A 144,179-nucleotide genomic window follows, 5' to 3' on the forward strand; every position below is an offset into this window, starting at 1 on the left:
GCTTTGAAAACCTTTGATCTTGATGTATGACAGTTATTTTGTGGGTCCCTTTTTTCTGACCTGACCTGTCTAGTCACGTCACCACCCTTCTCTTAAGCTCCTCTACGGTTGTGTTGGTGTGGGGATTAGTGGATGTCATCATTATGACCTGACCTCATGTTTTTAGGTCACCCTGTATATTTAAGCCTCTCTCTGTCCATGTAATCTAGTTGCCTCTGAAGATGTCTTGAATAAAGACGAAAGCTAAGGTACTCCGTTGTTTCCATTTTCCCGTGTGATTTATATCAAGATATATATATATATATATATATATATATATATATATATATATATATATATATATATATATATATATATATATATATATATATATATATATATATATATATATATATATATATATATATGAAAATAAGGGCAATAAGATCATAGATAAACTTGTGAGGCGAGATAGTGAGTTTTAAATAGAAAAAATTCAATATAGATATTACGAATCCCTTACCGAAATAGATTCCCTTTCATTAGATGCAATGTAAAAGACTAACATAGGTCAGTAATTCCTAGAGAATTACGTACATGATTTTGTGACAAAATAAATAAATTAAATAAATAAAAATAAATCAATAGATATACCTGATTTTTAATTTGGAGCTTAGCAGCAAGAGGATGTAACTTAGTTGTCACTACTGCACAAACATGCAGAGGTATGACAAACAAAGGATCTTGCAGAGTGATGTACAATGCCTTAGCCATGCCGGACTTTGAATCGTGTTTCCATTGCGATATCTGTAAACGTTATCAAGGGCAAAAAAGGTTATGCTTAATCTTTATACTGTAATAATGAAAAGTATGTGCATTCAAAGTGATTCGATGTTGCAGATTGCTTATTAACATATCATATTTCCATATTAATACAGTATACAGTATAATAGTACATTTTGCTTTATATCCACATCTAATGACATTATCACCTGCTCAGGGGTCAATTTGATGGCAGGCAAGAGTTCTATGAAGACATCGATGGCTTCATGTCTTTCAACCCATCTTGTTTCACAGAATGTTTTGAGATGACCATTTGGTCACTCAGGAAAGCTGTGCCACACCGCAGCTTTGAAAAGTGTTTTCCTTTTGGCACCAACATTGATGAAGTTAATGATCTGACTCACTGAACTAAACAAGTTGCAAATTTCTTGAATATTACAAGCATCCATTAAAGCCAGGTTGAGAGTGTGTTCCACAATGGGTGTACAAGGCTCTAGGATTTTTATCAAGGATGACACATGAAGCCCCAGCTATACTTGAGCTCATTACAGATGCACCATTGTATCCTTGTCCTACACAATTCTTTAGTCAAGTCCAAACTTCTCAATACCTTCAACGATGGCTTTTCCGATCAACTTCCTGGTTGGCTCCAGGATTTCGCCTTTTTTAAGGCTAACAAAATCTAGATCAAATGAACTCTGATGCAAGTCTTGGAAACCAAGGAATTCTTCATGAATTTTTCCATTGTACAAATACCTTGCATACAGACTCAGTTGTTCAATAGTGGACACATCCTGTGTTTCATCAGCAAGAACAGCATAAAGTCCTCCCCCAATTTCAATATCTTTTATTATGTGTTCCTGGATAACTTCTGTGATTACATCTATAATCTCATTTTGTATCCTTGGAGCAGTGTATATGGCATTCTTGGGTGCACTGTCAATGCGATTCTTTAAGGTCTCGTCTCCACAGATAATCATGGGACGAAGAAGTGCCCAGCAAATTCCGTCATTAATGTGTGAAATTTACCGAGATGCTTCAGATTGATCTACATCAAGAGGCCCAGAGTCAGAATGACCTCTCATGACCAGGTTTTGTTGACCACAATCTATAATGGCTTTAATGATGGACATAACTGCTTTTCTATTATTTTCTACCTGAAATAAGGAAACCAAAAGTGATACATATATATATACAGTCAACCCTCGCTTTACGCGGTCCCACTTTACGCGTTTTCACGTTTACGCAGTACCCTGCCGAACATGGAATGCTCACTTTCCACGGTGTGTGTACCCTTTTACGCGGAGAGCGGCGCGAGCAGGGTGCGCACAAGGTCCCCCAGTCATCAAAACATTACCGAGTTCTTCACCCGCCACCCACCACAGCCAGCCCAAGTCAGTGATAGTGATAATGATAGTGAGGATATGGACTTATATGGACTTGGAGGGGTTTGACAAAGAGACCCTGCAAGCCTCTGTGGTGGATAGTGATACAATTGATACAAGTGATACAGGTGAGGGCCAATAATCTGCCCTCTGCCTCGGAACCAACCCCCCATCCCCGTGTGCCCAGCCATCTTTTCTACTAATGTAAGTGTTAAAAAAACTAATATTATTGATATTTCTCTTAATTATTAATTGTGTGTGCATACCATCTAAAATTAAGAAGCTATTTTTACTACAACGTAGGTATTGTGTCTGAAAAAGTGGAGTTTGGGGGTCGGCCCAGTCTCTATTTCAATTAATCCCAAATGTTATGTTGTTCACTTTACGCGGGCCGCCGTGGGTTCAATTGACCGCGTAAAGTGAGGGTTCACTGTATATATATATATATATATATATATATATATATATATATATATATATATATATATATATATATATATATATATATATATATATATATATATATATATATATATATATATATGAGGGCAAATTTTTTCGGAGTGAGAATTTTAAACTCTTGGAACAACCTACCCAAGAGTGTTGTGATGGCACCGAGTGTGAGCTGTTTCTAGACCACACTTGACCAATACTGGAGCAGGTTCAGATATATTCAGGAGCCAGTGCATGCCCAGTACTTGCCAACAGTGCGTAACACAGATGTGACCAATCGCCCAAGCAGCTAATGAGCCGATCAGTGGTGTAGAGGATAAAAGTTAAAGCAAAAAGTAATTGCCTTAAATATCCCTGGAGTATGAAATTTTGAGAATTGTCCAAGTTATTTAGACGACATTTCATCATCAGAATTACATCTTTTTGGCCACGGATCCTATATCTGGCCATCTAAAACTCCCTATACAGGTACTGTACTGATATTTTATGCAAAACTACAACACAGGAAATGCTAAGATTAATCAGGGAAATTAATTATCAAATTCCAGTGACTTAGACCAATTAATTATCATAATTTAAATTTTTTGGAAATAGATCCACAATCTGCGCATCAAGGAATATCTGTACTGATATTTTGAGCAAAATTAATTCCCCCCACCCCCCCAAAAAAATTGCTTACTCTCAGTATACTGTACTGTAAGTCGTCCTTGACATGCTAAATCAAGATTTGTTGTCGATATGTTGAAATTTCAATAATTAATTGTCTTATTTGTCCCTGGAGTATGAATTTTTGATAATTAATTGTGCTAATTTCTTGGATAACACTTCACTATCTTTTAAAAAATAAAGTTTGGTGCAGTTATAAATTTTTCTTAAAAGCCCTGGAACATAAATATTTGCATTCCTGTACTGCTAGCACAAAAGTGAATACTAAATTAAAAGCCACCAAAGAATAATCGTAAACAAAGAAGATTGAAATTCAAAAGCTTCTGAAGTTTTTATTATTTTGAATATTCATACATTTTATTTTATTTGGATCCCAGAAGGCTGAAAAGAAATCAATACAATATATATATATATATATATATATATATATATATATATATATATATATATATATATATATATATATATATATATATATATATATATATATATATATATATATATATATATATACCTGTATATATATCTTGATAAAATCACACGGGAAAAGGGAAACAACGGAGCACCTTAGCTTTCGTCTTTATTCAAGACATCTTTAGAGGCAACTGGATTACTTGGACAGAGAGAGGCTTAAATATACAGGGTGGCCTTAAAAACATGAGATCAGGTCATAATGATGTCATCCACTAATCCCCACACCAACACACAGGTAGAGGAGCTTAAGAGAAGGGGGGTGACGTGACTAGTCAGGTCGGGTCAAAAATAAGGGACCCACTAAATAACTATCATACATCTAGATCAAAGGTTTTCAAAGCATTTTTAACTTTGGGCCACTGACATATAAATTTATGTAACATATTATGAGTTTTGAACTGACCATCACTAAGGTTTATTGATTTTAATTCCTTAATCAAACTAGCTTCAACCAGAAGTCTTTCTGTAACACAAGATGATTTAAATACTTCTAAGCTTTTTTCCCAAGCAATGGGGTGATTATTATTCCTAACATGAATGAACAGGGCACTGCTTTCAGATGCTGTTCTGATATTATACTTATGTTATTTGATTCTGAGCTGCAGTGTTTTTCCTGTCTGTCCTACATAATTACAATTACATTTGCTACATGGAATACAATAAACACTTCCATTTACATTCAAACTTGGGCTATTTCTTATTAACATATTGGTAATGGTCGAGTCATACTTGAAAACAACATTAATATTTAGTAGCTTGAGGGACCGAACTAAAGGGACAAATTCACGTCATCCCCCTTCTCTTAAGCTCCTCTACGTGTGTGTTGGTGTGGGGATTAGTGGATGACATCATTATGACCTGACCTCATGTTTTTAAGGTCTCCCTGTATATTTAAGCCTCTCTCTGTCCATGTAATCCAGTTGCCTCTGAAGATGTCTTGAATAAAGACGAAAGCTAAGGTGCTCCGTTGTTTCCCTTTTGCCGTGTGATTTTATCAAGATTTATCTTATCCACGTTTTCATTGTGGATCTACATGAAATATATATATATATATATATATATATATATATATATATATATATATATATATATATATATATATATATATATATATATATATATATATATATATATATATATATATATATATATATATATATATATATATATATATATATATATATATATATATATATATATATATATATATATATATATATATATATATATACCCACCACACAATATAAATTATCAATACAGTTCTAGCATACATTGTTCTTTTGATATATATATATATATATATATATATATATATATATATATATATATATATATATATATATATATATATATATATATATATATATATATATATATATATATACATACATACATATATAGTATAGGGTGTCAATATTTTTTTTTTTCCCCAACCTTCACATTTTGTTCATTTGTGATATATAATATCCCATGCCATGAATAATTATTTGAAATGATTATTGATTATTGGTCATGAAATAGTACTACTGGTATCCTCTATTCTTTTCATATTCTGTCAGTAGTGGTAATGTTCAATCAATAACTATTTGGCTAAGCTGAATTACTTGCCCCCCAAAAAGCTTTCAAATCCAGAAGTGCTCGGTAGATTATGGAGAGATTGCCAACAGCAAAGGCAGATATTTAGTGAAACAGCTCTAGCAGAATTCATACTTTCTGAGAGAAGGTCCATTAATAGTTCACTGGGACACCAAACTGATTCCAGAGGTGACTGGATCTGAAGTAGATATGGTAAATTGAGCTGTCAATTACCATTTCAAGACTGGGAATTGAGATCTTGGCCATTCTCAAGTTACAACAAGAGACAGGAAATATCATGGCAGATGCAACATTCAAGAACCTCCAACACTGGAGTGTTGTGGACCAAGTTGTCAGAATGTACTTCAACACAACCACTTCCAACACTGGGGTACATATAAGCTTGTAGGCTTTTGGAAATACAACTTAAGAGGAAGCTGTTCAATCTGGTTTCTTGTCATTTTGTTCATGAGCTTATCATTGGAAATGCCTTCACTGAGCTCTATGGCTCCACCAATGGTCCTATTGTGTTGCTATTCATAAGAAGCCAAATAGACTGGAGTATTATTATCAATCAGTCAGATATTCAAACCAGCCTCATCCCCATTGATGCAAATGAAAGTATCCAGGAACGGAAGAGAGAATCTACTTGGTGGTCGCTCTTTTCAAAGGGCAGTTTAAGCTGATGACACATGAGGTAACTGTTAATCAATGAAGCCTATTCATCTATCTAGTCTACTTGGTTCTCACCACCAAACACACTCTATGCCCTATGGTCTGAAGGCCATTAAGAAAATTTTTTCCTGGCCAGACTATAAGCACTGAAATGGATTCTCTGGTACATCAGCAAGAAATTGACACCATTTTTTTGAAGGCATAATCACTGAAAATGATAAATTGGCAATGGTGGAAGCAATCAACAAACCTGATTACTACAAACAAGGTGTCTGCATCCAGATGAGACACACAAGGATCAGGCAATTTTAACTTAAAAAGTGTTTCACATTTTATTCAAAACCCTGGACAGGGTATTGAAACAAAATGGCTAAAAACTCACTTTGGAATATGGGTCATTGATGAGGACTATAAGAAGGGACAAGAGTTGGAGAATGTCACCAGATCACTCAAAAATGGTGCAGGTGAAGGAATTAAACTGATTGAGGACTTTAACCACGGAAGGAAAAAGGACAAAAAGTAATTCCAGCACCTGCTGCAAGTGGTGGAGCACGACAGTACAAAATTCTGAATACTACAAACATATGTTTAAATGTTTCATTTCATGACCAAATAGTAAATAAAGAAATAAATTTGGTCAGCATTATTCTTTTTGACACTGGAACATTATGGAAGGGTAAAAAAAAAAAAAAAAAAATTGTGAACCCCTAAATCGTAATTTAATATATATACATACACACATATATATATATATATATATATATATATATATATATATATATATATATATATATATATATATATATATATATATATATATATATATATATATATATATATATATATATATATATATATATATATAATAGATTGAGACTAAGGTAATATAATCATATAATTCTCAACTTTCCGTAACATTTGGAATGCAGAGAAACCATTTTATAGCAAAATGAATTAAACCTGAGAAGTGAAACTGAAAATATATATCACGGTACAATTTTTGGTGGTAGAGGGGTCCCCCAAATTTGCGGCTGGGGTGGTCTCTGCTACATTTTTACTTGTGTAAAAAAAAAAAAAAAAAAAAAAAAAAATCCGTGTGTGTTTGCCCTTAGGACAATTATTTATTTCACCTCTATTGTATATACAGTATGTGTGTGTATGTGTAGACACACACAAAACACATACAAATAAATAATAATGGGAAAATACTCACAAATAATCAGATTTTTTTTTATTAAAAATGTGAGTCTATCCTCAAGTCTGTGCTTTATTAATGAAGTAATAAAGCATGGACTTGAGGGTAGACTGTCACATTTTTAATAAATTTGTTTCCGATTATTTGTGAGAGGATTTTCCAATTATTTAATTGTAGTACGTGTTTGGTGTGTGTGTCTACACACATATTTATAATACAGGTAAAGAAAATTACTGTCTCTAGAACAAATGGCTCCCTGTCCCAGCCGTGAAAATTCCGGCAACTTTAAAGCTACCCACAGGACATTCTTAGGTATATCCAGGGTGTCATCCGTGAATAATAGAGGACCGCGAATTTGGGGGCCCCCTTTATTAACAAAACAAGCAAATAAAATATTTTACTATACGTAATGGTTTTCATGGAACTAGAGCATAGTGATACATTTTCAGGTTCACACTATAGCAACTATAGCAAAGTAATCCATGGTCAATGATTATATTTTCTGACAACAAAAATACTGCTTTATACCATTGCTATGTCTTGGATTGAAGTTATTTGGTCTATAATGACTAGACCAGACTAGTTACACCTGTTTCTCTAAATGGATAAATAAACACAACATTTAACCAGAAACAGAAAAAATACATCATGCTTATTCACTTTATTTTTTTTCACATTTTTAAATACTGAAGTTTGCTATTTTTATGTAGGATATTTTTATATATACTGCAGATATTACTTTTTTTTTTAAGCATTGTATTAGCCTTATACCAAACCAAAGCAATTCACAAATTATGGGTCAGCACAAATCTTCCTTACAATGTCATCCTTAACTTCCCAATGACTGCTTTTAGAAGCTCCTAGATACAAAGGAGCTAGTCGTGGGTGTACACAATACCAATGATTAACTCGACACAGATTTGGGAGTAGAACTCTCAAGTGGGAGTTGAATCAAGGCCTTTTGGTTAAAAATTTTGAGTTACTAGAATACTCATATCCAACAACTCCTCAATAATGTAATCATAAAGAAGATATTCTGAGTCATCCTACATGCACTGCTATTGATATTGAATTAGATCTACTGAGATACTGTACTGTAAAACACAAATTATTACTGCGAGAAATATGTATGGTTATTATTGCATACATAAAAAACATGGGTAAAGAAAAACTCCTGAGCTAAATATACATTTCTCCAGTTACAGCATAATCAAAAGATATTCACAAAATAGGCACCACTTTGCAAATTCTACTAAGACTTAACCCAGCTATAAGTGAGCTGCAAGTTTAGTGATCACAAGTTTTTGGTTTATATGTTAAGAGAAATAAATCTATTCTTTATGAAAATTTTTAGTTATCAACAAGGCAGCTTGAGCATCGATAACAGATGCCATAACTTGCCTAATGTATACTTAGTAAATAGGTTATAAAAATACTTTATAAAAAAAAAAAGAAAACCACTATCCTTTCCTGTTATATAAAGTGGTCAAAATAACCACTGCACTTTCCTAGACATATCACTGTTATAGTAACTAACATAAGAGCACCATTCCTTTCACTTAAATGTCAATGTATATTCAACTCCGAGCATGAATTTGCATATAATTACTGTCAGAAGAGCAGACAGCAATTCGCAATTAATTTAGGACTTTTTTTTATTCTTTTTCACAGCTCGTCCTTCCTTTATAAGAAGGTCATGAATATAGACATCCAACTTTTTATCAGTGGTATCAATGAGTATTAAAGAAAGTATGACAGATTCCTTACTTTCCCCCTCAATTTCCTTCACCACTGACACAAATTCACGGTTTTCTGTCAATGCTTGGAATCGACAGGAATCCTCAGTACTCCAGTCAACGTTGGCAGCTTCAATACCTGCAATAGAAAAGTGGTCAACTGACCTAATACTCTTGGGGCTTTCATATGCAAAATTACGTATGATCTAAGTTATCGCTACAGAGTTTTCATGTGCAAATTTTGTATGAAGTAAAAAATAAAACAAATTTATGTTTGCGTATGAATGCTAAGACATGCAAGACACATTTGGCATCAACATGATCTGGCAACTATGTAGACTGCACTCCAAGGTCACTACATCAGTCTCCCTTTTGTATTTGCAGGACCAAGAAAATAGTATTACTTTACATTTTCCACACATTTTCTTGCCACTTGTGCTAAATTCACGTGCATCACAGTGACTTCATTTATTTGTAACAGTGTTGTGAGAGTTGCTGGCTAAGGTGGAGGGGTTGAAAAACCTAAAAAGTTTGAGGAGATTACTCCATGTGGTGCCTCTCCCTAGGGAAATACAGTACAGTAGAACCTTGGGGCAAACCCCAGTCCGAAAAAAGTGAATACATAGGGGGTGGGGGTTGGAGATAACACTGCTTATCTGAACTGTTTAACCCTTAAGCCCCGGGTTAGGGTGCTGCTGGCAGTACCCCCGCACGGAAAAAAAAAGGAGAAAATAGGCGGACGTTCTGGAACGTCACCTGTGGCGCGAGCTAATCGAACGTTCTAGAACGTCACCAGGGGCCTAAGGGTTAAAGAAAATAAGCTATGTTATTACTGCACTTCAACAACTAAGGTCTTTAAGTGTATAACAAGGTTATTAAAAGAATATTACATCAACAATAAAAAAATATGAAACAGAACTCTCTGGGTTGAAAATCAGACATGTAAGTCTGGTTGTCACCGAGATGATTACTATTTACCTACTGTAAAGTGTTATATGTAAGTAACCACAGAATTTGTCTTGTGAATAAAGAGAAAACTGTATACTGTACTAAAGATAAAAATTAGAACAAATAAGTGTAGGAGTACAGTATATAGTATGTGGAAGACGAATGTTTTTCTGTGAGCAGCGGGGGGTGGGGGGAATGGGGGGTGGGGGGATTGGGGGTTTGGGGGGGATAGCATGGGTGGCTCCCTCCCCCTCTCCCCCACAAGATTCCTTTAACACTTATTTATGCAATTCCACCACAATTCTCATATAATTTAGGATCATTTTTTGCCAGGTTGATAAAATATTATCCTAAAAGAATCAACTTTCCTGAAAAAAAGAATCCCACACTGAACTCCACGAGTCATTGTTTACAAAGAGCAAACAGCTGATCGGCTTACCACAATGTCCGTCTTCAACAGACTTAATAAATAAGTACAGTACAGAACAGTTGTGTATCTATCATCACTTAATATATACTATTGCAGTGTATTTATCACCACTTAATAAATACTATTGTAGTGTATTTACAGTATTATCAATAAGTAATATTGTAGTGTAAAGTATTATGCCTCTGCATATACCCTGTAGTCTATTTATTAATCATTTGTCTAAGTGTACAAGTAGCCAAACTGAGTCACCATATAACACTCAAAGGAAGTAATTAACGTTTTTAAGAAGGTATCTTCATGTCAAATACTACACAGATGTGTTATAGTTACCCCTGTTGTAAGATGGTCTACTGAAAGCTCACACGAAAGCATCTGAGTCAACAACCTTGTGATACAGCTTATCCTTTTATTTTCAAGTCATATTACAAATTACATACAGTATTGTATTTTCTCTATTACTGAATATGTTACATTAATCTTGATGAAAAACCATAGGTGGCCAATCACATGAGAATATAATACTGAATCAATAAATAAATACAGGTAAACCTGACGAATGTGGCAACACCTGATCAGCCCCAGCCTGCTTACATACTCGAAGTGTCTTAGTTCTCAGTAGGCCTATAGCAAATCTGATTAGACTACTGTACACGATCAACTTGCTACCATTCTTGATCTTTGTTTAACTCTAACCCCTCACACTATTCATACACAATTTCTGCCCCTTTAGGGTCTTCTGATCACAACCTTATTTCTATTAATTCAAACTGGGCACGACCACCTCCCCCCACCCCCCTCTAAGCGTCAACTATGGCACTATCGGAGGGCACACTGGCAATCCTTGCGAGAATTCTTCACTGATTTTCCTTGGGATGAATGTTGCTTTTCCACTCGGGACGCCTCGGTATGTGCTGACAGCATTGCTGGGGTTATACAGGGCGGTATGAGTACATTTATCCCATCTTCTACCAAACCTTTCACATTACAATCATGGTTTGATCGCTTTTGCTCTCTTGCTTGCAGGGTGAGAGATGAGGCAAACCGTGCTATGAAACCATCTCCTCCTTTTACCCACTCCTCTTTCATTACTTCCAGGAATCATTGTAAGGCTATTCTTCGTATGGCCAAGAGGAAATTTATAAAAAGAAAGACCGCTGCCCTGACTAATTCTTCCTCAAGTAAATCCTTTTGGTTCTTAACCAAAATTTTTTTTAACAACTTCTGCACTGCTATTTTCCTCCTCTCTTCCTACCTGATAACTCTATAGCCAACTCTCCCCCTGACAAAGCCTTTTCATTGGCACCTTATTCTCCTCTAATTCCACCTTAGACGATTCCCACTCTATCCCTCCTACCCCTGCTCCTCCTACTGAACCTATGCACTTTCCTATAATCCCCACTCGCAGGGTTGCTGGTGTGTTATCCAGGTTGGATGTGAGTAAGGCGCAGGGACCGAACGGAATACCCCCTCGTGTTCTGAGGGAGTGTGCTGAAGCTCTGGCCCCTGTGCTTGCTCGCCTCTTTCTCCTCTACCTCAAAACCCCAAATTTTCCTTTTTCTTGGAAGCATGCCTTGGTTCAGCCCATCCCGAAGAAAGGTGACCATTCTAATCCCTCTAACTATCGCCCCATTGCTCTAACTTCATCCCTCTCTAAGATTTCCGAAACTATCTTGAACTCCCATTTTCTCCGTCACCTTGAACGCCTTTCTCTTTTGTCGGATCACCGGTATGGCTTTCGCCAGGCGAGATCTACTGGTGATCTGCTCTCCTATTGCACCCATCTTTGGTCATTCTCTCTTAGGGATTATGGGGAAACTTTCGTCGTGGCCCTCGACATCTCCAAAGCATTTGACAGGGTACGGCACAAGTCTTTGCTATCTAAACTTCCCTCTTTTGGTTTCTCTCCCCCATTTTGTTTTCTAATCTCTAGCTTCCTTGAGAACTGATCCATGGCAGTTGTTGTCGAGGGATCGATCTCTCACTCTTTTTCTACCAATAATGGTGTCCCACAGGGTTCTGTTCTTTCACCTACTCTCTTCCTTCTTTTTATCAATGATTTACTTCACACTACAACTAATTCTATCCATTCTTACGCTGATGATTCTACTCTTCACTCTTCTTCACATTTTCCCCTTCCTCCTAACTCTCAAACTAGATCTGTTTTTAGAGTTGATATCATTACTTTTCCTAACTCTCAAACTAGATCTGTTTCTAGAGTTGATATCATTACTTCTATCAATGCAGATTTGTGCAGCATCTCTGAGTGGGGAGGTACAAACTTGGTTAAATTTTATAGTCATAAAACTCAATATTTACCAATTACACTTTTTAAATTAGACCATCTCCCACCAATTACATTTCAGAACGCTATCATCCTGCCAAATGCTGAAATAAATATGTTAGGCCTCGCCATTTCCTCCAATATGTCCTGGAAGTCACACATCCTTAATATAGCTAAAGCTGCCTCCCGAAATTTGAGAATGCTGTACAGATGCCGTAGCTACTTCACTCCTGAGCAGTTGCTCCAAGTATATAAGGGTTTCATTCGTCCTAAATTGGAGTACTGCTCTCCTTTCTGGGGTGGCTCTTCTGTCCAACTGCTAGATAGGGTGGAATGAAAGGCATTTCGTCTTATTAACTCTCCTCCTTTAGTCGTCAATCTCTCTTCCCTTTCTCTTTGCTGCAATGTTGCTTCACTCTCTCTCTTTTACAGGTACTTTAACAGGCAATGTTCGGTGGATTTGGCAACCTGTGTACCGCCGGCAAGGCCGAGGGCTCGTAACACACGTCTCGCCTGCGGTGCCCACCGTTTCTCTGTGGATGCCGGTCACACGAGAATAACCCGTTATAGTGCCTCCTTCTTTCCTCACACAGCCAAACTGTGGAATGTTCTGCCTTCTTCTGTGTTTCCATACTTATACTATCTGTCTCACTTTAAAAAGCTGGTTTTCTGGCATCTTCATGGTGTAGATCAGGGGTGGGCAAAGTGCGGCCCGCGGGCCACATTTGGCCCGCCAAATTATTTCTGTGGCCCGCCACTGCATTTGCCAATCAGAAAAAAAAAATTCTTATTAATTACAGAAAGGACAATTTTGGAAGTTGGGTGGACATAGCAGCAATACTGGCTCGTCGCTGTTAACCTGTGGCCCGCGAAGTGTGCCACCATTCATGAAGTGGCCCTCCATCAAAAATAATTGCCCACCCCTGGTGTAGATTAACACAGTATAACCCTTTTCTTCTCTAGGTTCATTTTCTTTCTGTTCTTATTTTTTCGTCCCCCAGGCCCCGTTGTGGGTCGTTTGACCTGTGCCCGGGTGGGCTAATTCCCGTAAAAAAAGAAAAAAGAAAAGAAAAAAGTGTGGTCCATTTCATCAGATTTTTTATTTAACCCCCCCCCCCTTTTTTTAGTATTTTTGGTGACCAGAGCATCTCAGAGCCCAAAAAAAGCAAATTCCGATATACAGATATTGAAGTACGATTTATTTTTGTTTTACTGTACAGAATTAATTTTCTCACAACTTTTCTTATACGTATAACTTTTTCTTTCCTAACTATGTACACTTTATAGTGGAATAAGGTTCATATTGCAATCCCATGAAATAGTGAAGCAATGAAGTGATGTATAAACATTTTCATTAAGCAAAAAATAAAATGTGTGTGTTTTACTCGTGCTTACGTATAGAAAAAATTATTTTATCATAATGACTCATAAAACTGATTTTAGATAATTTATTTACAGTGCTAATGCAACAAATCCTACCTTTTTATCTCAAATAGCAAGCTTGTTATGACTAAGTACAATTATCTCTCTTGTGGTGCAGTCAAGTGCAGTAAGGCGAGTAACAGGCCAGACCCCAAGTGTCTCCCAGGAGAGCGAATACTCAAGCCCAAGTGTTAAAATCCTTTTACCTAGCAGAATCCAAAAGCAGGTAAGCTGTCCTAATGCTGAGGGCCCTTAACCTTTTTGCTCCAAAGGTCTCATATGGTCCTAAACCCCCATACTCGGCTTAAAATGCTTAATTACAGGTGCTCCTCTACTTAAGAATGTTCAACTTACAAACTTTCAGAGATACAAACATCATCACTGAGGGGGGCTACCTGCCAGAACAGGTGTTTAATGTGGAAAAGACTGGATTATTTTGAAGAAAATTCCAGACAGAACAAACATTACCCTAAATCTAAGAGAAGAGTGAGCCAGGTTTAAAGGCTGTATTAAAGGGTATAGCTGTACTAAATATCCATACCGTATATCTCGCTCTATAAGGCGTCGGGGTGCATAAGACGGCCCCCCCAAATTTCCATTTAAAAAGTAGCTTTTGAGCTCTATTCGCTGTATAAGACCATGCAATTCAAAGACACTTACCCACTGACTCAGTAGTCCTTACCAACCATCCTTGGTTTTTAAAATAAGGCCAATTCACTTCAAGTAATGTCATCAAATGTTACCGCTGGTGTAGTGTAAACACTAGTGACGCCACTGAAGCCTGCTATTTACCGTAACTGAACTAAAGTCTGTGTTGAGTAAAATTTTTCCATTTACTAGCACTATATATAATACAACAGATTTGTACACTTCTAGTCTGCACCACCCTGAAGATGTGAATTACACGAAAGCGCTTTGGAACTTCGTGTTTTCTTCTTCCTTGTGGTTATCAGCATATACCTAGATCACGCGCACCTACAGTGATTTACTTGCATATATATATATATATATATATATATATATATATATATATATATATATATATATATATATATATATATACAAAAATAAATGTTAAATGAATTATTTATGGTGCATTAGGGTACTGGTCACTTCAGACACAAAGACGGGCTATAAATAGCCTTCTTTATTCCCTCCAACTCACCCCTGAGCCAGGGAAAGGGTGGTGGTAAATAACATTTGTTTGCTTATTTTCCATTTACTTGAAATAGATTTACTGAATTATTTGTATATTTATTTAAAAGTCATTTAATGAATATTCTATGTAAAAAAATAAATTTTAAATTAATTATTTATAGGAGATAAGTATTATGATCAGTAACATATGGTATTACTGGCCACTTGACACAAAGAGATGATAAAAATAGCCCATCTCCTCTTTCTACAGCTGCCAATGGGAAGCTCTTGTAATTAAATTTGATGTTTATTTTCATTGTCTAATTTATCATGTATCAAAGTAATATTACTAAAAATTGTGTAGGTAGTAGGCAGCTACCAAACAGGTAGATACTACTGCCTGGGAAGATATTGGCAGCTAATGTTGTTTAACGTAGACCCTGCTGCCATATGGCATCACGAAAATTGTGACCAAGTCCCAGGTTCAGCGCTGACCTGACTTTCTGCCTCATTTACACACACAATTGCAGTTTGAATTGTTCTCTAACTTGACAACACAACATACATACAGTATATTACTTCACTTTTGATCTTTTTTAACTTTTGTATTTATTTATGGTTAGTTACTTAAAATAAGGCCAATTCACCAAGTAATGGCATCAAATGTTACCAGCTGGTGAAGTGTAAACACTAGTGACGTCACTTAAGGTCTGTATTTAACTGTCAGTAGTTTCAAGAATTAATGCAGTCATTTACTGAATATTCCTTGTAAAAAATAAATTTTAAATTAGTTATTTATAGAGATAAATATTATTATCGTAAATATACCGATATGCATTACTGACCACCTCCACGCCTAAAAATAGCCCAACTTCGCAGTCACTTTCCCTTTCTTGTCTCCCTACTGGCAAATGGGGCGTGAGGTGATGATAGCTGTGTTTATTACAGGAATAATTCTCTTTTACGGTATGTTAGACAGGTTTAAAAATACATTTTTATTATTTTAATATACCGGTAATCTTAATTTGAATCCAGCTTGCCAAACGAAGTTTCAGTATAAAATAATTAGTGGTAAGACCTTGTGAGTGGCTTACGATGTTTCCATCACCACTCTTGACACACTAAACCACAATATTTAAGAGGTAAGAATTTTATACTTGGTGATTTAGACGACCCCCTAACTTTGGGCAGATTTTTTTAATGTTCAAATTCCGTCTTATAAGCCGAGATAATGTAATCTTTTCATTTTTTACAATATGTTTGGTAACTACAAGAGTAAAGTTGGACTTACAAACAAGCCTCAGGAACATAACTCGTTCGTAAGTAGAGGAGCACCTGCACTATGTTATAGTTTTTTTTATTATGCTTACTGTTGCTTTGTTCCCTCATTTATTTATTATTTCTCAGTGAATATTTACAATACTGTATATACATTATACACAATCCTCATGACTATATTAGGATAAAAAGCTGATAACTGTATATAGATTACTATCTCTAAGTTATGGAAACTCAGGTTGGAGAAATTCACCCATATATAGTCTATAAATTGTGACCACTATATGTGGGATACTTCTTGAATATGTAGTGTTTACACAAAATTCTACCTTTTATAAAATTATCATTATTATCCGTTGCTTTATATGTTTAGTGTCATTTGTCTTAATATGTATAATATTTAGTGAAAAGAGAAGAAGTAGCGGCAAATGTGTTCTCTGAAAGCATGAATTTCTTCGTAACTCTGACTAAATATTCTTTATTTCAATTTTTTTCAACTCATATCTTAAAAGTTAATGTTTTCAAGCAGTTATATCTTTACAGATATTAAATTCAGCAATAAAGTGCCAGAACTGGAAACACTATCCTTAACAGTATACAGTAAAAGTCCAAAAATCCGGATGCCAGGAACCGACCACCCGAGAATCCGGACTTTTCGAAAACTCAAACTTTTAAATTTAACGGGCTTTTGTGGGTTATGTGAATGAATGGAGTTGCTTTAAAAAATTAATTTACATAATTCAAATAATAAAAGTAATGTAAATTATAGGTAGCTAATTTTGTTAGTTGTAATTAGCTTGACTGAAATGTAAAATTTGGCACTATAAATCTTTTTGTGTATATGTAGGCATGCGCAAAGCGCCACAGCTGTACAACTATTAAACAAAATCACCACACTGATCGCCACTTTAAAACAAGCAATCAAACTGTGACAACGTATGTAATTTTGAGTCCTACTCTTTCCATGTACAGAGTACAAGCCCATAATAATGGCTCCCTAAAGTAGATAAACTTGTTGTGTGAAGAGAAAGAAGAACACATTGAAATTTAGTGACAAACTTGAAATAATTAAGAAACTAGAATGTAATGTGAGCAATGCTGTTCTAATGGAAACATACAACATTGAAAGTCTACAATTTATGATATAAAAGGCAAAGAATAAAATTTAGAATCCACAGCTTCTTCTGAGCCTTTACATTAAAATTGCTGAAAGAAAAAGTTTACATTGGCCCAAATTAGAAAATCTTGATAAAGTGTTGCACTAATGGTTTTGTTAAACGATCAGAAGGTATGGCAATTTCTGGGCCGATGCTTATTGCCAAAGCAAAGTCTTTTAAGGAGCAAATGAACATTGAATCAGAGTGCACATTTAGTGATGGATGGCTTAGGAATTTCAATACTCATCATGGTATTAGACAGTTTGTTTACATTTTTGTCTAGTGTTGACTTTATTTTTCTTTAAAACTGCTCGCTGCTTTGATAAATGAAGCATGCTTTATTTGCTAATGAATAAACTATCAAAATGTACCTGTTCATCTCTTCTTTATTCCTCCTTAAATTTTAATTTTAAAAGTACTGCCTGAGAATCCGGACCCCACCCAATCCCCAAGCAGTCCGGATTTTTGGACTTCTACTGTATATGGATTTACTTGCGATATAATGTATGAATATTAGTCGCCTAATTATTATGTCTGAGCCAATAATGGGATATCAGCATTAGGGTAATTAACTAGTAGATATCAGAGCAGTCCACCAATGGCACAGAGCAGTAATTTACAAGAGTGTACCAGGTACATTCTCTGATGCTTGCTTGGTGTTCTAGGACATCCTGACTGAGATATGACCTCCAAACATTTGACTTGGTTAATCTGTTATTCTTGCTTTCAACTTCACACAGATGAGCTAAAAATGGTACATTGGGTATTATTTTTCTGACTTCTTTACACTGACATTTAGCTTTGAAAATTATCAAGTACTCTTGATTACAAATAACACTGTTTATTGCCGAATGAAGAAGACAAAGGCAACTTTTGTATAACATTTTTCATTTAACTTACCATGTAATTTGGCTTTGATAGCCTGACACGGCAAATGGCAGAAGGAAGAAGAAAAGGACTCTATCACGTGATGAAACAAAACAATCTCCATAGTCAACAAATACACCAGCTACTATATCCTCTTGAATCATAGATATAGTTGCTCTGTAAGGAAAGTATTGTTAAAAAAATAAAATCTGGTCATCCAGGGCTGGAAATTCTTACAGTTAGTAAACAAACATACCATTCATAAATTATAATGTTCAGTAAAACTCAGGATAACTAACCAATTGAGAAACCCAAAATCAGTTAAACCGATTGCCCAATAATTTATTTCTAACAAAAGAGGGGAAAGGAGGTTTGAAATAATTGTACAAGATACTGTACTTTCAAAGAGGAGATTTTGTAATAACACTTACCATGTATAAATTTGAAATACATTCTAGTAAATATTTTACATAAATCCTGCAGTAATGCTATATGTGCTTAAAATCCTGATTATTGAAAAATAATAAAGAATATATTTTGTCCATAAATATACACATTTCAGATCACTAAATTACTCCTAAAAGTAGCTTTACCTGTACACTGCAACATTAAAACTTATAATTTTAGGCATACATACAGTAATAATGAAAGCATTAAATAACAACATGAAAAGTATAAAAACAAAGACAATTATTTGGTTATATCTGTATACACACCTACATCCCAGTATCATACACACTGGCTGCCATGAAATTTGCCTTAGCAACCAACCCAGCTGGGGATACTGCCTGGTTGGCTTCCAGAGCAAGAACACTTTGCGCCTGCAGACCCTCTGACCTCTACAAACTTGGCACACAGTCATGGGGAAAACCCATATATTTAAAATTTTATACCCACTGTACTGTATTCATGTTAAAGGATCTACCATACACTGTACCCTCATTAATTTGGATAATTATAATTCGAAATAATCAAGTGGTTCCAAAATTAAATTATTATTATATGAATATATTATGAAACAGAACAAGATGAATGAATTACAGTAAACCTTGATAACTCGCATTCGATATCTCGAATTTCTATATAATTTGGTACATATATGATCTTAGAATTTATTATAAAATAACTTGGGAAATGTTGATGTACTGTACTATACACTGCACCACAGAGTATCTAGGCAACCAGAATTAATATTCAGCACTCCTGGAAATATTTGGTTCCTGCCATACAAACCCATTAACACCCAACAGCCTCCTCCCTAATCATGTCAGGCTCAGCCACTGTATGCAGAACGCTCTCACTATTAATGTGTAAATCCAGTGTTGTAAACTTTATTTCATTTACAGTGCAATCATTTTATCCAGATTCCAACTATTTGGATCTTGTAGTATCCCAACTTGTCCCCATTGGTAATTATTTTATTTAGTCCAACAATCAAAGCAACTGAAGTCATTTATTCGTGTGAGCACCAGTAGCTATATAATTGATATGATAAACAAAAAAATTGATACAAAAACACATATCATGAAATACAATACCGCTTATGCTCACATGGTTTTTATAATACAGTTTACAAAATCACAGATTTCTTAACCGGAGAATATTCTGTACATTAAAATGAATTGAAGTACATTCAAATGGCCTTGGCACGAACCACAGGACACACGCCCGCTCCGCAACCTCTCACACCTGCATAGCTTTCTCCCACTCAGTCAGTCTCCACCTATAACCCGCGGCAATGTTGACATCAGCATTGTAGTTGCAAAAGCCTAGAATTTCCGTGAATGCTTATTTATATCAAGCACGAAACATAGATAGAATATCACTAATATAAAGTATTTTTAACGAAAACTACTAAAAAAGCAGGTAGCATATCTTGAACACTTCGGAGGCTAGAGTAAAGTCTTTTGTTTTCATGTAGTTTATCTAATTTACATTGGAAATGCATTACGTTCCAGCAAAACTACTAGCGCTACTGAGAATATGCGTGTAATATTTTGCTGAAAATAAGCGTCACGATATTACAGTGGAAAGTGGCAACAATGATTAACTTTCTTTCGTTCAAGAATGTTACGTATCACTTTTGAATGTTTTCCAGTTAAAAACTGTTTGGCATTACAATAAGTATTCTATCTAATTCACTTGTGATGCAACAGTTTTTTAACTGAAAATAGCTAGCGATTACGGTAACATCTTTTGAGCGAAAAGCGAAAGTGTTGTTTCATCACTTTCCACTGTATCGTCGTCATTTCCTTAAAATATTACATTCCGTGAATGTAGTATATCAAGCAGAGTATGAATATAATATCATTGTAATATAACAGTTTTTTAACCGAAAACTATTAAAAAAACGAGTAACATCTCTTGAACATTGGATGGTTAGGTAAAGTCTTTTGTTTTCGTCATGTATTTTATCCTATTTTACATTGAAATACATCACGTTTCAGCAAAACTACTATTCATTTCTGAGAATATATTCATTCAGGCACAGTTTAGGTAAAATTTACATGTGCTGTAAAATTTTTTTTAATTGAAAACGATTCGAAAAACACGTACCCTCTAGCCCTGTTCAAGGAGAAGACTGGGAGGAGCTGTTTGGCGCTTAAGACGATGACAAGGAAAATGATTTTGATGGATTTTAATGAAAATATTCAGATAGACCCTGGCACTGTCAAGGAAAGTGGCTGCTGAAGGCTTCCGGGACATGGCAGAGGACGAGATTAGGGAGCTAATTGAAGAGCACGACACTGAGCTGACCGAGGAGGATCTACAGGAGTTAGTAGACTCAGGCAAGGAAGAGGAAGCGAAAGGGAAAAGGATGAGGAAGAGCACCAAGAAATAACGTTGGAGAAGTTGGGGGAGATGATCAGGAATATTTAGGCACTGAAAAACCTGGCCTATAGTATGGACCCCTCCATGGTGCGTGCCCTGAAATTCATGCGAGGGATGGATGACGTTTTTGCTCCATACAAAAACATCATGGAAGAAATGAAAGAAAGAGACGACAACTCCCCATCACCGTGTTCTTTGATCACCGAAGGAGAGATTTAACACCATCGATCACTGGCGGCAGTGAGGAAGCAGCTGAATCCACAGTCGCCCCCACTTCACCACGTGTTATGGAATTGAGTGACGATGAGCCCGATGACCCCCGCCCTGTCGCCGAGGAGAGGTACTGTACAGTAAAGTGAAATTCTTATCTCTTTTTTTTAATAGCTTTTCTTGCCATGTTTATTGTTTGTAAAAATGCACAGCACAGTACAGTTCAGTACAAGTACTGTACATAGGAAGTGGAGGTGCAGTTATTCACAAAACATTTGTGTTTGTTGTCGGCAGTGCAGAGGGAGCGGATGGAGCGAGTTGGGAGGAGTGGTGAGGTGACCTTGGACGCAGGAGCAGGGACGTGTGGAGATGCCAGCCAGTATATTTCGGGTGTATTAATTGTTTTTATAGCTATTTTTGCCTTTTAATATTAAATACTGTACATTACGTTTCAACAAAACTACCATTTATTTCTGAGAACATAGAAATGTAATATTTTTGCTGAAATGATGTACGTATTACAGTGGAAAGTGGGATAAAATTGTGACGCAAGCAATGACTCTCTCTCTTTCGTTCAAAAGATGTTGCCGTAATCGCTTTTCGAATGGTTTTCAGTTATTGGATTATAAGGCTAATGATAGGATAGAATATTATTGTAATTCAGTACGAGTACAGTACAACAGTTTTTTAACTGAAAACCATTCGAAAAGCGATTACGGTAAAATCTTTTGAACAGGGAAAGAAAGCGAAAGTCATTGTTTTCATAATTTTATCCCACTTTCCACTGTACAGTAATATGTATGTCATTTCAGCCAAAATATTACATTTCCATATTTATTTCTGAGAATATATTCATTCAATCACAGTTAAGGTAAAATATACTTGTGATGTAATATTTTAATGAAAATACGGTATCGTAGTTTTCTTTTTTATCAAATTTAATTAACAAAGATTGATGTTTCAAATGTAATGAACAAAAATTTATGTACAGTATCTATAAATAAACTTTAACAAATGAATACTTTGTTTTACATCGTCCTGTGTATACCATATCATGCATTTGGCTACTTTGGGCTTGCTATGATGACGCAAGAGATCTGCCCTGGCGACTGTACCGACACTCACAGCTGGTGGTGCGTTGGTGCGTCGTTTCCATTGTTTACTGGTAGTTACTGGTAAATATTTTTCAACCTAACGAAACTATTACCCTTTTAGAGGTCGACCCCCAATTTTTTGCAAAATAATTTGGTCTTAAAAACTCGAACTACACACATGTATATACGGTAAATAAGGACATGGGGGGCCAGGGTTTTTTTTTGGGGGGGGGGGGGCACATGTACGCGGATTTTTAACATCCACGGCTATCTCTGTTATGTAACCCCCGCGTATGTTAAGGACTGACTGTACAGTGATCCCTCGGTTAACGAGCGCCTTGCTTAATGAAATTTTGATTAACGAATTACCTTCCATAAGATTCTTCACTTCGGTTAACAAGCAAACCCTCGGTTAACAAATTCCTTACGAATTTTTCCCAACATGTTTTCGCCTGCATTTGGCTGCCCACCAGCTGTAGTATTAGTCCGCCAATACAATAATTTGGTTTTAGGGCTTAAATTCCTTACCATTTTAGTAAATATCAAGAAGGTTGTACTATTCAATAATTTTAAAAGTTTTATATTAAATTTTTTTAGTAATTTTAACAATTATTGAACATAATTGAAGGTAAAGAAACTAGTTTTTTGCATGCCAAACCACTGAACACACCACGCTTGGTGTCAGTTTGTTTACCAGTTCAGAGGAAGGAACATCTTGTTTGAGACTCTTCAACATAAACGCTTTTTTTCTGTGTTTCCAGTCAAATTATTGGTCATTTTGAAATATATTTTACATATTGATAATATATAGTGCAGCTGCAGTGTTGATTTAAAGAAAATAATCTTGAATTACACCAAGTGAACTAAAATTTTATGGGTGAAATGGCAGCATGGGGTGACTTCTCTTCCACCCCCACTGCCTTCTCTTCTCCCTTCTCCTCCACCCCCATTCTAATTCCCATCATCATCATCAGCAGCAGCAACCAGGAGCCTTCTACATGCACACCTCAAAGTAAGTGTACTTTACTGCATTTATTTTTAGTTTGTATGTAATTTTCGGTGAGCTGGAACCAATTACCCAAAAACCCATTGAAACAATGGTTTTGGTTAACGAGCAACCTTCTGGAACGAATTGTGCTCGGTAACCGAGGGATCACTGTAGTACATATTTTATGTACAAAAAAAGCTCCTTCCACACTCAAACCATCATCTAAGCTATGCCACAGATCAGCCATGTAGTCAACCAGCTGACTGAGATGTATGTGCGCGCGTCTGCTGTGACGTCACATGGGACGGAGGAAGGTGGGCGAGTCAGCCATGCAGTACAGCTCATTGAGTGGCCTTCACATACGATCACCTCCCCACCCCCCTCCTCCCCACACACACACACATGCTCTTCTTTTTTCTTATTTTATAGTTTTATATTACATTTTCTTTATTTCTAGTCAACATTAGAGTATTTTAATGTATACTCTTTTGCTCTGTAATACAGAAAACGGTTTTACTATATGCAGAGAAAATTATCTTTGTTAAAATTTGTTCTTTATTTTCCGTAAGTGACCAAATTACGGTAGTATACATAACTGACGCACTGTTTACTGTTTATGTAGCATTTTCCCTCCACCTGTGTCACCTACCATTCCTTTGTGTCTTCTACCATTCCCATTTATCACCTACCATGCGTCTGTGTCACAATGCTTCATTCTTTGCCTACAGTGATGGTAAGTGTTATTTTTTGAAAATTAGTTATTACATGTAACGGTAAAAAAGTATCGGGCAGGGGAGTCTGCTGACTTCCATAATGATCCATATATCACCTAATGTGGCGGGGGGATTGGTATGCGTGCCTGTATGGCAGAGGTTTCCACCTACCTATGGTAGGGCAACAGATATGTGGACATCCTCAGGCAAGGAAAGCAGGACTACCACCATAATACAGGACCAACACACATATTCCACTATTCCTCGTCCGTGGTGTCATATTGTTTCGCACACAAACCATGCAGTACTTTTCTTATTGTGTGTACACATACTGTATATAGGCCGATATTTTATTGTTGTATTTTTTGTTGAGGGAGTGCCTCAATAAGTCGGAATTTGGGATAATTCGAGAAGGCCAGAGCCCCATACATGACGAGTTATCAAGGTTTTACTGTATAGGAATAGAATATGAATTATATTAAGATACTGTACAACTGTGTTTGTTGTGTAGCTAGGGAGAGGAAGGAGGGAGGAAGGACAACTCACCACCTCCCGTTCAGCAGCCCGCAATCCCTTTACAATAACAGTAAGCAAATCACCATAATTTGCAAATTATTTACGTTCATTTGGTGCCAGGTTAACAAGACATTAACAAAAAAATAATTAATTCGCCCCCCCCCAAAAAAACCCACCCAAGATGAGCTATTGCACTGTAGTAATCTCAGTCTCTTGTTTACGGAGCTGTAACAACTAATCAGTCCCACTGACCAGCTCTCCTTAATAATATTGCCAGCACTCACCATCTCTCAAGCACCGCTGTTGTCACTGCTCAAGAGGGTTGGTGCTTACCACAGGATCTGTCTTGAGAACTTTGCTAATAATATTGTAGAGTATTTATCAAAACTTAATAAACATTATTGTAGTGTATAATGCATCTCCATATGCCCTAGTTTACTTACTGATCAGTGCAAACGTAGCCAAATCAAGCCATCATTTATCAGTTAATTTTAAAATAGAAGTTAGAAATTTAAATTTATGACATTGGTTTAGTAGTGCTGTTAATGTGTTTGTTGTGTAAGTGCCTTGTCACATCACCTCACCCCTAGTATCATCAGCTCACCTTGCAGTGTTACTTTTATTTATTACTGTATTATTTACTTTATTATTACTGTATGTATATTTAGAATATATTTTTATTTGCACAGTAATTATACTGTAAATAGATAATTTTATGTGACAGCCAAGGCAAGGAGCAAAAACTGAACAAAAAACAAAAAAATTATCGAACCAAAAAATTCAGAAATTGTCGAATAATGACAAATTATTACAAACTCTGCTAATTCTAATTTTTTATTAATTCGAATGACCCAGTCCCTTTTTTGTCAAATTAACAAGGGCATAGTGCATTTCCCAGCCTACAAAACGCATTTTTTCCTTAATTTTACTTATTCTTTTAAACACCTTGCATCATATCGGCCGAGGAACAACTTTAAGGTTGGAAGTTCCATTTCAAACACATGTAATGAAACTATAATACCTGAGGAGAAATCATTACAATAGTCTGATGCAGCTTAGAAATAAATTAATTACAATACAGTATAAAACTACTGTATATAATGAGAGAAATGAAGAGCATGATTGTGTATGTGTAAAGTGCATTTATTTGTGGAGGCAGTAGGCTGTAATTGCATCACAAGCCCAGCCATGTTCCCTGACTTCCTCCCCCAATGTGACATCATGGCATACACAAAGGGCAGTGCGGCAGCAGCCACATGTCACTGAGTCAGCTGGGTGACTGCCCGGCTGAACTATGTCGCGTTGCCCAGAGGATGGTTTGAGGGGGGAAGGATTCATTTTTTGTACATAAAATATGTGCTAACATATTTTATGATAGGCCATGACTCCATTTTATTGTTTATCCTATCAATTTTAGTTCGTTTTTGACATATGCAAATTGAAATTTCTTTGCTTACTAAATCGTTCAGCACTGTGAAAAATGCAAACCCATAAGAATTTTCTTATGGTATGTGATATGTACAGTTGACCCTCGTTAATTCGGACTAATAGGGGGGAAAGGGTGTCCGTTTTAGCCGATTGTCCGAATTAACCGATTTAGGGGTTAATATTGCATTATATTTCAGTCATTGTTTTCGTCACAATTTTATCCCACTTTCCAATGTAATACATCCGTAATTTCAGCAAAAATATTACATTTCCGTGAATGTATTATATCAAGCACAGTATGAATAGAATATCATTGTAATATAACAGTATTTTAACCGAAAACTATTAAAAAAAATGAGTAACTTCTCTTGAACATCGGAAGGTTAGGTAAAATCTTGTGTTTTCGTCATGTATTTTATCCTATTTTACATTAAAATACATCACGTTTCAGCAAAACTATTTATTTCTGAGAATATATTCATTCAGGCGCAGTTTAGGTAAAATATACGTGTGATGTAACAGTTTTTTAACTGAAAACGATTCGAAAAACACGTACCCTCTAGCCCTGTTCAAGGAGAGGACTGGGAGAAGCTGTTTGGTGCTGCAGACGATGACAAGGAAAATGATTTGGATGGATTTTAATGAAAATATTCAGAAATATGGTATCGTAGTATTTATTCAAGTCAAATAGGATAGAATATTATTGCAATACAGTGGGCCCTCGGTTAACGAGATTTCGGTTAACGATTTACCTTCCATAAGATTCTTAACTTCGGTTAACGAGCAATCCCTCGATTAACGAGTTTTTTACGAGCCGACTTCAACATGTTTTCGCTTGCATTTGGCGGTCCACCAGCTGTAGTATTAGTCCGCCAATACAGTAATTGGTTTTAGGGCTTAAATTCCTTACTATTTTAGTAAATATCAAGAAGTTTATACTATTCAATAATTTTAAAAGTTTAATATTAACTTTTTTAGTCATTTTAACAATTATTGAACATAATTGAAGGTAAAGAAACTAGTTTCTGGCGTGCCATCCAGCCTGTTAACACACCAGACAGGCGTTAGTCTCTCTCTGTTTTCAGTGGAGGTAACATCTTGCTTGAGACTCTTCAACTAAACGCTTTTTTTCTGTTTCCAAGCAAATTATTGGTCATTTTGAAATATATTTTACATATTGACAATATATAATGCAGTGCAGTGTTGATTTAAAGAAAATAATCTTGAAATACACCAAGAGAACTAAAATTTTATGGGTGAAATGGTGTCATGGGGTGACTTCTCTTCCACCCCAATGCCTTCTCTTCTTCCTTCTCCTCCACCCCCATTCTAATTCCCATCATCATCATCATCATCCAGGAGCCTTCTACATACACAACTCAAAGTAAGTGTACTTTTCTACCTTTTTTGTTGAATTTAGGCAATTTTCGGTGAGCTGGAACCAATTACCCAAAAACCCATTGAAACAATGGTTTCGGTTAACGAGCAACCTGCTGGAACGGATTGTGCTCGCTAACCAAGGGACCACTGTACAACAGTTTTTTTAACTGAAAACCAATCGAAAAACGATTACGGTAACATCTTTTGAACGAAAGAAAGCGAAAGTCATTCTTTTCGTCACGATTTTATCCCACTTTCCACTGTAATACGTACGTCATTTAAGCAAAAATATTACATTTCCGTGAATGCATTATATCAAGCACAGTATAAATAGAATACCACTGTAATATAACAGTATTTTAACAAAAAACTAGTAAAAAAAAACGAACATCGGAAGGTTAGGTAAAATCTTTTGTTTTCGTCATGTATTTTATCCTATTTTACATTAAAAACATCACATTTCAGCAAAACTACTATTTATTTCCGAGAATATATTCATTCAGGCACAGTTAAGGTAAAATATACATGTGATGTAACAGTTTTTTAACTGAAAACGATTCGAAAAACACGTGTACTTTCTAGCTGATACAGCTGGTGGTGCGTCATGCGTCGTTGTAAACAATAGGAGGTTGAAGAAGATTACCGGGTATTATATTAAGTGTGAAATATCGAAAATGTTTTTATTACCGGTATTTTTTGTAGATCAATGAGAACTGTGATACTGTATATGATATGATAGTTAGCCTGAGCTAAGAACTTCAACATAGATTACTGAAAACACATTGTAAGGTAATTTAGCCTATTGTAAGTTGGTGAGCTTTATTTGCTGAAGGAACTGCACAGCTTTTCATTACTAATTGGTACATATTTTACGTTTCCATTGTTTACCGGCAGTAAATGGTAAATATTTTTAATGTCTGAAGCTAAAAGTTGCATCCCCTCCCCCCCACACTAGTGGTGATGTTACATGTTTTATCCCAGCAGTGGGTGGACCAGCATTTTAGCTTGAGGTCCGCGTAGGTAATATTCCTACAAATCTTTAAAAAAAAAAAAAAAAAAAATGTCCGAATTATCCAAAATCCGGATTAAAGGGGGTCCGAATTAACGAGGGTCGACTGTATAGTTAAATGCATTTATTTCCTAAATAAGAAATTTTATGATTTCTAAGGGGGTCATAAGCTCTAAAAAAATTACAGTAGGGTCCGTTTTAAGGACTGGAGCATCTTACTGGCCAGGAAATACGGTAATACAGCCACCGCAACGGAAGTTGAAACCCTTCCCTGTATTGTACGAGTTCTGTTTGTTCTCAACAATATTGCGCCAAAAATCATCCTCAGATCTAGTTGAAATTCTGGAAACATCATCACGAGCTTCTGGACTGCTGAGCGGTCAGTGCACCACCAGTTGTAGAAGAGAGAGCACACAATGTCAATGCCTCGACTTTCTGCGGCCCTTATTTTTCTTCCCTGCTGCGTCACACTAACCTACGTGCATCTGAGTGATCCAGGATGGGCCCCAAACAACTGACAGTTGAGGAAAAGGCTTTAGGAGAGAAAAACGTGCCTATTGTCGAGATTGGTCGGCGTACTTGCCGCTCAAACGCAACTGTCATGCTTCTCCTCGTAGCCACATGGGACCTGCCACCCAGCACCGTTCCGATGCAGAAAGTTCGTCGTGAATCCCCCTCCCCCCAAAGAAGGACTTCTCCTGCCACAGATCGTCTCCTGAAGAACACCTTACTCAAGAACCCGTGACTCACAGTAGTCCAGCTGAAAGAAATGTATCCAAATCTTTTGAAAAGCCTTTCCATTCGTGGGATTCAACACCGCCCACAAAAAGACCTTCACATTCCCAGCCGTGCGGCTGCAATCCAGCCGCTTCTCACCATGCGCCGCAAGAACCTTGCCTTTTCTCAAAAATACCGTCACTGGACTGTGGGGCAGTGGAAGAAGGTTATGTGGTCCGACGAAAGCATTTTTCAAGTCATAACTTCTCATCGTGTGTGTGTCAGGAGGCCCTCAGACCACAGCCACTACAACCAAGCTTACACTGTCAAGACAGTGCAGCACAGTGATTCTGTGATGGTGTGGGGGAGCTTTAGTGGTAACAAGGCGCATGGAGGACTGTAATTCCCCCTAAAAATACAACCATGAATGGCTACCTTGAGGTTCTTAAGATCATTTATGGGACATTTACGAAATTCATGAAACTGACATTTTTATGCATGATGGCGCCCCCTGCCACCATGCCAAGAAAGTTATTGATTTCCTCCGGGAGAAGGGTATTTCAGTGCTAGAGTGGCCAGGAAACAGTCCTGATCTAAACCCCATTGAGAATGTCTGGAAAGGTATGAAAAGTAAGATCAAGGACCGTGGCATTTGCTCTCTGTCTCACTTGCACGAGGAGATTAATAAAGTGTGGACACAGAAGATAGACACAAGTTAATTCGTTCACCTGTGTGAAAGCATGCCGAATAGGTTGTCTAATGTGGTGAAGGCCAGAGGAGAGATGACTGGGAACTATAGATGCATTTCTAGTCTGTATTTTTGTATAAATAAAGAGTAATTGCCTATTTTGTTTCTATCACACCTAGGTCTCAAATTCTGTTGCAGTGACTGTATGTGTATAGAACAGCTATGAAACTAAAGGATCAAAAGATTCTAATTATTTAAGCCATACTTGCAAAACTTTACTTCTATTTAAATATATTAAACAATACATTAAATATTTTAAATAATAATTCTACTTTCTAGGATTTGGTTAATGATTCAAAAACGTTAGTTAACTGTTTCAACTGCTGTGAAAGGTCAAAAAAAAAAAATCACAGCATAAGAAAAACAATATCCAACTCTCTTCTACAAATGGTAGTCCAGCTCACAGCACGGAATTGAAGGGTGGAGCAAATTATCCCTGACAGCCAGAATGAATATTACCCAGTAGTGAATCGGCTATAGAGTCCTTGACACCAACATGATTAACTCTACTAGTCCCAAAGATAACTGTTGGATTCATACAGTTTTGACCGAGTGAGAAGGTTCACCACTCACATTAATATACACAGTACTACCTAATACGAGTGTCCCTATTGTCAAGCAAATCACATCTAATGAGCAATAGTAGATTCTACATAAGATATGCCTAGCACTGGTAAATCAATCTATAAGCTTTAAAAAATGTGACACATTTTTATCAGAAGTAATTAAAAATAATTTTTTCACTTAAACTACATACAGTATGATTTGTGATGATGGCTAGGTTACTCTCAAGTCATACTTGATATTAGTTCACACACCTGAGCTAAAATTCTTACCTGTACCATGTGTCATCGTTGTGCTTGACAGCATAATATTCTCTGACATTAATTACCACTGATTGTTTATTGTTCTTGTCCTCATAGTAATTCTGTAGGTCAGACATTAATGATGATAGCTTCTGGGTCATTTTCCATGACTGGACCTGTATCAACAAAAAAAAAAAAAAAATACAAAATCATGAATAAAAGAATGATGACAAAAACTAATAATAAATAAATAAAGTGAAGGATTGATTCCAAAATTATATACACGTATACAGGAAAGTCTGGTTTTACACGGTTAATTAAACCCATGGAGGTTCGCGTATAAAGCAAATCGCGTAAATAAAATAACAGAACCTATGGGATTAATTGAAATAGAGACTGGGCCGACTGCCAAACTCACCTTTTTTTGGCTTGGGCCAGATAGTTCAGGGCCTCGGGGGGTGGTGGGGGGTCCAGCGGAAGCCATTGTGTAGAAAGAAAGAAAAAGCACTGGCTCCTGGGCACGAGTGAATATACGCGGAGAAAGTGAGACTGAAGCGGCAGCGGAGAGCGTGGGTGGCAGGGGTGGCAAGGATGCCAAGACCAATCACCGCGCACAGTGGAGGGGGTGCGTGGGTGGTAAGGATACGTGGCCCAATCACAGTCTGCGACGTCACCGGCGCGAGTCTGACGTCAGCGCCCAGCACCCCGCCATGCTACTTGCCACTTACATGATGGAATTTACCGTGTAAATAATAATTATCTCTTCTGACAGGTGCTGCGTAAATGACCTTCCGAGTAAAAAATATCCGCGTAAAACTAGACTACAGTCAACCCTCACTTTACGCGGTCCCACATTCCGCATTGCCCTGCCAGAACCCAGGATGCTCACATTCCATGGTGGGTGTACCCCTTTACGCGGGTGAAGTATAATATTTTTATTTAGCTCATAAAATTCATACAAATTATCCGGCCAGAATATAATTTACATTGCTGGAATTCTTACAATTTGATGATCATTTTGAATAAAAACATCATAGATTTTGCATTAGACATAAAATTTTTAGATATAATGTTTACTCTGAGTAAATATGTTATCTTTTGTGCAAAATATATGACATTTATATTCAAAATATTCCTGGTCTTACAAAGAATCCAGCAATGTCAATTATATTATCCTAACTTTAGTCTGATTTATTATTTATTACTAAAAAGGTAAACAGTCTGGTATTCCCACACATTTATCTGGTAGGGAGGGTTGGTGGGGGGAGGGAGGGACCGGCGACCGACCACCTGGCATGTGTGAAGAATATTTTTTTTTTATTAACTGAAGATATTTGTTTTAGCTTATAAAATTCATAAAAATTACCCGGCCAGAATATAATTTACATTGCTGGAATTCTTACAACTTGATGATCATTTTGAATATAGTAAACATCATATATTTTGCATTAGACATAAAATTTTTAGATATAATGTTTACTCTGAGTAAATATGTTATCTTTTGTGCAAAATATATGACATTTATATTCAAAATATTCCTGGTCTTACAAGGAATCCAGCAATGTCAATTATATTATCCTAACTTTAGTTTGAGGTATTATTTATTACTATACCTGGTTTTCCCCCAAAAATTTCTCAGAGGGAAGAGCCAGTGAGTGTAGTGTGAGAAGAGGGGGAGGGAGTTGAGTTCATTATTTGAATGGACATTAACTTGGTGACTGTATTTCTCTATTTCTCTTAAGTATTAATTGTGTGCATGTACCATCATAAAATTAAGATGTTATTTTTACTAGAACATAGGTATTGTGTTGGAAAAAGTGGAGTTTGATGGTCAGCTGGCCTCTATTTCATTTAATCCCATATGTTATGTTATTCACTTTACGCGTTTCTCACTTTCCGCGGTACCCTGTGGGTTACATTAACCGCGTAAATTGAGGGTTGACTGTATACTGTATGTATGTATGTATATATATATATATATATATATATATATATATATATATATATATATATATATATATATATATATATATATATATATATATATATATATATATATATATATATATATACACACACACACACATACACAGTAGAAGTCCAAAAATCCGGACTGCTTGGGGATGGGTCGGTCCAGATTTTCGGGATTCTCAGGCAGTATTTTTAAAATTCAAATTTAAGGAGAAATAAAGAAGAGATTAACAGGTACAGCAATATCTAACAGTCTAATACCATGATGAGTCTTGAAATTCCTAAGCCATCCATCACTAAATGAGCACTATGAGTCAATGTTCATTTGCTACTTAAAATACTTTGCTTTGGCAATAAGCATCGGCCCAGAAATTGCCATACCTTCTGATCGTTTTAACAAAAACCATTCGTGCAACACTTTATCAAGATTTTCTAATTTTGGCCGATGTAAACTTTTTCTTTCAGCAATTTTATTGTAAGGCTCAGAAGAAGCTGTGAATTCTAGAATTTTATTCTTTGCCTATTTTATATCATAAATTGTAGACTTTCCAATGTTGTATGTTTCCATTAGAACAGTATTGCTCACACCACGTTCTAGTTTCTTAATTATTTCAAGTTTGTCACTCAATTTCAACGTGTTCTTCTTTCTCTTCACACAACGAAGTTTATCTACTTTAGGAGCCATTATTATGGGCTTGTACTCTGTAAATGGAAAAAGTAGGACTCAAAATTACATACGTTGTCACAGTTTGATTGCTCGTTTTAAAGTGGCGACCACGTGGGAGCTTGTTGTCGCTGTGCAGCTGTGGCGCTCGCGCATGCACAAATACACACAATAGCCCGCTAAATTAAAAAAATTTGAGTCTTCAAAAAGTCCGTATGTATATAGTTGGGTCTTCATTTATGCGGTCAATTGAACCCGCGGAGAACAGCGTAAATAGAGAAACGCGTAAATGAAATAACAGAACATATGGGATTAATTGAAATAGAGACTGGGCCAACCCCCAAACTCCACTTTTTCCGACACAATACCTACGTTGTAGTAAAAATAACATCTTAATTTTATAATGGTATGAACACACAATTAATATTTAAGATAAATACAGTCGCCGGTTAATGTCCATTCAAATAATGGACTCAACTCCCCCTCCCCCCCCTCTTCCCACGCTCGCTGGCTCCTCCCTCTCTGAGAAATGTTGGGTGAAAACAGAAGGCTTACATTTTTAGTAATAAATAATACCTCAGACTAAAGTTAGGATAATATAATTGACATTGCTAGATTCCTTGCAAGACCAGGGATATTTTGAATATAAACATCATACTTTGCACAAAAGATAAAATTTTTGCTCTTTCTAATCAAAATTCTTACATTAGATCTAAAATTTGTATGTCTAATGCAAATTCCATGATGTTTATATTTAAAATAATCATAATCTTATAAGAATTCCAGCAATGTAAATTATATTCTGGCCGGGTAATTTGTATGAATTTTATGAGCTAAAACAAATTATACTTCACCCGCGTAAATGCCAAATTTACCGCGTAATTAAAGCATTTCATTCCAGCAAGGCACCGCGTAAATGACCAAACGGGTAAACAAAAACCGAGTAAATCCAGACTCAACTGTATGTATGTATGTAATAATAATAATAATAAACGGTTTATTAATAGAGTTGCAGCCGGTGGCTGAAAATATACAGACTTACATTAGATTTAGACATAATGATATAATATGCATTGAATACATTTACAGGGCTATAAAGTACATAAATCAGGAGTTGTTTATTATTTTAACAATAGATGGGATGGTGCTGTTCTTATATCTATCGGTGCAGGCTCTTATGGGATGAATTTTGTTGTAGTGGCGGACTGCGCGAGGTGGGTGGGGGGCTGCAGGTGGCAGGAGGTGGCGATGGCGAGGGTGGTGCAGTAGTCCACGGCCAAACCTTTCCAGTGCTTGGTGGTGGAGGTCACCGAGGGATGGCATTTCCAGGGTGGAGAGAGCGTTGGTGTAGCCGGAGTATTCTGCGCCGAGCATGATTCTGCAGGCCCTTTTCTGTACCTTCTCTAGCTGACGTTATTGGGTGGAGTTGAGAGAAGATGACCAGGCTGGTGACGCATACGTTAGTTTGGAGAGAATAAAGGCGTTGTAGATGGTCCTCAGCTCTGGCGTGGGTGTACCAAGTGACCTAAGTCTTCATAGCATGTAGAGACGGTACGAGGCTGCCTTGACTGTGTTATTTACATGGGCCTTCCAGTCAAGTTTGTTGTCTATAGTTACACCCAGGAGTTTGGCAGACTGCACCAGCTGGAGAGGATGGGCACCCACTGTGACTGCTGGGGCTTGCACTGGAGTGGTGGCGGTATTGATGTGCATGACTACGGTTTTGGTGTGTTTCTATATATATATATATATATATATATATATATATATATATATATATATATATATATATATATATATATATATATATATATATATATATATATATATATATATATATATATATATATATATATATATATATATATATATATATATATATATATGCTGATAACCACAAGGAAACAAGAAAAAACGAAGTCCCCAAGCGCTTTCGTGTAATTCACATCTTCAGGGGTGAGTACAGACTAAGGAGTAATACTTGACAAGGCTAATATATACAGTAGAGGAGAGTGACATCAAGTCCCTAGGGGACAGCAGGTGTCCACAATGTTCCGGTCATAAGGCAGTGACCCTTACTAATCTTCTTAATAAAAAAATTTACCATGCCATCTCTAAGCACAGCAGCTGTCAGTAGTCAGGTCATGGGGCAAGATGACCCGCCGATTCAGTATAACGTCGTCACGGACTACTTTGTACAGCACATCACCCTCTCTCATCTTGGCGCGTGATGCTCTCATCCGCGGAGTGCCACAGCATCCCTAAGTGTCGCCAGTCTTTGTTAAGCTATCACAGCGTTCATGCGTGTTCAAGTGTTTTTGCTCTTAATACTGTACTCTAACCATTTGAAATGGCTTCCAAGCACCCATCAAGTGCTACTGATGCTAGTGTTGTGAAGAAGCAACATAAGAACATTAGCCTTGCTACAAAAATGGAGGTTTTAAACCAGGAGGAGCCACCCGCTGTGCCTCAGTGACTCGCCACCCCCCTCCTCCTCCTCCGCTCCACCACCTCCATCCATCAGCGAGTACAATACAAAATGATTTAGTTTATTTATATACAGTGAACCCTCGAAGATCCCACCTGTCCGGAAAAACAGATTGTCCGGATTTTCCGGCGAATAATCAATGATATAAGAAACACAAAAAATACAGTACTAATGTACAGGGCGTCCTCGCTTAACGTCGGGGTTAAGTTCCTGAAAATGCGACGTTAAGCGAAACAACGTTATGCCGATCAATTTTCCTCTTAAGAAATAGATAAAATACGGAATTTACTTTCCTGAGCCTCACCTTTGCCCCATGAAAAAAGTTACATATACAGAAAATCATTGCCATTTCTATAGAGAATAGTATATAGAACTACAGTACTAAGTTTGTATTGGTACTCACCAATGGTTGGAGGTGGTAGAGTAAGTGTGTGGTGGGTAGTGGAGAGGAGGAGGAGGATGGCGGGAGGGGAGGAGTATGGCGGGAGCGGAGGAGGGTGGCGAGTCACGAAGACTCTGCGCCGAGCCGAGAGAGCGTAGCACGGCCAGACAAGAGCGGGTGATGCGCCGTAGAAAGTAGTCTGTGACGACGCAAATCGACGTAGTATCGGATCACCGTTAAACGAATTTTTGGTCTCTAAAGTTCAGCGAAGTAGAATCGAAACAACGTTAAGCGGGATGATGTTAAGCGAGGACTTAATGTAGTGATAAACAAATTGCCGTATAGAAACCATGCATTTACCTATGGTAACATAATAAGAAACACTGTATCATTACTAGAGTGAATGAAATAATATTCCCACAAACAACAATTGTCAATTCTGTTTATGTTTCCCACCTCCTCGGGCACCTGTGTCCAAGCAACTGACGGGCCAAGCAGCGCTCACAGGCCTAAAATATTCTTTGCTCTGGGTTGGGAATGTTTCTTAGGGAAACTCCTAGGAGGCTTCTTAGCCCAGAACCCCCAAATTTTTTGTCTGGATCTTCCGAAATCCGGATTTCCCAGGTCCGGATCTTCCGAAATCAGGATTTCCCAGGTCCGGATCTTCCGAAATCAGGATTTCCCGGGTCCGGATCTTCGAGGGTTTACTGTAGAATATATACTATTTTCTATAAATATGCCATTGAATTTCTGTATAAGTAATGTATTTTATGGGGCAAATGGAGGCTGGGGAACATAACCCCCGTATTTTATCTATTTCTTATGGGGAAAATTGATTCCATTAAAGTCGCGGGTTTCAGGAACGGAACCACAACGTTAAGCGAGGACTGCTGTACCAACAGCATTAAACCACGAAATATTGAGAATAGGACACAAATTTTAAAGAGAAAATGATATAGAATACCTTATGACCATTAAAAGCACAGAGCTACTCACAGCAAAATTAGATGGATTTGCAGCATAGGTGACAAAGACATCAAAGAAGTCTCCAACACGAGGAATTTCTTGGGGGACCAGGGATACTGCAGTCTTTTGCCTTGAACTTAAGTCAAATGGAGATTCTGGTCTGGAGATTCTTTTAAGATGAGGTGAAGCTGGTGCAGACCCAAACAAGCTACCTGTATTCATGGAGGATGGACCCGAGTTGCCTTTTAAGGAAATTATGTAAAGTATTGAGCCAGCGTGTTCTTCTCACAAGCAAACATAGACAATAACACCGACACACACAACCAGTATTAGCAGTATTACTGTACATTTAATCATTTTGCTTTTCTGTTGCCTAAAAATGTTTGGTTTTATCCTCATTCAAAGAAAACATGAATAAACTTTACTGTTGCTTAAAAATAACTAAGTTTTATTTTAACCAAAAGGTATATTATATGTGCTGCAAATGCTAAAGTGACATGTTTCCCACTTGGGAAGTTAACCCCACCTACTACGGTAAACCACAAGGAAAATAACACTATAATCCCACCCCATCATATGCAAAAGCCTCTTTGGAATACGTTAGATATTAGGGTAACTGCTCTCTACCCTTTACTCCAGCACTTCCTGTATGAGTGAAGCAAGCTATCAAAGAGGGAGGAAAAGAGGAAAAAAGTTCCAAGTGCTGAGCTGCACATACTGTGATGGAACTTTGCACCCTGCATCACCATTAACATCCTTATTATTATTATAATAATAATAATAATAATACTTGTAATAATAATAATAATACAGTGGTCCCTCGGTTAACGAACGTTTCGATTAACGAATTAGCTCTCATAAGGATTTTCAGTTTGATTAACGAACAAAACTTCGATTAACGGAAACCTTACGAAAAGCACATTTTGTTGTGAGCATCAACTGATCAGCTGATCGGCTAGTCTGCCAATACAGTAATCTGTTCTATGTTTACATTCGTTTCCAGTGGAGTAAATATCAAGAAAGTTGGTCTCTTGAATTTTTTTGCATTTTTTATATTAAAATTATAATTATTGGTCATTCTGAAATTTAATTAACATATTGATAATATACAGTGCAGAAATTATTAGGAAACACGAAGAAGGCATTAGAACCAATGAACTCTGTAAAGAATATGGCATGTCATCATTGACTGCCTCTACAATCAGCTGTTTGATATGTCAACAAAGCTCCCAGGAATACAACATACACACCTCAAAGTAAGTTTAAATACAGTATTCTGTTTTATATTTATTATTATACAATATACTGTACAGTACAGTACTGTATTTAGTTTATATTTAATGTTTTGTTAATTCTATTACTATTATACAGTACTTTGTATATATACTTTTTCTGTGAGTTGGAACCAATTATCCAATATCCCATTGAAATAATAGATTCGGTTAAAAAAATTTCGGTTAACGAATAACTCTGTGGAACGAATTGTGTTCGTTAACCGAGGTACCACTGTAACAATAATAATACAGTAATATCCCCGTTAGCCAGAATTCCTCAAACCAGGAACTCTCCGATAGCTGGAATTGAAATTTTCTCGGAAAATTGTTCTCAAACCCGGAATTTTCTGGAAATTTCTGGCTTTGGGAAAGATTTTCTGAGGGGTACATTTACCGGAAAATTCTGAGAAAATTTTCCAGATACCCAGAAAATTCCAGTTGTGGGGGAGATTTTTTCTGGGTTTGAGAAATGAAAATCAGGCGCATTTTCTGGAAATTCCGAGAAAATTTTTCCATTACCCGGAAAATTCCAGGGATGAGGGATATTTTTCCAGGTTCGAGAGATTATGTAATCAGCAATTTCTGGAACCTCCAAGAAAAATTTTCTCGTTACCCGGAAAATTCCGGGGATTTCTTTTCCGGCTTTGAGAGAGTCGTCTCATTAGCTGGAAATCTCTCATTCCCGGAAGTGCTCTGCACCAGTTGTTCTGGCTAATGGGGATATCACTGTAATACAGTAATACTAATAAGTAATAAAGAACCATAAAAACTATTTAAAATAAACTCTTCATATAATTTTACAATTGGATATTGTATTACTGTATGTACTCTTAGGAATGTAAAGATAATTACCATGACTACTGGATGACTGGCTTGTAGCGGAAGACCGTCGGGACCTCGTTCGGGTGGGAGACAATATTACCTCCTTTTCAAAATTGTTGTTGTTTCTGTCACCATCACAACTACAAAAAAGAACGCACAATATAAATAATCATGTACAGTACAATAATTTACCCAGCATAATAACCCCCAAAAGCTTTAAAGTTTACATTTTCTTCCTTTGCTGCCTTCAGTTCCTTACTTACCATCAGTACATCAAACACCACACCTACCACCATCAAAGAGTTTAATTGAAATATAATTGTCTTTTTTTCTTATTTATTCTTTCAAGCCTCATCTTACCTTATGGAAGGTGGGAGGAAACCAGACTAAATACACATATTTTGTTGATTCAGTATCTATCATTCATTCACTCCTAATACTGTGAAAGATGTGTTCAGCTAAGGTACTCATCTCCTTTGCCATACATACCTAAAAAGAGAAGTGTCCATGCTTAGAGTTGCATTGATAGAAACCAACTCATTCTGCGGTTGAATCCTCTTAAACAACTCCACCATGGGAGGACCACCATTTGTCCCAGCAGTATGCACCTGACACAAATAAACATTAATTGTACAAGGAAATGAACGTAATCCCAATCGACATCGTTTTGTTTTCACAAAATTCTATAAATAATAATAATATTCATAAAAACATCAATACTAATACCGTATATAAATAAAGACTACCACAAAGTTGAGACAATGTGAGAGCTTTTAACTTTACACAATGCAGTATGTAGCTAAATACTGAAAAAATGTTTGTTGCTAAGCTGAGATTTGTGGGAATTTTTATCTTTACAAAATACAAAAAAGAATTTCCCAAAAACTTTTAGGAGTTCTAAGCAAAATATCAAAACCATTGCACCATGTAAATGTTTCCAGTCTCCATGTATACAGATACAGGATGCCACAGAATGTTTTTGAAAAACATTTACACTTATTCCCCCCTTTTTAACGAGGATTTCGTTCTTGGAAATCGTTGTGAATACTGAATTTGTGAATATGGAATTTAATACCTTATAGAAAAAATAGGGTATGGTACCATGGCTGCCAAGATTATTATATTTGTACCATGGCTGCCAAGATTATTATATTTGTACCATGGCTGCCAAGATTACTAGATTTGTCAACATTATAGGTTAGAAATGATGTTTCAGAGATGATGTTGATACTGTATTTATATAGAGTACATTTTCGGTAATAAATTTTAACAATTAAATGTGTTCTCTATGTATAATTCAATTCTGAATATGTAAATAAAAATGTAAACACGTACTTCCCATGGGACATAAATCACTAAGGATATTATAGTCTACCCTAGTAAAACCGTTTTCTCTAATACAGAGACTAGAAATAAAAGAAAATATAATATAAATCAATTAACTAAGAAATCTGAAGTGCATGGGTGTGTATGTGTGGGAAGTGAACATGTGTGTGCAGGTAGTGAGCACTGAGCTGTAACTGCGTCTCAACTTGCCAATCGGCAGTCTCCACCCACCCAGCTCCTTCCCCGGGTATGACGTCACAGCACACACACACACACACACACACACACACGCATGTCTCTGAGTCGGCTGGGGATTGCCCAGTTGATCTGTGTCGTATGATGGCTCGATTTTGCTACTTTTGCACTAACACAACTGATCAGTGAATAAACCAGGGCATATGGAGATGCATTATACAACTACAATAATATTCATTAAGTTCTGATAAATACGCTTGAGAGATGGCGAGTGCTGGCAACACTATTCATGAGTGGGGATCAGCGGGACCGATCAGTTGTTACCGCTCCGTAAACAAGAGACTGAGAATATATTACACCACCATAGCTCATCTGGTAAATTAATTATTTTTTTTATAATGTTTTATTAACCCGGCACCAAATTAACATTACCCTAACATAACCTAACTTTACTTAACCTAATCGTTACCAAACCTGACTTTGCTTAACATAATCTTTACCAAACCTTATCTTTACTTAACCTAATCTTTACCTAACTTAACCTTTACCTAACAGGTAATTTTTCAGGACTAACCAGTGGGCGAAATTGAGCGAAAACGAATATGTAAATGCCGGATTTTAATTTTTTTTTGTGGACACTGTTGTAGTTTGTGCAAATGTGTTAAAAAATGGATATTACTTAAAATTAATATAACTTAACATTTGCTGGTATGAAAAACAAACCTTATGGGAAGCATTCTGTATCCCCGAATTTCTGTAAACCGAGTGTTTTGTAACCTTTTTTGCCCTCCCAACACAGTGATTGACTGCATGGATGGGTGCTCATTCCAAGCATGGCAATGTACAGTCCCCCCCCCCAAAAAAGTATTGTTATATTTTCCGTCGCTACACTTTGAAACACTAGTTGAAATGCTTTGGTATGATCCCCAGTACAGCTCCTCCCCGACTTATGACCTACTCGACTTACGACCACCAGCACTTACGACCTGCCTCAGTTGTACCAAAATTTGGTCAAATTGCGTATTTTCGAGTCCCAAAATCAGTACACAGATAAAATTTTTGTTTGTAATTCACTTTAAAATGGCTGGCAAGCTTAAAAGTGAGTGTTTTGTGGTGCTGAGAAGAAAAACAGACCCCCATTTTAGATTTTCTATGTATTATTTAAGCATTTCCGACTTACAACCTGGATGTCGGTCCCTGTCTAGCAACAGCTAGAGATGGGGGCAGGATTGGGGGAGGGAATCGTCCTAGTATGACATACTAGATACTTCAATATAACAAGAAATCCATTAAGCTATATTAATGGATGTATCATGTTAGATTGAAGCAAGGCATATATATGTAAACAAGCCACTGACTGATGATTACAATAGCACTGAAATATACATTAAATGGACATGTTTCGGAACATCATAACTGAGACTGACAGACCTCAAAATGGACATTTCACCATTATGTTGTTGTAGTAACGCAGTTCATTCATACTGAGTTTCACAACATACCTATTCACATTGTTCACAATGTCTGATTTATGAAGTGTAAATTAAGCAAATAGTACTTGGTATTAGAATGAACAGCTACAGCAATATACAATATACTGTATTAGCTTAACACCAAAATAAGGTTTCAAATCAAGGGATCATGCAGGCAACAGAACCTCTCATCCACCTTTAGTAAGACATTTGTAGTTGTAAGTTTCAGTTTGACACATGTATCATGGCGCCTAACCCAGTTTGCCATGCTATCTCAGCATTACATATACAGTATTACCTCGCTTTACACGGCTTCACTTGGTTTCACTTTCCGCGATTTCTCATTTACGCGACCTTGCCAGAACCGGACTTTCACTTTCCACGGTGCATCTACTCATATACGCGGTGAAGTATAATTTTTTTTTTTTTATTTAGCTCATAAAATTCATACAAATTACCCGGCCAGAATATAATTTACATTGCTGGAATTCTTACAATATGATGATCATTTTGAATATAAACATCATGGATTTTGCATTAGACATACAAATTTTAGATCTAATGTAATAATTTGGTTTACACAAAGCAAATATTTTATCCTTTGTGCAAATATATGAAGTTTACATTCAAAATATTTTTGAATCCAGAAAATAATTATATCCTATTTAGTCTGAGTTATTAAATAAAAATATACTATTTTTTCCCAAAGCTTCTCTGAGGAGAGGGAGGGAGGGACCGACCCAGCTAGGGTGGAGTATTTTGATTGACAGATAGTGTCCTGAAGAATATTTTTTTTTTATTAACTGAAGATGTTTGTTTTAGCTCATAAAATTCATACAAATTACTTGACCAGAATATAATTTACATTGCTGGAATTCTTACAATATGATGATCATTTTGAATATAAACATCATGGATTTTGCATTAGACATACAAATTTTAGGTCTAATGTAATAATTTGGTTTACACAAAGCAAATATTTTATCTTTTAAGCAAAATATATGAAGGAATCCAGAAATGTCAATTATATTATCCTAACTTTAGTCTGAGGTAGGAGCCAGTGAGCTGGGAAGAGGGGGGAGGGGGATTTGAGTCCATTATTTGAATGGACATTAACCTGGCAACTGTATTTCTCTTAAATATTAATTGTGTGAGCATACCATCATAAAATTTAGATGTTATTTTTACCACAACATAGGTATTGTGTCGGAAAAAGTGGAGTTTGGGGGTCGGGCCAGTCTCTATTGGAATTAATCCCATATGTTCTGTTGTTCACTTTACGCGGTTTTCACTTTACGCGGTTTTCACTTTCCGCGGTACCCTGTGGGTTTAATTGACCCCGTAAATCAGGTACTACTGTACCCTCGTTGTGAAGGGGTTTGCTGTGTGATGCGATGGGTAATCAGATATGTATATTTATCAAGTATTTTTGTGCTTACCCTGAGAAGCAGAGGTACATCTTCTGGTGATAATTCTATTAGGCGTTGACAAGCTCTAATAGTCCACTGAAGTTCTGTGGTTGATGGGACATTGTGTAGACGACACTGCAAAGCCTAAGAGTTAAAGAAAATATTAGATGAAAATACTAAAATTTCATTTAAGTTCAAGATACAGTACATTTTATTTATCATGTACACCTTTTCCTGCAATTAAAGCAGGGCAGTGCATGCCAAATCTTCTCCTAATATTAGGATAATATGAGGATAATATTGATCTCCAGCATGGGCCAAACAACAATGCTTCAAACTTGTGCTGAATTCTGCTTCACAACAGCAGATAGGGTATGTGAAGACAAAATTGCTTGGCTGTAATCATAAAAAGAATGCAAGAAATATTAAGTGTTGACTTAGCAGTGTACACAAGGGAGAGAAGAGGAATAAAATATGAAATAAAATACTGAATAATGATTAGAAAAATTACAAAATCTTCAAAGGATAAAGGAATTTAAGATTGTCACACACAATCAAGTCGTGCTGCAGTATGCCTGTCAGTGACTAAACAAGTGTCAACTGGAAAAAAGAACAATTTTCAAACTTCTTTCTCAGATGTACATTTTGGGTACCAATAAAAATGTATTCACTTCATGCTACAAGGCCATTTATATTTATTCAAACAAAGTTCCACATATACATGTTTTTCAAAATACTGTATACCTGTATTAAGAACAATTCATAAACACCATTTAGAAACAAAGTCAAAATAATGATCACATCCCTAATCTAATTACACTTTATATCTTTACCACTTAAAAATACCCAACAATTTGCTGTTTATATGTACAACTTAATTTATTTATTTATTTACTCACTCCTTGTACACCTCACTTTACACTTTTATTCTCCTCTAAACTGACTACACAAATTATGCAGATAAAATTGGTGAAAAAACTTCCTCTAAATGCTCTCCATTACTGAAAGTTCAATATTAAGTGAGCCCCTGTGAAACTCTTATTCCTAAATATATATGATTTGAAAAATGCATGGTTCCACAGTTGTTTAAGGCTGACTTTATACTAATTACCAAACACATAAAGAGCTTTGTGAAGATAAAATTATGTCTATTCATTCTGTTTCCCTTACAATCATAAATGTATTACAGTAATAAAAAAGCCTTATTGATGAAGCTTAAAATAATTTTTGGTTCTATGTATTACACAAGTCAAATGTAAATCTTCATATGCTTAACCTTATACAACCCATTCAACCAAAATATAAATGAGTACAGTATTGGCAAAGTAAACTGCAGGCCTGAAACCATGAATTCTTCATAATTATTTAAGATACACAAAACCTTTTTCACTACGTGTTTCTTTCATTACTATACTACAGTGGTCCCTCCATTAACTTGCGGTTAAATTTACGAGATTTTGGTTAACGAATTAGCTCCGATAAGGATTTTCAATTCTATTAACGAGTACAACTTCTATTAACGACAGTGTTACGAGAAACACGCTTTGGTGTGCGCATCAGCTGATTAGCTGATCGGCTCGTCCGCCAATACAGTAATTGGTTCTATGTTTCCATTTGTTTCCAGTGGAGTAAATATCGAGAAAGCTGTGCTCATTAATATTTTTTCATTTTTTAATTGAAATTATTGGTCATTCTGAAATTTAGTTAACATATTGATAATATATACTGTACAGTACATGGAACAGTTTTTGTGTGCCCATCAGCTGATCGAATCACCCACCAACACTTCTCAGTTAACTTTGTTTACAGTGGAGTGAACATCGAGTTTGTTGGTCTCTTCAATATTTTTGCATTTTTACATTAATATTATTGGTAATTCTGAAATTTACTTAACATATTGATAATTTACAGTGCAAAAATTAAGAAATACGAAGAAAGCATTAGAAACAATACACTGTAAAGAATACTGTATGGCATAACAGCCTCTACAATCAGCTGTTTGCTATGCAAACAAAGCCGCCGGGAATACGACATACACACCTCAAAGTAAGTTAAAATACAGTATTGTATTTTTTTTTTACAGTATTTTGTTTACATTTAAGGTTTTGTTAATTCTATTACCGGTATACAGTAGGGTGTGACCGTTGCCCTCCAAAAAGCAAAAAATGGTCCTACAATGCTGTTCAAAGTTTTAGTGTTGTGTATTTATCTAAGAAACACATCTGTAAATTTTCTTGGAGATCGGTGCATGTTTGAGCTAGCACCGTCGGCTTTACAAAATAACAAGGAATATTATTATCTAATGAACAAATTTAGTGGAATTTCTTTTATTCGACTTATAAGATATACTAACACCAAGCAAATGATCGATCGTATCAATCTTAATACCCCTAAAACAATATTATAGATAAGTATGAAATACAATAATCCCAATAATTGCATCTCTAGGTTCAAGACCCATTTCTATCAACTGGCGTACAATGAAAAAAAGAAATACTACTACCCCGCAATGCCTGGAGTGTTTGAGGAGCACCAGCAGGAGATGGCTGACTTCTTCCGTGAATCTCTAGCGACTACAAGGAGCTGGTAGAGCTTTGTCTGCTGCTTGTAACTAAAGGATCCGAGCCAGTGAACTTCACGATGGTCTACCCGGCGCACTTCACAAAGCTGGGTGGATGGCTAAACTGCTCTATACCCTCAAGATTGTTCTTTTGTCAGGCCAGATCAAAGAGCAGTTTCCCAAAGCCGAGGTTGTGACTAAAAGTCAAATCAGCAAGTTAGAACGGTTTGCTGTGTTCACTGTCGCTGTTTATGTCCCATGGTGGATTGTTTGACCCGTTCCAGCAAGTGCGCCATTGAATGAGTTGCATTTGGTCGAAACCTTGGCTGAATTTGCCCCATATGACGCCACAATAGTTGACAAAGCATGTGTGGCACTCGGTAGACACACTTGGTACCTAACTGAGGAGTTGGCCCCACTGGCTTTGTTCTCTTCCCAAGTACAAGAAAGGACAAAAGAGATGAGGAAGGCCTTTCTTTGCCATGAAGGCACTGAAGTTACTAAGAGAGTGGGGCTCAATCATGGGGGCTATGGAAAGCCATATCTTCCCCCTGTCCCAGAAAAAGGCACTGCCCTGGTGGACCTAATTGGGCCTGACTCAAGCCGGTTCTTCACCATTTTAGGCATGCCCTATCAGTTTCTCCACAGTCCAGCCAGTGAATGGGTGGATCATGACGACTACCTGAACATGAAACGGGTTGTGGACAAGCTTCAGGTCGTCAATGAGGCTGCAGAGCGTGGTGTAAAACTTTGCCATGACTTTCTTAATGTTGCCTGTGATGAGGCAGCGCTTTCAAGAAGTCCTTCAAGTAGTTGAAAATGAAAGACTCCGCGTTCTTAATCAGCGCAAATGATCATCTGTTTCCGAACAGAAATCATGGTTTCTTGCTCTAGAGAAATAATACCTTGTGAATTTGTGAATATATGATAAAACCCCTTAATGTACCAGGAGAGAATAAGAATGATTAACTTTTTTGTGTTAGTAATAACAGCTTTTAATTAAGACAGGCAAATGATTTGTGTTAATATCCCTTATGATGGTTGTGTAATCTCATATAGCATAGGCGCGTATACCGTATAAGCAAAATCGCTATTTTTCAAATTGCTGGTGCTCACTCAAATATGCACGAGTCTTCAAAAAATTGCACGTGGGTATTTTTTATGTCGATATGCAACACCAAAATTTTGAACAGCATTGTAGGACAAAGTTGGGGCAACTGTCACACCCTAGTATACAGTACTTTGCATGTACTTTTTCTGTGAGTTGGAACCAATTACCAAATATCCCATTGAAATAATACATTCAGTTAACAAAATTTTCTGTTTACAACTGACTCCGTGGAACCAATTGTGCTCGTCAATCGAAGGACCACTGTATATATTTTTCCAATCCCTTTGAAACTATTTATCTTTTCATAGACATCTAAATGGTCTTTACTAATTCCTATACAGTAAAGCCTCGAATAATGACGGTAATGTGTCCTCCAATATTGCAGTGTAAGGCGAATCATCGTATCATGAATCATTAATTACCATTAAAATAAAGCAATAATAATGAGTTGCGTTACCAAGTGTGACCTTTTCATATCTTTTGTGTGGCTTTTTAGCCTCTTTCCTCCCAAAACAATAAAATTAATGAAAATTGCAAACTATATTCTTTAAATAATGTTTCTGAATCCTCCTTTTAAAATATAAATGAATAATAATATGGTCACACAAGAGGAGATGGGACGCCATTGCTTTCGTTTGTGTTTACAGCCGGGAGTATGGGACGATGGTTCAACACGAGAAAATTCAGAAAATAAGACCCTGGTTGTAGCTGTATTAAAATGAATGAAAAAAAATGATTATATATGTTTTAAGTAATGTTATTTAATGTTAATAAATGGAGCAATAGAAGTAGCTAACCACTAATGGTAAAGAAAAAATAAGTGAGATGGATTGGGAATGCCAACATATACATGAGCAGATAAGGATACTGCGTCATTTATCGTTTAAAGAATATGTACAAAAGATTCATTATTGTTATTACTGGTATGTATTTGATTGAATTAATCTTTATATAAGCAAAATTAACAATACAATTCATTAATAATACGTAGAATATTAAAACACACAAGAGGATAAGAGATGGCATTGTTGTTGTCAGTGTTTACACCCATAATGTCAGTTATCCACCTGAAACTGAAGAAAATAAGACCCTGGTTGTTGTTGTGATAAAATTAATGTAAAAAATATATGTTTTAAATAATGTTATTTAATGTACATTAGAAGTATCCACTGATATTCAAGAAAAAGTGAGAGCGGTAGTGGAATGCCAATGTATACAGTACATAAGCACTCAAGGAAACAGTCATTTATCTTAAGAATATGTACAAATGATTCATTATTGTTTATTACTGAATATGTATTTGAATGAATTAATGTATATGTATGTGAAATGAACAATGCAATTCATTAATAATACGTAGAATATTAAAACACACACGAGGAGACAAGACGGCATCATTTTCGTGAGTGCCGATGGTTCTACATAAGAAACTGAAGAAAATAAGACCCTGGTTGTAGCTGTAGTGACCTAATGTAAAAAAAAATTAATCCCTGTATGTATGTTTTAAGTAATGTTATTTAATGTTAATAAATGGAACACTAGAAGTAGCTAACCACTAATGGTAAAGAAATAAAGCGAGACGATTGGGAACGCCAATGTATGAACAGTAAGTGTGTACATGTGAAAACATATCGTCATTTCTCTACATATGAATATGAAAGCAACACATATTTACTGTTCATATATGTTTTAAATAATATTTATGAATGCAAAACAAAAATTCTACTCACCAATAATGGTAAAGTCTAAAACATAAGGACAGCCAATGATGTTGTGCGAGTTTTTACTCAGATGACGAAGTCATCAGGTTCAACTATGGCTGAAGCTGTAGGTTTCCATAAAGCTGTTGCTGAAACTGTTACTGAACCTGAAGTTGTAGCTGCTTAAGATACTGAAATTGATGGTGTAGCTGAAGTTGATGGTTTAGGCCTTCGAATAATAAAGCTGTCGAAAGAAAATTGCACAGATGCTTTCTTTTCTCATTATACATCTTAATGTAGCAGTCATTTGCATTTATTTAAATTTTAATAATTTGTTTTATTAATTGATCCACTTCAGAAAATATGTTCATTGCTTGCTCCATATAATATCCACAGGCCTCTCACCTTTTTCATATCGTTTTAACACATCTTGTTTCTCGGCTAAGCTTATACACTTTCAATTAGCTTTCGAAACAACACTACCATCACTTGCTCATGTTGAAAAGGGATGCAAAAATGCTGCAAGAAACCTGAGAAAGTTTTTATCCTTTTCTTGTTCAGATGCATGAAAACAAAGGGCCCACCAGCTGTAATTGTTTATACGAGTGATGCTGGGGTCACCACTAACAAGACCGCAGCCTCCATGCACAAGGCTTTTTTCTTTTTCTTTTTTATCGGGATTTAGTTATTATTTATATGAAAATGTAATACAGGGGGTATATATTTTTTTTTAATTTTGACGTAAATACGAAGAAAATAATGGCGTAAATTGAATTGGGTCATAAATTAACCAGGGTCTTAGATATGAATCTTCGTTAGTTGAACCGTCGTTATTGGAGGCTTTACTGTATATAATTCCATAACTCATAGCATCTTATCCATTGTCAGTCACAGCAGTTAATTCCTTGTGTTTTATAATTTTTACCACTTTAATTGAAATAAACAGTACAGGTATACCCCGATAACTGGTCACACCCCATCTACCCTTGATATATCTCTGTCATGCACATTGTCAAGCAAGAAAATAAAGCAAGCATAATAAGCATTAAATAAGGAATGTAAAGCATAGATTGAGACTGTTATTTACCTGTGTTGAGGATGGTAGAGACAGTCTAGGGTGGCAAGTTCAAGTCTTTACCAATCTTTGCTGGCCCATCACCACTCTTATTACACCCTATCACATCACATCAAGCCAGCACGATGAACTATCACTGGGGTGTTTAGGCATGATTGCGTAACACACGAAGTTGGAAATAATGATAAAAACATGAAGAAGGCAACACATAGTATGAGTAAACAAGTGCCGAGAGGCAGGAATGAGTCAAAGGCAGCACGCAGAGCCCTCTTGTGGCAAGAAATTGAACCACACCACTGCCCGCCAAATTCAAAACAGCTCTGTCCGCTCGTCACCCAATCATCGTTTCTCCAGGGTATCAATGAAACTTGTGGGGATTTCCCCAATATGTAATCTTCAGTTATATGAATCGGCGGTTAATGGGATGTCGTTTTCGGGGTATACCTGTAATTGGATAATTGTCAAGTGTTATGTATTTCTGATATACACCTAGGAAAGGTTTAAAGAAAATTAAGGGGACAATCTTACCTTCTGCACTGTTGCCAGAAATACTGCTGTCTATTAGAACTGTAAAATAAATATTCACCTTCCAGTCCTCAGTAATTTTTTATCACTGGCCTTCATACATAAACTTATGAAAGGCCATGGTTCTTTGCCATTACAAAAAGTTCTATCTCATTTGCACACTGAAGTTTAGATGGACAGCATAAAAAATTAAATAAATAAAAATCATGAGAAGGTGTGCTATTTTAGCCAATGAAAAAGACTTCTAAAACAATTTGCCCCATCAACAATCTGGCTCTACCTTCCTCATTACTTCCTCTCGTGTCATATGATCCATCTATTAACTTTCTCTTTTTTCTGCCACTATTTTTCCATGGGCACACCAATGAAATCTAATATATTACCCCCACACCTTCCAATATGCAGATGCATAATACTGTACACTACAGTACATTATTATTTATTAAGTGCTGAAGACAGATTTTGTGGTAACTATGAGAGATGGAGAGGGAAATCAGCTGTTAGCACTTTGTAATCAAGCACCAACAATTTAATTCAACAAAATGTCTCATCTGGGATCGAGTGTGGGAGTAATTTTTCTTATCTTTTTTTTTTGGGGGGGGGGGGGGGATTAATTATTTTAGAATAATATTTTATCAACCCAGCACTAAATGAACCTAAATAATGTGGGAAATATGATGAAATTGCATAAAGACATGTTAAAGGGGTCCTGGGGGAGGGAGTCACCCACCCATGCTACCCTCCCACCTGCAGATCCCAGATCACTCTCATCTCCCATACACAATAAACCACTACACACTTACTTTTTCTTATTTTCATCTTTATAGTACTGTACAGTAAATAGTTTTCACTTTATTCATAAGACAAATTGTGGTTACTTACATATAATAATTTACAGTACAGAACAGCCACATCAATGAAAACAGTAGTCAACAACTGGACTAAACCTCTGATTTTCTTGAAACAGTCCAGGTTTATGTTCAGAGCCCCCACCCCACCCCTCCCAAAGTTCGATTTTTTTTTTTGCACTTATTTTTATCAGAATTGTCTCCAAGGCATTAACAGTCTGGGCCTTGCATAGGTACCGAGTAAGAAGGGCATGCTGACGAGCATTAACACGGGACATGTACAAGGCCTTATATTCCTCCATACCCTTATCAAGGGCAGAGCACATAAGGTTCCGAGGGTGAGGCCTGATTTCATATTCTTCGAGCTGTTCAATGAGACGTGTGATGTTTGTGAGCAACTCAGTCAGCTGGCGTGTTGGTTGCTGTTCTTCTTGTTCTTCATTATCCTCCAACATTTCTTCAATTGTCGGTTGCTGCTGATGTGACCAACGATTTCTTGCAAATCTTCAACTTGAACATCTGAAAATCCCGGTGCTGGGACTGAGCACGCTGCTGCCAGTGTCCATTAGTGATGCCGCCACGGACTGCCTCTCTCCGCTTGCCGCGGTCTGCTCTGCCCCACTTATCTCGGAGTTAGCGAACAAAGGCTTCCATGCTTGTAGCACTGTTGCAACATTAATCTTATGCCATGCCTCAACAATTCTGTCCTGCATTTTTATTATTATATTTCTTCCAAAATTCACAAACTGATAACACTTCATGGTTGCGGGGTGGTGAGGTGCTAAAAGTCGAGTCATCTACCTCCTCCTCCTCCTGGTTAGCTGGTAGAGCCTGGTCACTGACAGAGAGTTCTGCCTCGATTTGTTGTAACTCAACTAATGAGTCTGTCTGCTGACGAAAGTCTTTATATAGTGACTGATAGTAGAACAGTTTAACATAACTGATGAATTCGTGGTCAAGTGGCTGCAGAAGCGATGTGGTGTTAGGAAGAAGGAAGACAACTTGTACATTAGGGTGACGTCCAATTAGAAACTTAAGTGTATCCAGGAGCATTATTCATCTCCAGGATCACTTTGAAGTCGATGTTCTTCCTCCAGCAGTACTGTTGGGCGTCAGGAACAAAGTGCTTGTCAAACCAATCGGTGCATAAAGACGTTGTAACCCAAGCTTTCTTATTAGACGTCCAATAAACATTGAGCTGTGACATATTGGCATGACGGTGGGCTCTAGGCCAGGCAGTACGGGTTAACAACCAGGAGTTTCATCAAGAAATCTCCACTTGCATTAGCTGTGAATAAAACTGTAATCCTGTCTTTTGAAGTCTTTACATCCCCTTACCTGCTTTTCACCTTTGGGAATGAAAGTGGTCTTAGGTGAGTGCTTCCAGAAAATGTCAGTTTCGTCACAATTGAAGATCTGGTCTCAGCAATAACCACCCTCCTTCACAATTGCTTGAAAGACAGGTGGATATTTTTCTGCTGCTATAATATCAGCCGATGCACTTTCCCCATGGTAGTGGGCAAACTTGACTTCATAACATTTCTTAAAGGCAGCCAACCAACCAACCAACCAACAGAAGCATTGAACAGTGGTGGAGAGTTAACAAGTTTCTTTTGTGCAACTGCAGCGTAATAAACACGTGCCCGATGCCTTATCTGTGGCCCAGACAGGTCGCCTTGTTCACGGTTTCTTCTTTCCACCCACTTGTGAAGGTAATGTTCTGTGATAACTAACAGTAGGTTTTGGTGTGAAGTATCGGAGAACGTCCTGCTACTAGAAAATCTTGAGAATATATTCACAGAAGCAGTTAAGGCTTCCTTGTTCTTCTTAAGGGAACGTATGGTTGATTCAGGGCAGTTGAACTTATGCATGATTTCACAGGTACGAGCACCACTTTTGATCATGTCAAGCATCTCTCGTTTCATTTCAAGGGTGTATTTCCTCTTCTTGACCCCTTACGGTAGTCACGCTTGACTTGGGGCTTTCCTTGTTGACCTTCTCTACGGCTATCATGACCACCAGAACCGCTCCCGACATTTACATTATGCACTTCACTCATTGTTAATACACAAGAATTGCTAATACACAAGAATCATTAATAGTTAAACAAGAATCTCAGAAAATGTAAGCACAATGGGTTATATAATCCAAGGTCACTGCACCGCTCGCTCATTCAAACTAACTTCTGTTACGCCGTAAACAAAAATACACTCGACGGGTCGACGGATAACAAAAGACCGTGACACTGTGCGTTGCCCACTCAACAATGGCTCGCAAAACTGGTAATGAAAATCGCTATTCTTGAGAGGCTGGAAATTTTAAAAGTGACGCGAAACATATGAATCGCGAATTTAAAACTTGCTAAACGTGAGATCTTACTGTATATACAGATATAAACTGCTCGTTTATTGTAGTGGTTCTGTTCCTGAAAACCGCTACGTTAAGCGGATCAATTTTCCCCATAAGAAGTAGATAAAATATGGGAGTTACGTTCCTGAGCCTCCCTTTGCATGAAATACATTACTGTACATATACAGAAATTCAATGGCATTTTTTAAGAAACTAGTATAAAATATATATATATATATATATATATATATATATATATATATACACACCGTATATAGTTCAAGTTTTTAAGACCAAATTTTTAGGCAAAAAATTGGGGGTCGTCCTATACATGCGTAATAGTTTTGTTAGGTTGAACCCGTGCATGATGGGAAGGGCGAGGAGCAACTTTTAGCTTCAGACATGAAAAATATTTACCATTTACTGCCAGTAAACAATGGAAACGTAAAACATGTACCAATTAGTAATGAAAAGTTGTGCAGTTCCTTCAGTAAATGAAGCTCACCAACTTACAATAGGCTAAATTACCTTACAAAGTGCTTTCAGTAGTCTATGTTGAAGTTCTTAGCACAGGCTAACTTATCATATCATATACGGTATCACAGTTCTCATTGATCTACAAAAAATACCGGTAATAAAAACCTTTTCGATATTTCACACTTAATATAATACCCGGTAATCTACTTCAATCTCCTATTGTTTACAACGACGCATGACGCACCACCAGCTGTATCAGCTAGAAAGTACACGTGTTTTTCGAATCGTTTTCAGTTAAAAAACTGTTACATCACATGTATATTTTACCTTAACTGTGCCTGAATGAATATATTCTCGGAAATAAATAGTAGTTTCGCTGAAACCTAATATATTTTAATGTAAAATAGGATAAAATACATGACGAAAACAAAAGATTTTACCTAACCTTCCGATGTTCAAGAGAAGTTACTCGTTTTTTTTAAAAGTTTTTGGTTAATATATTGTTATATTACAATAGTATTCTATTCATACTGTGCTTGATATAATTCATTCACGGAAATGTAATATTTTTGCTGAAATGACGTACGTATTACAGTGGAAAGTGGGATAAAATCGTGACGAAAACAATGACTTTCACTTTCTTTCGTTCAAAAGATGTTACCGCAATCGCTTTTCGAATGGTTTAGTTAAAAACTGTTGTATTACGATAATATTCTATCCTAATTGACTTGAATAAATACTACGATTCCATATTTCTGAATATTTTCATTAAAATCCATCAAAATCATTTTCCTTGTCATCGTCTGCAGCACCAAACAGCTTCTCCCAGTCCTCTCCTTGAACAGGGCTAGAGGGTATGTGTTTTTCGAATTGTTTTCAGTTAAAAAACTATTACATCACACGTATATTTTACCTAAACTGCGCCTGAATGAATATATTCTCGGAAATAAAAGTAGTTTTGCTGAAACGTGATGTATTTCAATGTAAAATAGGATAAAATACATGACGAAAACAAAAGACTTTACCTAAGCTTCTGTTCTTGAAATGTTACTCGTTTTTTTAATAGTTTTCGGTTAAAATTCTGTTATATTACAATGATATTCTATTCATACTGTGCTTGATATAATACATACACGGAAATGTAATATTTTTGCTGAAATTACGTACGTATTAAAGTGGAAAGTGGGATAAAATCGTGACGAAAACAATGACTTTCGCTTTCTTTCGTTCAAAAGATGTTACCGTAATCGCTTTTCGAATGGTTTAGTTAAAAAACTGTTGTATTACAATAATATTCCCTCCTAATTGACTTGAATGGAAATATACAATATTCTTGTTGAAACTACCCGCGTTTCAGTGTATAAGTGTTGTAATAATAAATGGTACACAATTTGCCTTCGGCACTCGTGTTTCATGCACGGCGAGCCTCAGTTTATAGGACGTAGAGCATTTTTAGTGAAGGTTTTGTTGTTCCATTACCCTCAAAAACGTGGGTCGAACTATAAACGAGGAATATCGTAAATTAACGATTTCTTGGTCAAAAAATCAGGGTCGACCTATAAACGAGGGGGAGGGGGTTGTAGACGAGTATATACGGTGTGTGTGTGTGTATGTATATATATATATATATATATATATATATATATATATATATATATATATATATATATATATATATATATATATATATATATATATATATATATATATATATATATATATATATATATAATATATATAATATATATATATATATAATATATATACAGTATATATAATATATATATATATATATATATATATAATATATATGGTAGAGAAGTTCACTTACTTTCAGGTGTGTATGTAGAAGGCTCCTGGATGATGATGATGATGGGATTTAGAATGGGGGTGGAGGAGAAAGAAGAAGAGAAGGCATTGGGGTGGAAGAGAAGTCACCCCATGGCGCCATTTCACCCATAAAATTTTAGCTCTCTTGGTGTAATTCAAGATTATTTTCTTTAAATCAACACTGCACTGCATTATATATTGTCAATATGTAAAATATATTTCAAAATGACCAATAATTTGCTTGGAAACACAGAAAAAAAGTGTTTAGTTGAAGAGTCTCAAGCAAGATGTTACCTCCAGTGAAAACAGAGAGAGACTAACTCCTGTTTGCTGTGTTAAGAGGCTGGATGCCGCGCATTAAACTAGTCACTTTACCTTCAATTATGTTCAATAATTGTTAAAATGACTAAAAATTGAATATTAAACTTTTAAAATTATTGAATAGTATAAACTTCTTGATATTTACTAAAATAGTAAGGAATTTAAGCCCTAGAACCGATTAATGTATTGGCGGACTGATACTAAAGCTGGTTGCCCGATCAGTGCAAGCGAAAACATGTTGAGGTCGGTTCATAAGAACTTCGTTAACCGAATTTTTTTTCGTTAACCGAATTGAAGATCCTTATGGAAGGCAGTTCGTTAATCGAAATTACGTTAACCGAGGTGTTCGTTAAACGAGGGGTCACTGTGTGTGTGTGTGTGTATATATATATATATATATATATATATATATATATATATATATATATATATATATATATATATATATATATATATATATATATATATATATATATATATATATATATATATATATATAATTTTTAAGAGCACAGTGGTTGTGTACTGGACTGTGATCATGCATTAGTTTGGTTTTATTGATTCAGTATGTTCAATTTATATTAAAGGATCAACTAATATTAACTTTTAACAATTTAAATAAATACTGTACAGTACATAAAATATGTTAAATATAAATCTTATAAGGATAGCTAGTAGCCAACTCAGCCACTAGGCATGCAATTTTCAACAGCCACAAGCGAACAGACTACTGGGAAATATCAAATCCCAAGTTCTAAACAAAAATGTGTGGTCATATGTACAGGTACAAGTTTCCATGCATCTGCGAATGTGTGCACACACGTAAAGATGCAACACAACTCAACATAACATCACTCTGATCTGAAGATACAACTGCATTCCTGTGCATGCTCTACTACCTGGATGAACAAGGTATATTCTACAGGTTTTTCACATCAATTAACTTGCTAGTACAGTAATGTAAATTATCTAATGACAGTTATCAGAAAACTGTCTTGGTATATTACTCAATACTAATTATAGTAATGTACCAAATAGATAATACAGAACACTCAACTATCTGCAGTAGTTGGGGACATATCACCCACAGTTAATTGATTTGCCAAGAGAGTTGATGCCATGTACTGGTTAACAGTTAACTAGAGACGAGTTAAATTAATTTATTAAATCACCTTTACCAGATGGTGAGAAAAGCAATTTAGTTAAAACACACCTGCCAACATGTGTGCCAGCTGACCTTAAGTATCATGTACTTTGGCAAATTTATATTTATTGTGCTTATGAAAGCCTTTATTTAAACATAAAGAATCTGGTTTTAAATTGAAGACAAACAACAAACTTCAATGAACCTGTGATATCTGAGATGCCTTCTGCATCCCAGCAACTACAAGAAAAAAGAGAGACTAACTTGACTTGGGACCATAAGGGCCAATTAGGTCCTATCTCCTATTGAAAGCCAATTTCAAAATCATAAAGTGACATCAAATCTTTTTTTTTAATCAGCATAACATGGGAAAACATTTCTTATCAGTGCACTATACGCTTATACTCAAACATTACAAATTTGGTTTTCAATTAAATTTCAAACTCTTAAAGAGTGGGAATATTTATGCGCGATGTCTGCCCAGGATGGTGTTGTGTAGAAAATATAGCAAATTGCTTTAGATAATGTAATTCAAATATAAGTAGAATGCACCCTAATTGAGTTAGTAAATTTTTTGGGCACCATTAGAAAGCTGAATCCCCTTTCTACAAATTCATATTTAGCCAATAAATACAAGAAATAATAATTTCTTGGAGAAATCACGAGTTGAACTAGGAGTGAATGTTTTTCTGGCTCGGAAGTGAGCCGCCAGCATCGTTATAGTAATCAGACAACAACAACAGCCACAGGTGCACCCAAACAATGGCGCGAAAAACCTAAACATCATATGATGTCCGCCGCCCTTTAAGTACACATACAATCTCTCCAAATCAAATTTTTTATTTAAACACAATACTGCCTGTTAACTTTTACTATTTTCATGCCAGTACTATTTGGTACTTAACATGATGATAATGCCTTGTATATGGATGTTCATTATGTCAAAAAATCTGATACAGTGTACTGTTTTAGGGTCTTTTGGACTGTAGACAATTGTCACAACAGCAGAGTATAAGGAAGGCTTAAATCTACAACAGTTACTGCTTGTGATTACTATAACTCCAGGTAGTAGAGATACTGTAAATGGAAAGTGAGAACATTTATATTAAAAAAAAAAAAAAAAATACCAGATAAACAGAAATCAAAATAGCTTAGAAGGAGTGTGTAAATATCACCGTCTTATGCTCAAAAGATTTGTTCTGAACTTCAGTGGTGAATGACTACCAACAACCATAAACCTAGAAAATCTGTTTACCTGGTGTGGGATTTTCTTTAGCTGGTCACTCTCCAGTAGCCTTATGTTCGTAGAATCCACTTGGTCTGAGTTACCAAAGTCCACAAACCACATCTGAACCTGTTAGTTAAGTTATGGGGTTAGTTGTCATGAACATAGCCAAGCACACCACTGAAGGCCAGTATACAGTGAGCTTTGCCACTGCAATATATTGCATTGTATTTATGATGCAGCATTGATATCTCTATATCAATGGAAAAGGAAGTGAAAGAAAATGACAGAGGGAGAGAGGAGGAGCCAAGAATGTGAAAAATGAGAATAATTTATCTATATTCAACTGCTCTCATTATAATAATTCATTGTTTATGTTTTACAGATAAATCATGAGCTTATCTATAAACATAATGCAATAAGGACAAGTAGCAAATGTGACTCACTTTATACCCCTGTCACAAGGAAGATATGGAACTATTAAAAGCCAACCAGGCATATACAGCTCTTAAAAAACATTTCAGTATGATCACAATAACATTAAAAACATTCCACAAATGCAAATACCATGCATAGGTTTAAAAAAAAAGAAAAAAAAAAGCCACATAAATATCATCTATGGCTTAATTAGCTAAAAAGAAAAACCTGGCATTCACTCGCATCACCAACACTCAATTAGGTTTCCAGAGAGACTCCTCTTTTCAATGTACTGTATAAACACTTAAAAGGTTAAATAAAGGTTTAAAATACAGGATATTCATAAATTATCTGACCCATTTCAATCCTAAATATCCTAAATCTTAAAAATAGAACACGAAGCACATGTGGAAATCTACTGAGACAAGAAAGTATTCTTATGAGTTGTCCATCACATACATGATTCATCAATAATATTTTTAAAGTTACTAAAATCTAAAATGGGTCAGATAATTCATGGACTACCATTATTTTATTTTTAAGGTAAAATCATGGATTGGAAGCTTATCTTATTTATATCAATCCACACCACTATACCTGTAGTACATACTTACAATCCATGGTCTCTGAGAACATTACCCAGCAGAATGGATGGGATTTACTGTACATCACAAGATTACTTCAATCCAATAAGATAAATCCAATACTGCTGAGGTATGTAACTATCAAACAAATGAAGAATTCTTTTACATTAAGACTATTCATACAACAAATTATTTCCCACTCGCTGAATGATTCTTGAATGTTGGTGACACTACCGTTAGAACTCTCACTTCTATATTAATCACAGTTTCTCACAAAGTAGGATGACCCATGCAGGATGAATACCTATATTATCTTGTTTCATTCACGATATAAATGTACTTCCATTTACATAGTCATGCTTTGTTAGTAATTACACACGAACACCACAATTATATATGTACATACAGGGTATATTTACAGTACACAAAAATCTAATAAACAATACTGTACAATCCAAAGAAAGGCACAAACATACAGTATTAAACTGTAAATTCTGTATATTTCCAACAAATAATGATGTTTGTACTCCACTGGAAACTAAGATTTATGTCATGAAGGAACTTGACACCCTATGTAACTGCCATAGGGACTAAAACTAAGTATGGTTCTTTAAACTTACAGGAATACGAAATAATGTGTCTCCACAACACACCCACGTGAACTTCACTACACGGTATTGCAGGGAGGGAAATTCCAGAGGGTGGGGGGGATTTCCGAGTCAATCTCCCTAAGAACACCAAACCTACCCGGTACTTTCAGGGTTTTACTATGCCACATGAATGTTTTTACAGCTTAATGTTATAACATCTGCAGGGGAAAAAAATTTATCTTCTCCTACATCTCTCATATACAGTACTCAGCAGCCAAGCTCGGCGAGTCACCGTCACCGAGCGGCTGGTGTTGCCGGGAGCTCTCATACACCTGACAACATTGTGTATTCTATTGGCTGTGACACACAGCGCCAGTCACACCTCACACCCCAAAAATACTTCTATTTGATGGCTTGTATAATTTTTTATTTAAAAAACTATTAAATAAACTATTTCAGCAATTTGTAAGAAATTATTTAAGTTTCATATTTTTTACACAGAGTGACACTGGAGAAGACTAATCTGGAACAACACCTACCGGTATACAAATAAATATCCTTTGAGAACAGTGGAGAAGACTGACACTAATGAGTACTGCTGAAAAGTTGGTATAAATTAAAAACCAATCCCCAAAAATTAAAGTACAAAAAAAAAGTATTATTGTTTTCAAATTTTTTTTTCTTAAAAACACACTGTAATTATAATACCCCCCAAAAAAAAGAGGGTCTACCAGCCTGTAATGTTCAGGTGAAACATGACCACAAAAGGAACATGATACCTTCGAGATGAAACAATGAACTGATCTGAGAGCATCAACCTATTATAGTACAGTATATAAGACTAGTGGCATTACCACTGAATTCATGTTGAGACTCAACATGAATATAGCTAAGTTGACAAGATAAAATTTTTGACCAACAAGTAGGCAGTAACTTTTACAAACATGATAAAAGCCCTATAAACAATCATGTCACACCCTAAAATAAGCAATCATGTAAAACATAAGAATTGGACAAGAAGTAGCTAAAACAGCATGCAAAAAGTATATACTAAATCGAATGGCATACTGTAATTTGTTCAAGGTATTATAGAATTAACTGACTTTAACTTTCAATTTTAAATCCAAGATGGCTGCCAGACCAGCCATAAAAAAAAAAAAAAAAAAATCATTATCAGCAAACAGGAGCCAAAACACTTCAACAGTACATACAAATTTTACTAATTATGCAATAGTTATCCTTCACCTTATTCATACCAAAAAAAAAATTACAGGTATTCCTTTATACAGTACTGTATATGTATGCCAGATACACGAAAATTCATTTCAACAAGTTACATTTTAACATTTCTTTTTATACAAAAGCAAATATTCGCTTTAACAGATAAAATTAAAATTTTTACACCCCCCCCCCCCCTTTTCAATATATAATGCAAACTCTTCAGCTATCATGTGGTTAAGATGCTAAGATGACCAACCAGGACACTCTACTGTACCTATATAATGTTCTTCATTTTCAATGTACATTATACAGGTTGACAATCCCTTATCCGAAATCCTTGGGGCCAGAGGCATTTCGGTTTTTGGAATTTTTCGGTTTTCAGAATGGTTAGGTTTTTTTTTTTTAATGTGTATTAGCCCACCCGGGCATAGATCAATGACCCACATTGGGGCCTGGGGGGTCGAAAATATAATAAAAATTATAATAATAATAATAATAAGTCATAGGTCTAGGTCGTGTTTCTCACTTTTGATCTTTTTTTCATTCTTGTATTTCTTTACTGTATTATTATTATTTTATTATTACAGTATTATTATTATTGTTATTATTATTATTATTAATTTTATTATTATATTTTATTATTATTATTGTAATCATTGTTATTTTGGTGTATATTTATTAAAATATTTATTTACTATGAATAATTATTATTATTATAATTATCATTACTATTACATTTTCGCCCCCCAGGGCCCGATGTGGGTCAGTGATCTGTGCCTGGGTTGGCTAATAATCCCCGTTTAAAAAAAAAAAAGCCCCACAAAAAAACTTTCGCTTTTTAGAGCTTTTCGGTTTTTGGAATTTCGGATAAAGGGTTGTCAACCTGTCTACTCTTTACTATTATTTAAGGCCATATACCGGTGAAATTTGTGTGAAAAACTTCCAGTTGACCATCATTTTCCCTCTCTGGATCATAACCCCAAAAATGCACGGACTACCATTCAATATAGGTTGCTTTCGTTCCCTTGGAACATAATCCCCAAAAATACTGTACATGGATTCTACCAAATTGATATACGTTTTTAACTTAACGAATGGATTTCCAGGAAACCCAAACCCTTCATACATTGGGGTATAGTTGTACTACAGGTACTTATTTTCTCCACACAGCTGCCTTTTTGCAGTAACACGGTTGGCTTGCCAATGACACTCACACGTCTCTATGATGTATGATCCTATACACTTCACTAGTCACTGACATGCAAGCAGATGAGAGGGGATGATGACAATCCTCAGTGCTTTGTTTATACACACCAATTTTGGATTGTCCACAGAGTAAGCATCAAGTTTTTTGCATATCAGTCTGTTGTGCTGGGTTTTCTTCTAAAAATAATGTCTCTGAAGTGAAGTGCTTAGTCATGCAAATTGTGAAAAGGAAGTACACATACTAGATAAATTTTATGGTAGTGAACAAATTATGGATGTAGCCAGAAATTATTGAGTTAATGAATCTATAGTGAGCATGTTTAACGAGGTCAGAGAAAAACATACCGGCATGATCTGCTGCAGCTACCATGCCTTCTAGTACAAATATCATCAATCATAGAGTCATATTTCAAGAGCTCAAACACAAAACTGATGTGACAAAGTGAGAGCAATAAAAATTGTAGGGAATGAATCCCATAAATTTCTTTGATTTGTTACCAAGAAAAAGGGACACACACACACACACACACACACACACACACACACACACACACACACACACACACACACACACACACACACACACACACACACACACACACACACACACACACACACACACACACACACACACACACACACACACACACACACACACACACACACACACACACACACACACACACACACACACACACACACACACACACACACACACACACACACACACACACACACACACACACACACACACACACACACACACACACACACACACACACACACACACACACACACACACACACACACACACACACACACACACACACACACACACACACACACACACACACACACACACACACACACACACACACACACACACACACACACACACACACACACACACACACACACACACACACACACACACACACACACACACACACACACACACACACACACACACACACACACACACACACACACACACACACACACACACACACACACACACACACACACACACACACACACACACACACACACACACACACACACACACACACACACACACACACACACACACACACACACACACACACACACACACACACACACACACACACACACACACACACACACACACACACACACACACACACACACACACACACACACACACACACACACACACACACACACACACACACACACACACACACACACACACACACACACACACACACACACACACACACACACACACACACACACACACACACACACACACACACACACACACACACACACACACACACACACACACACACACACACACACACACACACACACACACACACACACACACACACACACACACACACACACACACACACACACACACACACACACACACACACACACACACACACACACACACACACACACACACACACACACACACACACACACACACACAACACACACACACACACACACACACACAAAAACAAGTTGAGGAATAACTTAAGATATTTTCAGGAATACAGTACATTGAATTATCCAGTTTCTCCCACTTAACCACCAAGACATTGCTAGCTGCCTATCAGACCCTCTGAAGAATTTCCTCAAGTCCTGTGATTGGCCTGAATGAAGCACTGATTTATCCCTAAGAGGTATTATATGCAAATCTGATTTTCCCTGTAATATTCCAACAAGCCTTTTTACCAGTCCTCATCTGGTGAAGTTGAGCTGAGTATTCCTTGTGGAAAATGGTCACAAATGTAAGGTGAAGCAAATGCTATCGTTTGTGTGAGAGCTAACTACCAATAAGGTTGTTAACATGTTGCCTGTTGTAATCCCCCTGGACTTTATTACCCCCACCCTGTCGTGACCTTCTCCCACCCATTCAGCTTGAGTGGGAGCAGTTTTATATATTCTGTAAATTTTTTGTACATGTTAGTTGAACCTTACAAATTCCTTTTACCCTTATGTATTATACATCATTATATGCAGGTGAGTCTGTAGAATGTATTGGTATTTCAAGAAATGAGATACAATAAAAACTGAGGGAATAATGACGAGTATAAGAGAAAGTATGTGAGAAATGTTTAAACAACATTTTGGTGGGCTATTTTTCTCTAACTTTTATATACTCGTGTACTGTACTGTAATAAATATTCATATGACTTATGTAAAAAATCCACCTGAAGAAAATGGTGCAAATGAACTGAATTTATCACATGTAATAACTGAGATATAGTACAAAGTTTAGGAGACAAATGTAGCTGTTGCCAATGGCAAGAAAATATTTTTTACTTGTACTTCCTCTTAAATAACATGTTATCCATATGTGCCCATATGTATTATACACCTTTGAATGCAAGAGAGTATGGTGGCATTGTTGGAACTGCAATATGACCAAAAGTAAGGGAATACTGACTACTGTAGTATAACTTGAGAATATGCAAAATGAATAGTAAATACAGTAGTACTGTATATGTAAACAACACAAAATAACAAATGGCTTTTTTATATGTGCACCTCTTTTACATTACCTGAGGGGTAGGAATAACTCAATCCACTGTATGTTTCATCTTGGGAGAGTAACCTAGGTCTAGTTTTTGCATCACCATTACGAGGTGCCTGCTTCTCAGACATTTTTTCTCAACCACTTTGCACAAATAACACTCCCTGATATACACAAATACAGTACTGTACCTTGAAACATCAGAAGCACACTACTGAATGACATATATCACTATGGAATGGGAGGATAAGCCAAAAATAATACAAGAAAAACCTAGACTAAGGCAACACTATAGAGGTGCAGAGAGTACACTCATGGATGTGGACATAAAAACTGAGGTTGCCACTTATCATGCCTCATTATACTGGGTTTAAAGGAGGTAGAGGAGGAGTGTCACACCACTTGAGTTGCTAATTTCTAACACATGTCCAATTTTCAACAAGTTCAGCACACTGGCTAATTTGGGGGAAATATTTTTCTCCGCTGAGCGTCCAGATACAGGACACATAAAGTTTTGGTTTGATGCAAATTAGTGTGAATATCCTGGAAAAGTGTTAAACATCAATAAACACTCCTGCAAAATAGCATTATGGTTGTGTGATAATCTGTCTATCCTCAAGCAACCATCCCAATAAATAAAGGAAGTGCTCAGTTTCCAAAACACTGAGCTGACTGAGAGGCATCTGATCAGCAGGAGGCACTACTAGGAACTGAGGATGATGAGACTGAGGCCTGTGTCATAACGACTCAGGCACTCCACTGCAATCAGTCATGAATTCATCTTTGACAGCCCCTTGATCTTTAATTTTCTTCCCTCTTCATCGTCAGTACTTGGCCAATCCTAAAAACTAAGAATTAGTTATCCTGGAAGCATGTATACTTTATATATACAAAGCCAATGAGACAAAACGATGACAAACATATTAAAATAAAATGTCAACTTTTCTCTGAAACCATCAGCCAATTTATGAAAACTAAATTTTTCAATTGGTCTGATGCAAAATATATGTATCTCAGGGCCTACCTGAGATGATTTTCAGCCTAAAACAACTTATTTGATGAAGACATATCCTCTAGCACGAGCTAATCGGAAAAAAAGTACAAAAATAATCATGGTATTAAATATCTTGGTATTTGGCATGTGTACATCACCCATCCAGATGATTCATCTGCACCAAATTTTGTAAAATCATGTTGAAAATTAACAGAATTAAACAACACATGAATAGTTATACATACACAGACATAGATAGATAGATGGATGTATGAATATTTGCTGTGATTGAACAATATTCTTGTCATTGTCTTACATCCTCTCAATTTTAGTGAAAAAGGTCACTGTATGTACAGTAATTCCATTTTTAAGGCAAGAAGCAGATTATCAAGCTTCATAAAAACAAGCATCATCTCTCATCTGTCAAAATAAAGAATGTATCAAATAGGATTTTTAAAGACTACAATAAACAGTTATAAATACCTTGCCATCTTGATCTATGTTACTCCTTGGAGCTGCTCGGTACCATTCTCCATCTTCACTGAAACGGGCCAAGTACAGACGAGTTAGGTCAATCTGCACATTTTCCCCAAGCATTTCCTTTGCGCGATCTGTGAAGGTATGACTTTCATTAGGATATCTAAATCATTTCATATTCTCTACAAGCATTTACATTATGTATCAATATTTCTCAATTATTAGAAGGTATTATTTATGTATGTATATTATGTATGCTGTATGTATATTATGTATGTGCTCCATTTATATACGCTATTTATTCAGCCTAGCTAGCAGCGTGTGGCAATGTATTTACCATGTCCCACATTAATTAATGTGCCTGGCGACATATGGAAGCTGCTAATGTATCACTTGCCACATGTCGCTCGAGAGGCTAGTTGACCCCCATACAGAGTAAGGAGCGCCACCTCCCTTGTGTACATATCTGTTTATCCAGTAAATAGAACCTACGAAAACTCTACAGGTGTTTGTGTTCGCTCCTGTAGATAGAACTTGATACCCAGAACACATGCAATTTACACTTAAAATTATTTTATACCATGTAAAACATTCAAATTTCACTAGTAATAACTAAATATAGAATGACCATTGATAAAAATATGCAGTCCTCTACAGACAAACTTAAACTGTGTGATTGGCAAGTGTTTCGTGATCAAGATCCCAGTGTATTGTACAATGAATGTGTACACAACTATGCCAAACATAATAAAGCAAGCCATCATAATAAGGCTTATGTAAATTTTACTCTTCAACTTCTGCCTTATACAACAAACCAGTAACTCATGATGAGGACCTATAGACTAAAGTCACTGTAGACAGACCTTTGGTTTTCAAATAGGAAATGGAAGGAAATGGTAGATTATAGCAGGCATATCATAGCTGCAGGGATATGTACAAAATGCTTAAACAAATGAATAAATGATGTGCCACCAGTAAGAAGCATCCTGAGGGGGGGGGGGGATGCATCCCCCCTCTACAATCGAGTTGGAATATTTCCTATATTAATCATCCCCCTACAGTTAATGTATTTCTTAATAAAACCATTGCAAATCCAATTTTCCAAGCTTAGTTCAAACTTCCCACTCATTGGAGCATGTCTCCAGCTAAATTCGATGGGAGTGTTCTTGAGATTCTGAGTTTTCATTGGCTGGATGATTCCACCATTTTGAAGGGACATCCAGTGAAAACCCAGAGATTTAAAATAAACAAAAAATTAGTTAGTTTTGTGCGCAAGTTGCTCCAGAGAGGATGCCATTAGTAAGCTCAGGTTTTTTATAATGGTTTTTAATAGTTTTAAGCATAAAAGTATTTGGTAGATGTTTATCCTGGTAATCAAGTATTTTAGTGATGAAATAAGAGCAATGTTGGGTAATGCCAAACCTGTATTAGAAAAATACATGGATTGAGAGTTAAAGAAAATTTATGGTTTGTAAAGTTTTGTCCATTGTACCTTCAGTTGCCAGAATTATTTTTTGTACTGTACAACATTTGCAACAACTAGAATAAATGCCTTTTTACCTTTGTAACTTCTTTTCATAGCCTAATAAACATGCTCTAAGATATCTAGTTTTATAATTAAAGAATACTGTACAGTATATTTATATTCATTGAAATTTATACTTTCTTTGCAAGCCTCAGAAGCATCTCCCCTTCATTCACAACAAATCTATGCCATTGTGAGGGACCATAAAAAGTAAGGACAATAAGAACCTGTTTAATCCCATAGAAAAAAAAAAGAGATAGGCAAAGTATGTAGAAGAACTATACATTACAATAATTTTGATAAAGGGTGAAGATAAGAAATGAAAAGAAAAGTACAATAATTTTGATAAAGGGTGAAGGTAAGAAATGAAAAGAAAATTAAGATAAAACTATTGATTCAGGAAACAAGTTGAGGGAGCTGTGTGCAAAATGGAAAATGCTAAAGTGGAAAAATTTCCAACAGAACTTATAAAACAAATGAACTGGGATACTAGCAATTATGAACATAGTACAGGTTGACAACCCTTTATCCGAAATCCTTGGGGCCAGACATATTTCGGTTTTCGGAATTTTTCGGTTTTCGGAATGGTTAGGTTAGGTTATATTCAGTTCAGTTTAGTTAGGTTTGGCATAAATGAAATTGTGGGATAAATATAGTCCATAAATACTCTAGTACAGTTTATTTGTAAGGAAAATATTCTGTAAAACTTCAAACAGATACAGTAAAGGTACATTACAGCTGGCTTGTTTATCATGAAGAGGACACATCAGTGTTGTCATCATCAAGTAGGAGTCAGACATCTGAAGATGGGCCAGGAACAGGACTCTCAAGTGATGACTCAATACTAGGACAGATGGTCTTTTTAAAGGCTTCTTCCAGTGTCATCTGTCTCATTAACAGTGGTTTCTGTCTAAGCAGTCTCTCGTGCTCACTGATAAATGCACGTTGTTCAAGGGCAGTAATTAACTGATCACAGGTTTTCACCACATCGTCTATGGAGACTTTTTCACCAGTGTTCACAATTTCATCATCATCACTACTATCCTCATGCTTATCTTTATTTAGCACCATTTCAGCTATTTCCCCATCACTCAATGAATACACAACAGGTGCATAATTGTCAATGTTCAGCAATTCTTCAATGTCGGCTTCCTCCAACTTATTTACACTTTCGAAAGATAAACCTTTGGCGTAAGTAAGGAGGTTTGATATCATCTTCTCTTTAGTAACACGAAATCCTTCCAAGTCTTCATCTGCATCTTCATTTCCTTCAAACATCGTTGTAGGCCAAAGTTTGCGCCAAGCATTTGTTAATGTTGGTTTATCAACAGCGTTCCAAGCATTAGCAACTGAATAAATGGCATCCTTAACACTGAACTCTTTCGTGAAGCTTTTGATTCCTACGCCTCTGCTGACTGCATCAAGCATACAGTTCAAAAAAACATCTTTATATTTGCTCTTCATGGAGCGTAAAATTCCTTGGACATAAGGCTGTATTAAAGACGTCACATTGGGGGGAAAGTAAATGCCAAAAACATTACTTTTCACAAGAAGTTCAGCAGGATGTGCAGAGCAGTTGTCAAGGAACAATAGAATTTTACAGTTTGCTTCCAGTCCAGCTTCCCTGCAATGAGCTCGTGCTGATGTTACAAAGTGGTTATTGAACCAGTCTGAAAATATTTCTCTGGTTACCCATGCTTTCTTGTTGGCATAATAATGCACAGGTAAATTGTGTACACCTTTCATACATCTTGGTCGTCGGCTTTTTCCAATCACTGCCAACTTTAACTTGTGTGTGCCTGCAGCATTGGCGCACCCAAGAACAGTCAACCTGTCCTTAGCATCCTTAACACCTGTTGGTGCTCTCTCATCAGCGGTTGTTCACATTTTTCTAGGAACATAGCGCCAGTACAGAGCGATTTCATCAGCATTGTAAATTTGTTCACGACAAAGGTTTTCATCAGATATAATTTTGGCAAATTCGTCAATGTAATGTTCAGCTGCTTCATGATCAGCAGAAGCTTTATCACCACAGATTTTCAGATATTTTATACCATGACGCTTCTTAAATTTCTGCAGCCAACCTTCTGAATATTCACACTCACCATCAATGTTCAGTTCTTCGTGGTATATTTTACCTCGTTTCACGACCATCAAACCAGTCAGTGGAATACGTTCAGTTCTTCGTTGTCGAATCCACTCAATCAGCACGTGGTCAAGATCTTCATGTTTTTCTGTTTTGCATTATTAAGGGGTCATCACTGTCAGTGTATAACTTGTCTTTGTTTCTTTAAGTGATATACGGTGGTAGTTCCCACACCATATTCTTCAGTAAGATGCCGCACACGATCAAGCTTCTGTAATAACTCCACTTTCTGTGCTGTCGATAATGAGAGACGCTTCCTTTTCTTCTCGCTGTAACCCATAGGGGTATCTGAAGCTCTTTTTGGCATTTTCAGTGAAGGTAAACAAAATTACATAAAAATATGAGAGCAGCAGACGCAAATGTGTGACTACAGTAGTAGCAACACTGAGACAAAAGTGGCGCCTCACTCACCCGCTGCCCGACGTTTGTCAAGCGCCCAAAAGCGTCACGTCCAAGTCATGTTCGATTTCACAGTATTGTATGTATTACAGTACAGGTATTATTATTATTATTATTATTATTATTATTATTATTATTATTAATTTTATTATTATATTTTATTATTACTATTATTGTTATCATTATTATTTTATCTTGGTGTACAATATTTTAATTACAATTTTTATTTACTGTACTATGAATAATTATTATTATTATAATTATTATTACTATTACATTTTCGCCCACCAGGCCCCGATGTGAGTCAGTGATTTATGCCCGGGTGGGCTAATCCCTGTTTAAAAAAAAAAAAAAAATTGCCCTACAAAACACTTTCGGTTTTTAGAGCTTTTCGGTTTTCGGAATTTCGGATAAAGGGTTGTCAACCTGTACATTAGTTGGTTCAGGGTTAGACATGGAGTAAGACAAGACTGCATTCTATGTCCAGCGCTGTATAATATCTATTCAGATTTTTTAGTGGGCTAATACTCCCCTGTACTGTAAAACAAGTTAATGATCACCAAAATCAACACTCTTCTTACACCCCCTCCCCCCAAATAAAAAAATAATAAAATAATAATAACAACTCATATGCCTATCAGTATTTATCTTTCCGTCCCAATTATTAGCCAAAGATTTATAATATTGTTTAGTATAATAGTGTGTAATAATAAGGGAACACCACCACACTCTCCCCCCCAATGTAATTAACATACGAATACAAACGCCGAGAAAGTTTGCATAATCTTGGGTAAAAAAGTATTATGATAATTGTATTATAATCTTACTTTGTTTAGTTCCTTCGTTTTATCATCCCAGACGATTGTAGTACGTTGAAGTTACATAAATCCTGAGGAGCACGTATAACTTTAATGGCTATCACCATCGCCAGTAGCACTTGCATCACCATAATTGCCACTAAATTCTCCACCAAAATCACTATCACCAAGCATGGCTGGGGTGTCCAAGTGAGCACTGTCATCACTAGACACAAGCTCAGGATTTAGGGCACCTGAACCCACACCAGAAGGGCTGGCTTCACTCGAACCTTGCTCTAAAACTGGGCAGACATTGCATAGCACTTCTCACACCCATGAAACATGAATAACGTCAATGCTATGCCAAAAATTTTTTCAAAATAACAGTAGAAACGCTGAACCGCCTTTAGCTACACAGCGCAGCAAGACTAACAGGGAGGCAGCATCTGGGCACGCAGATTGGCTGAGGAGCTGTGACGTAGCAAGGAAAATCCATTGTGATTGGCTGACTCAGGGGGGTATGGCCCGTGGGACATGCGCTGTCATTGGCATGCGCTCCTCTCACTCTGAACGGGATGAAACCACCGTTACTTATCGAGCACACAGACAAATACGTAGCTCCCGGCCTGAGGCGAAATGACACCCTATTTTTTAAGGACTTCCAACCATATTTCTAGTCTACCTAGAGGGTTACATTCAACGTTAACATGTAGAGGAAGGGTGAAAATAGTGATATCCATAAAAAAAAAAAAAACGTTTTGCCAGGGGTGGCGCTTTACCCCCTTGTAATGCAGAGCGCCTCTTGTATGGTAAACTCCAGTATCAGGAATGCTTGGTCACAAAGTTTCAGTAACAAGACTTTCTACTCTTTCTTTGGTACTAAGCACTTTATGTTTTCAGTTTGCACTAATACAGTCAGTATCATCACCTCTGTTTGATTGGAGATATTTTAAGGACAGTGCACCTGGTCAACAGCAGACAATGCTTCTATTACTGGATCTTATAAGCCGAGTCTACTAGTTATACCGGATTAAAAGAAGTCCCTTATTGGGAATATTCCTTAGAAAGAGGGTTTACTGTATATTTGTTAAACTAAAAAATACTCACGTCTGGCCACATCAAGAAGGCTCTCAAGCACCTCGTAGGTTTCTGACTCAATCTGAACAAACACATCACCCTCAGGAGTGACATGCATCAGGTAGACCTCTGCTACACCTCCTACCTAAAAAAAAAATTGAAAACATTTCTAGCATCCTGTACAACAGTATTCAATTCATAGTAACATGTAAAACAGAAAGGTAATGCTATTGACAAATTATATTAACAGTGAAAGATGCTTATTATTACCTTAACATTAACTCTAAAGGTACTGGGCATTAGTTTAGTTTGATTATTTACAATTATTTGAGGTATAGTTCATTTTATAAACATTTACAGTTCTGTATAAAATGAAACAAAGAAATGTATATATATATATATAAAAAAATGCTAATACACAGAAATACAAACATTTACCGGCTAACCTGTTTACACCCCCACGGCCAAGGTATATCTGTAGCTAATTAACTTTTCAACGCTTGTATGCTTATGCAATCACCATGGCTTTGCACCATAACTACTTATAATTACCAAAGGCTATTTTAAAATCCTGGTGTCATTATGAGTACCCATAAGTCTATAAGGTCCAGGGATCATTATGGTTAGCACTGATTCACCTGGAAATATTATGAGCACAAGTGAACCCCTAAACATTATTATGAGTACTTTTTAGTCATTTGATGTCTTTTAAGTAATGTGATGAGATTTTAGGTGATGTGATTATGAGCTTCTGTGATTCACCTAAAGTCACTGCCACCAACTGGAAGTCAAGCTGAACTGCTGAGGTTATAATGAGTACCTGGGTTACTTGCCATAAATATGAGCACCTTTGAGTCACTTGTCATGTCACTATAACCACATGTAAATCATAACATTATTATGAGCACCTTCCTGTAATTCTGATAACATTATTATGATCAACGAATAGTAACTTGCAGTCTTTTTAAGCATATGGTATTCTTACGAGAACCTCCAATTCACTTGGGATCAATATGAACAACCGTGAATTATTTGGTTTCATTATGAGTATACATGTAAGCGAGTAAGAAGCCAGAGGAGGTTAATATGCTTCAAGGAGCATAACAGGTAATTAAAGTGTTGAAGGTATTCATAAAGACAATCAGAACACAAACTAGAATGAATATAAGGTTTTTAATCAATTACCTGTGATCAAGACCTTGGAATCAATGAGAACTGCACTAAAATTTACAGGGTTTTTCCTCATTTAATAAAGGTAAAATGCATTATTGTTCACAGATGACTGTGTCTATGAGTGTACAAATGGACCATTGATATGAGGCATAAACATAAATTAAATTCAGAACTTCAAATAAAGAACTGTTTATAGTCTGTTCACTTGAACCTTGCAACTAAGGCCTTGGCTCAGTTTGTAGCAAGGCAGCTGATTGGTTGGCAGACAGAGATGTGAAATTACTTCAGTTTTTTGGTGTTTAGTCTATCGTATTATATTAAAATATCTTGAAAGAAAAATAACAATTCTGTACTGTATTGATCTTTTGAGGATTTCCACACTTGAAAAAGCAAAAATTAGAATGTGAAATGCTTTGGTAACATACCCGGTATTTATCTTGAAGAGAACACGAACATGATAAACAAGTTCCGAGACGTAAACTTCTCCTCACCATGTAATGTCACACAGCGAGGTGGAGGATGTCAAAATTTTTTTGTAAGGGTTAAGATAATTGAATATTAAAGAACAGTATACTGTAGCGACTTTCATATGTCCGTCCGCCAGACAATCAGCTGCCTTGCTAAAAAATGAACCAAGACCTCATTTGCAAGATTAGAAGCCAGGACTTGCAAACATACCAAGTAATTTGGGACCCTGGTTTTCATTATTCAATTATTATTACAATGCCTGTTGTACTTTTAATGATTAAACTCACAATAGCATGATAAAAACACATGATTAGTAGACAGTGCTTGCAATTACTACAAGAACGTACCTTGTTGAAAAAGCAACTAATTCTAAATAACACTGGGTCTGTAAACCTAAAATCTCACTCCTCATGCTCAGATTCCATATTATGTGTAACATGTTATGACTTACAGATGGAAGAGTTGGTTCTACAAAATTATGCTGAAGGTGATCTGAAACTTTCTGGTTGATATTGATATCTTCATCTGTCATAGTGTTGAAGAGGATGAGAGAAATATGCTCTTGCCGGTTAATGACTTGGGCTACCAGAGGTTGTCCAAGAGCCAAGTCCTGAAGTAGGGCTAATGAACTCTTGTCCCTCCTGGCATACTCCAGCCCTGCCAGGGAACATCTAAGGTGCTGTAAAAAGCAAACAAAACTTATGCATTAATAGAGAGCAGGAGAATTTAAGTGTACAGTGGAGTTGCAATAATGTGAAATGTACAAATTTACTTCATTTTAAATTTCAGTCAAATATTCATAATTCACAGATGTGCAGCTGTTACTGCAATGTTTGTTTACCTAAGAAACTTGTAAAAGTTGTGGAAATATTTCAATGCTCTTAATGTGACTTAGATATAAAGAATATATAAAATAAAACTATAAAAAAAAAAAATTAAGAGTGGGATGTGAATTCTGTGTCAGAGAGACTGGACTGAGAACAAAATATTCCCCTCCCTCTCCTCCATGAGCGTTCCATCACACCTACGATCCCTTTATAATGGCAGGATACAATTTCACCATAATTTTCATTTATTTGAGTTTATTTGGTGCCAGGTTAATAAAACAATATCGCATAATAAATCAAATTTTCCTAAAGAAAATTTTTTTATAAGAAATCCCACACTCAACCCCAGATGAGTTATTGTGTCATATTAAATTCTTGGTGCTTTATTTACATAACGTGAACAGCTGACTAGCCAGTAAGCCCCAGCATCTGCTGTATGAATGTTGGAGTATTGGTGTCACCCAGAGGATGATTGTGAGAAGCAGGGTTGGCAAAAATCCCTGGTAAAAAAAAATTCATGCTATTATATCGGTTTTATTAAGTTTAAAGTATATTTAGCCCTTTATATAAATTATTAATGTGCGATTAATTATAAACATTACATTTAGGATGACTTAGCAATCATTTATTCTCTTTTCCCTTTCAAAAATTCACTTGTGAAAATGACAAGTTTGCAAAACACAAGCTTTGATCAGTCACCCAGACTCATGCTATATACTTAAAAGACAAAAAATAAGTTTAAGTTCATCTTAGTGCATGGAAAAACTATTTTACTTTTACAATTGAAAGTTTTAAAGAATTATTTTAAGTACAGTTGGGGAGGGAAGGAGGGCGAGGAGGGTGGGAGAGTAGCGCGTGTGTGTTTTCTTATCTTCAGGATGTAGCAGAAACTGATGCAACTGCCCTAGCACACAGCTAAACACACTGGCAATGTGAGAATCTCGTGAGAGGCTCTAGGCACCAATGAATTGACAGAAAAATTTGGAAATAGGCTGATGCAATCATCCAGAATTTTTTTTAAAACAGTAAAGCCTCTGATAACAACAGTTCGACCAACAACTTTTCATATTTAAGACCCTAGTTAATTTAGGACCCAATTCAATTTATGTCCTTATTTCATTCGTATTTACGACCAAAATATAATAAAAATAAAATAAAATTACATTTTCGTATGAATATTAACTAAATCCCAATATGTATTATAAAAAAAAAATACTGTAAAAAAGAAAGAAGAGTGCCTTGTGCAAAGAAGCTGCTTGGCTAATGAGTGGTAATGGGCATCGCCAGTAAACAACAGTCGAAGCTTGGCGGTCCCTTTGTTTTCACGCATCTGAACAAGAAAAGGAGAAAAACTTCCTCAGGTTTCTTACACCATATTTGCATCCCTATTCAACATGAGCAAGAGAGCAAGTGATGGTAGTGTTGTTTCAAAAGCTAATAGAAAGTGTATGAGCTTAGCCAAGAAACTAGATGTGTTAAAACGATATGAAAAAGGTGAGAGGCCTCTGGATATTATATGGAGCAAGCAATTAATATATTTTCTGAAGTGGATCCATGAACAGAACAAATCATTAAAATTTAAATAAATGCAAATGACCTCTACATAAAGATGTATAATGAGAAAAGAAAGCAGCTGTGCAAGGTTCTTTCGACAGCTTTATTATTTGAAGGTCTAAACCATCAACTTCAGCTACACCAGCAAATTCAGCATCATAAGTAGCTTCAACATCAACTTCAGGTTCAGTAACAGCTTCAGCAACAGCTTTATGGAAAGCTACAGCTTCAACCAGAGTTGAACCTGATGACTTTGGCATCTGAGTAAAAACTCGCACAATATTCATTGGCTGTCCTTATGTTTTAGACTTTACCACCATTCGTGAGTAGAATTTTTGTTTTCCATTCATAAATATTATTTAAAACATATATGAACAGTAAATAAGTGTTGCTTTCATATTCATATGTAAAGAAATGACGATATGTTTTCACATGTACACACTTACTGTTCATACATTGGCGTTCCCAATCGTCTCGCTTTATTTCTTTACCATTAGTGGTTAGCTACTTCTAGTGTTCCATTCATTAACATTAAATAACATTACTTAAATCATACATACAAGTATTCAATTTTTTTACATTAAGTTCACTACAGCTACAGCCAGGGTCTTATTTTCTTCAGTTTCCTGTGTAGAACCATCGTCACTCACGAAAATAATGCCGTCTTGTCTCCTCTTCTGTGTTTTAATATTCTGCGTATTATTAATGAATTGCATTGTTCATTTCACATATATAAACATTAATTCATTCAAATATATAATCAGTAATAAACAATAATGAATATTTTGTACATATTCTTAAGATAAATGACTGTTTCCTTGAGTGCGCATGTACTGTATACATTGGCATTCCACTACCACTCTCACTTTTTTCTTGAATATCAGTGGCTACTTCTAATGTACATTAAATAATTTAATTAAAAGTCCAGGGTTGTTATGATTTAAATCAAATGATTTAAATCACATGATTTAAATCGATTTAACTCAGAGTAAAAAAATCATGATTTAAATCAAAATTATTTTTTTACTAATAACTGTTTTCTCTTTTTATTCTACTGTACATGATTGAAAAGTATATGCAATGCAGCAGGCTAATATCATTATTTGGATTTACATAATTATGTACTGTACTATAGTCTGTTCTCTCCAGTTTTGCGAAACTTTGATCATATTCACCCTTCCGAACAGTGGAGCACGAAGAGTTTATCAAGATGATTAAAATGCTAAGACCAGGATATGTTCCACCTAATAGACATCAAATTGGAGGGTCTCTTTTGGATCAAGCCTACAATGCAGTGATTAAGAATTATTCAGAAGAACTTAGTGGGTAAACAGTTTGCATGGCCATGGATGGATGGAGTAATGTCCATAATGAGCCTATAGCATGTATAACTTTAACAGTGGACAACCATATTTATCTTGTTGACTCTATAGACACAGAATCAAGACACACAGCTGAATATCTGTTGAAATTAGCTGAATGTGCTACAAAAAAGTGTGAAGACAAATTTGGATGCACAGTAAGAAGCTGTGTAACAGATAATGCTGCTAATATGGCAAAAATGAAAAATTCGGACAAGATAAATCCATTATAACATATGGTTGCTCTGCACACCTGTTAAATTTGCTTTCACAAGACCTGCAAATCAAGAACATTAAGGAGCACATTACTGAAATCATTAAGTTCTTCAGAAATCATCACATCCCAGGATCTTTGTATAGAAGAGGAGGAGGAACAATGCTAGTAATGCCATCAGACACACGATGGAACACAGCGACAGATTCTATTGAATCTTATTTAAAGAACTGGGAGACCCTTGTCAAAGTGAGCAAAGAAAATAGTGTTAAGACATTGATAAGAAAATTGAAAAGAAAGTTAATGATAAGGCATTAAAAAGAACTGCAGAAGACTATTTAGAGAGACTTAAGCCTATTGCTGTGGCATTGGACTGTGTCCAGAGAGAACATACCCTATTAAGTGATGCTGTAGAAATCTGGGTAAAACTGAAAACTGATATTAAGGAGTATTTAACAGATAAGAAGGGTATGGATAATTTTGAAAAAAGAATCAAAGTAGCATTGACACCTGCCCATTTTCTAGCTAATGTGATAGATCCAAGGTATCAGGGCAGACATCTGACTCCTGAGCAGCGAGACATTGCAGAACAGTATGTGTGCGAGTCTCTTCCACATTTCCTTTCAACATTAATGTCCTTCCATGGAAGAAGTGCACCATTTAAAGAGGTCTATTTTGGTAAAGATGTTGTAAAATCTCTCTCACCCCTTGCTTGGTGGCAGTATTTTGCCAATAATATGACAGAAAATGTAATGGATATTCCTAGGCAATTATTTACAGCTGTTGCATCATCAGCAAGGGTTGAGAGAATTTTTTCCACATATGGATTTGTACACTCAAAGGTAAGAAATCACCTAGGACAGGAAAAGGCATCTAAGCTTGTCACAGTACATGAGCATTTCAATGTTCAGCTAAGCTAATTTAAATGTTTTGAACTATTTTTGTTGTTTACAGAATGAGAATATTGTGTTGACTTGAAGTTATTACCGGTAATTCTTAATACAGGTACACTATAATCCTACAAATGTAAGAAAATAATCTTGTTACCAGTATTATTTTTTTTACAAAATGAGAATATTATTCTGTTGACTTGAAGAAGTTAAGTTATTAATTTTTGAAACACTGTAATCCTATAAGAGCATTTATGTTAAATTTCATTATTACGTTTGGATTTGTGCACTCAAATGTAAGATATGTTACCATTTTTCTTTTATTTTACAAAAGAATATTACAGTATTGTGTTAAATTCCATTGGTACAGGTTGTACCTCTCTAGTCCTGCAACCTCGGGACCTGACCGGTGCCGGACCATGGAAATTTACCCTTTTCCTGGATAGATAGTGACTTGTGCTTATGCTTGGAAGCACTAGCACCACTTTCTCTGCATCATGGTCTCTTTGAAGACATATTGAAGGGTTAAATGTCGTATAGTAGCTTCTCAAATTTCGCTAGTTTTTAATTCTTAACGTATTTTATTGGAACACAAAAAAATAAATAAAAACAAATTTTGACGGTGGAAACTTGAATTTCGACGGGTTTGAATGGCCCGCCAACGTGCAGACGACGTGCATAATCGTGTAAACGGCGTCATTTCTCTTATGTACAAAAGATTCATTATTGTTTATTACTGAATGTCTTTTTTATTGAATTAATGTTTATGTGTGCAAAATGAGCAATACAATTCATTAATAATACGAAGAATATTAAAACACACGAGGAAATGACAGCATTGTTTTCGTTGATTACAAAGCGTGTGACTGACTGGTTCTACATATAAAACTGAAGAAAATAAGACCTTGGTTGTAGCTGAAGTAAAATTAATATGGTTGTTTTAAGTAATGTTATTTAATGTTAATAAATGAAACAATAGAAGTAGCTAACGATAATGGTAAAGAAAAAAGAGAGATCGCGTATGTAAGTGCGAATGTGCACACGTGAAAACATATCGTCATTACATAAGAATATGAAAGCAACACTTATTTACTGTTCATATATATTTTAATTAATGTTTCTGAATTTGTTTTTATTGAATTAATGTTTGTGTGTGCAAAATTAACAATACAATTTATTAATAATACGTGGAATATTAAAGGAGACGAGACGGCAGCCGGCATTGTTAATGTTAAAGCTTACGAAACCAGTGACTGATTGGTTCTACATATAAAACTGAAGAAAATAAGACCCTGATTTTAGCTGTAGTAAAATTAATGTAAAAAAATTAATATGGTTGTTTGAAGTACCTGTAATGTTATTTAATGTTAATAAATGGAACAATATAAGTAGCTAACCATTAATGGTAAAAAAAGCGAGACTGCGCGTATGTAAGTGCGCACATGTGAAAACATATCATCATTACTCTACATAAGAATATGAAAGCAACACTTATTTACTGCTCATATATATTGAAGGGTTAAATGTTGTACTGTGTATAGACAAGCAGAGAGAGAGAGAGAGCAGCCGAACTGCCGGATGTAAACAAACCTTAATTTCCCGCGGCTGTTTTTTTTTTTAAGGGGATTAGCCCACCCGGGCATAGGTCACTGACCCACATTGGGGCCTGAGGGGCAAAAATTTAATACTCCTGTAATAATAATAATAATTCAGATAAAAAAAAAAAAAAAAAAAAAGCTGCCTATCTACCTATTGGACAAACTAAAATCGTTACGGACCACGGGAGTTTCCGGACCACAGAATGCCGGACTAGAGAGGTACAATCTGTACATCTACTGCATAAATATCTTGATGCCAATTTTCTGTTTATTATCCTAAATAAGCTTTGGTTGAAAAATACTGTTTTTATGGTTTAAAAATACTATTTTAATGTAATTAGTAAAAAAATCAAATAAATCGATTTAAATAAAAAAAAATCCGATTTAAATCAAATAAATCGATTTTTTTATTTAAAAAAAAAAATCATGATTTTTTCCAACCCTGATTAAAACACATATTTTTTTACATTAATTTTATCACAACAACAACCAGGGTCTTATTTTCTTCAATTTCAGGTGGATAACTGACATTATGGGTGTAAACACTGAAAACAACATTGCCATCTCTTATCCTCTTGTGTGTTTTAATATTCTACGTATTATTAATGAATTGTATTGTTAATTTCGCTTATATGAAGATTAATTCAATCAAATACATACCAGTAATAACAATAATGAATCTTTTGTACATATTCTTTAAACGATAAATGACGCAGTATCCTTAAATGCTCACGTATATGTTGGCATTCCCAATCCATCTCACTTTTTTCTTTACCATTAGTGGTTAGCTACTTCTATTGCTCCATTTATTAAAATTAAATAACATTACTTAAAACATATATATTCATTTTTTTACATAAATTTTAATACAGCTTCAACCAGGGTCTTATTTTCTGAATTTTCTCGTGTTGAACCATCGTCCCATACTCCCGGCTGTAAACACAAACGAAAGCAATGGCGTCCCGCCTCCTCTTGTGTGACCATATTATTATTCATTTATATTGCATAAGGAGGATTCAGAAACATTATTTAAAGAATATAGTTTGCAATTTTCATTAATTTTATTGTTTTGGGAGGAAAGAGGGTTAAAAGCCACACAAAAGATATGAAAAGGTCACACTTGGGAGCGCAACTCATTATTATTGCTTTATTTTAATGGTAATTATTGATTCGCGATACGATGATTCACCTTACACTGCAATATTGGAGGACACATTACCGTCATTATTCAAGGCTTTACTGTATGTGGAAAAGAGAAATTTTTCCTAGAATTTCTCAGAATGCTCCCAAAAAATTCTAGGTATTGGAGAGTTCCAGGGATCGAAGATTCTGGCTAAAAGAGATGATACTTTACATAACTAAGATCAATAATTTTTGCAAACACTGTACAGCAAGATCTCATATTTTGCACAATTTTATTTCGCGAGCACTACCTAATGTAACCAAGTCTTATATTTGGCATAAAATATCGTGAATTTCACGAGATCCAGCCAGCTGAATGCTGGCCACCGTCTTGAATGACATCACAGCCCTCATACCAGTTACAGTCATTTCTACTACAACTCGTGTTTTGTCAACGCGAATTGGTTGTATCGCGATTGATGAATAGGGAAACGATGTTTGTAAAACGTGAACTTTTGCATACGAATGTTGGCTATAGCGCGATTCCATCCTCAACGTTTTAAGCGTGGCACGGGGTTATGCAATGTATAGAGTTCATGTTAGACATCACATGTTCAATTGATTCGTGTCTACTGTTTGTGAAGTGTTTTTTGAGAGGTACTCTAAATTTTTTCTTTTTTTTTGCAAATTTAGTTATTACCCATAAATAATGTATGAAAAGAATAAGTAAAAAGAATGTTTCACAGTGAGGACCAATAAAACGGTTTATACCAGCGCTGATCAGTTGAATCGAGCGGTTTCTGTCGATTGCTCCGTGATTTTCACTGTTTTCACCAATTTTGTCGTGTTAGTTATGAATATGGGAAGAGAAGGTAAGAAGAATGTTTCCAAGAAGCGCTCTGGTGATCGAATTGGCGGTGGTGAACGTAAAAAGAGGTTTACAAGAACGCAAGTATCCCATTGTAGCCCACGCCATCCTAGCGACCGCCCGGGCTGCTATTGTGTGCTTTTTTGGGTGGTGCTTCCACCTGTCGAGTTAAGATAATGGCCTCTACCTCTACTGGGGGTCCTACTGGTGCTAGTGAGGGTGGGAAAGACCCACCTAAGCGGCCAAATAAGGAAAAGGAGAAGCAGAACTATCATAAGGGAGTTAAGTTTGCCAAGTACTCAATGCAGGATAAGCATGTGATTAAGTTACATGAGGAAGGCCTAAAAACTAGTTTCCGGAAAGCACAATCAGGTCAATAAAGGCAGAATTTGTATCATTTGGAGGTTATAAATGGGAAAATTGGAGGTTGATGTAGAGTGGCCAGTCTATATTGTTATATTTCCCAGTAGTTTATGTATTTGCATTTAACGAATTTGAATTTGGCGCAATTTTTCCAGTCTATATTTCTCGCGAAATAAAAGATCTTGCTGTCTACTGCATATCAATCATTTGCCCATAATATTGCAATGAGATGAATGACTGGGAGATGGAATAGGTATGCAGAAGTTGATCCATGAAGGAACTGAAGCTTGAGAGAATATGAATAATGTAAATCAGTGAAGTACTGCACATGTATTTAAGGTGATCAGATAAAATTTGTGCAAAATTTTACTGATACAATTTATTCTAAACTTATAGACACATTGGTTACAGATAAGCACACTTATAATTCTGTAATGACTTGCAAGACTATATCTAATGCACATAATCCAAAGGATAACATGAGACAAATTTTATTTTACCTGTGGTGGAAGATAAAAAAATCTCTTCTGAAGGTGGTGCAGCTTTGTCAGATCTATTTCTTCCTTGTCTCCATGATCCATGAAGAGGACCATGACTTTATCACCTTAGAGAGAAAAATAACTTTGGTTATTTTGCCCAAATTCAAACTGTAGCCAAGTAACACAAAAATTTTAAGAAATGGTAAATGAGGAGGCTTAAAATAATATAGACGGTGTGATAAGTAACATTAAAGATTGAGAGAAAAGTTAAGACTAGATAAACGAAGAAAAATTTTATGGTTGCAACATAAAACAGCAACTGGGAGAATATGTAGAAAAGGTAAAGCAATGATTTTTAAAAGACAATGGTAGACAATGCGGTACAACATGAATATACTGTACTAAGTTTACTAAACTCCAGGATTAGGATGGCTGGGATAGCACTGGAGATTTGGGTATATGAATAAATCAGCAGAGTACTGAGATAAAATATGGTCAAACAAGAGATAAAAAATATATATATTTTCTAACATCCAAATGAATATAACATATTTCAATCCCTGTACTTTATGGGGTTAAAAGAACTACATTCCTAGTCCAAAGAAAAACAATACAAAATTGATGTCAGCTAAACCCATACAGTATAGCCATGAGAGTTTTTACCCACCAGAAATACTTAGCACCTTCACTCTGAACCATGACTCCTCGTGACCCGCTGCATATATTCCACCTACGCTTGGACCAGTAACAGGAGAAAGATTCTTTTCTTCCATATAATATAGCTCCATATCTGTTACTAAGTCATCATGTGCACCCTGAAAAAAAAAATATTATCTACATTAAAAAATAGGTGGAATATGGTATATTTTGGGGGAGTTAGGAGTGTTAATGGTAACAACGTTAAAGCCATAAACCTTAGTCTCCTTCCCTAGATTAATACATGAATTACAGTTTTGTATCATATGTAGTACATAATTCTTCTGCTGCTCTCACAATAACATCCATGGATATTTTACATGTTCATCCCCCCCCCCCACTTTTTTTTTTCAAAGGATATTCTACTTTATATGAAACAATTCCTAAAGCTGTACAGGGGGGTCTTCATTATGCGTCGGGAACGTGTTCCAAAGAAATGCGACTTTTAGTGAAATGTTTTATACCGAGGAATTTTTCCCCAAAAAGAATTAAAGTAATTAGAGGTACAGTACACATATGCATTCTAACATGTACAGTAATACCTCTTTAAAGCTCAGGTTGTGTTCTTAGAAAGATAGCTTTCACCAAATCAGAAAACTGTACAGTAGACTTGCAACTGACGTGTATTTTTCTTACACGATTTCAACTATACATGGATTACCCCGGGAATTAGGTTACAATTTCCAATTTCAAAGTCAAAATTTTCAAAATGGGTCATAAGTGTGCCAAACACTAGCCCGCCAAAGTTCCACCCCGCCATCCCATCTCTTTGTCTTCAGTTGCAGTGTGGGTACAGTTGGGGTAACACCTGCCTCTCGTGTGTGTCAATTTAGTGTGCTTAAAACTCTCTCATACTCGTTCATAATGCCCAAACACAAGCCAACCTCTGCCTCTGGTCTTCCAGTGAAGAAACTACGCTCTGTGATGACCCTGGAAGAAAAGTGGCAGCACAGAGGTACGGATGCAACAAATCAAGCGTGAGGTACGTTAAGATTCGGGAGAAGGAAATTCGTGATACCGTATCTACAAGTGCCTCATTTACTGTTAAGGTAACGAGCCAGGTTAGAGTTGTAACTCTAGTGAAGGTGGAGAAGTCATTAAACATCTGGGTAGAGGGTACGAACCAGAAACGTGTCCCCATCGACAGCAACATGCTCAGGGAGAAGGCACCGAGTCTTTATGACCAGTTTAAATCTGAGGTTCCTCAGGGCAAAGCATCCACCAGCTCTGAGAAGAATTTTAAAGCCAGTGCTGGTTGGCTCAACAGTTTCAGGAAGCGTTTCAACCTGAAAAATATTTTAATCACTGGCGAATCGACATCAGCGGACGAGGCAGCAGCACGGGTGTTCCCAGACGAATTCAGGAAATTGATTGAGGAAAATGGATATCTTCCAGAGCAGGTCTTCAACAAAACAGGTTTGTTTTGGAAGAAATGCCAATCATAACCTACATTTCCAAGTCTGAGAAGCAGGCCCCGGGGTTTAAGGCTGCGAAGGACCGCATCACCCTCCTATGTGGCAATGCAGCAGGGCATATGATCAAGTCAGGCATGATTTATAGGTTTGCCAACCATCGTGCTCTGAAGGGAAAAAATAAGAATCTCTTCCCCGTCTACTGGCAGTCAAACAAGAAAACCTGGGTGACAGCAATGTTTTTCTTTGAGTGGTTCCACAAATGTTTTATCCCTGAGGTAAAGAGCTACCTAGAGAAGCTGGGCCTGACTTTCAAGGTGTTGCTAGTCGTTGACAACGCACCAGGCCACCCGGATGCCATAAAATCGCACAGGATTATGTCGAGGTAGTGGTCCTTCCACCCTACACCACCTCCATCCTCCAGCCTCTCGACCAGGGCATGATTCAGTGTTTTAAGGCAGCGTTTGCACACCTAACCTTCGTCCACATTCGCAACGCCATGGAGGACGGCACTGATAAGTGTTATGGCATACTGGAAGGAATTCAGCATTGCCAATTGCATCACTTTTATGAAGGAGGCCATGGGTGCACTGAAACCAGTCGGTTAATTTGTGTTGGCAGGCACTGTGGAGTGACTGTGTGCATTACTTCAAAGGATTCCCTACGATCAACTCTTAAGTTAAGCACATTATGACAGTGGCCAGGGCTGTAAGCGGTGATGGGTTTGAAAACATGGTCGAGTAGTAAATCGAGGAGTTAACTGAAGGGCACAGGGAAACTCTGGCTGATGCCGAGTTGGAGGAAATAATGAGAGTGGATGAAGAAGACTGCGGTGGTGACGACGATGATGAAGAACAAGAAGAGCCAGCATGTTGGGATATACACAAGTTTAGTGAAGTGTTTCAGGTGACCGAGCACTTGAAAACTTATGTGTCTGAGTATGACCCCTCTATGGAGCCTTATGGCTCAGTATAAGAATATGTACCAGTAGCTTAAGAAACAACAACAACAGCTTCCCATCACCATGTTCTTTAAGAAAACCTCAGCATCAACATCGTCAGCAAATCAGCCAACACCCTCAACTTCTCACAGTGACCTTGAGCTGCCCACATCCTCCCCTGCATCGTTATCCGACCTTGATGATCCCCCCACGGTGACGTTGGAAGGGGATGAATAATCTCAAAACAACAACACAGGTCTGTCTACATAAAGTTTTTCAACTAATATTTTTGGCTTGATATACGTAGCTTTCTTCATTTATTTTTACTCATTTACATGCACACACTGTCCTAAGGGCAAAGCTGTACTGTACATGTACTCAAATGTACTAAATAATTATTAAAATTTTTATGTCTAGTTGCAAACTATAGCATGTTTATATTAAAATTAATCATTGTCTTACAAGAATCCCAGCAATGTAAGTTTTATTCTCGCAGGTTAGTTCAGTGACATTTTCTGAGAGAAAAGCTTTAAAGTCACTCTAAAGGACAGATAAATAAATACAGTACTACCCACTAGACATTTGGTGCCCACTGTCACAATGCATCACCTCACCTCCCCCATCTAGTGCATATGTACATATATATAGTGATATAAGGGAGATTTAGGGGATTTTTAAGAGTGTTTCTGGCTTTACGCATTTTTTGGCTTTACGTAAGGTCCCAGGAGCGTAACCCTCGCGTAAGTTGCGAATCTACTATATTGTACTGTATAGTAATTGATATGGAGATACATTCATAACAGTATTTGTTACCTTTAAGTGATACATGATGGCTTGATTTTGATACTTGTTGAATAAGACAACTGATTAATAAATAAACCATTATATATATGCACGTGCATAATACACTACAGTTTTATCCCCGTTAGGCAGAACAATGGGTGCAGAGCTCTTTCGGGAATGGGAGATATCCGGGTAATGAGACGACTTTCACAAAGCTGGAAAAAATCCCACATCCCCAGAATTTTTCTAAGTACAGGATACTGGGAAAAGTTTCTGGGTCTAAACTAAGCACCTCAGACGGACAGACACTATCACACATCCCCGGAATGATTCTGGGTGCCGAGAAAAGTTTTCCTCGAGTCTAAACTACGTATTTCATCTCGACTCTAAACTATGTATCTCATCTCCCATGGGCAAACATCCTCTGACTACACTTAGACCACGGGCACGGGCGAAAATATTTATGGTTAGCAAAAAAGTGTTTAAACTTTTATTCACAGCATCTGTTCTAATAGTGTTAGACTAACTGCACTGGTTCTCAAACTGGAGGCCACAACAAGATTTAAGGGCTTTTATAAATTGTAAAATTTTTTATTCTACAGGGATCTTTCGTGTCTTCCCTCGGACAGCTTTGCATATTTCTCCATGTATTAAGTTCCACGTGGTCTGACAGACCTCACTGAAGCATCTTTTCATTCGAGTGTTAACTGCTTATTTCCTCATTCCAGTATGGGCACTTAAGCAAGCACACACATACGATATAGTTAAAAAAAAAAAAAAAAAAAAAATGAAACTCTGAAACTTGCAAGCACACAAAAAAGAGAGACATACTTGCAGGGAAATAGCAATTACCATAAAGAGCAAATGAAATTTGAAGACGTAACAGACAAGCAAGAGTTACTGCATTGTCAATGTGGCCTAATAAAAGGATCATCAGTCAAAGAAAGGAAACCTAACTCACTTCTCCCAGAGAAATACTGATATCAAGAAGTCTACCACCTATTTCAAAGTGCAGTGGTCCCTCGATTAAAGAACGGTTCAATTTACGAAATTTCGGTTAACGAATTAGCTCCCATAGGGATTTTCAGTTCCATTAATGAACAAAACTTCGATTAACGACAGCCTAATGAGAAACACGCTTTGTTGTGCACATCAGCTGATTGGCTAGTCCACCAATACAGTAATTGGTTCTATGTTTACATTCGTTTCCAGTGGAGTAAATATCAAGAAAGTTGTGCTCTTGAATGTTTTTGCATTTTTTATATTAAAATTATTGGTCATTCTGAAATTTAATTAACATATTGATAATATATACTGTACAGGGAACAGTTTTTGTGTGCCCATCAGCTGATCAAATCACCCACCAACGCTTCTCAGTTTAACTTTGTTTACAGTGAACATCGAGTTTGTTGGTCTCTTGAATATTTTTACATTAAAATTATTAGTCATTCTGAAATTTGGTTAACATATTGATAATATACAGTGCAGAAATTATTATGAAACATGAAGAAGGCATTAGAACCAATGAACTCTGTAAAGAATATGGCATGTCATCATTGACTGCCTCTACAATCAGTTGTTTGATAAGTAAACAAAGCTGCCGGGAATACGACATATACACCTCAAAGTAAGTTAAAATACAGTATTCCATTGTTTTCGTTTATTATTGTACAGTATACTGTACAGTACAGTACTGTAATTAGTTTATATTTAATGTTTTGTTAATTCTATTACTGGTATACAGTACTTTGTATGTATACTTTTCCTGTGAGTTGGAACCAATTACCCAATATCCCACTGAAAGAATAGATTCAGTTAACAAAATTTTCGGTTAACGAATGACTCTGTGGAACCAACTGTGTTCGTTAATTGAGGGACCACTGTGCTGTACATTACCTAATAATAATTTAGAAATATTGAACTCTGAACTAATACCATATTGTCTATTATAGAAAGGGACTTTTTTCTAACTTACAGTGTATTCAGGTCCAACTAGACGGAAATTCACGCAATTAAAGTCTTCAACGTGTATAACCAAGATATCCCAAAAATTCCCACAGGGGAGTTTTATTGGTGGCAATTGTGGTTCTTCTCTGAAAAGTAAAAGAATATATACAGTGAAACAGACAGGATGAAATATAAGGTAATACAGTATGTTCATATCATGAAAGAAAAACAATTCTTGGAAAAAAAAATGGATAATAATGTTATCGCAACATCTTTTACACATGAAAACATAAGTCCAGTCTTTATTACTTTATATGACAGCTCATATTAATGATAAACCTCATGCAAAGATTGTATTAAGGAGCATAAAGAGAATAATGAAAGGATATAAAAGAAAAGAAAAAAAATATATGGTGCAGTTGTCAAAACTAAAAAACAAGATGTTCTGAATGGAACCAAACAGGATGAGAAAATAAAATGTAGAAACGAAAATAATGATTAGGAAAGGGAGAGAGGATATGCAGGTATGGAACCATTTATCTGGAATGCTTGGGACCTGGGAGCAGGGATGGAGTATTTGTATTTGAATGCATTTGAATATAGCATTTCAGGGTATTTGAATACATTATTATTATAAATCCTAGTATTTGCATTCCTATTCAAATTCTTGGGCAAAGTATTCATATTCATTGGATAATCTGACAAATTATAATTCTTTTATTAATAGATATAACCATACACTTAGATGCTGAATTTATTTTGGATGAACGTACACAGAGAGAGAGAGAGAGAGAGAGAGAGAGAGAGAGAGAGAGTTTGGATAAACAATTGGCTTAATAAAGCTGTGACCCGAGTCACCCGAGAAGCTATATACAGTATAAAATAATGAAATTAAATATTTAAACAGATTGTTATCATATGCACCTCTCAATAGTCATCACTGTGGTGAGTAGGCTACGGTTGAAGCGTTCATATCGTATGAGGTGTATACGTAACTGTATGATGCCCATTTGGATCAGTTATTGTTTGAACAATCATTGCAAAAAGAGAGAGACACTATTCAGGATTTAAAAAAAAAAAAAAAAAAAATTGTTTTTAACTTAATCAGGATTGATTTTATACTTTGTTGTATACATTTCTTACGGTTTTTAATTAGAGTGTTAAGTGTTCAAAGCAATGATAAGGCCCAGTTTCATTGGGTGAGAGTTTTTGCGCAGCACAATGTAGTACCTGCCTGGATAATATGTCTTACCACATATAAAATACCAGCATCTATTGGAGAAATGTAAACTCTGCCAGGGCATGCATTAGTGGCATGAATCTCCTAAAATGCATATGATATAAAATTAAATTTTTTTTTCAATCTTAGATACTGTATACAAATATTCCAAACTTGAAAACAAATTTGAGAAAATGAAACTGCTTACTTTCTAGTACTTGCACATAGTTCTTCACTCATTTTAGGAGAATGAAGATGTGGTTGACCATGATATTGTTGTTTCTCTTGTGGCAGAACATTACAATGACCAGACTCTGGAAGCACACTGGATGGTTGAACTTGATTCACCTGAAGATAGAACAATTACCCATTATGATTACAGTACATATATTATTCCAGTTACAGAAATATTACAGAAATTATAAGGAAACATGTACAAGAGCCTTGTACAATACAGTATTATGCTTCAGTAAATAAATTTAAACAAATCCAATACTATGAAAAGCAATACTTAAAAGTCTCATTACAGAAATTGTACAATCTTGAGGTATCCTAGTGAACGTTCCCCAGGATTCATACATGAAAACTATCCAGTACCATCAAAGTGGAACAGTCCCTTCATAACTATTCTGAAGGCATTATCTAATTAAAAGTAGTTGGGGGAATCTTAGGCTATTTTCTCTACGAATATGTGCTCAGGAACTCACCATTAATCTTGTGATGAGGCCTTACTTTTGCTAACCAGTAATGTCAACTCGTGTGTTACCCGATTCATTTTAATTATAGTAAAAGGAGCACTTTGCCATTATGTATATATCAAAAAGGCTGTTTATCTGTGAAAGAAAACCAGTAGCGGTGAATAATCATCACATCTGTCAGATCTGAGGAGCACAGTCATATATTATGCTGTCATGGGATGCACAACAATAAACATGAAGATGATAATCAAATCAAATACTGTACAGTGGATGACAATAGAGGAGGTTCTGACAAGCAAGTTGCTTGTTAAACTCTAAATGTTCAACATTCTTTCAATAAACAATTTGTTGTAACTCTTCTTTGAATCTGATGGTAGGATCAGAGGTTGCTGTTTGGTTAAGTGCATGAATAGGCTATTGCTTTCATAAGCAGCTAGTAGTGCACAACTGATGTCCAGAGAAAATGTTGCAAAATTGATGCGTCCACAAGTTAACTTCTGCTGTATTCTAAGCCAGGTTTGGTAAAGAAACAAGAAAATATGAGGCAATATTACATGCATGCAAAAAATAAGGAATAAATGGTAGCTTACCTCTTCTGCCAGCCTGAGAACCCAACGATCAGAGCAGAGATTTTCAACGAAGATGCCACAGTTGTCATGATTTTGGATCTTCTGAAAGTAGTCTTCAGGCAACTGCTCCTGGTACTTATCTTGATAAAGCTCTTGTACCCGTGGCCACCACATGTTTTCTTTTTTTAATAGCTGCAATGATCAAAAACATTAATTATATAAAAAAAAAAAAAAAAAAAAAGGGCTAAAATTCTTTGAACTGTTACCATGTTAATGAAAATATCCAATACTGATTCCAGCCACTAGTCTTACCACCTACATATTATGAGTACCAAGGTCTCATCCCAAAAATAACAGTGAAAAAAATCACTTTTACCTCCAAGAAATCTAACTCGGGAGAATTTGTCACCCCCACCCTCATTCCCGAGCGCTCGGTGCCCGTCTGACCTCATTAAAACATTATCTAATTTCACCATAATTCCCATATTATTTAGGTTAAATTAGTACTAGGTTAATAAAACATAGTAATCAGAGTAATAAATGTAAAAAAATAAAATAAATAAATAAATAAAATAAATAAATAAAATATATAAATAAAATCCCACACTTAACCCCAGAAGAGTTATTGTGTGGTATTAAATTTTTAATTTTTTTTTTACATAATGTGGTCTCATCTCCATGTTGATGTATTGGCATAACACAAAATTATGAGAGGAAAGGAGCTGTTTATGTTAAGCAGAACTATTTTTTGCACAATATTTATGTGTTACTGCATTTTTTTTATGTATGATGTTTACTATTTATCAAAACAATTTTGTTACAGTTTATGTGTATTTCTTGATCTCTGGAACCAAACTAATTTCAGTACTGAGCTGTACTTCCATTTAAAGCAATTAAACTATAATTTGTGATTTGATAATTTACAATATCTTCTGGTACTTAACCTGCAGATTATCAAGACTCCACTATATATATACTGTATACGTAGTGGCAATTAGTCTCCATCACTATACTGTACTAACCACTAAGCCTTTGCCAATAAATAAAGCAAAAGGCACACATATGAGTACTATATCCTGATTTTTGTGATTTATCCACACAATCCTACAACACAGTCATGCACAGATGCACTCTCCCAAACATTACTGTACATACCACTTTAACCCTTTGGAGGGATACTTCAAGATTAGTTGTGATGGGAAGGCTTTGTTTAATAAGTTGCTGAATTAATGGCAATGCATTTTTAGCCACCAACTCTTCTGCATCCTCAGGTCTTTCCATCTCCTCTGGGTAGCTGCTCACTTTTATCTTACCAATCTACAGACAAAAAAAAAATACATTAGTGTGTCTAGATGATATGGATATGTGGAACTTAGATAATGATTCATTGACTGATTGTGGTAATTACATCCCTGACAATGCAACAGCTTTTGTTTTATATATATATATATATATATATATATATATATATATATATATATATATATATATATATATATATATATATATATATATATATATATATATATATATATATATATATATATACTGTACTGTACTGTATATTGTATATATACGAGGGTCATTCAATAAGTAACGAGACTTTTGATGTAGATGGCAAAGGGTAGGACAAGCACAACGACCATGTTCAGACATGCATAAGATACATCTTCATCCATTTGTTTAGTCAGTTCAATTGATTTGTCTCGAGTAAGTGTTGCATTAACAATGAACGCTCTGCTTGAATTTTGTAACTTTGGAAGGAAAAGGACTCTGTTATTCGTTAATTTAAATTTGGAAGGGATAAAACTAAGCAAAATTAACCACAGATTGTCACTTCAATATGGAAGCAACTGCATCAGCCAAGCGAACATTGACAAGTGGGTTGAACAATTCAAGAATGGTGTAACAAGCACTGTGGATGAAGATCATGCCAGAAAATCTGTCGAAGTTTCAATACCCACATTGCAGCAGAACATTAAGTGGAAAATTAGGGGAAACCGACAAATTACAATTGAACAAATTGCGACAGATTTGAATGCCAGTGTTGGTACAGTACACAACGTCGTACACAATGTGGAAAACATTTTTCGAACAATGAAAAGTTGAAGAGAGATACCCGAAATTGGTTACGGAGTCAGCCGAAAGAATTTTTCGAGCTCGTAGAAAGATGGTGTAAGTGAGTAGCTGCAGAGAGAGATTATGTGGAAAAATAGGTCTGTGATCATTAATATTGAATCATTACTTCTGCAGTTATATTCATTTGTCTCATTACTTATTGACCATCGTATTAGTAATGGCTGACAGCTATATGAGCTAACATGTACTGTGCTTTACAAACTATAACTTACGCTCACAGTAGACAACCAGTTCTGCTTCTTTTTTCCCCAAGGAATTGTGCGAAAGACAGGCTTTTGTTCTTCATTTAATTTCTGCACCTCCTCTTGTAACTTCTGTTTATTTGTCTTTTCTATTGGTTTACTTTCCGTATTTTTGGCATTATTGGTGAAACGTGGTGGAACCTGTTGGAGAAATATAGTACAGTACAGTATAAAAAAATTCACTTCTATTACATGATAGGGAAACTGTTGGAAGAGAAGATATTCCTGAAGTTGCTATAAAATCAGACTGGGAACAATTCAAAGTTACTGCTGGTAGCATTTTTTCTGTAATTAGGTCTCTTTCTTTTCAGTACCTAGATAGGTAATTCAGAAGCCAGATTTTCATTTTGATATTCATAAATTAATTCATCATATTTACTGACCCATGGAATAACAGAAGACATTACTGAAATTATGGCCCACTTATTTACACCAATCACACAAAAAGCCTGTTAAACTCCATGAGTAAAGAGTAAGTACAAGTCTCAATATTGAAGACAGCTTGTGATTTTTGAGCATCTGGATGCTGGTGTGCAAAGCTAAATAAGATTATTGCAGAGACTGACTATACTGTCACCCTTTCTCATCCTTTTTACACACTAATTAGCATATGTACTTGGGCTGCATCTCAATTCTGTTTGACAAAATACTTTATGCATATGCTCGCTCCCATTCCTCTGGTACCAGAAAACAGAAGTGGGTGGAGTTATTACCCAAATGAAAAGAAAGAGAGGTAGAAAAGCAACCAACTTCAGACAATTGTGTACAGCTTATGTATGACAGGGAGTAAAAAAATGAGTGGTTTCTTAATACCTCTATATTGTAAATTAAAACAGATAATTTATCTACAAAACTGTTACGTTATAGTTCCAGAGTACGAAATAGATATTTATTACTTTCTCTGCTCTCCATTACCACACTTCTAAGTTTCACTCCAATATTGTATCTATAAAAAAAAACCTACATTACTGTAAACACTGTAAACAATCATGATGTCGAGATAACTGGATAACACTTGAGATATAAGACAATTATGATAATATGACATCTGCCTAAATGTACTGTATTGATATTAACATTTCATAATATTTCAACTACAATTGAACAGAATGATGGAATATGTCAACCCCTTATACACTCCACTCTGGGAACCTATACCAACTTTTATTTATACCTGTATAAAGAAAATTCTCACCACATAATATGGAGCAAACTGCTTTTCTTGGTTTCCTCGGATGGTACGAGGAATATTCCAGTTTCCATCATTATAGTACTGTCCAGGTTTCAAGGCCTGGTTACTGTGTTTAGCTTCAGTTGTTTCAGATTGTAGAGGTAGATTAGGTTTGAAGGTAGGATGCTGTTTTGAAGCTGCAATATGAGAAGCTGAATAAGGTATATTTGGGATTAGAGGATGCTTTGGTCCAGGTAAATTATTTGGCTTTGGATTGTTTGGTTTAGGAGCTAGCTCAGTGCGTCCCCTTCTGACTCTAAAAGCCCCATCTACTGGGGGTCCATAACGTGGGCCGACACGAGGTGCTCCTGGTTGCCAAGCAGATGGACCTCTTGGCTGACGTGCAGGCTGTAATGGAAATCCTGAAATTATACTACACAGCACAAGTAAAAGAATAAAAATCATGTAAAAAATTAATAAAATTCACTTAATTTCATAAATTTTCTTTTATGATTAGTTTTCAGTGGTGAAACCTTGATGGAAAGCTAATCTATGCCAACCAAATTTTATTCCTGGCATGATCTCTAATTTTCAGAAAACAAAGGTGAAAGGCAAAGGGAAGGTGCCTGTTAATTAGAAAGCATATTCCCTCCTAATTTACCATTTCAAAATCAGTTAAAATCCAATAACAGGCATTCCCAATTTTGTAAGAGTTCTGTTCCTGAAAAACCTTTCATAAGTCAATTTTTCATAAATCAAAGCAAATTTTCCCATAGACTCCCATTACAAAATCTGAGATACTCCTACAAAAAAATATATAAATAAATATTTCCCAAATATCTTGAAATACATTACCACAAAACATGTTTTAATAAAAATAAAAAAATTAGGTGTACACAATAATTATAAACCAATAATAAACATTAGTGAAATACTGTACATGCAGTCCAGTACAGTAATAATTTTATACCTGTACAGTACTTTGAAAGAAACTGGATGAGATTTGAAACAAGGTGAACAGTAAGAAACACTAAGCCAACGTCTTTCTCACCATTTTCCCTAAATTAACAGCTACATTATAATGAAACTATGTTAAGTGAAGTTGTTTTACATGAAGGATACCTATATGGTACATTAATTTGAGGGGTAGTGTTTTTTCTTTCTCAAAAATGACAGTACATACAGCACGGTAATCAAAAGCATTTCACTTTGATTTTCTTACATGTATTGTTCAACCGGTCTGTAGTCTATTCCTCCCACTCTACCTCCCAGTAATACTGAAATTGGCAACTTTTCCAGTATTTTTTTTACCTTTAGACATCTACACAAATATTGTACAGTAGTACAGTATGTGAAAATAATCAAACAAAATAATTTTGGATAACAACACTTACCATAATCAAATTTGCTCTAGCACCAATAAACAATTTATTAGTAAATTTATGAACATAACGTACTGTACCTTAAAATGTTTTCGAGATCCCCTTGAAGTTTTCTGTTCTCGTACCATTTTCAGGATGTTGTCCACGCTTTTATCATTCACCATTTGCACATAGAGAATCCCACCTCGATTTTTTAAGGTCGCAACCTGTTTAAAATAGAGAAAGTAGCCATGTCTCATGATGAATATAGACATTTTAATACCAGTATGGGATCACTTAATTGGAAAATATGAGACCCAAGAAAGATTTTTCCGTTCCAAATTAGGAGTTAACAACAATGGAACACTACCAAAAATGGCTAAGATAAATTTTATCAACTAACTTTATAATGAAATGTGACTAATGCATTATAACTAAGTAAATGACCAAAACTGAATAAAATTAAATCCTTCAGGACAGCCCAATGAGGGTGAAAACTAGTAAAACGAATTTTTTAACAGTAATACTGTAAGGACTTGAGGCCTCCCCTTATAGCTTTCACTTTCCACCCAACTTTATTTTTTATCAGCTTATTATATGAATTCAACAAACAATAGTTCACAATAACTGAACACAAGCTACCCTATGTAAACAAAATATAAAAATATAACTCACACATGAACAATGCAATTTGAGGGAAAAAAAGTCCATAGAACAGTACATTAATGAAAAAGCAAATCTGGTCTTTAAATACACTCCGTGCAGATAGTGGAGACTGTGGTTGCCAACCCTCAGATATGAGGACAGTACTTGGATTGATTGAGTGCACACAGTACTTTAATTGGCATTTAATTGGCAAAGAAGCTAGGCATGACAGGCTGTGGGAATTCAATGAGATGTCCTGTAACAACAGTGCAACATGAATTTTTATTTTTTCAATTCATCTTCAAGTTTTACAATTTTATTAACTGTATCTTCCAAAACACTTTTAACTTCCAAGGACCTTGGATTTAATGTAATGGATTGACAAGTAGGCAGTTTTCTTTCTTTGTCTCCTTTTTGTGCTAAATCATCAGCTTCCTTAACTAACTTTTGAAATGTATTTTCCCATTTAAGCTTCATTTTCTTGGATGCATCTATTGTATTTCTTTCATAAATCTAGATTTTCAGCACTATATTTCTTGCTCAAATTTGACAGTTCCATAATGAACAGACTATAGTCGCCCAGCATGTTGTTGGTAATGGGTTTATCGTCAACAATCATTTAAGCACCCAGGAAACTGGAAGGAACTGCTCAATTTCATTTACTGGAGGTAATAAAATTTATCCCAAAGTGGGTTTTTTGTGCATGTGGCAGCAGCTGAGAGCCAAAAATATTAGAGTATTTTTTACCTGATCTAAAAGTGAAACTAAAACAACACTATACTGTACTGTAGTATTTACTTACCTTGTCAATTGACTGCAGGAAACTGGCTATAGTACTATGATTTAACTGCCTGTAGGGAATGTCCGTCCCTACCACTTTTCTGTATTCAGCTGAAAATTAACATGTTTTGTTGAAGGATAACCAGTTGCTACCTAATTCTTGTTCATCAGAAACAAAAGTGTTCAATAGCTTATCACATTAATCTTTCAATCAATTATGGCAAAAAAGACAACTCATAACTTACAGCCAAGTTTATCCATCTGGACCTCCCCACCAAAAGCAGTGAGAAGTGCCTTTAGACAATTTGTAACTTCGGTGAGAAGCTCCTCTTGCTTTTGTGTAAGGTCTGCCATTGTGTTACAGCCTTTAAATGTTGCATAAAATTTGCTCTATTCAATTAGATCTATTTTTTTTTCATTGTGTTTAACAAATGTCTTCCTTATCTAGGTTAGAATCACCTTTCACAAAGTATTATGAGTTTTGAAGTCACTTACAGTATACAGTATTCGTTTCCCCGGGATCACTTTTTTGTTTATATAGTTTCATTTATTATAATTCGTTTTTTATACAAGTTATAACTTAACACTATTCTTTGAAAACTGACTTGCAAATGAGCACTGTGTTAACTACAATCTGTTAACTGTAGTTACAAGGGCAAGATGATTTCTCACCACTTCACTCTCCCATCTCGTGTCCTGCAAAATTTTAAAGTGTGTACACTATACAGAATATATTCAATATACAGAATATACATCACATTTATATAAAAGATTAATTTTCATCTCAAATAATTGAACCAAAGAATGGCAAATTACATTTAACCAAAATAAAATTTAATTCCATAAAAGAAAAGAAAAAACAGTACAGTAACTATAACAAATTTATATTGGAACAATACCTGTAGTCAATTATTCATTCCTATCAGCTAAAGTACAGTACTGTAATTACATTTTCATTGTAAATGGGTGGAGTGATGCCATAATGTAAATATAGGGGATCCCCGACTTACGAACGCCAGTCGATACGAACAGGTTTAAACTTGAAATTTACAGTACGGGTAATGTATTTTGTCATTCTATTTCTTCTTTTGTCTTAAATTAAGTGATTTTAGATGTATACAAGGACTTGGGCTATTATATACAGTAGTGCAATTTTAAACATTGTTCTTTAAGTATGGTATGCACATAGCATGTGTTCCAACTTAAGAACATCCTCAGGAACAGAACCTGTTTGTAACCCGGGGACCCTATACAGTACAATGGTAGCAAAATGTGTATAATTTTAATGTGAATTTTAATAGATTCATAAAATGAATGTGGAAATTTTTGTAGAACAATTGGAAAAACATTGGAAAGGTATACAGTACAAGTGCTCCTCTACTTAAGAACGTTCAACTTACAAACTTTCAGAGATACAAACATCATCACTGAGGGGGGGTTACCTGCCAGAACAGGTATTTAATGTGGATGAGACTGGATTATTTTGAAGAAAATTCCAGATAGAAAAAACATTACCAAAGAGGAGAAGAGTGAGTCAGGTTTTAAGGCTGTATTAAAAGGTATAACTGTACTAAATATCCATAATCTTTTCATTTTTTACAATATGTTTGGTATCTACAAGAGTAAAGTTGGACTTACAAACAAGCCTCAGGAAAATAACTCGTTCGTAAGTAGAGGAGCACCTGTTCTGTACTGAACAATAAAACACAATTCCTCCTTAACCTTTAAGCCCCAGGTTAGGGTGCTGCTGGCAGTACCCCCCACCTGGGGGTAAATTGAGAAAAATAAATTTTTCAAAAAATTAAACAATACAAATTAAGAAAAACTATATTGACCCTCTAGAAACTTCTCCGAGATGGCCAGTAATGCATGTATTTACTGATCATAATAATTATTTGCTATAAATAATTAATTTAGAATATTTCATTTGCATTATCTTTCATAAAAGGTACTTGACAACACACAGGTAGTCGGTCGCAAGGCCGTCTGGCTGTCTTCGTGTTTGGTAGAGCAAGTAATGCATAAAAAAATAATAATTCCACAAATAAATACATTAACAGTGATCCCTCGGTTAACGAGCGCCTCGGTTAACGATTTACCTTCCATAAGATTCTTAACTTCGGTTAACGAGCAATCCCTCGATTAACGAGTTTTTTACGAGCCGACTTCAACATGTTTTCACTTGCATTTGGCGGTCCACCAGCTGTAGTATTAGTCCGCCAATACAGTAATCGGTTTTAGGGCTTAAATTCCTTACTATTATAGTAAATATCAAGAAGTTTATACTATTCAATAATTTTAAAAGTTTAATATTAACTTTTTTAGTAATTTTAACAATTATTGAACATAACTGAAGATAAAGAAACTAGTTTCTGGCGTGCCATCCAGCCTGTTAACACACCAGACAGGCGTTAGTCTCTCTCTGTTTTCAGTGGAGGTAACATCTTGCTTGAGACTCTCTTGAACTAAACGCTTTTTTTCTGTGTTTCCAAGCAAATTATTGGTCATTTTGAAATTTATTTTACATATTGACAGTATATAATGCAGTGCAGTGTTGATTTAAAGAAAATAATCTTGAATTACACCAAGAGAACTAAAATTTTATGGGTGAAATGGTGCCATGGGGTGACTTCTCTTCCACCCCAATGCCTTCTCTTCCCCCTTCTCCTCCACCCCCATTCTAATTCCCATCATCATCATCATCCAGGGGCCTTCTACATACACACCTCATAGTAAGTGTACTTTTCTACCTTTTTTGTTGAATTTAGGCAATTTTCGGTGAGCTGGAACCAATTACCCAAAAACCCATTGAAACAATGGTTTCGGTTAACGAGCAACCTGCTGAAACGAATTGTGCTCGTTAACCGAGGGACCACTGTACAACATAATCATAGCATTATTTTCCTGTAATACTACACTACAACTACTCCCCGACTTACGACCTTCTCGACTTACGACCACCCTTACATACGACCGCCTCAGTCGTACCAAAATTTTTTCAAATTATGTATTTTCGAGTCCCAACGTCAATGATTGCGCTGTGTACTGACAAAATTTTTGTTTGTAATTCACTTTAAAATGGCTGGCAAGCTTAAAAGTGGGAGTTTTGTGGTGCTGAGAAGAAAAAGAGACACCCATTTTAGATTTTCTATGTACAGTATTATTGAAGCATTTTCCGCTTTCGACCTTAAGTCGGGGAGCAGCTGTACACTACTTTTAGCAATATTACTTTGATACAACATGATAAAATGGACAAACAATGAAAATTAAACAAACAAAAGTAGGTAATTACGTTCAGGGCCGAGCGTGTGGCATGACAGGCAAATAGTTACACTGGAACCTGATAACCCACGCTGGGCATTTAAACAGTGGAGGGAAAAGGCACATGTTCTGGAATGTCACCCGGGACGTAAGGGTTAATATAGTCTTACCAATTACCCAAGAAAAATATGCTCTATATTTAAAAAAACTGTGCTGTACTTAGGCTCCTTACAAAGGTATAATAATGGTTGCCCCTCGTGTAAACAAGATGGCCGGCCCTAGGGTCACCTCGGCGTGAATTTGTTTAAGGTGTAGTAGCCATTGCCAGCACAACAACCACACTCCAAGTTAACGAATTGCATGACCCAGTGTCCAGGAATAGTCCGAGAAGACTGGACAACTCGCCAACTGCACTGGCTAACCATCACCCCAGAATATGATCTGCAAATCGATTAACATCCAGGTCCCCAATTACTGCTGGGTAGACAGGCAAATAGCATAGAGAAACTTGCCCCCAGTTTCACCCTGCCCGGGGATCGAACCTGGGTCCACTCGCTGACCATTACAACACAGGTCACTCTTCAAATACCTGAACAGTGCATCCTCTTATAACGTCGTCCCACTTAACGTTGTTTGGGTACTACGTCACTAAACTTAAGAGACCAAAAATTTGCTTAACGTTCCAGGGATCCGATACTACGCCGTTTTGTGTCGTCACGGACTACTTTCTAAGGCGCATTACCCGCTCTTGTCTAGCCGTGCACTCTCTCGGGTAGGCGCGCTGCCTTCACTCGCTGAACGTCACAGCGTCCCCAGGCAACGCCAAGCCAGTCTCTATTACAACTTCACATCATTCGTGTGTGCTTAAGTGCTTTTGCTCTAAAACTGTACTATAACCATTCGAAATGGCTTACAAGTGCCCATCAAGTGCTCCTGATGCTAGTGTAGTGAAGAGGCAATGTAAGACCATTACCCTTGCTATGAAAATGGATGTATTAAGCAAATTTGAAAAAGGGGAACATGATTTGGACATAGCCGCTGTGCTTGGTCTAACCTCCCACAACGGTGCGTACAATCCGGACTAACAGTATTTTTCGATTTAACAAACCAATTCGAGCCACCCCTTTCCGTTTCATCAAAATGTCCACTAAATCGAACTTTGTCAATTTTGCTCGATTTTGCGAACTACTTAGTTCACTAACTCTAGTATGATTCAGTTAAATTCTGTGCCAAATGTACTGCTTGGCGCATGTTTTTTTTTTACATCCGCTCAGCCTGTCCTGCCGCCAGCACGCGTGCTCATTCAATGCTACCCCTCGGTGACTTAACTACTGTGCTTACACCCAACCCCTGCTCATATATCCATCCAACCTATGTTTGAAGCTATCCAGCGTATTCGAGTTAATGATGACATTTGCAACTTGTTCCACTCGTCCACTACAGTGGGGTATGCTATAACGAACGGATCCTACTACGAATATTCCTATAACGAACGGTTTTACCTATAAAATTGAGAATGCTATAACGAACACAACTCCTACAACGAACGCGGATGAATACGGGACTATTTCGCCTGGCGCATGAATATTGTTGTACCGCGACCCACAACAAGAGCGTCAGGCGCCATCTTTGTCTCATTGTGTAGCCAGTGCACCACTGTTATTGTTGAAATTTCGTCTTTTGATGTGGAAATTCGCGTTATTTGTATAACTATTTTGTTATACAAGTATACAATTGTAACAATGAGTCGTCCAAAGCGAGTGAGAAAGCTAATAACCCTTGAAACTAAGAAAGAAATTGTAAAGAAACGTGAGAATGGAAGAAGCATTGCGAAACTTAGTGATGAATATGGGATGGCTAAATCGACTATATGTACGATTTTGAAGAATAAAGAGGAGTTAAAAACTGTGCAAGTGGCTAAGGGAATCTTTAGACTTAGCAAAGCAAAGTGTAATGTGATTGAAGAGATGGAAAATTTACTCTTAGTGTGGATAAAGGAGAAAGAAATGGCAGGTGGTAACATTAGTGAAGCTATAATTTGTGAGAAGGCTAAACAATTGTTTGAGGACCTTAAAGCCAAGACTCCCAGTGGAAGTGATAGTGATGTGCCAGTGTTTAGGGGTACCTGCATGCTGAATAACACTAAGGTAAGATAAAGTACCGTATTTTTTACATTTTCCACAGAATTTTTTCAGTGTTAAGTGGTTGTATTTGGGGGCCTGGAACGGATTAATCCTATAACGAATGAATGCTATAACGAACGAGGTTCTGGAACCAATTACGTTCGTTATAGCATACCCCACTGTACTCTATTTCCAAACCAATGTTTACCTATTTCACGCCCAAATCTAAATTTGTCTAATTTAAAACCATTGTTACAAGTTCGCTCCTGGTTGGATAGTTTGAGTACCTTTGTAATGTCCCCTTTCTGTAGCTCTGACTTCAATTTATACACCTCTTTCATATTGCCCCTCACTCTACGTCTCTCGAGGGAGTGCAAATTAAGATGCTTTAACCTGTCTCTGTACTCAAGGTTCCTAATGCCCGGGATTAGTCTTGCCTTTCTCCTCTGAATCCATTCTGTAATACGATGACCAGAATTGAACTGCGTAATTCAAGTGAGGTCTCACAAGCGCAAGATATAGTTTTAGGATGACTCGCTAGTCTTGTAACTAACACTCCTTTGTATGAACCCAAGAAGTTTATTAGCCTTGTTATGAGCAAAAACACATTGCTTACTTGGCTTAAGATTCCTACTTATCATTACTTCTAAATCTCTCTCGCAGTCGGATTTCACAATGGCATTGTTGTTCATCTGGTATCTGGTTTCCCTGTTTACATCTCCTATACTGATTACTTTACATTTTCCACATTGAATTTCATCTGCCATTTTTCAGACCATTCAAAAAATTTGTTTAGATCTTCCTGTAGTTTTGCGGAGTCCTCGTCAGATTTAATTACACGTCCTATTTTAGTGTCATCAGCAAATTTACTTATGTTGCTGTCTATGCCGATATCTATGTCGTTTATGTATATAATAAATAATAATGGTCCAAGTACAGAGCCTTGGGAAACTACACTAGTAACGTTGCTCCAATCGGATTTAGTGCCGTTAATGCTCACTCGCTGTTCCCTGTCCTGTAACCACGCCCTAATCCATTTTAGAATACTGTATCTCCTTTAATGCCATGAGCCTCCACTTTTCTTATTAGTCTTTTGTGGAGGACTCTGTCGAAGGCTTTGCTGAAGTTGAGATATACCGCATGTTAATCCCCGTCCACTGATTCGAAAACAGATGAAAAGAATGTTAATAGATTAGTTAGACATGAACGCACGCTTGTGAAACCATGTGAATCATTTATCAACTTGTGCTTCTCCAAGTGATTTAGAATAGAGTTTGAAATGATTGCTTCCAGTAATTTGCCTACAACTGATGTTAGACTGATTGGACGTTAGTAAGAGGATAGTGATCTATCCCCCTTCTTGAAAATCGGTATTACAGTCGCTATCCTACAGGATTCCGGTACTACACCCATTTTTAAGGACATGTTAAACAACTTTGCTAAGGACATACTAAGCTCCTTACATTCCTTTAACACTCTGGCAAATATCTCATCGGGACCTGGTGACTTATTAGGTTTTAGTTTGTCTATTTGCTTACTGACATCGTTACTAGTCACCACTACCTCGCTTAATTTATTTTCTTCACTATCTCTGTATAGAGTCGGTACCTCGGGTATCATGTTTAAATTTTCAGTGGTGAAAACTGTCGTTATCAGTTAGCTCGCTGGTATCTGACTGTATTGGTCCTATCTTTTCTCATGTTTTAGTTTGATACATTTGATAGAATCCCTAGGGGTTTGTCTTTGTCTCCCTTGCTACCTTCAATTTATTATTCCTCTTTGCTTTTCTTATCTCGGTATTAATTATACCGGCCAATACCTTATAATAATCTCGGAGGTATGCTTCACCACAATTTATTATCCTACCTAAATCGGGTGGGTTCGGTTATTTGTTGGCTTAGGAAACAGTCCTGGATTGTTTAAAAAAAATCCTCTGATTCTGAGCAACCCGTAAGGTCAATCCAATCTATTTGGCTAAAGTTAAAGTCGCCTACTATACAGACTTTGCTATGTATGGAAGCCCTGCGCATTTCATCCCAAATAAGTCGGTCATTAACTCTATCAAGATTAGGAGGTCTATATATTACTCGTGATTAATTTTTCCCTACCATCGATTAATTCTATCCAAATTTTTTCTGTATTCTGCTCAGTTTTTATTTCCTTATTTATTTCACACTTCAGATTATCCCTGACATAGATTGCTACTTTGCCTCCTTTCCTAATCTGCCTATCGGTATGGAATAATTTGTAACCTGCAATTTGGTATTCGACAGGTAACTCACGTGAGTCTAGGTTTATCCATGTTTCAGCGAATGCTATTACATTATATTGATTTTTTCGGTACATACCAACGCCCTGATTTCATCCATTTTGTTTCTCATACTTTACTGTTTGCGTAGTAGACATTTAAGTTAGTCGTGTTCTGAGTCCTCTCTTTGTCGCGTTAAGGTTTTAACTCCCTGCCTAATTTAGTTTTGTCATCAATCCTAGCACTATTTCCCTATAACCTTACACTTTGTTTACCCGTTCCCACTGCAGTCTCCTCCACCCCCGTGCTCACATGTTCTCCTACCAGTTTAAAGACTTCGACATCTTTTGAACTGCCCTCTCGAGAGAGCCAGCCAGGGTTGCCACCCCATCCCTAGACAGATGCACCCCATCCCTAGCAAAAAGGTCCCTTCTGCCATAAAAGTTGTCCCAGTTGTCAATGAATGGGACTGATATTGACTTGCAATATCTGTCAAGATGGCCGTTGACACCAATTGCCCTTGACAACCATTCATTGCCAACTCTCCTTCTAGGCAGGACACCACATATGATAGGGATCTCTCACTTTGATCTAATAAGTTCTATAGCTGTCTTGAACTTATTATGAAGCTCCTCACTCCTACACCGGCCAATATCGTTACCTCCTGCACTGAGGCAGATAATGGGTTTGTTCCCATTACCAGACAAGATATTGTTCATCCTCTCAACTGTATCCTCCACCCCAGCTCCTGGCAAACACACCCTCATCCTATTTTTATTTTTACCACAAAAAGCTCTGTCCAGGTACCGTACCTGGGAATCTCCAACAATTAAGGTTTTTGTACCTTCCTTGTCAGCCTTGTCCCTGACTATGCTAACATCTCAATTCGTCTATCATAGGACTGAAAGAGTTGGTATAATTAGCTGTTGTTGTCGTATCCTTGGTGTGTTTTTTCACCACCTGTTTGGTCGCCCCTCTCCTCACAAACTTCCATTCGCCTGAGTTTTTGTCAGACACGGGCTTTCCTTGTCTTGTTTCTTCCTCCATCCTCGCTATCACTTCCGTTAATTTCAAGATTTCTTCCTTGGCCCTCTCTAACTCGGCCTCTGAAGGGCACAGCCCTGTTCACAAGTAGCACTAGCCATTACTGAACAATTAATCCCCGGGATCTAAGCCTGCCGTGACCTTTCCTCTAGTGAGGTCAGAACACAAAGTCTTAGAAAGGAAGTGGTGTGGGGGAGAATGTCAAAAAGTGTGCAGCTATCAATCAGAAAAAAGTTTGGAAAAAAAAAGAAAAACACCTAAACCCCCAGTTTAAGGTTAACCCTGAATAATGTTTCTATGTAAATATCATGTATCAGAGGTGTCTCCGTAGGTGAGAGCGAATTAACGGAATCAATTTCGATTTAGCCGACTAGTTCACTACATCGAGCAAAAAATAATGGAGAAAACACCTTCCACTAAACCAAGAGTTCGTTATATTGGATTCCATTAAATAGAGAGTATATTATACCAGTGGATGACCAAGTGAAAACCCAAGGCTATCGCTGAACCCGGTGGTTAAGGAGTATACCACTGTATTCCAGATTACTCCAAGGCATTTCATCATTGAACCCTTAGTATGGGGTCCGACTAATTACCCAAATGTAGCCGCAATGAAGTCAAATAATGGTCCTACATGAATAAATTGGACCGCCAATCACTTCTTGACTAGTATTTGGTGTCACAAAATAAAAAAAAATTGGTAAACTTAATTTAATCGGAGTTAATAGATCGAGTGCATGTACCTAACCTAACCTCGACTAGTATTTGGTGTCACGAAGTCACAAAAAATTGGTAAACTTAATTTAATCTGAGTTAATAGATCGAGTGCATGTACCTAACCTAACCTAACACAACTCAGATTAAATTAAGTTTACCAATTTTTTGTGACTTTATGACACCAAATAATAATCGAGAAGTGATTCACAGCCCGATTTACACTTGTAGGACCATCATTTGACTTCATTGCGACTACATTTGGGTAATTACTCGCTCCCTTGTTACATGCACGCGATCTATTAACTCGGATTAAAGTAAGTTTTCCAATATTTTGTGACTTTGTGACACCAAATACTAGTCGAGAAGTGATTGGCAGTCCGATTTTTTCATGTAGGACCATTATTTGACTTCATTGTGGCTACATTTGGGTAGTCGGACTGCTTAGTATGTTGTGTTGTACAGTATTGTACAGGTACACTTTAGATTTCTTACTGCACTTACATTGGTATATTGGAGGTTAATTAGTGAGTATGATTTTGGATCAACCAATAATTGCTGCCACAGCAATGGCTGTGATTTAAATTACTTCCAAACCATTGCCAGATTTCACATCGATTATTACGGTAAAGATGGAGAAGCATGGAAATTTCTACACGAACACGGTGTTCTACCTACATAAATTACAAGCATAAGGTGCAACCAGCCTTGTAGTTATAGAGCTGAAAAACAACTTTGGTACTGTCCGAAAAGAATTGTTATTCGCAAGTCTAAGAAGATGAGTCTAATTAAGGTAAGCCCACAAGTGGATAGGTTAGGTTAGGTTTAGGATTAGGTTAGGTTTAGGTTAGGTTGGGTTAGGTTTAAGGTTGGGTTTAGGGTTAGGTTAGGTTTTGGATGATTCTGACCTTCATTTCTATCGCAAATTACTTTCTTTTCTTTTTTTCCCCCACCCAAAACCTCTGGTTCCCACTAAAATTCCCCATTATCGTTGGATAAGTAATTAGCGGTAGAAATGAAGGTTAGATTCATTCAAAACACATCAAAAACCATCGGAAAAACATAATTTCACCTTCCAAATAGGTGGATGACCGAAACGATAACTTTATCCTTAAATTTTTGTTGAGTTAATTTTACTGAATACACGTCTATCAACGGCAGTGTCCACATTAATATTATCAAGTTTCCATTTTATCCACACGTTGACACTGATTTCAAGAATGGTGTTTACAACAAATCTAGAAGATTCTCAAACTTAGCGTCAGTCATACATACAAATTAACTTTAAACTTCAACATAAATAAAACGTTCTAGTTGCCATGATGTTTCAAAACACATTTTAAATACATCAAAATCACCAAACTCACAGCAAATGCAGGATTACAATAACAATTCCCAAATTTCAATGGGAACTGATATAATTTTCTCACACAATTCAATGACAAAATTCAGCTGTAAGTGAAATTTAATTTTAAGCCCGGCCATGCCTTGGGCAGTTCAGCCCTTTCAATTACTTAACTAGCATACGGCATCTGTTCTCGGCCACTCCCCCGTAACTTTCTCTACATTTTCTCATAATTTCCTGTGTAAAGAATAAGAAACAGTTACCTTATCTCCTCACAACAAAAACAACGGTCGTTAAACAAGCTTGCTGGCTCGTCAACATCACTCATCACGATTGGCGAGAATAAAAAACTTGACCAAACATCAAGTTATCATCTCCCAGACATCCAGGATGAAGTTAAGGTGATGTGGGGATCAGCTGTCTACATGAATGACATACCGCACATTCCAACACATATATCTTAACACAACAGCCATTTTCCACTATGACGATTCAACTTACTTAAAATTCTCTATATTAAATATCAACAGGTTAAGTCTTAAACCTGTTAAACTCGTTAATCGTGAGAAATTCTGTAAAACAAGTCACACTATTGCTCACCTGTCGTACTCCCTCTGCTCGTCAGCCCAAGTTTGAAGGTGCCAAGTAAAGCGAGCAACAATAGTATTATATATTTATTTTTATATATTTCATTAGCTCCAAATATATAACTAAAATATAAATACATTACTATTCCCATATTGATATTAGATTAATTCTTATTATTTTATTTACGATCATTATATGTAATTAAATTAGTCTTTCATTTGTTCTTTTCCTGCTGCCAACAAAGCTAAACAGTGAAGAAAATCGCCAGTTTAAAGGGTAAGAAAATACTCTAGTTTAATTGCATCTAAATCATCATAATGGTTTTATACTGTGATGTGAACCAATGTATACATTTTTTATTTTTAATCCAGTGTAAATTTACTCCTACTTTTGATGCTGATCATTAAGCATAAAATGATTCTTCACGTGTGATTTGTCCTGTGTATTGTTGTTTGCTATGAAAACTTTTGCACTGATTTAATGTGCCTGAAAAGTAAATCCAGGAACTGAAATTCCATTTGATTAGAATGATTAGGTGACACATCATTGGGACTCATAATTTTGATTAGAATGATTTGGTGACATAGGTCATTGCGATTGTCATAATATTGTATTGTAGTGGAATTCTCCCCTACAAACGCTGTTTGTCGCTGAGTAGCCGACCCCACCAATTCCCCAGTGTATGCCTCGTGGTCTAGGTCAACCAGCGCCGCCATACATCACGGAGCGGGGGTCAACTACTAAGCCACGCCTACCCCCCGCCACCCGCTATTTAAGACCTGACCTCGTGGTGACCTGTCTTGGACACACCCTAGCCCCTTGGTCCCTGTTCACCTAGCAGTAAAGTAGGTACCTGTTGTAAATCGAAAGGTTGCGAATTCGTATTCAGGAAAGTTGTTGGAGCTTCTAAACTTGAACTGACACAATCCGGAGGAGTGGTGACCCGAGGATCACACAGACAAAACCAAATACGTGCGCTATGCGCTAACCAAATAAACGCAGTCGTGTAAAGCCACGGCACTATCTCTCCCACTATAATTCCCTTACTAACCTCCTGCTCCTTCCTCTGTCATCTTCCCCGCTCTGCCTTTCGCTACCAACAACTTTTGGAGCTTCTAAACTTGAACGACCTGTCTCTTTTCTACCTACACCAACCAGCCAGCAACACCTCCTCCGCCTGCCTGGTGGTCCTCGCTCCCGCCGGCGAGCATGGCGACCCACGGGCTGGTCCTCCTCTGAGCACCCTCACCAACCAGCTCTCTCTACATCACGCTTGTAACCATGCTGCCTTCCCAGCACCAAGCTGCATTGTACATCCAATACAACATGTATATAGAGAGCACATTGTGAGTTTCCTTTCTCCAACCCATCCTGAGTGTGAACCAAATATCCTGAACCCCACAGTAGAGACAGACTTAGAAATACTCTTCTAATAAACTATATTGGTCACTGTGTTGTGTATCATTATTTAAAATTTTGTCCGTTTCCTGAGTCACCTAACAATGGCTCGAGAACTTAAGCTCATTGTTGACACACCCAAGTCCGTTTCACATTGTCTCAATTAATGCAGTCTCTTCGTCCTGTTGAGACGTGTGATACGCCTCCTTACCGCCACAACGCTCTCTGACAGATTGTTCCAAGAGTTCACGATTCTCACTTCAAAAAAATTTGCCCTCACAGTTTTCTGGACTTGTGGCTTCTTCAACCTTGAGTTGTGACCCCTTTTGGGGCGGACGTATGAAAGCCAGAAACCAAGCAAAGATAGAGTGTAGAAGGGCTGAAAAGGAGTTCCAGAGGCTGTTTGCAAGCGAGGTCAAGTCAAACCCAAAGGCGTTTTGCCGCTATGCAAAGTCGAAATTAAAAACACGAGTACGAGTATCAGACCTGAAGCTTGAAGATGGTAGTTACGCAGATTCTGACCAGGATAAAGCTGAGGCATTGAAAAGCTTTTTTTTTCTGTGTTCACAAGAGAGGATGCGATTAACTTTCCTGTGTTTGAGGACAGACGGTTCGACACAGCACTGACCCACTTTGTGCTTACAAAAGAGGGTATTAGATATAAACTGTCAAAGCTAAAGGTCCATAAGAGTCCCGGCCCTGACATGGTGCATCCTAGAGTGCTAAGAGAGTTGTGCAACGAGCTTACCGAGCCCCTGAAAATCCTGATTTGTAAATGCCCAGATGAACAAAAGGTCCCCAGTGAATGGAAAGTGGCTTATGTGAGTCCTGTCTTCAAGAAGGGCGATCGTCACTGCACGAACAACTATAGACCGGTGAGCCTGACCAGCATAATATGTAAAGTACTTGAGAGTATTATCAGAGATGCCGCAATGGAACATCTTCTACGAAACAACCTTGTAGAGGATTGCCAACACAGTTTTATGCCGGGGTGCTCCTGCTTAACACAATTGCTCAAGGTAATGGATATCTGGTACATTCAGGAGTCGGTGCATGCCCAGTTCTTGCCAACAGTGCGTAACAGAGACGTGCCCAATCGCTCAAGCGGCTAACGAGTCGATCGTTTGGTGAAGAGGATAAAAGTAATAGTAAAAGTAAGATTGAAGAAGCCGCAGGTCCAGAAAACTGTGAGGGCCAGTGCCGGATTTAGACCTGTGGAGGCCCATGGGCAGCCTCTTTGTGAAGGCCCCCCTCATTATAACTACCCAAGAGGGTGGGGTGGCGAGTGAAGCGAGCCTAAACATCTGGGAGTTCCGGGGGGCGCTGTAAGCCCCCGGGAAAATTTTGAAATTTGAACACTTCTTTGGAGAATTTTGAAGACATATGCAGTTATATTGAGGAAATTAGAACATTGCGAAATTTTTAATTGACTATATATTTATTGATAGTGTACAAATTGCCAACACACACACACACACAAAAGTGTGTGTTGGAAATTTGTACACATGAATTTTAAAGAATGAAAATAAAAATAATCCAAAAGAATAAACAAATAAATAAAATATTGTAATATGTGGAGTCCCCCAGATTGTGGAGGCCCCCGGGCAGCTGCCCACTTTGCCCACTCCTGAATCCGGCCCTGGTGAGGGCAAACTTTTTCGGAGTGAGAGTTGTGAACTCTTGGAACAATCTACCAGAAAGTGTTGTGACGGCACCGAGTGTGAGCTCTTTCAAGACCAGACTTGACCAAAGCTGGAGATTGGTCAGGTACATTCAGGAGCCGGTGCATGACGGCAGTGACGCTGAGTTGTACGTTTTTCCACAATTTTAGGTTAGTCTGTTTTATTGCGGGTTTCGCATGCTAAATCTATCAAATATACTCATCGTTATTAGGCTTAGGATAATTATGGATTTGCATATGTGCATAAGCAAATGCATATTTTACCATTTTTGAGCTAAAGTGCATATTCATTACTTTTTGTTTCATAAGGCATATTTTTGGAAAATTCTAAGGTATGATAAATGCTTCAACCTGTTATGGTATTTAGAATCGTAATATCCAAAAGGAATATACTAGGGTACATTAGGCTGCGGATAGCTAGGCCGTGACTGGCTGGTCAGTGGACAGGAACTGTACATGATGGGTTCGTGTACAGTTAAGTGCCTCACCAGGGGGTATAGTATACGCTCGTAGATATGCGGGCTCCATCAGTTCCTGCTTTGCTTACCGGTATGGAGGTACGATTAATGTGTGAATTCTTTAACCTCATCCCCCCACTGAAATGATCACTTAGTTTTGTTTGAATTATTTATTGTGGCTGAATATGAAATTGGCGATACTAATTTAACCACAATGATTTGTTTGTTTTTTAAGATGATAAGTTATTGGAACTTATTAACATATTATTACTAAATATTTATTTACCTATTTTATTGTGCATATTTTCTCAGTTTTTGCCTATTCAGCTATATATACATATATATATATATATATATATATATAAAAATATATATATATATATATATATATATATATATATATATATATATATATATATATATATATATATATATATATATATATATATATATATATATATATATATATATATATGTGTGTGTGTGTGTGTCGAAATTGTCGCGATGGTGGTATAGTGGTGAGCATAGCTGCCTTCCAAGCAGTTGACCCGGGTTCGATTCCCGGCCATCGCATAGTGTTTATCTTTATATAATAGCTATCCCCCAGATACTTTTATCTTTCTTTAATAATCTAGTTGCCTTATATAACTATACGAAATTAATAATCTTTTATTTTTCCTTATATTACCTAACAGTCACATTCTTATACTTTTCCTACAAAAGGACACTACAATGTTCGCAACGAACTGAATAGAACATGAGTATAGTTTTATCTTTTTTCGCTTTTTATTTCTATAATTCCGTAGCAGCTTTTGTTGAATCCAATTGAATTTATTAGGTAAATATTCAAACAGCACATGAATACATATATAAACGTTTACCGAGGATCACGCACAAGTATTAGTAATACTTTTCCAATGTGATCCTCGTATAATCCCAACGACATGCTTCATAGCATGCGTTATAAAATATTTTGCACTGTGTGGAAAAATGTATGTAACATACAACATTAAGTGCACTTGGTGGAGCAAGTTAGAAAATCGCCTGGCACAGCGTTAATAGTGAGTTTAACAAACCAATAATTTTTTAAATGCCCAGGAAAAGGGTGTTTTTTTTTTTTCTTGAGGCAGTCTGTCTGGGATGGCTGACAATACATTTTAGCTAATAATTGGGACATCCGTGGTTAACTCACAGTCGGGGCACAGCGAAAGTCATCTTCCATGTACAGTAGAGCCGAACACGCTGTTTCTTGACGCTCAACAACATAACAAAAACCTGCTTCGCAGATTTACTGTAGAATAGCACAAACACCCAGATAGCCATTTTGCTGATAGGGTAGCGACCCACTGGCACCCAAAACTGGCATGTTCTCCACGCGAAGGTTAACATAAAAAGGATTCCTTACAATTATTGCCTCATTGTAACCTCAATCAGGAAAATACGTATGAAAGTCTATCTCCAGTGACTCAGATGTTCAGGAATGTCGCTTTTCAGTACATCCCAGAGTGCCAAGAGAGTTGCTAAACGAGCTTGCTGAGTCCCTTAAGATGCTGCTCTGTAAATGCCTGGATGAACAAAAGGTCCCCAATGACTGCAAAATAGCTCATGTGAGTCTTATATTAAAAAAGGGCGATCGCTACTCCACGAATACTTTTAGACCAGCGAGCCTGACCGGCCTGGTGATAAGTACTACAGAGCACTGTAAAAGATGCCCTGATGGAACATCTACAAAACCTTATAAAGGACTGGCAACATGGTTTTATGCAATGACGCTCCTGCTTCACACAATTACTCAAGGTACTGGATGTTTGAACTCAAATTCTGGAACAGGGTGGTAGTATCGACAATATATACCTAGATTTTGCCAAAGCTTTTGAGAACGTACCCCATGAAAGGCTGAAAATTAAACTGTAAGGGAATGGGATTAGGGGAAGAGTTCTAGCATGGATTGGAGACCTTCTTCATGACCGGCGGCAGTGTGTGGTGATTAATGGCACGAAGTCGTTATGTGTACTCGTGACAAGCAGGGCACCACAGGGCAGTGTACTGGGCCCGTTGTTGTTTGTTTCATAAATTATATGCCAGAAGCTATACATCCCTCGGCTCCTCTATATAAATGTTTGCAAATGATGCCAAGTTATTCAGGGAAATTAAGAACCAAATAGAATGTGAAGAGCTACAGAAATATCTCTCTCAGCTTCAAGAGTAGTCGAAGAAATGCTTGCTAAGATTCAATGTAACGAAGTGTAAGATGATGCACTTACTGTAGGTCGTACCAACACTAAGTAGGCGTATCTCATGTCCCAACGGGACGACGAAACTGCATTAATCGAGACCGAATGTAAGAAGGACGTGGGTGTATATGTTGACAACGAGCTGAAATTCTTGGGCCATTGTGAAAAGAAGGTGAATCAAGCAACCAAACTAAGTCGGTCAGATTATCTAGACGGTCCGTCCCCCGTAATTCTCTTCAAGAGTGAGGTGCTTCCCTGTCTGGAGTATTGTCACCCCGTCTGATCCCCGAGATATGCTATAGAGACTATCAGTCGATTGAAATTGTCCAAAGGAGGGCAACCAGACTGATGCCTGCATCACGGCACCTCAGTTATCCAGAGAGATTAGAAAGCCTGCAACTGCCTAGCTTAAACTATGGACGGGCGAGGGGAAGCCTAATTGAAGTTTATAAATATCTCAGAGAGCACTACTCAATCGAGTTTCCATACTGTAGTATCTTACATGATTTAGTGGGAGAAGAAGAAGCCACATACAGACTCTTGCTCAGGTGGTTTATTCTCTCTGATGTTACCGCGAGCCCAACACATTCTTGATTACACAGGCCCAAACACATTCTAACTTTGGTAAGAAGTAACATAATTAATAATGTGTATATAATCCATAAAGGCAGCATATAAACATACACATATATAACACATACGTGGAGCTGTCGGACGCCCGCCCCACAAGGGGTCACAGCTCAAGATCGAAGAAGCCTAAGTCCAGAAAACTGTGAAGGCAAATTTTATTGTAGTGAGAATTGTGAACTTTTGGAACATTCTGCCGGTGTTGTGACGGCACTGAGTGTGAGTTCTTTCATGAGCAACGCTGATGCAGGTACAAATGCATTCAGGAATCAGTCCATGTCCAGAATTTGGCAACAGTGCGTAACAGAGACAATTTCAACCGCCCAAGCCGCTAACGAGCCGATCAGTGGCGAAGAGGATAAAAATACTAGTAAAGTAAAAAGGATGAAGCAACACTAACGCTGTGCTATAGTATACTGCCATACCGTTCATTAACTCAAATAGTTTAAACTAACACTGTTATTTAATTTTATTATGAACTCACATGGTTAAAATTACCCCATGGCTCCCAAGTTGGGAACCACTGCCTAGACTTTCAAGTCTCTAGACAAGCCAGTGCATGTCCAATACAAGCCAACCGCCCGAGTGGCTAACAAGCCGATCAGTAGCTAAGAAAATAAAGTAAAAGAATTGCATATTATTTATTTCTCTTTCCCCATACATTTATTAAGTAAAACATAGCCGACCGTGACAGGACTCGAACCTGCAATCTTCGGATCCGAAGTCCGACGCCTTATCCATTAGGCCACACGGTCTATGCAACTGCAATATTTATCAATTTTTTTATATTCTTTAGAATAAAATCGTTCGAACTATTAAGTTTGATTTTTTTATCTGATAAATGATATATTTCAAGTTGTATTACAAAATACGTTATTAAATTGCTCTTGTACCGGATGAATCCACGAGGCACAGAACGCTTGCGCATTTTGTGAATCTACTGTACACGCATTCTAAACTATAGGGAATGAAATTCCTTCGGAAAATGAGTTTTATGATCCCCAACTTAAACACTAAAATCCTCTTTTAACTATTTGTAGTGGGTCATACTGTATCCTGCATTAAACTATTTTATTTAATGCTATTATGTATTTTCGGGCCCATAAATAGGCACCCAGCTTATTTCACTGACGCTTCGGGGAATAATACTACTACTTTGCTGTCACTCGCATGGAGTTAGAATAAGGGTGGAGGCGGCATCCACTCAGAAAAGTGAGGTTACTTTGAGCTGCCGGCGGCCATATTGTGTTTGGCAAAAGAGGCTAGGTCGCGGCCCTGTCCCGCCAGCACTGACCCACATTGTGTTCACAGAAGAGGGTATTAGAAATAAACTGTCCAGGCTAAAGGTCCATTAGAGTCCCGGACCTGACATGGTGCATCCTAGAGTGCTGAGAGAGCTGTGCAACGAGCTTGCAGAGCCCCTGAAGATCCTGTTTTGTAAATGCCTGGATGAACAAATGGTCCCCAGTGAATGGAAAGTGGCTTATGTGAGTCCTATCTTCAAGAAGGGCGATAGTCACTCCACGAACAACTATAGACCGGTGAGCCTGACCAGCATAATATGTAAAGTACTTGAGAGTATTATCAGAGATGCCGCGATGGAACATTTACTACGAAACAACCTTGTAAAAGATTGCCAACACGGTTTTATGCCGGGGCGCTCTTGCTTAACACAATTGCTCAAGGTATTGGATATTTGGACCCATATTCTGGAACTGGGTGGTAATATAGACAATATTTACCTAGATTTTGCCAAGGCTTTCGACAGTGTACCCCACGAAAGGCTGAAAATCAAACTGGAAGGGTACGGAATTCTGGGAAATGTCCTAGCGTGGATAGAAGATTTTCTACATGACCGCAAGCAGTGTGTGGTGATTAATGGCACGAAATCGTCATCTGTACCTGTAACAAGTGGGGTACCTCAGGGCAGTGTATTGGGCCCGCTGTTGTTTGTTTGTTTCATAAATGACATGCCTGACGTTGTACACTCCTCCATACAAATGTTTGCCGATGATGGCAAGTTATTTCGGGAAATTAAGAACCAAGCGGACTGTGAAGAGCTGCAGAAGGACCTCTGTGGGCTCCAGGAATGGTCGAAGAAATGGCTGCTGAGATTCAATGTCACGAAGTGTAAGAGGATGCACCTGGGGCGTACCAACGGTAAGGAGGCGTATCATATGTTCCAAAGGGATGAAGGAATTGCACTGTCAGTTGGTTGAAAATGTTCAAAGGAGGGCCACCAGACTGGTGCCTGCACTTCGGCACCTCAACTACCCTGAGAGATTGGAGCGCCTGAACTTGCCTAGCTTATACTACAGACGGGCAAGGGGGGGACCTAGTTGAGGTGTATAAGCATCTCAGGGGGCACTACTCAGTTGAGTGTCCTTACTTGGAGCTGGCGGACGCTCGCCCCACAAGGGGTCACAGCTCAAGATTGAAGAAGCCGCAAGTCCGGAAAACCGTGAGGGCAAACTTTTTCGGAGTGAGGGTTGTAAACTCTTGGAACAATCTACCAGAGAGTGTTGTGACGGCACCGAGTGTGAGCTCTTTCAAGAGAAGACTTGACCAACACTGGAGCGGGTTCAGGTACATTCAGGAGCCGGTGCATGCCCAATATTTGCCAACAGTGCGTGACAGAGACGTGACCGATCGCCCGGGCGGCTAGCGAGCCGATCTTTTGGTGAAGAATATAAATGAAAAGAGACGTGACCGATCGCCCAAGCGGCTAACAAGCCGATCAGTGGCGAAGAGGATAAAAGTAAAAAAGTAAAAGTGTATATAAGCTCGAATTCTCTCCACTGAGATTCATCTGGCAACCAAGTCCCAGCATAGACATAAACGCTCTCGACTATCTTTCCACACTGATCAAACCAATCACCGCAGAGGAAATTCACAAAACAAACAGTTTCAAGAACAAGGCCTCGGGCATCAGTAAAATAAACAAACCCATACTCCAGCATCTACCAATCAACATGATACTCCAACTCAGAAACATTTTTAATGCAGCACTTGCCTCTGGCTACTTCCCAAGGAAATTTAAAACAGCAAGCATCAGACTTATACCAAAACAAGGTAAATCTCCAATCCAAGTATCAAATTACAGACCAATCTCTCTTCTAGAAACACCGGGAAAAGTCCTAGAAAAAATAATTAACCACCGACTGAGAACACACCTCGAATTTGAAGAGAAGTACAACCCCAGACAGCACGGATTTAGAAAACATAGAGGAACCCATACAGCCTTAGCCCTAATTTACGAAAACATAGCAAACGCGATGCACAACAAGGAGCAATGTAACGTAGTATTAAGGGACATAGCAAAAGCATTCGACAAGGTCTGGCACCTAGGGCTCAAATACAAAATTACCACCCAAGAACTTCCCAACAACTTTACTTCCTTTCTTTGTAACTTCCTCGAGAATAGAGAGGCCAAAATTATCATAGGTAACCACATAGGCCCAAGCATCAAATTATACAGCGGAGTACCACAGGGAAGTAACCTCTCGCCCACACTCTACACAATATATACGGAGGACATGCCACCTCCTATACACGGAGAATACGTAGCTTATGCTAATGACGTCACCCAATCATCCGACATCCAGAAGGGCAAACAGATGATGGCACGGAAAACAGCCCACGACATCGAGCAAATCAACGAATATGAAAAAAAGTGGAAAATTCAAACCAATACACAGAAACTAATGATAATACACATTGCCAAAATAAACCCTGCACCAATCACAGTCAACAACGTACCTATACAATACTTCAACGAAGGCAAAATTCTGGGTCTCACAATAACAAGAACAGGCATAGCAAAACACGTAAAACAATGCAAACAGACTGCCCAATCACAACTCACGAAACTACGAAGATTCAGCAAAATGGACACCAAAATTCAACTACATCTATACAAAACACTTGTCCGCCCTCACCTAGAGTATCCACCAATACCACTCAACACGATCAGCAAATCCAGCCAACTCAAACAGAGTATTGGGTTTTATATCTAGAAGTGTAAGTAACAAGAGTGCAGAGGTCTTATTGCAACTATATCTTGCGCTAGTTAGGCCGCACCTCGATTATGCGGTTCAGTTCTGGTGCCCCTATTATAGAATGGATATAAATTCACTAGAGTCGGTGCAGCGAAGAATGACAAAAATGATTCCGGGACTTAGAAACCTTCCATATCAGGATAGGTTAAAGAAACTTAACTTGCATTCCCTAGAAAGACGAAGAGTGCGGGGAGATATGATAGAAGTATTTAAGTGGGTGAAAGGAATCAATAAAGGGGATATAGATAAAGTTCTTATAATATCCGAGCAGGATAGGACTCGGAGCAACGGATTCAAGTTGGATAAGTTTAGGTTTAGGAGGGAGATAGGAAGAAACTGGTTCACAAATAGGGTGGTGGACGAATGGAACAAGCTTAGCAACTTTGTAGTAAGTGCGGGAACTCTGGAAAGTTTCAAAAGGAGGCTAGATAGATTCACGGATGATAGAGAGTGGTAGTAACTCTCGACAGGAGCTGCCATGCACAGGCCAACCGGCCTGAAAAATGGCAGATGAAATTCAACGTCGACAAATGTAAAGTACTCAGTATAGGAGATGTAAACAGGGAAACCAGATACCAGATGAACAACGATGCCATAGAGAAATCCGACTGCGAGAGAGATTTAGGAGTAATGATAAGTAGGAACCTTAAGCCAAGTAAACAATGTGTTTTTGCTCGTATCAAGGCTAATAAAGTACTTGGGTTCATACAAAGGAGTGTTAGTTATAAGACTAGCGAGGTCATCCTAAAACTGTATCTTGCTCTTGTGAGACCACACCTGGATTACGCAGTTCAGTTCTGGTCACCGTATTACAGAATGGATATAGAATCCTTGGAAAGAATTCAGAGGAGAATGAAAAGACTAATCCCGGGCATTAGGAACCTTGAGTATAGAGACAGGTTAAAGCATTTTAATTTGCACTCCCTTGAGAGACGTAGAGCGAGGGGCGACCTGATAGAGGTGTATAAGTGGAAGGCAGGGCTAAACAAAGGGGACATTACAAAGGTACTCAAACTATCCAACCAGGAGCGAACTCGTAACAATGGTTTTAAATTAGACAAATTTAGATTTCGGCGTGAAATAGGTAAACACTGGTTTGGAAACAGAGTAGTGGATGAATGGAACAAGTTACCAAATATCATCATTAACTCGAATACGCTGAATTGCTTCAAACATAGGTTGGATGCTCATATGAGCAATAGGGGTTGGGTGTAAACGGGACTGCCCTGTATGGGCCAATAGGCCCGCTGCAGTTTCCTCCATTCTTATGTTATTGCAGACTCCTTATTTTCTTATGTTCTTAAGTCGGAGACGGTGAGGTTGACCACGTGGGCTTCAGCTCCACGGGCCTCGTGGTGTTCTTGATTCTGTGTGGCAGGTGTATTTTCTTGAGTTTTCATTTCTTGGGTTTTCTTTTCTTGATTTTTCTTTTCTTCTGGTCTTTTCTTGTCTTGGGATCGTACAGCAAGGAGGGCCTCTTTGCAGCGCAGTTTCTTGTCGAGTCGTGCCGTGGCTATCCTGCATTCCTCCTTCCATTTGGGGCAGGTCCGATCGGCGGAGGAATGTGGGCCGCCACAGGCAGCGCATTTTTTCACTGTGTTGGGGCAGAAAGTGTAGCGGTGTCCGGGGCTGCCGCACAGGGAGCAGGTGTTCTCATGCGCCTCACACTTGTTGACTGTGTGACCGTAGTGCTGGCATTTGTAGCAGCGTTTCGGTCTAGCCACGCCAGTTGAGCCTCCTTGGGTAATAGGGTGTGTCATATGGAGGCGAATTTTTTTTTGAGTGCTTGAAAATTCCAACGATGGTATTAAGCTTTCTGATGGTGTCTATGAATCATGTGATATTCTGGGATTTAAGATGATAGGTAATTAGAATTTAAAATCTTATGAAAATTCAGTATTCCCACCCTTTTTACTAAACAATTACTAAATAGCTATTTAAAGTAAAGTAATGTATCGGTGGGTTAATTTATTAGATTAAAAATGATCCAGAAATAGTGAAACGAATGATCTTGATACACGACAATTTTAATATTCCTTTAGGAAATAAAATCATCAAATACAAAACCTGTTTTACTACTGATGACCTGGTACATGCACACCTGCAGAGAAGACAAGTCTTTCTTTGCTTGTTTCACCATCACCCTCCCCGAAGGGATCACCTGAGCTCGGATGTATTTTCCCTCCTCCTGGCTGGGTACACGGATCGCCGGCCTGCTCACTAAGGTAATACAACGCCCATACTCAAAAGGAGGCCAGGCAGGGACATGGGGTTGTCCAGGAAAAGTTTCTGACTGAACATTGGTAAGGTGCAGGTAAGAGGGGGGGCTCACTGCTAGCTCCGATGCTATCCAGATCTACAGATTAGTGAGGTCTTGGCACCCAGATTTGATCGCAGAGCCTTCCTGACCTCACGAACCGTCACCAACTGATTCGTCATGCCCAGATTCTCCAGCAGTCCTTGGTATCCAAGATCTTTTGACTGCTACTCTTTCTCTCCTCCCCATCCTTACTGCAGAGCATTGTCTGCAGAACTGTCTCGGAAGGAGACATACCAGGAAGATCTCTCACAGTCTTGCCCCACAACTGGAATGAACCCTTCCTTGGCTGACTTCAGGAGCCCGGGTTGAAGAGAATACAGTTCTTTAACTCTGGAGAAACGATGATTTGATTCCTTGGTGTTAAACCAATTTGCGCAGGACAGCCTGCCGATGAACTGAAGGACAAGTCCTCTAGGTTGAAGCTGGTCTTCAGTTTGCGATGAGCGAATTCCAAATTCCCAGTGGTAGAACCTGAGAGCCGTTGTCAGCCACCTAGAATGTGAGACTGGACCTATCTGCAGGTAAGCAAGTCTATCAGGCATGACCCCAGGTTTGATGGCACTGCAAATCATGTAACCATAGTACTGGTCAGTACTCAGGTCGTCAATGACAGTATGTGCAAGCTCAGCGAGTGGAGGGCCAACTGTGATTTTTTCAAAGCTCAGATTTATTTCTAACTCAGTGGCAGAGTCCAGCATCTTGCCAAGAGGACCAGACCATCTGTTGTTTGAAAGAGTCTTGCCATCCAGCTCCTGGATCAGATGTCTGAGTGGCAACTCGTTGGTGTGGAGGTCACAAACAATCCAGACCAGCTTCCTCCCAATCTAACGCTCTATCCAGTGTATGACCCCCCCCCCCTTGCCACCCTGTGTTCGTGTTGGTGCTGTCCCCTCCAATGGCCTGCAGGGTCTGGTCTACGTTCCTCTCTCTGAGCCAGTTCACAATGTTATCGGCCACTATCTCAGCTGGTTTCCTGATGTCATCTTTCTCTGGAGTGAAATGCCACAAATACTTCCCTCCTGGTTCACTGCAGCAGGAGTAGTGTTCCTCCTTCACCATGGCAGGGAACAACTTGTCAGAATCTCCAACTTTCATGAACACTTTAGTGTCATCCCTTCTCCCATCAAAGAACAAACAATTGATTCCATTTTCTCTTATCCCATTATCAAACTCCTCTTCTAGGTTACTGACAAGTTTCTCCTGAGCTCTCCTTACTTTGTTATGATCTATCACCAGGTGAACATCATCAGGTGTTATCAAACCACCGTCAACCCAGGCAGCTGTTGCTATCTCTGCAGTTTCTCTGAGACCAGTGTGGTGTCGCATGCTGGCCAGAGCTATGCACGGGATATCTTTCCTATTTCGAATCTTATGCCTGGAAGGTTTGGGATCATTATTTTCTGGGTTAGGGACAAAGTCACCATTCTCCTGGTCAGCACTCGGATCAGCATGGGGAAGTCATTAAACTCTGAATCAGCTTGACTCCAATCATCGGCCTTTTTTACCTCACCCTGGGCCTTCTCAAGTCTCTTTTCCTCGGCAACTCTTCTCCTCTTCTGTCTCTCTGTGGCAGCCTCCTGTCTCTTGGACTCCGGAATATCTTGGCTAGAATTCATGAGAGCCCCTATACTGCCAGTCTTCTCTCTCTGTGCTTTGACAAATGCCAGTTCGATCACAGGAATCTTCAGTTCACGATTGCAAATACAGGAGATGTGGGCCTCGGATTTACAGGCACGATCTCATCCAAACTCAGGACAGAGAACAATTGGGCACTTGCAAGTAATTATGTCAAATAACTGGTCCAGTTGCTTGTCAAAGCTGTCCTTAACTGCAAGTTTTCCTCTCCCAAGAGAGATATCTCTTGCCTTTTCCCAACTGGCTAGCAGTCTCTCACTAATCTTCTGACTTGTTATGACTGGAGGCTTGAACTGAGCGTTAGCCAGAGTGTACTGTGCCAAGACAGCTTTGGTCATATCACTGGCAATGTCTATGTTTGTGTAAGTTCTTTGGTTCTTTTCACTGATTTGCCTGATTAAAACACCGTATCTCAAAGCATCTCTCAATGTAGGCAACTCCGACTTCAGGAGCTCTCTCCCAGACCCAAGATAGTGACTGAGATGGCTGGATTTTTGGTTCCTCGTCCTGACACAAGCAGCCATCGCAAATATTATCAACTTATAAATGCATCAGAATCTGAAACAGAAAAAAATATTGTTAGTTGGGTTGTTAAAGAATGAAGTCAGAAAGCAATGTTCACTATTTAATTGTAATGCACTAATGCAGCTGTACGTTAGATTTTCGATAAATTTCACGCTAAAATTTACCTAGCAAAAGGTTGCAAAATATTGAAACCGAAATTATTTTCTGTTTATATATACTAAAATCTACCAAAAAACTGATGGGCCATTAGTTTTAGCTGATCTTCCCTCCTATGACACACCCTATTGGGTAAGGTTGTATGGTGTCCGATGAGGGCAGTGGTGTCGGACAGCTTCTTCACAACTTGGAGTTGCCCCTTGGGGAGCTCACTCAGCTCTGCTTGGTCCACGTGGGCAATTTCGGCGTGGGAGATTACTCCCAGCTTCAGGTTGTCCCACTTGTAGGCAATCATTTTTAGTGGAATGCCGTTGATGTCTGGGATCTCTGCGAGCTGTACGGGCATACCCTTCTCGGCAAAGGTGATCTTGATGTCACCATGGAGCTTCAGTCGTTCCACCTTGGTGACCCCCATGATCTCACTAGTTTCAAAGAACTTCTTGAGAAGTAGGAGGTTTAGTTTCTTGGGGCAGGTCGGCGTATCCGGACGTATCCGCGCCACGTTGTCAAACTCGTAACCGTTCATGGTGAGAGAGGTTAGAGAGTTGATGTGAGCTGCTTTTTAGGAACATGAACATGAAATGCTAGTGACAGGGGGAAAGGACGTTCAGGGGAAGAAAAAAGGGAGGATTGAAGTGAATTTTAGGAGGAGAGAATAGGTGCAGAGGCTAAACACTGCTTGCGTGAGGGAGTATAAGTATCATTAACTCGAATACGATGGATAGCTTCAAACATAGGTTGGATGGATATATGAGTAATAGGGGTTGGGTGTAAATGGGACTGCCCAGTATGGGCCAATAGGCCCTCTGCAGTTTCCTTCATTCTTATGTTTTTTTTTCTTAAGTTGGAGGCAGCAGCAACTCGCCCGGACGCGGCCGGGAGGCGACAAGACAGAGTCAGGCTAGCGTCAGGTCAAGCGTCAGGTGCGTGTTGGGTTGGGTCATGGATTCTCAGTGCTTGGTCGGCTTTCGTGTAATTCACATCTGAAGATGTGAATTACACGAAAGCGCTTGGGAACTTTGTTTTCTTCTTTCCTTGTGGTTATCAGCATATATCTGGATCACGCACAGCCACAGTGATTTACTTGCATATATATATATATATATATATATATATATATATATATATATATATATATATATATATATATATATATATATATATATATATATATATATATATATTTCATTAGCCCAATAAACACTCGGACTTCTACATACAATATATATATATATATATATATATATATATATATATATATATATATATATATATATATGCTGATAACCACAAGGAAAGAAGAAAACACGAAGTTCCCAAGCGCTTTCATGTAATTCACATCTTCAGGGGTGAGTACCTAGTCTGTACTCACCCCTGAAGATGTGAATTACACGAAAGCGCTTGGGAACTTCGTGTTTTCTTCTTTCCTTGTGGTTATCAGCATATACCTATCACGCGCACCTACAGTGATTTACTTGCATATATATATATATATATATATATATATATATATATATATATATATATATATATATATATATATATATATATATATATATATATATATATATATATATATATATATATATATTTTTTTTTTTTTTTTTTTTTACGGGGCCTCTGATAACCAGTGGTGGAAGCTGGTAATCTGCGAAAGGAGGGTCTTAACAATACTATTGACATAGATGTTGACTCGGTGTTATTTGCGACAACAATAATTGTTTCCTGTTGCTAAGATACGATTTAACCAGTTAACAGACCCAATGCCGAGAGCCCGGTATTAAATACAAAACTTGTAACTACAATTTTCATGAAAATATATACTCTGATAAATTTAATACGAAAGTAAAATGTTAGGTTAAAATTACTAATATAAAATTTTCTAAAAGTATTTTATCTCTTATAAAGGTCTTGAATAAAAATATTTATACAAAAGTCTTGGAAAATCTAATAACTATTATATTCTCGTATGGCCGTGATCGTATAGTGGTTAGTACATTGCGTTGTGGCCGCAATAACCCAGGTTCGAATCCTGGTCACGGCAGGGTTGAAGTTAATTTTATATGATCATGTACAGCGAATGCTTTTTTAATCATAGTTGAGATGGTTGAGAAGGACTTGAAAAGAATCCATATATTTAGTGCAGAGTGCTTGATTATAATTTGGTCCAATCTTTATTAACGAGAGCACACAAAATTATAATATTGTTATAAAGCAGACAAAATACTGCCCAAAACATATTTATAAAAAAAAAAATCTGATCACACATGACTGGGATTAGTGAGCATGTTCATTTAGGTTATACACATTCCTGAATATTCTATTTCAAACTATTGGATTCATTTTCTGCATGAATGTCACTGCGTGTATAAACTATCGTATGTTGGGGCTATATGAAGTTGTACATTAATAAAAAAAATAATAATATAGTACAGTATTTCACTTGTACAGTAATTATGAAATTTAAAACGGGCCTGTCCGGGAGTTGAACCCGGGACCTCTCGCACCCGAAGCGAGAATCATACCCCTAGACCAACAGGCCGCCTAAGGGTTGGAGAGACTTGCTTATTTTTAAAATCAGTGTTAATCAATGTTTAAAATTAAATATGAGTCATTAAGTTTGTAATTATTATAATACCATGTCTATTACTGTTACATTTACTATTACAAGTGCTATTATCATCAGTTAATACTATGAATTTTGTATTCTGTTACCTATGTTAGGCTACCCCTGGTTGATTAAATCTAGAACTATTACGACCAATATTATTCAGGGTCGGATCAAAGTTTTAGAATACTTAGTTGTGTGTATGTGCTGTGGGAGCCGTAAGGGGTATATTCGTGTTATAACGAGCCGATCAGTGGTGAAGAGGATAAAAGTAAAAAATAAATAAAAAGTAAGAGGCGTCTCTGGTAATTTTACATATACAGTAATTTTCATTTATGTGTTTGTTAATCCTCCGCCTTCTCCAAACGCCTGAACGGCTAGTAAGCTGATACGTGGGTTAAAAAAGGTAGGGTTGGTCACATTTGGTTCGTGTACATTCAATTAAGTTAAACTTGGTGTCACCAGAATAAATTTTCTTTTATGAATATTTAGGTACGATTTTCAAGGACGGGGTCAGAAGCGTAGACACTTTCAGCAGGCACCAGAAAGATGAGAAGGTGGCGTTTGGAATATGGTGTTATCGGCGAATGCTAAGAATAAGCTACACTGTCAGAAAAACAAATGAAGAAGTACTAAGATTAAAAAAAAAAATCAAGAAAAATACTTGAAATGATGTCCAGTAAAAGAAAAATGAGATACTTTGGTCAAATAGATATGGGTGAAGGGATAATAACAAAAGGGAAGGCAAAGACTGATGAATAAATGAGATTGAAAACTGGGTCCCCAGAGAGATTGATAAAATGATTGGTAAAAACAGCCCGAGAACGTTTTGAGTGGAGGACTAACCCTTAGATATGAAGATGGTACTCCGATTAAGGTGTTTAAAAACGTTAACAATCCTTGAGAGATATACTGTAGGCCAGTTTTCGTGAGCCAACTGTCGTGTCTAATGACTGATTTTGGAATTACCCGGCCTCTTCGCCTCTCTGCTTTTTGGTATTTCTGGGAGAATCAGAAAAAATTGGGATAAATTATATAACATACATTGGTCAATGTTGTTATTTAATATTCATTTCTCAAATTAACAAAACATATGGAGAACCATCAAAATGTTTAATTACCACGCTTAGTAGCATAAACTGAAATGGTCGAGACGTTTTTGGGGGGGTTTAAGTTTATTTATTGGTTAATTTGGATGGAGGGATTGATAAAATGACGTATGGATGATAAGGTGGTGTATCAGTGGCAGCCTAGGTGCAATGGACTGTCGGGTGGACAATTTATGTATTATCATTATAATGCAGGCCCTGTCTTTTTTGTTTGTGTGAACTTGTTACCTGCCAGTTTAAAGTAGTCAGGGAATTTTACTCGGAAAGTTCCACAGGATCATAATATTTTCATTGGTTTTGGTGAAGCAAAGAATTTCTATGCATACGTAACCAAACCAATTGTAAACTTACTGTAATTAATTATTTTACTGAATAAATATTATTACTATTATTTTAACTAACATTGTTTATGACACCCAGAAGTTGGAGCTAGTGCCGAATTAGTAAACTATGAAGTTTACATAATTATATAAACATCTTCGACTCGTTAATATTGTTACATCATATAGCGTAGGTTAGATGATGCTTGCATGCCTGCTGTTGACAATTACAGTATATCACGGTTAACTGCAGTGTGCGGAAGGATCCTGGGTGCTGAAGAGTTGTAGAGCCGAGTCACGTGACCACCTACTTTCCCCAACGTTCTATCAACACTGCATTCACCAGCTACATGGATTCTAATACTGGTACACAGCAATTAAATTATTATTCTAAGAGTAAGATGACTTAAAATTGTTAGAATTAATAGTTAAAAACAAAATTTTAGACAACTTAAAAATATTAGAAGTAATAGTTGAATATCAAATTTTAGAGTAATTTTAACTGATAACATGTGACGAGGTGGCCGAGTGGTTAAGGCGTTGGACTGCTAATCCAATAGGGTCTCCCTGCGTGGGTTCGAATCCCATCCTCGTCGATAAATGTTTTACTCTGGAAACGACAACTTTGAAAATATGGAAACTGTCAAAGTCTAAACTTTCAGCGTTATAATGGACATCTATTACACAAGAAATTGTCAGATTTTCAGGTCTAAAAATTAACCAAAACGACACCTCAAAAAGAAATTAGCCTAAAATATTAAGGGAAGATCCTTAGCGGCTTTACTTTTACTTTTTACTTTTATCCTCTTCGCCACTGATCGGTCACATCTCTGTTACGCACTGTTGCCAAGTACTGGGCAAGTACCGGATCCTGATTGTACCTGAACCTGCTCCAGTATTGGTCAAGTCTGGTCTTGAAAGAGCTCGCACTCGGTGCCGTCACAACACTCTCTGGCAGATTGTTCCAAGAGTTCACAACTCTCACTCCGAAAAAGTTTGCCCTCACAGTTTTCTGAACTTGCGGCTTCTTCAACCTTGAGCTGTGACCCCCTGTGGGGCGAGCGTCCGCCAGCTCCAGGTAAGGACACTCGACTGAGTAGTGTCCCTTGAGATACTTATACACCTCAATTAGGTCGCCCCTTGCCCGTCTTTAGTATAAGCTAGGCAAGTTCAGGCGCTCCAATCTCTCAGGGTAGTTGAGGTGCCGAAGTGCAGGCACCAGTCTGGTGGCCCTCCTTTGAACATTTTCAATCAACTGACAGTCCGTAGTATATCTCGGGGACCAGACGGGGTGACAATACTCCAGATGGGGAAGCATTTCACTCTTGAACGACCTTCTTATAAGACCTAATCATTTATTTGCCTGATTTACCTTCTTCTCGCAATGGCCCGAGAACTTCAGCTCATTGTCAACATACACACCTAGGTCCTTCTCACATTCAGTCTCAAATAGTGCAGCTTCTTCAACCTGTTGGGACATATGATACGCCTGTAGCGTAGTGTATGTGGCCAGTTGTCTAATTTCTCTTTGTTTTGTCTATTTTCTCTTTGTTAGGCTCACATACATACGTGCATGTAGATCTCGCACTAAGGATGGAGGCGAGAAAGGAAACTTAAAATGGCGTTTTCTTTATATATATTATATGTACAGAACAGTCTGGTGCTGGGAAGTTGCTGCGTGGTAGAGGAGTTGCTGTGGAGGAGCTTCTTTAGAGGAGGTCTTCTCTGCTAAAGAGCGTGGTGTTGTTTGGCCCTCACGGCGATGTTGTTGTTGAGAATGTCGGACCGTAGTCCGACACGGGCCTTTGCCAGTGGTTCCGGCTGGAGCTCTTGGAGCAGCCAGACCGGATTGAGGATTTGGGAATGGAGGGTTTCTGACCTGCAGATATAAAAGGATACTGCAGGTTTGCAAGAGTGAGTGGACCCTTGGTCAGTGAGCGCATACCATCAACCCCCACTCCTGGACGTGGTCAGTTTTGGAGTGGCGTGCCCCCCGAACCGGAGTCCGCACTTGCTGGGGGAGGATACTTCTCAAGCTATCTGGGTGGTGGGTATCGTGTGATGACCCGGAGATGGTGAATGTGGTTTGTTTGGGCCCTTCGGGTTAGAGTGGCCGCTGGTGTTGTGTGTTCTTATTGGAAATTTCGAATTCTGTTTCGGAGACTTTGTGTGACTTCACAGTCGAGGGGATAGTGTTCCATAGTGTTCCAGTGGGTTGGCCGCTGGCTCCTGATAGTAGGTGCATTCTCTGGCGACATTTCCGATCGTCTGCCAGGTGCACTTGTACCCTAGTCGTAGTCGATGAAGGCTAACTTCTGCGGGGAGCTTCTGTGCGTGAAGCTGGCGCAGGACAGCGTCAGGAAGCCTGTCTGTGTGGCGGGAGCTCAGTCTACGCATCTCGTCCCAGTGACGTGCTGATGTTGAGTTGCCGTGGGGTAGACTTGATAGGTCTTGCAGCCTTGCAGGCGACTGGTGCCAAGCTGCTGTTATCGCCACTTCAGAGCATCTCGTAGAGCTGCGAATTTGTTGTCAGCTGGAGGGTTGGTGATGACTTCTGAGACTTGTGTGGCTACTTCTGTGGGCAAGGAACAGACCAGGGCGACGTACTTTTGCTCGTCTTTAGATGTTGAGCTGGTGAGAGCTGCCTCCACATGAATTATCCAATCCTCGATGTTGTGGTTGAAGACTGGAAGAGAGATCCGTTTCTCATCCATCCTTGTGTGATGAGTGCATCACTCCGTGGGTCACCATTTGTAGCCTAGTGCATGTGGCCAGTAGTCTAATTTCGCTTTGTGTTTGTCTATTTTCTCTTTGTTAGGCTCACATACATAAGTACATGTAGGAGATCTCACACTGAAGGTGGAGATGAGAAAGGAACTCTCAATTGCGTTTTCTTTATATATATATATATATATATATATATATATATATATATATATATATATATATATATATATATATATATATATATATATATATATACAGAGCAGCCAGGTGCTGGGAAGTTGCTGTGGAGGAGCTTCTTTAGAGGAGGTCTTCACAGCTTGGCTTGCTTGGAGATTACTGGCGCCTTTCGGCTATTTCGGCCGAAGCTGTTTTTTTCCTAAGTCGATTTCTTTGGAGCTCTTCCTTTTGTTCTTTTTGCTTTTCAATTTCCATTCTTCTTGGTCTTGTTCTGGTATATACTCGTAAAGATCTAAAAACGCTGATAATTTTAATGTTACTGAATCTGGCTTTTTTGTCTTTTCTTCGGTCTTGTTTAATTTTGGCTTCTTTTCTGTGGTCTTCTTGGGGTCTTGATTTTTCTCTTCTGTGGTCTTGTTGAGGTCTTGATTCTTCTTTTCTTCGGTCTTGTTGTCGTGCCAGGTAGCCCCCCTCGTTTTGTCTATGTAGGCCGAGAGGAGACTGATGCTATCCAACGCTTCATTGATGGAAAGGTTGGCTCACTACATCTCATTAAGTGGGATGTACCTGTTCGACCCCAAAAAATGAAGGAATACCTTGTCACCCAATTCCCCAAGGGTATTCCCCCCCCCAGTAGAGCTCTGTCACTTCAGGGCATCGGCAGAGCAAGAAGACTTTATAAGGATGGTGCACAACTTAGTAGGATCATCATTGTTTGGAAAAGAAAGGAACCACCTCCTGAGGAGTACCGCTTCTTTGGCAGCATGTACGGTACCCCTAGTAACACCAGTTGGTGGACTCCTTCCCCTGTGGTTTGCTACAACTGCTTCGGGGTCAATCATGTGGCGAAATACTGTCACAAGACAGCCACCTGCGGCTTCTGAACAGGAATGCATAGCACGAGGAGCTGCCCCACCAAGGAAGCTGCCTCTTGGGAGGGGAGAGAGCAGGACTCCCCACCTGGGTGGCAGTGTGCCAGATGCAGGAAGAAGGGTGTGACGGTCTGGCACCCAGGTTGCCCTGGGAGCCCGCCTCCACCCACAATAGCGGTCACACTCAGTGACACCAACGGCAACACTACCGGGTCGCCTCCAGCGCCTGAAATCAACAGCTACACCTCCCCACCCAGGAGGCAGTGTTCCAGGTGCAGGAAGGAGGGTGTGACGGTCTGGCACCCAGGTTGTCCTAGGAGGCCGCCGCCACCCACAATAGCGGTCCCACTCAATGATGCCAACAGCAACACTGCGGGGTCGCCTCCAGCACCTGAAATCAACAGCAACACCTCCCCACCCAGGGGGCAGTGTCCCAGGTCCAGGGAGGAGGGTGTGACGGCCTGGCACCCCAGTTGTCCTGGGAGGCCGCCTCCATCCACAATAGCAGTCTCACTCAGTGATGCCAACGAGGCCGTATCGCCTCCACCACCTGAAGTCAACAGGCACAGTGACTCTCCTTCGTTAGCCAATGCATGTCAGGATAAAGCCTGCCAAGTAAGTGTACCAGTGAACAATGGTAGTGATAGTGTGAGTGGAGCTTCTGAAGGAGCTGGTGCCTCCTCTCATAATGATGCCAAATTGAGGGTGAATAGCCAGAGCGAAACCGCTAGTGATGAAAGCATGAATGGGGATAATGAGCCCCAGACTGCCAGAGTGGTCTCTTTAATAAACCCAGGTCTGAAGACTGTCCATGACCCTGTATGTTTTCCAGTGTTTACAGAGAAGGAACTAGTCCCTGTTCACCTAGCAATAAAGTAGGTACCTGTTGTAAATCGAAAGTTGCGATTCGTATTCATGGACAAGTTGTTGGAGCTTCCAATAATTTGATGACATAAAAACCATTGACTCTTCAGGCTTCTATGCCCTTGACTCTTCATGCTTCTACGCCCTTAACTCATGAGACAGTTACCAGCACCCCAGCACCACACCCTAGTGATGATGACACATCCGATCTGAGAGATGGTCTCAGCATTCTGAGGTATGGTATGGTGGATGACCTAGTGTAACCAGGAGCGGCGGTTTGCTGTACTCAGGATTTTCGTGAACATTGACCCAGTCATCGGACCTTGGAATCAGCTGTGTCTACTGTGAGCAACACACACAAGTCTACGGGATTGCGGCAACAATTTCACATTATCAAGAAATTCTAGAAAGGATTCTTCAATCAAGCCTACAAGATATAGATAGTATCTAGGCATACATAAAGTATATACACACATTTACATGTTCAAGACATGCCTCCACATTGATAGGACATCAATAGGGTAATTGTCATTGTTGTAAGTGTTTGCTTATTTTAATATATACTGAAGTGAAATAATTCCCGGTATTTATTAGAAATAGAAAATGTGGACATTTTCTTTTGATCCCAGGGAGGATAAGAATGTTCATAATTTTCAAACTACATACTTTAATGATGTCAAAGACACATCTTCTTAAAATAAAAATATAATAGTTTTACAAAAGTATCACAGACTGTAAATTTTCAGCCATGCCGTGTAGTACCCTTCACAACTCTTTTGTTGAAAGAGTCTTAAGCACCACACACTCATTCATCTAGCTTGATTACAGTAGCAAAAGTTGTACATTGCTAAGAAGGTGCATTCTTAAACATGAAGTAGGCGAAGATTATTTCTGCCATGTTGCTTTTGATATTGGCAGTAATGTTTGTGTTTTACATCAAGTTTCTTTTCTGTTTTCATTCAGTGTCATCCAAGATGAAAATTGTTCATAACATTTTAACCCAAAAGGCACTAAAATATAGGACCCCTGTAGTAGATAAAACCCCTACAGTAGTAGAGTCCCCAGCTTAGTGTCTACACCTATGTTTATAACACGGTTAGGGTTGTATAGGATGTGAGCTTATTTAGGCCTCACAGAGCTTGGCCTGTGGTGACCGAGCAATGTAATGGCCCCTGTCTCATCAACACAAGTATTATATAAATGGGTTACTTACATCTGATTTATATTCAGATTCACCCTCTGTAACTTTCCACTGGCTATGAGGTTACATGTTCAATGCACGTGATAAGGTGTGCCCACGGGAAGCTGCATCATACTATGCTGAGTAAAGGCATAAGTAGCCGGCTCTCTGGCCACCTAAAGCGAGCAGTAGTTTGATATCCTTGACTGGAGGACGACGTTATTTGAGAGCCGTAGTGGATGGCTCCGTCTTCCCTCACCTTCCCTCGAGGGGGAACGACGTACCCATACCGTTCTCCCTCAATGGGTCACTACTCAGCAGTCACTCACATCAACTAATATCGAACGGACGTTGATCCACGTTTATATTACATAAACGCCGCTCTTTCTCATTCATTCATAAATAGTGGAACTTACGGTTGATATACACTCAGGAATTATAGACATAATACTTTTATAATAAAACAAGAAACTTCAATTGGGTTTCGTTACCAAAAGCCCAATTATATTATATGTGTACCAACCTGGTTAACTGGGGAATTAACCAGCGTAACAGCACCCAGATGAAAGTTGCACCCAGGATAGCTGGGTTTACAGCATATAATAGTGAAGCAGGAAGTGGCCTGCTCACTTATGTAAAGAATGATCTGGTCTGTAAATGTATTGAAACTCACAATGATGAAAGTATTCACTATCAACAATTTACAGTAAAGACAGCAAACAGTCAATTTTCGCTGTATAACAATGCTATGCTGTTTATGGGGGACTTAAACTCTCGTCACACTGTCCTCGGTGATGTCCAGTGTAACTCTAATGGGAGGGTGTTCGTGAATTACATCAATAATCATAATATCACTGTGTACGACACAAACAAAGTGACAAATCTGATGGGGGCAGACTTGATTGTGTGATTGGGTATAACCTAGTAGACAGTAATGTCAAGGCTAAGGTCATCTCAGACCACCTAGTCAGTGATCATTATGCAATACTTACTGAATACACTGTTGCTGATGTCAAGTGTGAACCCCATCCTAAGCTCAGAATTAACATCCTAGATAATCTTAAACTGCACTTCAAGGCCTACATCCACAGATGGTATGCTGGATATACACCTGGGTCAGTGGATGAATTTTGCTGTGATCTTGTGAATGTCATTATCACATATTATACCACCTGGGTTAAGTCAAGGAGGAAGGGGGGCAGCACTAAACCACCTCCGTGGACACATGACCCCATCCTCACCAAAGAAGGAGAGAAGGTAGAACAGCTTGCCAACATTTATAAGCAAAATAAAACTAGTGATAACCTCTTGGCATTTCTCAAAGCTAACAGAGAATTTCGTGAACTCAAAGGTCAGGTGAGAAACACCTATTGGGAACAATTCTTACAGGGGATTAATAGAACAACCACTCTAGCAGAAGTGTGGAACAAAATTAGAGCCATTACCAAGTCACCCACCCCAGTCCAGCTTCATCACAGCCCTGCGGAATATGCTGACATGCTATTAGACCAATGGTCTAGTGTGTCACAAATCACTTCCCTGCCTCCTGACATACAGTAATATCTTAACACCACACATATTAATGGGGGTTTCAATATTGAAATAGCCTGTTCCTCACCAGACCTTACCGACCAGTTTCCTATAACGCACCACGAACTAACAACAGCACTAATGAAAGGTGAGTCATCCTTCCCTGGTGAGGATGGTATAACCTATAACACCCTGAGATTGTTGAATGAGATCCCTAACCACCCACTGCTTGACCTGTATCAAATGAGCCTCACACAGGGTATTCTGCCTAAGACATGGACTCATGGAAACATAGTACCAATCCCTAAAGCTAATTCTCCAAACTTCAGGCCAATTTCACTCACATCCTGTATGTGTAAAGTCCTTGAAAGAGTTCCATCTCATATGCCGTATATCCCTTTCCTCTGACTTGGTAACACTGCTGCACCGGTGGGGGGGTGGGGGGACGCAGAGTTGCTAGCCGGAATTTAACGAGTCTTACGCTGCATTTTATGAGGCTCTGAAAAATTTTTTCTAGTGGCAGCTCTCACACCATTCTGCATCTGTCTCCAGTGCCAGGCTGGTGCCACGACCGGCCACACTAGATCACCTCTACTATGGATACTACTGTGGACAAAACACTGCAGCTTTCATGGCTTCCAGTACACCTAATCTTAAGTATTTTCATGGGGTCTCGGGACAACTAACCTTAGCTAAACTAACCTAACTTATCCTTCAGTAATGTACAATCACCCACAAAAGTCCTGTCACCTCTCCTCCTGGCTCACAAATCCCAAGATTCAGACTGGTGAACCCGAAGCAGTAGACTGATACATTATTCTGTCCATAAATGCTTTGGATTCATGAATCTGATTCTGGGGATTCATGGGACAACAGGAGAGGTGACAGGGATTTTGTGGGTGATTGTACTGTACTTTTATGGGGTCTCGGAACACCTAACTTAATCAACACGTGACGCTGGCTACGTTTACACACCATAGTCCGTTTCAGCGGGAATATTTTACAAGTCGAGTCTGCACAAGTAAAAACATTTCGGGAATAACTTTGCGTCAGGTAAGTCAGCTTATAACTTAACTCTGCTTTAGGTGAGTCAACAATAATATAAACTCCCTGGCAGCTGGTTGTCATCTGGCAGAGACGAGTATCGGCAAAACATTTCTGATTCTTGGTGTTTTTGTTTTGTTTTTTTTTGTAGGGAAAGGAGGAATGAAGGAAGATTAGAGGTGGGGGAAGGAAGTTATAGTTCAGAAATTGAAGAAATTCAGGAGGAGGTAAGAGAGGGCGGGCTGACCGCCTAGCTAAGCTAATAGTGTGTTAGGGTTGTGTCATGGGTTAGTTATTGTCTGCCGGTACAGGCACTAGACAGCCTACCCTGTCCCATTTATGGGTGATTTAAGGGCCTTATTTCATATTCCGCCGACCCTACTGGCGGATGCTGGTCTAGGGAGGTTGTCTATTGCCTGGCCGTGTAGATCGGGGGTGGAAAGGGACCTTTTGAGATTTCGTAGCTTTTTGGGAACCATGTATGGTTGTTGTCGGTATCTGGTGGGAGTCTTTGAAGGAGTTCTTGCTCTGATCGTTCTATCTTTTGCCAGATTCTGCTGGCCAGGGTGTGCAGCTGCTGGTTGATGGGTTTCATTCTCAGGTCTCTATGTATCTCGGCTGTGGTTCTGGTGAAGGGGTATCTTTCACCTGTGACGAATCTTAGGGCTTCATTTTGGACCACCTGTAATTTTAATATTTGAGTGGTGCTCATAGTATGAAGAGGTATTGCTGGGTAAGTTAATATCGGTGTGATAAATGATGTCACCAGGCGGAGTTTAATTTTCTCAGGAAGCGCTTTAAAGCGGTATAGTTTTCTCAGCTCTCTTCTTGCTTTTTCCTTCCTGCTGTGGACATGATGGGAGTAACCTGTTGTGGATATATGTAGGCCCAGGAGGGTGCCTCTGCTTTTGTATTCTATCTGGGCATTATTGGTTACTAATGGATGGGTTTTCCTTCTGCATAAGGGTATCACTGTGAATTTCGGGAGACTGGTTTGGATTTTCCATTGTTTTTCGTAGTTATTTACCCTTTCTAATTCCCGCCTGGTATTTTCGGCCTGTAACGCTAGCGATTTTCCTTGATGTGTTGTTATTTGAGTGATGTCGTCTGCATACATAATATCTTCGTTACCTATTCTAGTGGGAGGCGGGGTGTCACTTGTCCTACCCTCAGTCTTGCATTTCTGCCGTCAAGAAAGTTGCAAAGCAACTTTTCAATGTTGGTGGGAAGTCCGAGTTGGAGGATCTTATATTTTAGACCGTCGTGCCAGACTTTGTCAAATGCCTTCGCTACATCCCGGAGAGTTAGATTGCATTGTCTACCACTGGTTGAACCAAGACGGGAGGAGGCGGGGGCAGGACGGAAGGGTGAGGAGGAGGAGGGGACAGGATGGGAGGGTGAGGAGGAGGAGTGGACAGTACGGGAGGGTGAGGAGGAGGAAGAGAATGAAAAGACGAGATGGTGATGATAGAATGAGAAAAATGAAGAAGGAAATAGGGAAGAAACATTGATGAAGATAATGTTAGGGAGAATAAGAAGGAACAGAAGAAAAATGAAGAAGAAAAAACAGAAAAGAAGCAAAGAAGGACAAAAGAAGAAAATAATTAAAAATAAGTAAAAGAAGAAAAAGAAAAGGAAAAAGGCAAAAAAGAAGGAAAAAAGACGAAAAAGAAAAAAGAGGAGAAGAAGAAGGCGACGACTAAGGATAAACAAGAATATGTACGTCACGTTAATCATTATTGCTCCTCTAATTAACAGCCACATTGATCTACCACACAAGACCCTGAGCAAATTACCTCTTCAATCAATCAGAGACCAAGAACAACACATTAGTTCCTGGGGTAAGGGGAATAGAATAGGATGGAAGAGAGGAGAGAGAGAAGAGAGGAGAAAGGAATAGAAGAGAATAGAAGAGAGGGGGGATAGAGGAGAGGGGGGATTAGAGGAGAGGGAAAGAAAGAAAGGAAAGAAGAGAGGAGTGGTGAAGAAATGAGGGGAAAGAGAGGAGAGGGTGAAGAAAGGAGGGGGGGAAGAGAGGAGTGGGGGAAGAAAAGAGGGGGAAGAGAGGAGAGAGAGAAGCGAGAGGGGGGAAGGGAGGAGAGGGGAAATAGAAAAGGATCGAAGAGAGGAGCAGGGGAAGAAAGAAGGGGGAAGAGAGGAAGAGGGGGAGAGAAGAAGAGGAAGAGATGAGGGGGAAGAGAGGAGGGGGAAGGGAGGAAGGGGTAAGTAGCTAGGTGTTGAATTGAATTGAAACAGTTTATTTAGCCAGAAAAATACGGATACAGAGCGGATAATAACAACAATATTAACATGGCTGAGCTAGTTGAAAACCTAAGCTCTCTTTGAGGCACCTGATATATACTATACATTTATCTCAAGGAAATATTATGTAACCTATAGTATCATCTGGAATAGTACAATAGCATGGTGGCAATAAGAGCATCTCATAATGTTACCACGGTTATCACTTCAATATTTATTAATTATATTTATTTATTTTTTATTTATTTATTAATTTTTTCATTATTTATACATAAATTACAGTGGAGTTGAAAAACATAAGTATAATGGGGAAGCAGTACAACATGGGCTGTACAGTAATAAGGTTGAACAAGAGGACAGAGCTGTCAGGATTATGTCTAGTTGGCAATTATGTTTACTGCATTGGTAATTACTAACCTATTTACATGATAATTTCCGATAAAACGGTTTTGATGGTACAATAAAAGCAGGTACTGTAAATATAGTAGGTGTTACAAGAAATATTAATACTTCGACAATAGATATTTTTTTTAGAGATATTTAAAGGAAGGGGGCGTAGTCTTTGCACGGATGGGTGGGGGTAAGTTGTTCCACACCATGATATTTTATGGAGGTCTGGGACTGAGAGGAGCTCATGGGGGGTGGTCTTAGTAGCTCTGGGCACAGCAGTAGGTGTTAATATCTTCGAATTTAAAAATTTTCAATATAGCAACTTTTTCGTTTATGTGATCTGTTTTTTTTCAAGTAGGTCATTGTCCGTACAACTCTCTTTTATGCAGTTACCAGAGATTGTGTTTTTGAAGAGCCAGAGTCCCCCCATAGTGTGTGACTGTGTATCAGGTGTTGGTAAACAAGATCATGATAGATTTCTTTCATTGCTGTAAGAGTGAGTGACTGTCAAGTGTGTTGCAGTATTATACTCAGCGCTGTGTCTCGACCAGCCAGTGTGACACATGACGTGGAATGGACAATAAAGAACCACGTACCACGATGGATGGGGGTGAGGGGGTGGGGGAGGTAGTGGGTGAAGGTAATGAGTGGTGGGTGAAGCTGGGTGACGCTGGGATGAGGCAAGGTGATGAGGTGAGTGACGAAGGTGAGATGGTGAGTGACGTTGGGTTGAGGCAAGGTGAGTGACGCGGGTGAGTGACGCTGGGGGAGTTTACGTCACCTACTATTCACGGGACTCACAGAGGATAAGATTAAAAGCGGAGATCAATATCTGGATATTGAAAGATGGCTCCCGGGGACACACACACACACACACACGCACACACACACGTGCACACAACACGCGCACGCACACACAAGCCCGCAGACACAAGCGCGCGCGCACACACGCACACAAACGCACGCGCGCGCGCACAAACACACACACAAACACGCGCGCGCACCCACACACACACACAAACACGCGCGCGCACACGCGCGCACACGCACACACGCGCACGCACGCACACACACACACACACACACACACAGGTGCACATGCACACACACACACGCACACATGCGCACACACATACGTGCGCATACACATACGTGCACACACACACACACACACACACACACACACAGTGAGGTCCCAGGTACCCAGTGATAATTCCCCTGAGACTCCATGATAGAGAAGCCTGGGACCACACCTCACCCACTTGAGTGAGTAAAGTCCTGTGACAACTGACCACGTGGTGTCCCCATGATGCTACGACACCACGTAGTGAATGAGTTGCTGCAGCATCATGTGAAGTTCCTCATAACACCATCTGTGAGGGAATTACTACAGCACGTGATGCCCCTCATAACACCATCTATGAGGGAATTACTACACCACATCAGGCCCCTCATACACCATCTGTGAGGGAATTACTACACCACATCAGGCCCCTCATAACACCATCTGTGAAGGAATTACTACATCATCAGGCCCCTCATACACCATCTGTGAGGGAACTACTACATCATCAGGTCCCTCGTAACACCATCTGTGAGGGAATTACTACACCACGTCAAGCCCCTCATAACACCACCTGTGAGGGAACTAGTACTCCACGTGATGCCCCTCATAACGCCATCTGTGAGGGAGTTACTACAATACGTGTCTGCTGTTCAACACCTCAGCTCACATGATCTACGTGTGTAAACATTAATCTGTATGTTCACTGTATGTTCCTTCACCTTTCTCTAATGAAGGCTTTTGTTAAACCACCAATGTATGTAATAAGTCATTTATGTCCAATGTATATTTTCAGCCTTCGGGCTGCAAACTTTTTCAATAAACCGTTTATTATTATTATTATTATTTACACACACACACACACACATACACACACAGACGTCTATCATTTAAGTGTGATTCTCATTTACAATAACTGAACCTCATCACCAAACCTGATAGGTACCCTATCCAGCATGTCCAGGACTTCCACCACAAACTCCATGGCAAGACCATCTTCTCGAAGATCGACTTGGAGCGTGCCTTCCACCAGATCCCAGTAGCACCTGTAGATACCCAGAAGACAGCCCTCACCACTCCGTTCGGTCTCTTAAAGTATGCCTTCATGAGTTTTGGTCTTCGCAATGCAGCCAAGACCTTCCAGAGGTACATGGACCACATGGTTTGCGACCTCGATTTTGTCACTGTCTACATAGACGACATTCTCGTCACATCTCTGACGCCTGCCGAGCATCATCACCACCTACAGCTCCTTCTCCAACGCTTGCAGAACAACAACATGAAAGTTCATCCTGCCGAGTGCGTCTTCGGAGCCTCTTTCATTGACTTCCTCGGTCACAGAGTCTCGCCGAGCGGCATCCAACCCCTACCACAGAAGGAAACTACCATTAGGGAGTTTCCCAAACCTGAAACGGCGAAGAAACTCCGAGAATTCCTCGGTTTAGTCAATTACTACCACAGCTTCATTGCCAATGCTGCTACCGTCCCAGTATGATCTTCTCAAGGGACTCACAAAGACGTCTCACAAGCCTCTCATTTGGACTCAAGAGGCTGTTACGGCATTCACCACTATCAAGCAGCACATCACACGCCTTACCCTCCTGGCTCACCCTGCACCCAACGCCCAGACCACTCTCACAACAGACACTTCTTCTACTGCCGTGAGTGCCGTCTTACAGCGACATCAACGAAATTCTCATGCCCATTGCCTTCTTCTCACAGCGGCTTCAACCACCACATCTCAAGTACAGCGCCTTCGACCGAGAACTCCTGGCCGTATACCTTGCTATCAAGCATTTCCAGCACTTCCTCGAGGCCCGTCAGTTCACCATCTTCACTGATCACAAGCCCCTCGTCCACGCCTTCGCTTCAGCTTCCCAGGCACATACACTTCGTGTCCTTTGCCACTTGGCTTACATCTCGGAGTTTACCAGCGACATCCAACACATTAAAGGCAGCTACAACGAGATCGCTGACACCCTCTCTCGTTGTATATCCAGCATTCTTCCCTCATCTCCACCCATAGATTACGGACAGCTCGCCGTGGCTCAAGAGAATGATGGAGACCTTGCAGTATACAAGACATCCCCCTCAGGTCTCCCCCTCCAAGAACTCCCTGTTCCCGGCACGAACATCAAGTTGTGGTGAGACATGTCCTGTGGGCAGCCTAGACCATTCGTGCCTCACCTCCACCACCGCGCTGTTTTTGACCGCATCCATGGTCTCAGCCACCTCCCAGTATGTGTGTTGGTTCCCTAGTATTAATGAGCGCTATTTCTGGAACATCTGTCAGCAGTTCCACTAGGTGAATACCATCCTCATTGATTTTTGCGGTCGAATTGAACGTTGGATGGTGGGCATTAAAGTCCCCAGCAATGAGCACAAGTTCCTGTGTTGCTTGTGTCAGTAGTTCACCGGCTTCTAGTCGTTTGGTAGACGGTTTATAGATATTGTATACTACAAGACTGTCGTTTGCCAGGTGTATCCGAACAGCTTGTGCCTCTACTCCATTTCCACAGTAAACTGGTTCTACTTCTGAACTGGGGATGGTCGCCCTGACGAGAATCATGCTGCCATGGGAGTTGGGCCCCTTTGGTACAGAGTACTGTTAGTATCCAGGCAAGCGGAATTGTTTATTTTTGGACATCATTGTTTCTTGCAGAATGAGGACATCAATATTGTTAGCTATGACTGCTGCTTGTACAGTATGCCGTTTGTTGGACAGGCCTTGTACATTCCACTGTGTTATCTTGAGATTACAAGGAGGTGAAACTATTCTATCATTATCTCCTCGTCGCTGGTGCTGTAGTTGCTCTCGGCGTTCATGGTTGAGTCGCTCTCCTCCTCGTCCGTTAGGGGTGGTGGCTGTTTCTTGGGCACCTGCTCTGAGGGAAGAGCAGGAGGTGGAACCTCAGGAGTTTTTTCTTCTTCTCTCTTCAGGGTGCTGTCGCTCTTTGCTGTGATCATGTGTTTGCTGATGGTCTGTGCTCGTTGTTCTATTCCTCGTGATTTGTTGCAAGGGGCTTGAGGTTTCACGGTTTTGGGTGATCTCTTGGATGACAAGTTCATCCTCTTGTCTGATGTCTGTCTCTGTCTCAAGGGCGTCGTCTGTTTCA

At 37.9% G+C, this 144,179-nt stretch overlaps 1 protein-coding gene and 5 non-coding genes across 9 annotated transcripts; 3 read left to right on the top strand and 3 right to left on the bottom strand.

Annotated features, from left to right (window-relative positions):
• Window positions 1–7,328: 7,328 nt before the first annotated feature.
• On the bottom strand, window positions 7,329–109,871 carry LOC121858143 (tudor domain-containing protein 7B-like). Of its 4 annotated transcripts, none has more exons than XM_042354371.1 (23): window positions 109,838–109,871; window positions 98,748–99,198; window positions 98,525–98,613; window positions 97,179–97,304; window positions 95,741–96,124; window positions 94,516–94,686; window positions 93,320–93,481; window positions 92,186–92,356; window positions 91,106–91,245; window positions 89,707–89,824; window positions 84,568–84,715; window positions 83,922–84,025; window positions 75,076–75,303; window positions 73,014–73,128; window positions 67,046–67,173; window positions 59,048–59,146; window positions 43,883–43,996; window positions 39,940–40,058; window positions 39,481–39,590; window positions 37,385–37,566; window positions 30,914–31,059; window positions 18,476–18,619; window positions 7,329–9,061 (listed from the first exon to the last, which is right to left on the bottom strand). In XM_042354371.1, exons 2-23 carry the CDS (start codon window positions 98,854–98,856, stop codon window positions 9,055–9,057), a joined length of 3,114 nt encoding a protein of 1,037 aa, XP_042210305.1. In that variant the 5' UTR covers window positions 98,857–99,198; window positions 109,838–109,871; the 3' UTR covers window positions 7,329–9,054. The 4 variants fall into 4 exon arrangements, 3 of the variants coding, with proteins under 3 accessions (XP_042210305.1, XP_042210303.1, XP_042210306.1); XM_042354369.1 differs by having other exon boundaries at window positions 37,385–37,596; XR_006087367.1 differs by lacking the exon at window positions 30,914–31,059 and having other exon boundaries at window positions 37,385–37,596.
• Window positions 109,872–113,863: 3,992 nt separating this feature from the next.
• Trnag-ucc lies at window positions 113,864–113,935 on the top strand. The gene has a single exon. It is a non-coding gene; the product is annotated as a tRNA-Gly (tRNA).
• Window positions 113,936–116,905: 2,970 nt separating this feature from the next.
• Trnar-ucg lies at window positions 116,906–116,978 on the bottom strand. Its single transcript has one exon. It is a non-coding gene; the product is annotated as a tRNA-Arg (tRNA).
• Window positions 116,979–126,889: 9,911 nt separating this feature from the next.
• On the top strand, window positions 126,890–126,961 carry Trnah-gug. The gene has a single exon. It is a non-coding gene; the product is annotated as a tRNA-His (tRNA).
• Window positions 126,962–127,387: 426 nt separating this feature from the next.
• Window positions 127,388–127,459, bottom strand: Trnap-cgg. The gene has a single exon. It is a non-coding gene; the product is annotated as a tRNA-Pro (tRNA).
• A 2,009-nt stretch (window positions 127,460–129,468) lies between these two features.
• On the top strand, window positions 129,469–129,550 carry Trnas-gcu. The gene has a single exon. It is a non-coding gene; the product is annotated as a tRNA-Ser (tRNA).
• Window positions 129,551–144,179: the final 14,629 nt, after the last annotated feature.

This window comes from Homarus americanus, unplaced genomic scaffold (assembly GCF_018991925.1).
Source record: "Homarus americanus isolate GMGI-L3 unplaced genomic scaffold, GMGI_Hamer_2.0 scaffold36117, whole genome shotgun sequence".
In the NCBI taxonomy this organism is placed as follows: domain Eukaryota; kingdom Metazoa; phylum Arthropoda; class Malacostraca; order Decapoda; family Nephropidae; genus Homarus; species Homarus americanus.

Coding starts and splice junctions, on each gene's coding strand:
- LOC121858143 (XM_042354369.1), bottom strand. CDS start 98,856: ATGGCAGACCTTACACAAAAGCAAGAGGAGCTTCTCACCGAAGTTACA. Junction 97,305..98,524: donor TCCTGCAGTCAATTGACAAG/GTAAGTAAATAC, acceptor TATTTTAAACAG/GTTGCGACCTTAAAAAATCG. Junction 39,591..39,939: donor ATGGACACTTCTCTTTTTAG/GTATGTATGGCA, acceptor TCTTTTTTGTAG/TTGTGATGGTGACAGAAACA.